Raw genomic sequence first — 129,244 nt, forward strand, 5'->3', positions numbered from 1 at the left:
AGTAGTACTCTGTTTTACCTTCAGGGGGTTGAGTCTAATATATACAGTATAACTCATCTGCTGCATAGCCTTCATTTTTGTACTAAACAATAGATGTATTTGAATATCTAGTAGGTGGGTATACAAGGATTACTAAACAATTTTACAAAAACACATTCGCTTGAAGAGTGCAGATGTAAAGTTTGATAACAGAATGATGGTTTGTGCCATCATTCTGTTACTAAACTTTACATCTGCACTGCTCAAGTAAATGTGATTGTTGTTAAAAGTAGTCCTTGTGCATAGTTATGGTTTGTGTAACTTTTGCAATCGTTGGTTTTAGTTTAACATTTTAAAGTGAAATCTAAATCTCAGCGTCACTGTTACCTGGAATAGAATACCACAGTATGAGTCATAATACCCATAACCTTAGCAGTCAAACAAAGAAATGGTTTCACTTGTTTTCCATTAGTTTTTCCCATAGGGGATTCTACAAACATTTAAATTACGGGCCTGTGTTTTGTGTAGGCTTACCCTGATGTTTTGGTAACTGTAAATCTCTCTACCCCCCCCCCCTCCAACAAATGAAATTGTAATTAGCTGCTAATGTGGCTATCATAAAGAAATACAAAATGCCATGATTATCTGGACAAGGCTGTTGAATTGAGGCAAAGGTAAGCGTCTCTGGATTAACTATACATTTAGCTAAATGTAATAATGAATGAATTGGCTGCTGGATCTTTAAATGCACCTGTTAGGGAACGGTGTCAGCTAGAGATGACGTGCAGGATGATTCCAGGGATTTGTAGTTTTGCATGATATCTACTTTGATTCCAATTAGCATTTTAAAATCTGAGCGTAAAGAGCTGAATATATTGATAGGTCACCTAGTCCTAGAGAGATTTACATGGTAGTCAAAACCTCACGCCGGGGTAAACCTACATGAAACACAGCCCTTTAAAGAGTTTCTAAATATCCCTTTATAGGGGGGAAAAAATTATTGGAACCATTTCCCTTGTCTGAAATTCTAACCAAGTGAGAGACTTTATAATTTCTTCAAACAATCAATCTTTATTATAAGATTTGCACATTTTAAGAGCCCCTCAAACAAGAATCTGGTCTCAGCCTTTATAGGAAAATACAACCTCTGTCTACATGGGAGTTTAGCAGGTGTGTGTGTGTGTGAGACCATGGTGGGAACATGGTGTACAAACAAGTGATAAGTGTTGTTACTCCTTTCTGCTGATAGAAATATCGCTGCTGCTCAAACTAGCCTCTGCTCTCTTCGTATCTCCACACAGCTGTGCCCTTGAAAGATACGGAAAGGAATGAATGGACCAAAAAAGTGTGGTCACCCTGAGGCTCTTTGTTTTTTAGCTGCGTGACCAAGCTACTAAGAAACAAGAGGTAAACGCTCTTCTCATATGGGAAAAAAAGACAGTGGAAATGTACAGGTTTAAAGCTTTACAGCATATGTGTATACGGAGCGCTGAGTTTGTAATTTTGCCACGATACCCTGTTTGACCACAAGGTTTTATGGGTATTATGAGTGGGGCTCTATAGCCCAGCTGTTTTCACACCTTTTTTTTTTAGGCTTATCCTGATGTTTTGATAAATGTGTAAATCTCTCTCGGACAAGGTCACTTATAAATGTATTTACCCCCAACAAATGTAAATGCTAATGTGGCTATCATAAAGATTGGAATCATTGAAAAAACTCAAACGCTGTGGGTTTGCAATTGGATTATGTCACGTGCTAGGGTAGGTGTAGCTGAGGCAAGTGCACATTTTCTTCATAAAATGTACCATTTTAGTTGTAGTTACATTTTTATGAATATGATCTTTACAAAAACTCAAGAGTCAAAGTAGAGGAATGCATGTTTATCTCTCATGGGAAAAATAAACAAGGTGTATTGCAAGACGTGATCAACAGAGCCTTAACACTGTCAGGGCAAAACATTTAAATACCAGTCGACAAGGTCTCGTAGATGTTTGGAGTGGTAACCACATCACACTAGTCTTGTAAACTGTTCCGGAGGAGATATTCCACCTGAAACACCTGAAGTGCAACCTATACAATGGAGGTAGTAGCCTACTTCTTTTTCTTCGCTATCTTGAACCCATTTAGTTTGTACTCATTTCACCAGCGCTCCGTATATTGGTGTGATATTTTTTTAATATAACTAGACACGTCAGTTAAGAACAGTGGGTTAACTGCCTTGTTCAGGGGCAAAACAGATTTTTACCTTGTCAGCTCGGGGATTTGATCCAGCTACCTTTCAGGTACTGGCCCAATGCTAGGCTGCCTGCCACCCTGATATATGCATGTTTCTGTATGTGCCTTTCTGGTGAAAAATCAGATCTTTGTGGGATTAATAAAGTTTATTCAATAAAAAAAGGAACATTACCAGGGAGTCTACAGGGTCATCTGGCTTGGCAGCACTCCATCGTGCCCTCAGTGAGAGGGCAGCCTGTAGTTTCTCAGGGGGGGGGGTGAAGCGAGCTTCCAGAAGCTAGTGCTCCTGCCTCTTCTTCAGTCACATGACTGTTCTAAAGATACAACTCGGCTAAACAACTACAGCTCCATGGTTTGTTGCTGGTGGCCCACTCTTCGATGGTATACAGAGTGTTTTTAAGAGTTCACAGATCTGAGAGGACTGGATAGAAGTAAGCAATGTGGAGATGAGCCTATATAAGGGCCACCCACCAAAGGCTTCAGAAAAGGCGTTTTGTGACCCAGGAAGCAAAACGTCATCGTTTTACCAATATGAACACTATGGCTTCAAATTTCTAAAAGTTGCACAATGCTGTTGATTTTGAAATCAGCGCATTTTGTGTAATTTTAACGAGCAACATTGAGGTTGCCATGTTACATCTCGGTTACAATTGTTCCACATGTTCAGTTGTCCATGCTTGCAGAAAGCAATGCATTTACCAGACCGAAGGAATCCCCAAATAATACAAGTTAAGAAGCGTTTGAAACATGCTTTTTTTTCGGATGCCAAAACTGTGCTTATTTAGCTGTGGGGTCCTTAGTAGATTTTGAGAACGACGTTAGCTAGTGTAACAGCATAGCTTCCGTCCCTCTCCTCGCCCCTACCTGGCCTCGAAATAGCCACCCTCGAGGCATCGTGACTCATCAGTCCACAAAAGCCGTATGCTCTCTCACAAGTTTTGAATCACACAGAATTTCATATCCATAACGTTAGCTCCATAGTGTTACTGACATGTTGCAGTTCTGTTTTCTGGGTCACAGAACAACACGTTTTCTTGGTTGGGTGGACCTTGGCTTAATGAGGGATTGGGGGGGGGGGGTTTTCTCTCCGTAGTTCCGGAAATGCCCCACCAGCCTGGTGATCTCCATCACAGTACCACATTGTTCACCACTGACAGACAATGACAGATTTCCTCTCAACAGATTCTCTCAATGCCTTAAGTTCTATTCAATCAATTTACTACAATTACTATACACTGGTTCTGATAATTAGGTTGAATATTGGTTTTGAAATGCTTTGGCTAAATCAGTATTATTTTCTAGACTTACCAATTGTGTTCTAGGTGACTCTCCAGCATGTCAAACTATTTCAGAACCATTTCATCTTCCACATTCTATACTTCTTCAGCTGGCTACGGTACTTGTCTACACTGCCACATCCTCAGCCTGGTTCTGCACCCGCTCCCTTAAGGAAGTCATCAGGTGCCTGCAAGGAGAAAATAAAATCTGCAAAACAGACACGGGTGGCCTCCCAAGTGGTGCAGCAGTCTAAAGAGTCACTACAGACCCGGGTTCGAACCGACCGGGAGACCCATGAGGTAGTGCAAAATTGTCCCAGCGTCGTGAGGGTTTGACCGGCCCGGGATGTCCTGATTCTCATCGTGCTCTAGCGACTCCTTGTGGTGACCTACAAGAATAATGACGTCTATGAAACCACCAACTCCGCTTCACAAATGTTACAAAAACAATCTGAATAATATGAAGTCCAACACGATAAGACGAGGCAACAAAACCTAAATAAAATCTACAACCATGCTTTCAGGAACAACTCATGCCACAACTCCATACACACATACTACCATACTACCACTCGTGTACACTAGCACATGGTACATTTCTGTTTTCAGCCACCCCAGAGTGACTCACTTGTGGGCGTGCTGGCAGCATATAGCAGCACGTTCGATTGTGCATCTCAAGAATTCAGCATAGCAAGTTTGTAAGAAGGTCTGGTTATTTAAATGAGTAAATAGTTTAATCCATTCTCCATTTCATTACTTTATTCACAGGTAAATGGTAATATGCTCTAAACCGCTCTGGTGACAAACTTTTCTGCCTTGTTTCCAATCGTCCACATGGCTGCGAGAACCTATTCAAGTAAGTAAATCCATTTCAAATGTAGACTGCACTGTAGCTAATAATATAGTTTAACTCAAATGAGCTGCTAATGTAACTAGCTAGCTATCTAGCCAACTTTATACTGCAAGGTTTGGTGACCAGGGCCATCTGGGACTGCCTCCTGAGGGCCTTCAGGCATGTCAAGGCTACCTGTGTCCTGCATAACTTAATGGACACGAGGACCAGGAGGGGGGTCTACAGCTTGCCGCCGTGTGCCAGAGGAGAGGTCTACAGGATGTTTCAAGGATGGGGGCAAACAACTCAGCACAGGAGGCAATCCATGTGCGGGAGATCTTCACCACCTTCTTCAAAGAGGGTGTTGTTTCCTGGCAACACCATAGACTACACTATGCCCAACCAAATGCTCTTAAGTGCCATCCACATTGCAATGAGAGTATTCTTCCATTTACTTAGCTATGCCAACTGCAGTTATTCAATTCCAGGTTTCTTTCCTTTTGATTTATACTTCAGGTGAAGGTGCTGTCTGTACAAAAACTCTTAAGAGTCGCCCATATTGAGAACAATTACACACCCTATAACCCACACCTACACACTTGTGTATCAATCTGATGTGTTGTGCAGGCTCAGGTGTAACTGTGGCTCCTTCCACCTTCAAAGAATAGACAAAGGGAACCAACCATGGAGAATAGTAAGACACTTCATTATTTAGCGTAGTAGACCCTATAAAGTTTGTCATGTCTGTTTGTCAGTATAAAGTACTCTGCAGCCACTTCGTGTGGACACCAGGTGAGACCACACACATTCCCGTTGAACGCTCTCTCTTTACTCAAACAGTCTCTGCCCTTTACTTCATCCTCTTCTCCCTAAATCATTTAGGTTATATCAGCTGTGTCAGTGAACTCCTCCCACATCTGAACTGGCTGACAGAGGGCACAGCATGCTGAGAGGTCAGAGGTCAACAGGAAGTATTATTAAATGCTTTACATTGAAATAGAGATGCATTATTAACTTTGGGACTACTACAAGGATAGTTTTGCATTTCACCTACTGATGATTATGATGATTGAGTGTTAGGGGATGATTGTGCCTTTTTTTAATGTATTATTCTGTCTCTCGTCTCCAGGTAGGTTCTGATGTGAGAGGATAAACTGGGTGCCTGAGACTGTTCGAAGACATGGCCAAAGACACTTATGTACCTGTGCTAAACAGAGAATATTAGGGTAACCCTGTAATTCATGAATCATATGCTGTCTTTCCTGTTCCTCTGTTCTTACTACTTTGTCTCTCTCATACCTCTCCCCAACTTCCTTTTCATCTGTTTTTACAATGGCCACCAGATGTGCATTGAAGTACAGATTGAACATTTCATTTAGAATATAATGCATGTATTTATAACACTTGGATAATGAACTTTCAGTAAAGCGTTTCACGTTCTCTACTGGTTGAAATGAAGTCTCGTTTGATGACACACTACACCTATCCTGTGTTTATCAGATCAATGCAGAAGAAGTGTTTGCTATTGAGATGAACTGGTTTTATAGTAGTTACATGATGCAAAGGAAGTGTAGTGTACTGTTTTTAAATAAATAAAAAATCTGTTTCTGTATATATGAATTATACATCCGCCTTTAACTGCTTTTCTAGTCTATTGCATAGTTACAATGTGTAACCATTGAGGGACCTGGATTGGAAAAACACTGGAAGTTAATAATTGTCATACATACACAGCATCATTAAAATAATGGAGTTTGATACTCTTGGTATTGGATATGACTGAAATGTCTCAGATATTCATACCTGAATCGCACCTTTTATTTGCCAATTTAGAGTACATGATCAGTTAATAAATTCAATGTGAGGATCTCATGCTTGGTAATAACTACATGTATATAGGACTTGCATCCTTGGCAAAACGTTATATTCTACTCGATCCATAGGGTTCATTCAGACTGTTTTGAAGTCGATACAACAGACTATGATAGCTGAGGGTCATAGCTAGGTTCTGAACTAATATTTATACCAAACATTTTAGCGTTCATACACATGTCATAGCTAGCTACACATCCATGGGCATACAGGTATTTTTATACTCCACAAGCAAGAAAATAGCTAGATACGTTACTTCAGCTGCATTGCAAGGGAAATGTCAAGGCAAGCTTACAATCTTGTACATTCAATTTGCAGTAAATGCTTTCCTAGATTCTTTGCATCCACTGTTTCACAAGACGAAAGCCAAGTTTGCTGGTTTTCTCAGGAGTCCCTAAAACCAATAAACAACTAAAACTACAATCCATAAAGCTACCTAGCTGGTTAATGTCAGCTAGTTTGCTATTGAGCGATTTTCGTAAATAAACGATTACGCATATGTCACAGTTAATCTACGTTAACTAAGATTTTTTTTGCATGACTCTTGTAATTACTTATATTCTATCCTAGTATTTTTATTTTCCCTCTTTGCAGAAGAAAATCACCAGCGATGGGTCGCGCAGCGTCAAACTCGTCATGCGAACCACTCGATATGATTGGTCATCACCCAGGTCGCCACTGACGTTTTCCATGAACTTGAACTGCTTTTGACTCTTCACTCTCCCGCTCAACCCCTTCTCATAGCCTCCTCTTGAAATATAATATTTGATACATTTATCTTTGTACGTTTTTGTATTTAAGACTCAGCGATATGACGTGGATGCAAAGTAAACCGCATAGTGAGTCAATGTCCGCAACAACTAATAGCGTTGAAGCGCGAGGCTAAACTTCTACGCTGTTTTTGTTTCCCCACGTTATGAACCAGTGCACATGTGCAGATACTGTGTGAGAGAGAAGTCTCACATCTCGTTCATTGTAATATCTTCATTGCCCCTAATGTCCACGTAATTCCGCTGAGTCTACCTTTCAAAAATGTGCAAAACACATTTCCGCATATTGGATTTTCATGGTTTTGACACACAGGTATTTTAAATGTATAGTTCAGAATTGTTATCAGAAAATAAGAGCCACGCTTTTTGGGAACGACAGATACAAATTGAGTAGTGCTGTCTTTTACTGACCAGAGGTGTCATCTCATAGATAACCTCTGAACTTCATCTTAAATGTTTACACACTATCTCTGCCACAGTACTCTTCCCTGCCGCTGGAGGGCCCAGCAGACAGACTGATTGGAAAACAAACACACAATATCTCAATATTCTATGTCTGGCTTGAATATGGGTACAAGGCAATAATACCATGGTACACTCATTGCTGTGTATTTGCTACAACCCTGTACTCCTACAATACATATATTATAAATTGATGCTGGAAAGATTTTTGTTAATACTGCAGCTGGACCACTCACCAGAAGTTGTCTCAACAGTTTGTATTCCTCCACCACCCGGTTGATTTCTTCCTTTATCAACAATTCCAGCCTCGGACACCCAGTGGAGATTGAAGGTATTCTTCAGACTGGTTATATCCACAAATTGACACTCCAGTAATCCACATCTGTGTGTATTTTTTTTTTTATGGGTCAAACTGATGCTCCAATTTAGACCAGTCCCAGATCTACTGCTGTATTGCCAATGTCCTCCCATTATTGACCATAGGAGTTGTCAAGACTGTCAAACAAACTGATCTGGGACCAGGCTAGTGAAGCTATGCGCCAACTGGCCATTGTCATTTCTGAATAAGATTTCCTAAACCTGAGACAGGGATCAAATTAGACATACCGTCAGAGCCTTAGTGAGGTAGTCCTCCTCCTTGGAGGACTTTCTTGATCTGTCCTGGACCGAGCACAACATTTATCAACATTTAGTCATTTAGCAGACGCTCTTATCCAGAGACTTACAGGAGCAATTAGGGTTAAGTGCCTTGCTCAAGGGTACATTGACAGATTTTTCATGTAGTTGGCTCAGGGAATCGAATCAGAGAATCGAATCAGCGACCTTTCGGTTACCGGCCCAACGCTCTTAACTGCTAGGCTCCCACCCCTTATTATCTATACAGAAAACACCAACCAATTAAATCTACACATCTATTTAAAATAAAGAAATGCAACAATTTTACAAATACACTTAATGATCATAGATATGTCTGGCTTAGCTTTTTTTAAATATATATATATATATATATATATATTATTTTTACATTTGTCATTTAGCAGACACTGTTAGCCAGAGCAACTTACAGTTGTGAACGCATACATACTGGTCCCCAATGGGTAGTCTAATCATGTATATTGTACCTTGAAGAAGTCCAGAAGGTTCTTCCATTCTATATTGGACACCCACCACCACATAACTGGACAGCTTGGACTTTTCCTGAATGGGAAATAAAAAGTTGTTTTTACAATTGTTGTTGACGTTTGCCCAGCCCATTATACTCAAGCAATAAGGCCTGTGGGGGTGTGGTATATGGCCAATATACCACGGCGGAGGACAGTTCTTTGTGGCGTGCCTGGATACAGCCCTCAGCCGTGGTATATTGGCCATATACCACAAACCCCTGAGGTGCCTTATTGCTGTTATAAACTGGTTTCTGATGTATTTAGCGATCAAAATAAATGTTTTGTCACACACACACACACACACACACACACACACACACACACACACACACACACACACACACACACACACACACACACACACACACACACACACACACACCTGTAGCAGCACAGGACAACAACAGGGTTAGTGTTGACATGGAAACTTCCAAAGCACTTCACATATTTATAGAGCTGACACTATGTGACAAACTGTGGGCACGACCTCATCTGCCTTCAAACTGCCACCACTCCCGACTACAGGTCCCTCTCTCAGCACACTGTAAAACACAACCACACAACGGAATGCCGGTCAATGACAACACACTGTAAAACACGGTCACACTGTAAAACACAGTCACACTGTAAAACACAACCACACAACGGAATGCCGGTCAATGACAACACACTGTAAAACACGGTCACACTGTAAAACACAGTCACACTGTAAAACACAGTTACACTGTAAAACACAGTCACACTGTAAAACACAGTCACACTGTAAAACACAGTTACACTGTAAAACACAGTCACACTGTAAAACACAGTTACACTGTAAAACACAGTCACACTGTAAAACACAGTCACACTGTAAAACACGGTCACACTGTAAAACACGGTCACACTGTAAAACACGGTCACACTGTAAAACACAGTCACACTGTAAAACACAGTCACACTGTAAAACACAGTTACACTGTAAAACACAGTCACACTGTAAAACACAGTTACACACACGTCACCTGGCAGTAAATTGTAACACACATTCACAGAATGGCAGTCGACGGCAAACTGTTTAGCTATTTGAATTGAGAATTCAGTTATATTTAAAATAAGTAATAATGCAGATAAAACAGTATAATTGATACTTATTTTCACCTTTTTCAAATTGCATGACTTACTCATGCTCCAACCTCACGTGGTCATTCTTTAGAGCGTACTCAACAACAGGGGTGTAAAGTACTTAAGTACAAATACTTTAAAATACTACATAAGTAGTTTTTTGGGGGGTATCTACGTTACTTTACTATTTATATTTTTGCCAACTTTTACTTCACTACATTCCTAAAGAAAATAATGTACTTTTTACTTCATACATTTTCCCTGACATCCAAAAGTTCTCGTTACATTTTGACAGTAAAATGGTCCAATTCACATACTTATCGAGAGAACATTCCTGGTCATCCCTAAGGTGTGCCCCTGGTGATCCATAAATGACAAAAACAAGAAAATCGTGCCATCTGGTTTGCTTAATATAAGGAATTTAAAATGATTTACTTTCGATACTTAAGTATATTTTTGCAATTACATTTACTTTTGAAACATGAGTATATTTAAAATCAAATACTTTTAGACTTTTACTCAAGTAGTATTTTACTGGGTGACTTTCACTTTTACTTGAGCCATTTTCTATTAAGGTATCTTTACTTTTTACTCAAGTATGACAATTTAGTACTCTTCCCACCACGGCTCAACAAGATGTCCAACTGCATCTAAATTCTGTCTCAGAGAGTATAGAGCTCTTAAGTAGTCAATATAATCTCACCTCTAGAGTCTGTCAGGGGCCTCAGGAAACAGAGAGAATTAACGGTGCCATGCCTTACTACCACTCCTCTGCTGACAGCTACAGCCTGTCAGTGATTTACAGTGAGAAACACACATCGATTTGAGTAATATTTCTATTGCTGTTCTTGATTGATATGCCTCTCACGGTGCATTCTGTCTACTGCTGTACTGCCAGCAGCTGTTAGAGACGGCACGTGGGCACACACATCCCATCACATAGCGTTAAGGACAGGGGACAACTGAGAATACAATTAGCCTGCTGTCAAGGATCTCCATTTTGTTCCTCCCTCGTTGTCATTCAGTTCAGTAGTGTGTTTGTTGTTGTTTTTATGTCCACTAATAGTTTTTATGACACAAAGAACATTTCTTTGAAAACAGTAAAACAGATAAGCAGTTTGACTAAAGCCATGGTTCCTTCCCCACAGTCGCTCTCAGTCTCTCAGTCTCTCAGTCTCTCAGTCTCTCAGTCTCTCAGTCTCTCAGTCCCAGTAACCAAACAACAGGTGTGAAGTCAAAATGTTGCCGTGAACTGAACATGTGCTGGTGGCCCTAAAATACAATGCAAGTCCTTTGCAATGAATGTACCATCATATACAAATGGGCTATCCTATACCAACGGGCCATCATATACCAATGGCCAACCACCACTACAAGCGAGAGACTGTATACTTCTAGCTTGATTTTTCACTTAAATTGACTTCTTTTTTATCACACTGCTAGGCTGCACAAGCCTGTGATGGATAAAGATGTCATTTTGAATGTTAAACAAAAATCATGTCTATCAAGTTTGAAGTGCATTTTATAAAGCATTTGTGGTCAATGGAACAGCTGCCTACTGGGATGACTACCCATTGCTGATGGGGGTTGAGACACACACACACCAAGGCATACACAGTGCTGGGGGGTTGACCAAGGCAGGCCAGGCAGCTGTCAGAAACAGACACAGGCAGACAAATCCTGGGCCGCCTGCTTCACCTTATAAGGAAGAAGTTCCTCCAAAAGTATGACCAGGTCTCAGACCTATTCTGCTTATCCTGGTCAACTCTCACTGGGCTTGGTGTTACCTGGTTATCCTGGTCAATTCTCACTGGGCTTGGGGTCACCTGGTTATCCTGGTCAATTCTCACTGGGCTTGGGGTCACCTGGTTATCCTGGTCAACTCTCACTGGGATTGGGGTCACCTGGTTATCCTGGTCAACTCTCACTGGGCTTGGCGTCACCTGGTTATCCTGGTCAATTCTCACTGGGCTTGGGGTCACCTGGTTATCCTGGTCAACTCTCACTGGGCTTGGGGTCACCTGGTTATCCTGGTCAATTCTCACTGGGCTTGGGGTCACCTGGTTATCCTGGTCAATTCTCACTGGGCTTGGGGTCACCTGGTTATCCTGGTCAACTCTCACTGGGCTTGCGGTCACCTAGTTATCCTGGTCAACTCTCACTGGGATTGGGGTCACCTGGTTATCCTGGTCAACTCTCACTGGGCTTGGTGTCACCTGGTTATCCTGGTCAACTCTCACTGGGATTGGGGTCACCTGGTTATCCTGGTCAACTCTCACTGGGCTTGGTGTCACCTGGTTATCCTGGTCAACTCTCACTGGGCTTGGGGTCACCTGGTTATCCTGGTCAACTCTCACTGGGATTGGGGTCACCTGGTTATCCTGGTCAATTCTCACTGGGCTTGGGGTCACCTGGTTATCCTGGTCAATTCTCACTGGGCTTGGGGTCACCTGGTTATCCTGGTCAACTCTCACTGGGCTTGGGGTCACCTGGTTATCCTGGTCAACTCTCACTGGGCTTGGGGTCACCTGGTTATCCTGGTCAACTCTCACTGGGATTGGGGTCACCTGGTTATCCTGGTCAACTCTCACTGGGCTTGGTGTCACCTGGTTATCCTGGTCAACTCTCACTGGGCTTGGGGTCACCTGGTTATCCTGGTCAACTCTCACTGGGATTGGTGTCACCTGGTTATCCTGGTCAACTCTCACTGGGCTTGGGGTCACCTGGTTATCCTGGTCAACTCTCACTGGGCTTGGGGTCACCTGGTTATCCTGGTCAACTCTCACTGGGCTTGGGGTCACCTGGTTATCCTGGTCAACTCTCACTGGGCTTGGTGTCACCTGGTTATCCTGGTCAACTCTCACTGGGCCTGGGGTCACCTGGTTATCCTGGTCAACTCTCACTGGGCTTGGTGTCACCTGATAATGAACAACTTGATGGGTAACCACTGCTGATGGTAACAAAATATGATATTTGTTCTCCACTTTATTAGAATGATATTGGTTTTCAATCGTTCCTTTGTTGTTAATCTGTTGTTCTACCTCAGTGTTCTGCTTTATGTGTGCATGACAGTTCATGTTGTTGACTGTCTTAAATGTTTCCTATGTTTGTCAAGGAAGGAATAAACATGGACGTCAAAGCTGGAAGTGTTGATGGACTCGAGGGCCAAATGAATCAGAGGACACATGCAGTATTTCCACCACGACTTACAGTACCTTCGGTGAGTTAGCGTTCAAATCTTAAAACAAATCAAAAAACACTGTCAAGTTCTTCATAATCGTTTTTTAAGGAGGCGCTCTTCAAGATCAAACTGAAATCCGTTGACCCTATGAAGAGACAGTGACTGTATTTGTTGTTCAGATCATCCCTCCTCCACTCTGCTATTCTTCTACCTCCTCCACTCTACTATTCTACTCCCTCCTCCCTCCTCCACTCTACTATTCTCCTCCCTCCTCCACTCTCCTATTCTCCTCCCTCCTCCCTGCTCCACTCTACTATTCTCCTTCCTCCTCCACTCTCCTATTCTCCTCCCTCCTTCCTCCTCCACTCTACTATTCTCCTTCCTCCTCCACTCTACTATTCTCCTTCCTCCTCCACTCTACTATTTTCCTTCCTCCTCCACTCTACTATTTTCCTCCCTCCTCCACTCTACTATTGTCCTCCCTCCTCCCTGCTCCACTCTACTATTCTCCTTCCCCCTCCACTCTACTATTCTCCTCCCTCATCCCTGCTCCATTTTACTATTCTCCTTCCTCCTACACTCTACTATTCTCCTCCCTCATCCCTGCTCCATTTTACTATTCTCCTCCCTCCTCCACTCTACTATTCTCCTCCCTCATCCCTGCTCCATTTTACTATTCTCCTTCCTCCTCCACTCTACTATTCTCCTTCCTCCTCCACTCTACTATTCTCCTCCCTCATCCCTGCTCCATTTTACTATTCTCCTCCCTGCTCCACTCTACTATTCTCCTTCCTGCTCCACTCTACTATTCTCCTCCCTCCTCCCTCCTCCCTGCTCCACTCTACTATTCTCTTTCCTCCTCCACTCTACTATTCTCCTTCCTGCTCCACTCTACTATTCTCCTCCCTCCTCCCTCCTCCCTGCTCCACTTTTCTATTCTCCTCCCTTCTACACTCTACTATTCTCCTCCCTTCTACACTCTACTATTCTCCTTCCTCCTCCACTCTACTATACTCCTTCCACCTCCACTCTACTATTCTCCTTCCTCCTCCACTCTACTATTCTCCTTCCTCCTCCACTCTACTATTCTCCTTCCTCCTCCACTCTACTATTCTCCTTCCTCCTCCACTCTACTATTCTCCTTCCTCCTCCACTCTACTATTCTCCTTCCTCCTCCACTCTACTATTCTCCTCCCTCCTACCTCCTCCCTCCTCCACTCTACTATTCTCCTTCCTCCACCACTCTACTATTCTCCTCCCTCCTTCCTCACCCCTCCTCCACTCTGCTATTCTCCTCCCTCCTCCCTCATCCCGCCTTCCCTCTATGTTTCCGGTTCCGGGTTGGAGCGAGCGGTCGCATCTACACTTCGGTCCGCAGGTAGTATAATCTTTCATTACATTTTCATTACATTTCATTATAGTACAACGGTTTGATTTGTCTAATCTTAGCTATTTCTTCTTAGCTAGCTACATAGCCGTCTTTGTTTCAAAGATAATTGCGTAATTATCGTATTTCGTCGTCCTAACGTAGTCTACACTGCTATCTGCCCAGCAGCTAGCTAAGCAACTAGCTAACGTCTAAGACAATTGTGTAGTCTAGAGCGATTTTCTAGGTTAGCTAGCCAGCTATTGTCGTTCTTTTAACGTAACGTAACGCAATCAACACTGCTAGCTAGCCAGCTAGCCCCGACTAGCAGCACTGTAGAAACTATTACAGTACAACGGTTTGATTTGTTTGATCGTAGCTAGCTAGCTACATAGCCGTCTTTGTATCTAAGACAATTGTGTAGTCTATAGCGATTTTCTAGGTTAGCTAGCCAGCTATTGTCGTTCTTTTAACGTAACGTAACGCAATCATCACTGCTAGCTAGCCAGCTAGCCCCCGAATAGCAGCACTGTAGAAACTATTACAGTACAACGGTTTGATTTGTTTGATCGTAGCTAGCTAGCTACATAGCCGTCTTTGTATCTAAGATAATTGTGTAGTCTAGAGCGATTTTCTAGGTTAGCTAGCTAGCTATTGTCGTTCTTTTAACGTAACGTAACGCAATCAACACTGCTAGCTAGCTAGCTAGCCCCAAATAGCAGCACTGTAGAAACTATTACACTCGACGGAACGACTTGATTAGTGTAGTGTCAACATCGCAGCCACTGCCAGCTAGCCTACAAAGTCAACAACGCAGCCACTGCCAGCTAGCCTACTCCAGCAGTACTGTATCATTTCAATCATTTTAGTCAATAAGTTTCTTGCTACGTAAGCTTAACTTTCTGAACATTCGAGACGTGTAGTCCACTTGTCATTCCAATCTCCTTTGCATTAGCGTAGCCTCTTCTGTAGCCTGTCAACTATGTGTCTATCTATCCCTGTTCTCTCCTCTCTGCACAGACCATACAAACGCTCCACACCGCGTGGCCGCGGCCACCCTAATCTGGTGGTCCCAGCGCGCACGACCCACGTGGAGTTCCAGGTCTCCGGTAGCCTCTGGAACTGCCGATCTGCGGCCAACAAGGCAGAGTTCATCTCAGCCTATGCCTCCCTCCAGTCCCTCGACTTCTTGGCACTGACGGAAACATGGATCACCACAGATCGGATGGTATCGCGCCGTCCCAACCTTCGCTCTCTCTCCCCCGCTACTCTCTCCTCTTCCATCCTATCATCTCTTCCCTCTGCTCATACCTTCTCCAACCTATCTCCTGATTCTGCCTCCTCAACCCTCCTCTCTTCCCTTTCTGCATCCTTTGACTCTCTATGTCCCCTATCCTCCAGGCCGGCTCGGTCCTCCCCTCCCGCTCCGTGGCTCGACGACTCATTGCGAGCTCACAGAACAGAGCTCCGGGCAGCCGAGCGGAAATGGAGGAAAACTCGCCTCCCTGCGGACCTGGCATCCTTTCACTCTCTCCTCTCTACATTTTCCTCCTCTGTCTCTGCTGCTAAAGCCACTTTCTACCACTCTAAATTCCAAGCATCTGCCTCTAACCCTAGGAAGCTCTTTGCCACCTTCTCCTCCCTCCTGAATCCTCCTCCCCCTCCCCCCCTCCTCCCTCTCTGCAGATGACTTCGTCAACCATTTTGAAAAGAAGGTCGACGACATCCGATCCTCGTTTGCTAAGTCAAACGACACCGCTGGTTCTGCTCACACTGCCCTACCCTGTGCTCTGACCTCTTTCTCCCCTCTCTCTCCAGATGAAATCTCGCTTCTTGTGACGGCCGGCCGCCCAACAACCTGCCCGCTTGACCCTATCCCCTCCTCTCTTCTCCAGACCATTTCCGGAGACCTTCTCCCTTACCTCACCTCGCTCATCAACTCATCCCTGACCGCTGGCTACGTCCCTTCCGTCTTCAAGAGAGCGAGAGTTGCACCCCTTCTGAAAAAACCTACACTCGATCCCTCCGATGTCAACAACTACAGACCAGTATCCCTTCTTTCTTTTCTCTCCAAAACTCTTGAACGTGCCGTCCTTGGCCAGCTCTCCCGCTATCTCTCTCAGAATGACCTTCTTGATCCAAATCAGTCAGGTTTCAAGACTAGTCATTCAACTGAGACTGCTCTTCTCTGTATCACGGAGGCGCTCCGCACTGCTAAAGCTAACTCTCTCTCCTCTGCTCTCATCCTTCTAGACCTATCGGCTGCCTTCGATACTGTGAACCATCAGATCCTCCTCTCCACCCTCTCCGAGTTGGGCATCTCCGGCGCGGCCCACGCTTGGATTGCGTCCTACCTGACAGGTCGCTCCTACCAGGTGGCGTGGCGAGAATCTGTCTCCTCACCACGCGCTCTCACCACTGGTGTCCCCCAGGGCTCTGTTCTAGGCCCTCTCCTATTCTCGCTATACACCAAGTCACTTGGCTCTGTCATAACCTCACATGGTCTCTCCTATCATTGCTATGCAGACGACACACAATTAATCTTCTCCTTTCCCCCTTCTGATGACCAGGTGGCGAATCGCATCTCTGCATGTCTGGCAGACATATCAGTGTGGATGACGGATCACCACCTCAAGCTGAACCTCGGCAAGACGGAGCTGCTCTTCCTCCCGGGGAAGGACTGCCCGTTCCATGATCTCGCCATCACGGTTGACAACTCCATTGTGTCCTCCTCCCAGAGCGCTAAGAACCTTGGCGTGATCCTGGACAACACCCTGTCGTTCTCAACCAACATCATGGCGGTGGCCCGTTCCTGTAGGTTCATGCTCTACAACATCCGCAGAGTACGACCCTGCCTCACACAGGAAGCGGCGCAGGTCCTAATCCAGGCACTTGTCATCTCCCGTCTGGATTACTGCAACTCGCTGTTGGCTGGGCTCCCTGCCTGTGCCATTAAACCCCTACAACTCATCCAGAACGCCGCAGCCCGTCTGGTGTTCAACCTTCCCAAGTTCTCTCACGTCACCCCGCTCCTCCGCTCTCTCCACTGGCTTCCAGTTGAAGCTCGCATCCGCTACAAGACCATGGTGCTTGCCTACGGAGCTGTGAGGGGAACGGCACCGCAGTACCTCCAGGCTCTGATCAGGCCCTACACCCAAACAAGGGCACTGCGTTCATCCACCTCTGGCCTGCTCGCCTCCCTACCACTGAGGAAGTACAGTTCCCGCTCAGCCCAGTCAAAACTGTTCGCTGCTCTGGCCCCCCAATGGTGGAACAAACTCCCTCACGACGCCAGGACAGCAGAGTCAATCACCACCTTCCGGAGACACCTGAAACCCCACCTCTTCAAGGAATACCTAGGATAGGATAAGTAATCCTTCTCACCCCCCCTTAAATGATTTAGATGCACTATTGTAAAGTGGCTGTTCCACTGGATGTCAGAAGGTGAATTCACCAATTTGTAAGTCGCTCTGGATAAGAGCGTCTGCTAAATGACTTAAATGTAAATGTAAATGTACTAAAACTCATCCCTCCTCCACTCTACTATTCTCCTCCCTCCTCCCTCATCCCTCCTCCACTATTCTATTCTCCTCCCTCCTCCTACTATTCCCCTCCCTTCTACACTCTACTATTCTCCTTCCTCCTCCACTCTACTATTCTCCTTCCTTACCCCTCCTCCACTCTGCTATTCTCCTCCCTCATCCCTCCTTCCCTCTACTATTCTCCTCCCTCCTCCACTCTACTATTCTCCTCCCTCATCCCTCCTCCACTCTACTCTTCTCCTCCCTCATCCACTCTACTATTCTCCTCCCTCCTCCACTCTACTATTCTCCTCCCTCCTCCACTCTACTATTCTCCTCCCTCCTCCACTCTACTATTCTCCTCCCTCCTCCACTCTACTATTCTCCTCCCTCCTCCACTCTACTATTCTCCTCCCTCCTCCACTCTACTATTCTCCTCCCTCCTCCACTCTACTATTCTCCTCCCTCACTGACAGCTGTAGGAACACACTAGTGTAACAAGGGAATCCTGAAGACCTGCATCTGCTGTGTTAACCCCCAGTAAATATACCCCTTAGTCTCTCCACAGCACATCATCCGGTAAATATAGCCTCTCCACAGCACATCATCCAGTAAATATATCCCCTACGACACTGTTTCTGAATCCCAATGGCACCCTATCCACTATGTAGTACACTACATAGAGAATAGAGTGCTATTGGGACACAGCCACTGAGTTGAGAAAATGATCACATATAATCCTGATGGAACAAGGGAAACCTAGTCAGTTGCACAACTTAATGCTTTCAACCGAAATGTGTCTTCCACATTTAACCCCTCAATCAGAGAGATGCAGAAGGCTGCCTTAATTGACATCATCAGTGCCCAAGGAGGAGTTGTTGTTGGGGAATATCTGCCTTGCTCAAGGGTAGAACGGCAAAAAAAAATCCCATCTTCCTGGCTCGGGGATTCGAACCAGCAATCTTTTGGTTACTGGCCCAATGCTCTCAAACGTTAGGCTACCTGCCACACAATCAGAGAAGTGTAAATGCCTCCAAAACCTCGTAGTGTTGGGTCACCAGCTGAAACGGGACGTAGTGTGAGACACCACACTTCGCCATCCATCCATCTCCCCCGTTTGATGGCTGGCGGGCGGGCGGAGGTGTAGCACACGCTGTCATACGGCAGTATTGTTTCTAACAGGACTTGTTCTGTGAAGACCAGGAACTTCCTCAATACAGTGAAAGTATTCAGACCCTTTCACTTTTTCCACATTTTGTTACATTACAGCCTTATTTTAAAATGGATTGAATTAGAAGATGTCCTCATCAATCTGCACACAATACCCCATAGTGACATCACCATACCCCATAGTGATATCACCATACCCCATAGTGACATCACAATACCCCATAGTGACATCACAATACCACATAGTGACATCACTATGTGCCAAACTGAGCAATCGGGGGAGAACGGCCTTCAATGCTGACCAAGAACCCAATGGTCACTATGAAAGAGCTCCAGAATTCCTCTATAGAGATGAGAGAACCTTCCAGAAGGTCAACCATCTCTGCAGCACTCCACCAATCATGCCTTTATGGTAGCCTTTATGGTAGTGGCCAGACAGAAGCCACTCATTAAAAGGCACATGACAGCCCACTTGGAGTTTGCCAAAAGGCACCTAAATGACTCTCAGACCATGAGAAACAAGATTCTCTGGTCTGATGAAACCAAGATTGAACTCTTTGGCCTGAATGCCAAGCATCACATCTGGAGGAATAATGGCACCATCCCTACAGTGGAGCATGGTGGTGGCATCGTCATGCTGTGGGGATGTTTTTCAGCGGCAGGGACTGGGAGACTAGTCTGGATCGAGGGAAAGACGAATGGGGCAAAGTACAGATTGATCCTTGATGACAACCCTGCTCAAGAGCACTCAGGACCTCAGATTTGGGTGAAGTTTAACCATTCAACAGGACAATGACCTTAAGCACACAGCCAAGACAATGCCGGAGTGGCTTTGGGACACGTCTCTGAATGTCCTTGAGTGGCCCAGCCAGAGCCTGGACTTGAACCCAATCTAACATCTCTGCAGAGACCTGAAAATAGCTGTGCAGCAACGCTCCCCATCCAACCTGACAGAGCTTGAGAGGATCAGTAGAGAAGAATAGGAGAAACTCCCCAAATACAGGTGTGTCAAGCTTGTAGCCTTATTCCCAAGTAGACTCAAGGCTGTAATCGCTGCCAACGGTGCTTCAACAAATTACTGCGTAAAGGGTCTGAATACTTATGTAAATGTGATATTTCAGTTTTTTATTTTTAATACATTTGCAAAACCTGTTTTTCATTGTGGTCTATTGTGTGTAGATCGATAAAGGGGAGAAAAAAAATATTTTCCTCCATTTTAGAATAAGGCTGTAACATACCGATGTGGAAATAGTCAAGGGGTCTGAGTACTTTCCAAATACAATGTATGTATTCAATCCAGCAATTATTCTCCAATATTAGGATTAATTTATTTGCACCAAAGAAAATAAGTGCTAAACAGCGATGCAGATGAAAACGGAATGCAGGTTGGAACGCAAAGGGCTCAATATTGATACAAGAACCCTTGAAGGAAGTTTTTGGTGTGAAACACATATCTTCTTTAAAGGCTGAGAATAGGCCATAATGAGCAGGTTATCTAAAGATACTCCCTTTGAGGGACATCAACAGTACACGTACAGCAGCTACAAATGGAATACCGCATTCCTATTGGACCTTAATGGGCCCTCTCTCTCTCTCTCTCTCTCTCTCTCTCTCTCTCTCTCTCTCTCTCTCTCTCTCTCTCTCTCTCTCTCTCTCTCTCTCTCTCTCTCTCTCTCTCTCTCTCTCTCTCTCTCTCTCTCTCTCTCTCACATTCATATATATATATATATAACTCTGTCTCCTGATAGGACACAAAACCAGAGTGTATGTGGGCACGGAGGGATGTGGGCACGGAGGGATGTGGGCACGGAGGGAAAACCCTCTCTGTCACCCCAAAGAGGGAGGTGACGAAAAAGGAGCTGTGGCAGAGGACGTTACCTCCAGGAGCCGCCACAATGTGCAGCCGCCGACACCTGTTACCCAGCATGCCCCTAGAAGGAGAGAGAGGCGCCAATCAGAGCAAAGTTACCGCCCGGCTGCTGCCACAGGCTGTCCCCAAGACCCGCAGAGCCAAGCCGAGCAGACGGTCTGAACTTTGGACCCCCTCTCTCTCTTCTCTCTCTCTCTCTCCCTCTCTCTGTCTCTCTCCCTGCTCCCCACCTCTCTAAACTTCTAACCCCCTTCCCACCCCCCTCTGTCACTCTCTTAACCCCCCAGCTGTCTGGCATGTTTCTGGCTCTTCACTCTCAAACATACCAAAATGGCTCTTGGCTGGAAAATGTACACAGGCACTATCCCACCACAGGCACTATCCCACCACAGGCACTATCCCGCCACAGGCACTATCCCACCACAGGCACTATCCCACCACAGACACTATCCCACCACAGGCACTATCCCACCACAGGCACTATCCCACCACAGGCACTATCCCACCACAGGCACTATCCCACCACAGACACTATCCCACCACAGGCACTATCCCACCACAGGCACTATCCCACCACAGGCACTATCCCACCACAGGCACTATCCCACCACAGGCACTATCCCACCACAGGCACTATCCCACCACAGGCACTATCCCACCACAGACACTATCCCACCACAGGCACTATCCCACCACAGACACTATCCCACCACAGGCACTATCCCACCACAGGCACTATCCCACCACAGACACTATCCCACCACAGACACTATCCCACCACAGGCACTATCCCACCACAGGCACTATCCCACCACAGGCACTATCCCACCACAGGCACTATCCCACCACAGGCACTATCCCACCACAGGCACTATCCCACCACAGGCACTATCCCGCCACAGGCACTATCCCGCCACAGACACTATCCCACCACAGGCACTATCCCACCACAGGCACTATCCCACCACAGGCACTATCCCACCACAGGCACTATCCCACCACAGACACTATCCCACCACAGGCACTATCCCACCACAGACACTATCCCACCACAGGCACTATCCCACCACAGGCACTATCCCACCACAGACACTATCCCACCACAGACACTATCCCACCACAGGCACTATCCCACCACAGGCACTATCCCACCACAGGCACTATCCCACCACAGGCACTATCCCGCCACAGGCACTATCCCACCACAGACACTATCCCACCACAGACACTATCCCACCACAGACTGGACTGGCCCTCAAACCACTTCTTAACGAGACGCCCCCAGGGGGGTATAAAGTTACACCCCCACCGCCTACCCCCCCCCCCCCTCTGACAAACACCCCCATCTGAGCTTAGTCATATTAACGTGACTGTCTCACTGGGTCATGGACAGGAGGACAGTTTCAATGAATGGAGCTGAGATTTCAAGCTTCAAGTTTCAGTTAGGCTATGTAAATACAATACAGGGCCTGTGTTAAGTTGTGACTTCAATATTTCACTCCGTGTTGGGATGAGATGACAACCGGTAGAGCGATATTGGATGATTGACGTGAATAAATAATGTTTTGATTGTCTGTTATGAGCTTAAAGATGTGGGACAGGGTAAACAAATCACATGCCCTTTGTCAACAAAAACAGACCTGACGGCTCAATAAGCTCCTGTCATATTCAGTGACAACACTTGTAGGTTTATTTGAGACGTTCATATGCAAAAGAAAAATATCAATATTCTCAATGTATGTTTTAGTAATTTATAATCATTATAAATATCCAAATCTCTATGCAAATGATGTAAAAAATACAGATGAATTGTGTGTCCTTTGTCTTTCCTTCTCTCCATTATAACACAATAACAAACCGGCTAAATCTGATATAACAGTAGACTATTTTAGCTCCCCAAATCCCAAAAGGCCAGAAATTCCTTGACAGTTTTATTGCATTGTCTGAGCAAATCATCTTCCTCCTTTTATAAAAGTCAAACGTCAGAATGAAAGAGAATTATTTCAGATCAATCAGTTAACAACTACTTCATCATGACCCAACTATAATCAACCATAACACAATAATGGAAAAAAAAATCTAGAAATAATCCCTTTCACTTCCCTCTGCCAACCATTCCTTATTTTTGTACCAGTCAGACACCCAGGCAGTCAGGCAGTCAGAGGCGGTACTAGAACCCTCCGTCTCCTAGGTAACAGCACTCTGTTTCAGATGGCGTCCTGTCAGGAAGGAGGCCTCTGAGTGACACAGGATAGACTTTCTAGTGAACCGTTATCTAGAAGTTCTTATTTGGGCTTGTATAAACTCTTGGTCCCGCCTCCAGGCTCCAGGCCGCTGGTCCTGGGACAAGGGGGCATATTTAAGGGACACCTCTCACCCTCATCATTTATCCCAGTGGAAACTCCAGTCTTGGCGTACAACTTGGTGAGTGTCTTCTTTTGCTTTGTTCATGTTCCACTACTGCCCTGTAGCACTGTTTCTCTAGTGGACTCAGTACTGTCTATAACACTGTTTCTCTCTCTAGTGGACTCAGTACTGTCTATAACACTGTTTCTCTAGTGGACTCAGTACTGTCTATAACACTGTTTCTCTACTGGACTCAGTACTGTCTATAACACTGTTTCTCTAGTGGACTCAGTACTGTCTATAACACTGTTTCTCTACTGGACTCAGTACTGTCTATAACACTGTTTCTCTAGTGGACTCAGTACTGTCTATAACACTGTTGTTCTAGTGGACTCAGTACTGTCTATAACACTGTTTCTCTAGTGGACTCAGTACTGTCTATAACACTGTTTCTCTAGTGGACTCAGTACTGTCTATAACACTGTTTCTCTAGTGGACTCAGTACTGTCTATAACACTGTTTCTCTCTCTAGTGGACTCAGTACTGTCTATAACACTGTTTCTCTCTCTAGTGGACTCAGTACTGTCTAAGACACTGTTTCTCTAGTGGACTCAGTACTGTCTATAACACTGTTTCTCTAGTGGACTCAGTACTGTCTATAACACTGTTTCTCTACTGGACTCAGTACTGTCTATAACACTGTTTCTCTAGTGGACTCAGTACTGTCTATAACACTGTTTCTCTAGTGGACTCAGTACTGTCTATAACACTGTTTCTCTATTGGACTCAGTACTGTCTATAACACTGTTTCTCTCTCTAGTGGACTCAGTACTGTCTATAACACTGTTTCTCTAGTGGACTCAGTACTGTCTATAACACTGTTTCTCTAGTGGACTCAGTACTGTCTATAACACTGTTTCTCTAGTGGACTCAGTACTGTCCATAACACTGTTTCTCTCTCTAGTGGACTCAGTACTGTCTATAGCACTGTTTCTCTAGTGGACTCAGTACTGTCTATAGCACTGTTTCTCTCTCTAGTGGACTCAGTACTGTCTATAACACTGTTTCTCTCTCTAGTGGACTCAGTACTGTCTATAACACTGTTTCTCTACTGGACTCAGTACTGTCTATAGCACTGTTTCTCTAGTGGACTCAGTACTGTCTATAACACTGTTTCTCTAGTGGACTCAGTACTGTCTATAACACTGTTTCTCTCTCTAGTGGACTCAGTACTGTCTATAACACTGTTTCTCTCTCTAGTGGACTCAGTACTGTCTATAACACTGTTTCTCTATTGGACTCAGTACTGTCTATAACACTGTTTCTCTAGTGGACTCAGTACTGTCTATAGCACTGTTTCTCTAGTGGACTCAGTACTGTCTATAACACTGTTTCTCTACTGGACTCAGTACTGTCTATAACACTGTTTCTCTCTTTAGTGGACTCAGTACTGTCTATAACACTGTTTCTCTCTTTAGTGGACTCAGTACTGTCTATAACACTGTTTCTCTAGTGGACTCAGTACTGTCTATAACACTGTTTCTCTAGTGGACTCAATACTGTCTATAACACTGTTTCTCTAGTGGACTCAGTACTGTCTATAACACTGTTTCTCTACTGGACTCAGTACTGTCTATAACACTGTTTCTCTAGTGGACTCAGTACTGTCTATAACACTGTTTCTCTAGTGGACTCAGTACTGTCTATAGCACTGTTTCTCTAGTGGACTCAGTACTGTCTATAACACTGTTTCTCTACTGGACTCAGTACTGTCTATAACACTGTTTCTCTCTTTAGTGGACTCAGTACTGTCTATAACACTGTTTCTCTCTTTAGTGGACTCAGTACTGTCTATAACACTGTTTCTCTAGTGGACTCAGTACTGTCTATAACACTGTTTCTCTAGTGGACTCAATACTGTCTATAACACTGTTTCTCTAGTGGACTCAGTACTGTCTATAACACTGTTTCTCTAGTGGACTCAATACTGTCTATAACACTGTTTCTCTAGTGGACTCAGTACTGTCTATAACACTGTTTCTCTAGTGGACTCAGTACTGTCTATAACACTGTTTCTCTAGTGGACTCAGTACTGTCTATAACACTGTTTCTCTAGTGGACTCAGTACTGCCCAGTACCTGTAGCCGCTCTGTTTAATTGATTATTGTACTACTTCAGACAGACGACGACAGGGAGAGGGGTGCTGAGAGGAAGATGGCTACATGACTTGTTAGTGCTGGGAAAGAATCCACACTTTGTCAGCTATTCTTAGAGAGCATTGTGCACAGTGTTGTTGTCATTTTGGAAAGGGAAGAAACGCCAGGATCTTGGTTTAACAGCCGGGAGCTACTATTGTAATTGAAAGAGAGTTAACACCTGCAATGGGTGTCTGCCTACTTCTAATTGGCTTTTAGAGAAGGATGTTCATGAGAGCGCTTTAGAAGGAATCGTTTTGAGAGAAATTGTGAAGAAAGAATATTAGGAGAAAGAAAGAGCTGAAGAGAGAAATGGGATAAATGAAGGGAGTTGAATGGGGAGAAAGAGAGTGCAGGACAGCGGCAGTTGCCCGGCAGCCAGGGCTTGTTGTGATTGATTGACATGCCATGCTGTTGGCAACACATGCTGGTGACAGGCCATGCTGGTGGCAACACGTGTGAACAGTGACCTGTGGCTCTGGTGGATTAGGGGGGGGGGGGGTGTAAGACAGGGGGACAGAGTGGCCACTGGGTAGTAACAGGCCTTCCGACTCCTGACCACTGGCCAGGCATCCTGACCAGGACTCAGGCTTCCTGACCAGGTCACTAATGACCAAACACTGACCAGCTGCCAGGCCTCTAGGCCACTAATGAAGGGAGCTGCCAGGCCTCTAGGCCACTAATGAAGGGAGCTGCCAGGCCTCTAGGCCACTAATGGAGGGAGATGCCAGGCCTCTAGGCCACTAATAAAGGGAGCTGTCAAGCCAGGGTTGGAGGGATCAGACTCAGGGGCTGGCTGGCTGGAGGGTGATGGATAGACAGATGAAGTTGGCTGTAGGGTGATGGATAGAGTGATAGACGGATGAAGCGATAGAGAGAGAGCTGGACTGGAGGGAGGTATGGAGGGACAGTAACACATGCTTTGAAGGGAGCAGTGGGCTGGGGAGGGAAGGAATGAAGGAAATAAGGAAGGAAGGAAGGAAAAAAGAAAGGAAGGAAGGAAGGGAGGAAGGGAGGAAGGAAGGAAGTAAGGATAGAGGTATAGAGAGAGGGGACTGGAGTGATAGTAACACTTGCTTTGAAGGAATCTGTCAGACCAGGGCTGGAGAGAGGGATGGAAAGATGGATGAAGGGATAGAGGGATGGATGGATGTAAGGATAGAGGGATGGATGGAAGGATAGAGGGATGGATGTAAGGATAGAGGGATGGATGAAGGATAGGGGGATGGATGTAAGGATAGAGGGATGGATGTAAGGATAGAGGGATGGATGGAAGGATAGAGGGATGGATGGAAGGATAGAGGGATGGATGTAAGGATAGAGGGATGGATGTAAGGATAGAGGGATGGATGAAGGATAGAGGGATGGATGTAAGGATAGAGGGATGGATGTAAGGATAGAGGGATGGATGAAGGATAGAGGGATGGATGTAAGGATAGAGGGATGGATGTAAGAATAGAGGGATGGATGTGAGGGATTGATGGATGTAAGGATAGAGGGATGGATGGAAGGATAGAGGGATGGATGAAGGGATAGAAGGATGGATGGATGGCAGGTTTGGAGAGGGACTGGAGGGACAGTAGCACATTCTGTCCAGCTTCCATCCATGGGAAACAGAAGTTACTGTTGTGCCGACAGCTGAGGAGGGACCTCCAGGCCACCACTGTTACTTGTCAACAGACAAGCTCCTTCAGCTGCGACATAGCTCTGTTAGAGATAGGGGAGGAGGGGGGAGAAAAGGGGTAGAGGTCGGGAGAGGGAGGGGGTGTAGTGTTCCGTGAGGCTGCTTTTTGGAATGACAAGGGCCATGGCTAAGAATAGAGACTGTGGTGTGGGGGGCATTACTATGTCCCTTTTTGGCTTTACAGGGAAGCTCCGACAAAGAGGGAGAAGATAGGTTATCAGTGGCCCGTAAGAGGACTGGGTTATTTCAACAACACTTTTTCTAGGAACATTTGAAATATTTGCACTTTGAAATAGTGAAAGTATGACAACATAAAAACCCCCAGATATCCTGAAAATAGGCTGTGCTGTTTATATAAAACCTTTATGATAATTCACCAGTCTTTAATGTAACAGGTGCTTCAATGTCGCTATAGCGCTTAACCCTTAATTAATGCATAGGGGTAGCCTCCAGTCTAGGGATAAGCTCATGTACTGGGTGTTTGTTATGGTGTTACTGTAATAAGCGTCCAGACGGAGCTCTTACCGCCGTGTCTCTCCTCCCAACAGAAGGTCATCCTAAACAAGACCAATCATGTGTGACGACGATGAGACTACTGCCCTCGTGTGCGACAACGGCTCTGGCCTGGTCAAGGCTGGTTTCGCTGGTGATGACGCTCCCCGCGCTGTGTTCCCATCCATCGTTGGACGCCCCCGTCACCAGGTACGCAACTTGCTGAGAAAGAACGGATAGCCATTGCCGGTTACTAACGGATTTGTTTGTGTACTTATGCCATGACGTAAAAGTTACGAGGCTACATATTGTGATGTAGTGATACAGATCATGTAGTGTAGTTTGCGTTTGTAGCATTGCATTGGTAATAAGACGCACGTCTAGCCATGCGTAAATTTTGGGTAAAGTTTGATCCACGCGTTGTGCGTATTGTGAACTCTCCTGACCTATGCTTCCCCTCTATATCAGGGTGTGATGGTGGGAATGGGACAGAAGGACAGCTATGTGGGAGACGAGGCTCAGAGCAAGAGAGGTATCCTGACTCTGAAGTACCCCATCGAGCACGGCATAATCACCAACTGGGACGACATGGAGAAGGTGGGTATGAGAGACGAGATGCTACTAGAGATATTGGACACGACTGTAAGATGATAAAAGCAGCACTTAATTTCTCAAGATACACATATACTTAGAGACTGGAAGTGAAGGATACTATCCAATATGAAGTTAAGACTTATCGACACACATAAATATTTAAAAAAAGCAACATATGAAATATTTTTGGAGCTAAATTATGCCAAACAGCATGACTTCAAAGGGACAGCTTAATATTTCTCTATCTCACAATGTGTTATATTGTTCCAGAACCACGTGTCTGACTGTGTTTGTCCTCTACTTCCTCTACCAGATCTGGCACCACACCTTCTACAACGAGCTGCGCGTGGCCCCTGAGGAGCACCCCACCCTGCTCACTGAGGCCCCCCTCAACCCCAAGGCCAACAGGGAGAAGATGACCCAGATCATGTTTGAGACCTTCAACGTCCCCGCCATGTACGTGGCCATCCAGGCCGTGCTGTCCCTCTACGCCTCCGGTCGCACCACGGGTGAGAAACGAGCAGAGGAGAAAGACTCATACATTAACATACAATTCAGATCCAGTGCATTAATTGTGTCTCATGCAACCTTTCATTACATGAATCGTAGTTTACACCATTTAAGAGGAACATAAAGCTGTTCCATTCTATTTCCGCTGGTTGTAACACTGGTGAGTTACACAGGACGTCAGACCATCACAGTTACCAGAACCACAATAAACACGAGATGGTGTAATGCTTTAACATTAACAAGTGCTGCTCACATTATGATACCTTAGAGACTCTGTAGGGATAGATACTACAACAGGGATAGACAACTAGATTCAGCCGTGGGACATTTTTGTCCGAGCGGATGGTCAGGGGGCGCCGGAACATAATTAGAATCATTTGTACACTGCAAATTGACCACAAGTAAAGCCCAAAAATATATATTTTATATCGAAAATTACATGATAATTTCAGACCTTCGTTACATTGAGACACTATCACATATGTCTCTGTTTTTATGAGTGGAAATATTTGGGAACAGATTATTTTTGTTGTTGCTGAATTCCTGGTGATTTTGCAGTCTTTAAAAAAATATATTCAAATTTTTTACTAAACTTTGGGGGAGCAAAATAAAAAGTATTGCGGCCCAGTATTTAGTGTAGAGGCCACCTGTTGTCGAGTCCTGCTCTACAGTATCACATCCAACCACAAGTTATATGGGAAGGTCAGCAGGTCCGTGATCTACAGTGCCTTGCAAAAGTATTCGGCCCCCTTGAACTTTGCGACCTTTTGCCACATTTCAGGCTTCAAACATAAAGATATAAAACTGTATTTTTTTGTGAAGAATCAACAACAAGTGGGACACAATCATGAAGTGGAACGACATTTATTGGATATTTCAAACTTTTTTAATAAATCAAAAACTGAAAAATTGGGCGTGCAAAATTATTCAGCCCCTTTACTTTCAGTGCAGCAAACTCTCTCCAGAAGTTCAGTGAGGATCTCTGAATGATCCAATGTTGACCTAAATGACTAATGATGATAAATACAATCCAGGCACTGTATGTCCACCTCCATCCTTTCCTCAGGTATTGTTCTGGACTCTGGTGATGGTGTGACCCACAACGTGCCCATCTATGAGGGTTATGCTCTGCCCCACGCCATCATGCGTCTGGATCTGGCGGGTCGCGACCTCACTGACTACCTGATGAAGATCCTGACAGAGCGTGGCTACTCCTTCGTGACCACCGGTAAGATGGACACATATAGGATAAAGTTATACAGAGACAAGATGAGAGAACATCTTTGAGACTCTACATAGCGTCTATGAGGCTCTACATAGCGTTTATGTAGCGTCTAATGTAGAACTTGATTCGCCAACACTCTGAATCTGCCCCCTACAGCCGAGCGTGAGATCGTGCGTGACATCAAGGAGAAGCTGTGCTACGTGGCCCTGGACTTTGAGAATGAGATGGCCACCGCTGCCTCCTCCTCCTCTCTGGAGAAGAGCTATGAGCTGCCTGACGGTCAGGTCATCACCATCGGCAACGAGCGTTTTCGCTGCCCTGAGACCCTCTTCCAGCCTTCCTTTATTGGTGCGTATCTCCCTCTCTGTCTCTTTCTCTCTCTGTCTCTTTCTCTCTCTGTCTCTTTCTCTCTGTCTCTTTCTCTCTCTCTCTCTGTCTTTCTCTATCTCTCTCTGTCTCACTTTCTCTCTCTCTCTCTTTCTCTCTGTACCTTTGGTTCATCTATTCCTTACCATGTAGCTTTCCACAAACTTACTTTCACATTAGACTGGAGCTCCCGAGTGGCGCAGCGGTCTAAGGCACTGCATCTCAGTGCTAGAGGTGTCACTACAGACCCTGGTTAGATTCCAGGCTGTATCACAACCCGCCGTGATTGGGAATCTCATAGGGCGGGGCACAATTGGCCTAGCGTCGTCCGGGTTAGGGTTTGGTCGGTGTAGGCTGTCTCCCTCTCTTGCTTCTCCTTCATTTTTGAATAAATTAATTTGTTGAAAACTGTTCAAGTATTGTCTTTCTCTCTCTTTGAGTCAACTACTCACCATATTTTATGCACTGCAGTGCTAGCTAGCTATAGCTTATGCTTTCAGTACTAGATTAATTCTCTGATCCTTTTATTGGGTGGACAACATGTCAGTTCATCCTGCAAGAGCTCTGATAGGTTGGAGGATGTCCTCCGGACGGAAGTTGTCATAATTACTGTATAATCTATGGAAGGGGGTGAGAACCAAGAGCCTCCTAGGTTTTATATTGAAGTCAATGTACCCAGAGGAGGACGGAAGCTAGCTGTCCTCCGGCTACACCACGGTGCTACCCTACAGAGTGCTGCTGAAGCTACTGTAGACCTTCATTACAAAACAATGTGTTTTAATCAATTAGTATAGTTAGTATAGTTTTATCTATTAAGGAAAACTTTTCAAATATTTTACAAATGTTATTTTTATGAAATTCACTGAGGACGATGGTCCTCCCTTTCCTCTTCTGAGGAGCCTCCACTGGTTGCCATATATGTTACAGCACTGCTCTGGCCCTCTAGTCTTCAATTGACAATACATTCTGTTACAGTTACAGAGTTCACATACGTAGCCATTTACTGTGTCTATTCCTTACCTTTCTAACTCCTGTTGGTCACCTAGGTCCTGTCTGTAGAGGTGTCGTTGCTCACCAAGTGTCTCTTCTCATCTCACCTGCTCAGGTATGGAGTCCGCTGGTATCCATGAGACCGCCTACAACAGCATCATGAAGTGTGACATTGACATCCGTAAGGACCTGTACGCCAACAACGTCCTGTCAGGAGGTACCACCATGTACCCTGGTATTGCTGACCGTATGCAGAAGGAGATCACCGCCCTGGCCCCCAGCACTATGAAGATCAAGGTGATGGAACACTTCTTTTCAACACAGGAGGAGCTATGTTCCAATGTCCATCCGGGTCGGGGTGAATTTCATTTCAATTCCAGTCAATTCAGCAAGTATAATGAAATTACAATTAAGAAAATTTGGAATTTGGGAATTTGGTGTCCACACTAGGGCACGACTTAGGAACGAAGCCGTGCCTTGGGCGTGTATTCTAAGTGGTATGATAGTATGGAGGAGTTCCAACAATATCAGAGCCTTGGATAAGCTGTAGGTCTACAGGATTTGTGTTTGGCAGTACATGGGTACACGCACAACTCTGGTTAAAATAAGCAACACTGTCTGTCCACTGTGCTAGAGAGCAGCAACAACTTCTGAAGAGTTCTTAACCGACCCTCTACATTTCCTTCCATACAATCCACTACAATATCGTGCAAAAAAAAATTGCATTTTGACTAGAGTGGTTAACTCTGTATACCCACAGCTCTTGTTCAAATAAGCAACAGTTGTACACTGCACTGTGCAGGAAAGGACAATAGCCTCTGAGTTCTTAACCGACCCTCCACATCTCCTCCTCTAGATCATCGCTCCCCCCGAGCGTAAGTACTCGGTCTGGATCGGCGGCTCCATCCTGGCCTCTCTCTCCACCTTCCAGCAGATGTGGATCAGCAAGCAGGAGTACGACGAGGCAGGTCCTTCCATCGTCCACAGGAAGTGCTTCTAAAACATCCCATCTTCCCACACCTCCTCCATACACATTCACCCTCCTTCTGTTGTTTGCATCTCTACCTTGTCTTGTGCTGTATATACACTTGTAATAAAATAGTTGTCTTGTAACAATAATCACTGAGATACTCGTTGTTGGTCATCTGTTGCTGGGTTTGAGGGAACACACATTCAGAATACATAAAATTGTCAAATTATAATGGTGATTAGACCAAAGCATCTGACCCCTCAGTTATATTAACTGTTGTAATTAAATCATCCACCACATCATGAGAAATTATAGGCATATCTCCCAAATGAAGACGCTGGTAAGAGTATAACAGTTCAACGCAACGACTAGTAGACCTACATCCAAATATCACACAATATTGTTTCCTTCATCAATTACTGGCTAATACAGCAGCACCCTTAGCCAGTTAACCTTGTCTGAAGTAATGTCTTTGCCAGTTAACCTTATCTGAAGTAATGTCTTTGCCAGTTAACCTTATCTGAAGTAATGTCTAAGCCAGTTAACCTTATCTGAAGTAATGTCTAAGCCAGTTGACCTTATCTGAAGTAATGTCTAAGCCAGTTGACCTTATCTGAAGTAATGTCTAAGCCAGTTGACCTTATCTGAAGTAATGTCTTTGCCAGTTGACCTTATCTGAAGTAATGTCTTAGCCAGTTGACCTTATCTGAAGTAATGTCTTAGCCAGTTGACCTTATCTGAAGTAATGTCTTTGCCAGTTGACCTTATTTGAAGTCATGTCTTTGCCAGTTGACCTTATCTGAAGTAATGTCTTTGCCAGTTGACCTTATCTGAAGTAATGTCTTTGCCAGTTGACCTTATCTGAAGTAATGTCTTAGCCAGTTGACCTTATCTGAAGTAATGTCTTAGCCAGTTGACCTTATCTAAAGTAATGTCTTAGACGGTTAACTAATTGAAGTAATTTCTGTATCTGACATTGCAGCCTTCTTGAAAGGCGAGTCAAGAGTGACTGATCTCCCTTGAGTCATAAAAAACTACTCAATATGATTTGTAGATCAGTCAGTCACAATTTACTCATGATACATTACGGGTTTGATGCTCTCGAACACAGCCATTGACTCGGCCAGGGCGAGGCAGGTTCGCCTGTAAGCCTACGAAGCGCTAAGGTGATGATATAGCGCCACCTTCTGTCTGATTAATGTATTGCATATTCCATGCAGAGGCTCTTCATTGAAGGGTGTGTCCACAGTGCCACAGGTGATAATGATGCCAATAATTGCACACTAGGAACAACAAGTGACTTCAGACTCATCAGCAATTGTACTCTTAAAATAGTTTACCTGGAAGACACTACTAAATAACATTTAGGACTACTCTGCTTCTACGGCTTATTTTTTCACCTGCAAAAAGAGTGACGGAAAGATGAAGATTTCAGAAAGGCCTAGTGACACGGTCCGTCTCTCTGTATTGGAACATCTCCGTGTGGTTCACGGGATAAAGCTGAAGAACTGTGGAAGGAAGAAAGAGAGAAGGTTTACAGGTGGTACCAAAGTGTTCGGCGTTCCACTGGAGAGTTTGCCGTTGTGTTACATGCCTCCGTGTGGGCTGCTACCTTGGTAAGAACTAGGGTTACAAAGGTACCGCTAATTTACCAAACTTACCCGGATTTTCTGTCATTTTGATAATTAACAAGCTACGGCAATATATCTAACATTTTGGTAGTTTTATGCTTTAACTTGTTAGAAAAACGTGTTTTATAGATATATTACACTTTAAAAAAATGTATAGTTGTGTCCATGAGTTTCTAGTAGATGTATAATGTTCAAAGAAGAAAATTGCCTAATTCATGACAAAAGGCATCTAATCAACAATGACATTATATTCAATTACCTATGCAATTCTTCCAACTATTTACTTTTTTCACAACTGCCACCAGTTTGACGTAAAAACATTGGCAACGAATCCATATAGACGTAGTAAAATATTTAAGTGTATAAGAATGTTAAATGCTGAAACCCTCATTAAACACCAATGATATTCACTATATATTTAGGATCATGTTTTATATTTAAGATAATGATTTGCGACTTTTCAATTTCATTTTAAAATCATCTTATTTAATATATTTTACATGTAATAAGGCCAGAGAAGGAGACTGAGATAATTACAGACACCTGTGATAATGTGAAGTACCAAAAGAGCCACGAGATGTCTTTTGCTGGATTACATAATATCCTTGAAAGATACCAAAATTCCGGTAGTTAACGGAGTTTCCTGTAAAATACCTCTTTCTAACCTAGTAAGTACACACAGGCTCTATTCTAACAATGTACAACTGAAGTGAGAAATAAGAATTCCTATTAATCTTACAACTTCAATGTAGCTTTCTAGTGGATGCCTGTGAGCATCTACTGGAACATGCTGGCACTGATGGCCTTTTCAGAAAATCCGGCTCTGTTGTTCGTCTGAGGACCCTTAGGGTAAGTGTGTGACTTCAACATGCACTGATTGTTGATTTTAAAGGATGTCAATTTAAGACTTGTTTTGTTATTTGATGGACTTTGAACTCTTCCCCCCCCCCCCCTCCCCTCCTTATTTCCTAACCAAACCCCCACAGGCCAAACTAGACCATGGGGAGGCCTGTCTATCCACAGCCCTCCCCTGTGACGTGGCCAGCCTTTTGAAGCTGTTCTGCCGTGAGCTTCCAGACCCCCTGTTCCCCTCAGAACTCCACTCAGGTAGGCAGCCTAGAGGTTTTAGGTCGCTGGTTTAAATCCTGGCTTTAATGGGGGAAATTATGGGCCCATAATCAGTGTCTCAGAATAGAATTGCTGATTTAGGCTCAGATCCACTGAATACAGGTCCTGTGTGTCGGTGACAATAATAAAACACATTTTATTTCTCCAGCCCTGCTGAAGGCCCAGCTATTACCCACTTCGGAGGAGAGGGCCTTGGCCACCCAGCTGCTGTCCTGCCTACTGCCTGACAGGAACTTTGCCTTCCTCAGTTACTTCTTCCACTTCCTCTCAAAGGTCTCCCACAGGTAATGTTTGGCGATAGCATTGCTATTGTGGGGGAATAGCAGGCAACAAGGAAAGTGTACTAGACTGTTCATTCTGCTACCGTCCGGCAAATGGTTCCGAAGCATCGGCTTTCGGAACAGCAGGTTCAAGACCGCTTTTACCCCCCCCAAGCCATAAGACTGCTAAATAGACGTTAGTTGTCTATCTTGCACTGACTCTATGCACACACAAGACTTACACTCATCATATGCTGCTGCTACTCTGTTCTATATTAACTCTTAATATAGTCGATCCTGATGCCTAGTCACTTTACCCTGCCTTCATGATTCATATCTACATCAAATACCTAATATCCCTGCACATTGATCTGGTACTCTCTGTATATAGCTATTACCCCTGCACATTGATCTGGTACTCCCTGTAAATAACTATTACCCCTGCACATTGATCTGGTACTCCCTGTATATAACTATTACCCCTGCACATTGATCTGGTACTGGTACTCCCTCTATATACAGTTGAAGTTTACATCCACCTTAGCCAAATACATTTAAACTCAGTTTTTACAATTCCTGACATTTAATCCTAGTAAAATGTCCCTGTCTTAGGTCAGTTAGGATCACCACTTTATTTGAATAATGTGAAATGTCAGAATAATAGTTGAGTGATTTATTTCAGCTTTTATTTCAAGCATCTCATTCCCAGTGGGTCAGAAATTAACATACTCAATTATTATTTGGTAGCATTGCCTTTAAATTGTTTAACTTGGGTCAAATGTTTCAGGTAGACTTCCACAAACAATAAGTTGGGTGAATTTTGGCCCATTCCTCCTGACAGAGCTGGTGTAACTGAGTCAGGTTTGTAGGCCTCCTTGCTCGCACATGCTTTTTCAGTTCTGCCCACAGATTTTCTATAGAATTGAGGTCAGGGCTTTGTGATGGCCACTCCAATACATTGACTTTGTTGTCCTTAAGCCATTTTGCCACAACTTTAAGTATGCTTGGGGCATTGTCCATTTGGAAGACCCATTTGCAACCAAGCTTTAACTTCCTGACTGATGTCTTGAGCTGTTGCTTCAATATATCCACTAAATTTTCCATTCTCATGTTGCCATCTATTTTGTGAAGTGCACCAGTCCCTCCTGCAGCAATGCACCCCCACAACATGACACTGCCACCCCTGTGCTTCATGGTTGGGATGGTGTTCTTTGGCTTGCAAGCCTCCCCCTTTTTCCTCCAAACATAACAATGGTCATTATGGCTAAAGTTTTTTTGTTTCATCAGACCAGAGGACATTTCTCCAAAAAGTACAATCTTTGTCCCCATGTGCAGTTGCAAACTGTAGTCTGGCTTTTTTATGGCGGTTTTGGAGCAGTGGCTTCTTCCTTGCTGAGCGGCATTTCAGGTTAATTCCATATAGGACTCGTTTTACTGTGGATATAGATACTTTTGTACCTGTTTCTTCCAGCATCTTCACAAGGTCCTTTGCTGTTCTGGGATTGATTTGCACTTTTCGCACCAAAGTACGTTCATCTCTAGGACACTGAACGCTTCTCCTTCCTGAGTGGTATGATGGCTATGGTCTCATGGTGTTTCTAGTTGCGTACTATTGTTTGCACAGATGAATGTGGTACCTTCGGGTGTTTGGTAATGGCTCCCAAGGATGAACCAGACTTGTTTTTGTTTTTCTGAGGTCTTGTCCGATTTGTTTACATTTTTCGGAACGCCGTCTGAGACAATAATAATATACCATTTAGCAGATGCTTTTGATCCAAAGTGCCTTGTAGTTCCGGTTCTTATTGAGATCATCAATTGTCTTCTCTCTGTTTTTCTAAGGTGTGCAGAGAACCGGATGACCAATAGTAACCTGGCTGTGATCTTTGCCCCGAGCCTGCTTCCCCCCAGCCACGGAACAGAGGGGATGGACACACATATGAAACTCAAGGCTGTGGTCTATACCTTCATAGAGAATGTCCATTCATTTGGTATGACTCTCACACCCCTCATTCTCCACCTCGATTGCTTTTTTATTTTACAAATTCTTATTTTCAATGACGGCCTAGGAGCAGTAGGCCAACTGCCTGTTCAGGGGCAGAACGACAGATTTGTACCTTGTCAGCTCGGGGGTTTGAACTTGTAACCTTCCGGTTACTCGTCCAACGCTCTAACCACTAGGCTATCCTGCCTCCCCGGGTAGCCCATCAGATGTAGGACGGGACTCGTATGATAATGTCATGTAGGGGGGCTCCCGATTGGCGACGCGTTCCAAGGCACTGCAAATGTCTCTGTCTATAGGTGTGGTACCTCAGGTGATAATGGAGGGCATCCCAGGTCATGCTGAGATGTCTCCCTGCAGGAAGAGACGGCCACTCAGAAAGAGCCTGGGTTTGGAGGCCTTCCCAGACATTCAGCTTTTCAGGAGCAAAACATTTTGCTCGGGTACATGTTTGCAATATATTTTTCCACATGAATTTGGGCTGTCGAGATTGTGTGTGCAGTATAATGACAATGTTTCAGAGACTTTTCATTTGAGTTTGTGATCATTTCATGATGAATTTAACTTCCTTTACCCAGAGAAACCAGGCTCAAGTCCTTCAGCTCGGTTGGCTAGATCTCCCTCCACCCCAGTGAGGACAGAGAGCTGTAGAGTACAGAGCGAAACACTCAAAAGGTAAAATGTAGTTTTGTGTGATATACCTTTTTAACAAAGCTCAGAGAAACCGATCAAGTTAGGGTCCTGCCCCACGTAGGTGGAACTACTAACAGTTTTCATTCCCTGTCCACCCCTCCTCAGAATGGATTCGGGAAACGTTGGGTGTTTTTCAGCCAAAAGGCTGAAGGGAGGTGACTGTATCCGCAGGTATCCTGGTCGGTCTGGTCTGGGAAAGCTGAGCCCCTGGAAGAGCAAGAGACGCACCACTCTGTAGTCATGTCAAATCGAGAGATCTCCATTCATCAGACATCAAGGCCCATATGTCAGTTATTGTTTTGCATTGAAGATGAGAATGAAACCCTATGAAGGTCACATTTTATTGTAAAGACATTTTATTTGTCTTTAGAAACTTTTGAACTTTATATTTAATTTATTTCCCTGTACATATTTCCTGTAGTCCACCTGTCCAACATGTCTGTAAAACTAACATTTGTTTTAATAAATAGGTTTATTTTTAATTCTACTTTGGAGTCAAAGGTATGAAAATACAATTTTAGCCACATCTTAGGCTATTGCATGTCTGTCTGCTAATTTGTAAAGCACACAAGCAAACGAATATGGCACACTGATTCGCTTAATTATTAACATTGTCCGCCGACCAATGACGTTCACGGAGATGCCAGTTACTTTCGGGAGCCTGGCAACAGTGGTAGGCTAATAAACTGGAGCAAGGACCGGCTGCATCCTCGTTCAGCATTACAGGCTCCTGCTCCTCGCATCCAGGATACACGGTAAGGGAAACGCTGCATTGTAAGGTTCAGATAAATATCGTATAGGCCTTTTCGAAATATCTAACCGTAGCTTAATAATATTGAAAACATTGCACCTGTTGACTTAATATCGTTTTGCTGTATCTAAATCTTGGGATGACTAGCGGACTCGGTAGCAAATTTCTTTGACGTCGGCCTAAACGTTTGATGGCGGACCTACATTTTGTTTTCACAGAAAAGAGGCAAACGCACATACGCCTTAATTCCACATACTGTAGGTCAATATTTGATTATATGGCTAATTAGCCCGATGCATGCTATATACATTTGTATGCATTTTCGTTTCTGGCAATATTTACAGATAGACAACACCGTTTTATGTGCGTAATTTTGGATTTATTATGGTTAGCATATGTTATGCCCATGTCAACATTATTTAGGCATCAACAGCGATATTTGGGACCAAATTTTGCGATATTATTTGCCGATAGGGGAAACCTCAATACGGTGTATTTGTACCTGCCTCCTGTAAACCAACAGTTCCATAAGGTTGTCCATACAAAACGTTTAAATATTTTTTAAATGGTAATTGTAAAATTTGAGTTAACAATGTCTACACTTGTTTCCAGTGGCGGAACGCACTTTCACAGGGCGCAAGGTCTTTATAAATGTTTGTGCAGAGAAATGTGTAGTTTCTCGTGCTATTTTGCTATGGGGCTGAGATTTTTTTGTTGCTGTTTTAGAGCTCAGGGATTCTCAATCTCAGATATTTGTCCTAATGTAAGACCAACGTATCAGCTGTCACACCATGTAAAGGAACAACCATACAACGGGTGTCGGACACCATAAAAGGCTTTGTTTTTATTTACAATTATTGTGCAAGTAATTAAAGGCATTCATTGTTTAATTCTAACATTTTGAGAGTATTCAAATATGTGAAATCTTTTTGTAGCATTGTGAAACGCTCCAGGGCTAATGGTATGTGTGTCCCAGATTTAAAACGTTTTGTAAAGAAAGCATCCTTTGGGTCTAGCACAGAAAATACTTTCATTGTTTAAGCATATGTTGCTGAACAGTGATTCCAATACTTTTTTCTCAATATTGAGAAATATTTAAGGTGATTAGCCATCAATGACTGACTGAGTTGACAACAGATACTCAAAACATACAAAAGTTTGTAAAATAATTAATTTGAAAATCCCCAATAACTGTTAAACTTTTTACGGAATTGAAAAAACACGATTTTCCATTCAAGTGGTATAGTAACAATTTAGCTTTTTCAATGTACCTTCTCTGAAAACAGATGTGTTACTTTGAATTCATCAGACAGATTGAGTTGACAGTTTATGTTTGTGATTACAGTTTGTTTGGGTTTTAAATCAGAAGTAGAGAACATTCCAGACCATTAGTGGTCTTGTTTCACTACATGTAATGAGGACATAAGGGGTATTTATGGTATAGCTGAACCCTTGTAATTTCTGATTAATATACAGTACCTTCAGAAAGTCACTCATACCCCTTGACATATTCCACATCTTGTGTTACAGCCTGTATTCAAAATGGCTGACGTATTAAAAAACATCTCACCCATCTACACACTATCCCATAATGTCAAAGTGAAAACGTATTATTTTAGAAATGTTAGCAAATATCACATTTACATAAGTATTCAAACCCCTGAGTCAATACTTTGTAGAAGCACCTTTGGCAGCGATTACAGCTGTGAGTCTTTCCGGGGAAAGAGCTTTCCACACCTCGATTGTAGAACATTTTCCCATAATTGTTTTCCAAATTCATCAAGCTCTCTCAAATTGGTTGTTGTTCATTGCTAGACAACCATTTTCAGGTCTTGATGTAGATTTAAGTCTCTCAGCCACTCAGGAATATTCACTGTCTTCTACACTGGAATTGCTCACCAAGATTTGGCCTCTTGGGCTGTGTTTTAAGTTATTGTCCTGCTGAAATGTGAATTCATCTCCCAGTGTCTGGTGGAAAGAAGACTGAACCAGGTTTTCCTCTAGGATTTTGTCTGCGTAGTGCCATTCTGGTTTTTTTTTTTATCCTGAAAAACTCCTCAGTCCTTAACGATTACAAGCATGCCCATAACATGATGCAGCCACTACTATGCTTGAAATATGAAGAGTAGTACTCAGTAATGATGTATTAGATTTGCCGCAAACATAACAGTTTGTGTTCAGGACAAAAAGTTAATTACTTTGCCACATTTTTCAGTGGTACTTTAGTGCTTTGTGGCAAACAAGGTTTTGGAATATTTATTTTCTATACAGGCTTCCTACTTTTCACTGTCAATTAGGTTAGTATTGTGGAGTAACTACAATGTTGTTGATCCAACCTCAGTTTTCTCCTGTCACAGCCATTAAACAACAACTGTTTTAGTCACCTGTGGCTTCATGGTGAAATCCCTTAGAGGTTTCCTTTCTCTCCGGCAACAGAGTTAGGAAGGACGCTTGAATTTTTGTAGTGACTGGGCGTAACAACAAAAAAATCTAAATTTTATAAATAAAAAAATCAGGCTGTAATACAACAAAATAGGCATGTCAAGGCATTGAGTCGACATGGAAATTAATAATATATCAAGTATTTTCGAAATTACCAAAACACATATTTTCCCTTAAACATGTTCATTTAGGATAATTTTAAGAACCAATAATGGAACTTTTTTTTTTCACTATAAAAATAAAGTTTACCTGCCAGACAAGGATTGTCCTGACTATCAGTAATTCTTGAGCAAATTTCCTGCTATTCTACACAGTTTGCCATGAAGCTGAGAGAAACATGTTGCAGTTTTATAGCTAATTTCCTGACATGTTTATACTGTATTCTATCTGGTAAGCTTGTGTTCTATGCCAGTGCCTGCGTTAAAGCCTGCCACCTTATCCTTCAACGGAGACCTTTCTTTTATAAGGGCCTAATTGTCCCTTTATCCACTTTACATTTTTTGTTTATGCATACATGTGGATAGATGATGTAATGCATAATTAATCATGATCTGTACCATGTTTGACTTTGACTTTGTTCCACAATGTGGTATAGAATAGTTATTTTTAACTCCATACAGTTTTCTAATGATGGTTCCTGTCAGATGGACTTTCTTCTGATGAAATAGAATATAATTAGAACACGTTTTTCAGTTGCATTTTCTCCTAACTACATTAGACACAACATATAGGCCTATTAGACATTTACAAGCAACATTGTTTTTATCTCCCTGTCGCCGACCCCAGAGATGGCTTCGACAGTCAGGTTGAGTAGATCAGTGCTGCTGATTGTTCTGGCGTGTATAGCGGGGCTGGCATCGGCCCGGAGCCCCCGCACGGCGGACCAGGTATCTGAGGCCGACATTCAGCGTCTCCTACATGGAGTCATGGAGCAGCTGGGCATCGCTCGGCCCAGGGTCGAGTACCCTGCTCACCAGGCCACCAACATCGTGGGGCCACAGAGCATCCAAGGTAGGTGGTTATGGTCCATGATTTCTAATAATAATGTATGGGTTAAAGGAGTGGTCTGTTATAGTCATGGATAGTAGTTATCTATTTTGTGCTTATTCTGTATCCATTTGTTTTTGGTCAATAACCATGTTTCCATCCAACCACTGAATGTGGGTTAATTACCCGACTCATAAGAAAAAAAAGCGAACTTCAGGACTTATGTAAACAGTACATTTGTCTGTAAAATGTCGACTAAACAAAATATTCAAGACAAGGTGGGATCTTTTTTTGTCAGGGAAATTGATTATGTGACAATTGCGGTGGAAATGCTTTTATGCGCAAATATTGATATTAAAACAATCATATCGTAGTAAACTTGGAGACACGCAATGACATGTTTCGTTGTACTACCGAAGATGATCTATTATATTGACAAGATGGTCCAGTGACTGCTCTAACAATGGAAATATAGTACATGTCCTCAAAGATGTAAGGCATGTGGGGAAAAGGAGAGATCAGGTGGGACCATTCTATCCAATGAAAGGGCAGATACGCCAGGCTCAGCTCAGTCGTTTTTCTCAAAGTTTCTGGAATGCCACGTGCTTACATCAGTACATTTGGAACAACCTAAACACTACAAAATAATAAACATATTTGATCACATAAGCCTCACATAATTCGACACTCAGACATCCAGGGGCGGACTAGGACCAAAAATCGGAACTGGCATTTCTAACACAACGGCCCATTCTTTTCCTTGAGGCCCCCACACCGGCCAATTTTGTTTTCTCAAGGCCCCCATTATTAGTGAGATAATGATCCTTTTGTGCAACAAACCCAAGTTAGACAGGCCTACTGGCCTAAATATGGACCAGCCCATCTGGCATTTGCCCGAAATGCCAGATGGCCAGTCCACTTCTGTAGACCTCCCCACTTGGTCTGCTTATCTTGCATGGACAGATTTTGGGCGGAGTAAATTCTTTCCCTTTGCCTCTTCCTCTCTGGTACCACCACCACATGGAAGGCATGCAAAGTCTATAGGCAGATGGAATAAATTATGATAAACTTTACAACTTATTCCTTAACCTGATAAAATATGGTGGTTAAGTCCACAGTGATGAGCTTAATGCAAATGTCCACTAAATATAGGGTAGGCTATCATTTGAATGACGCTGGTGACATAGTGATCGGTGCTTGGCTACAAATTGTCAAATACAAATTATCTGTTTTTCTAAAATTCAAATCTCATCATATCGTACCTGTCCGTTGTATCAGCAAACCGTCTATAGAGTATCCACCAACACCAGCCTGGGAAAGTTTTGTGACACAACCATCAGTAAAGTTGAAAATGTTGGAAACATCCTTTTAACAGCAACAAGTCAGTGAGATGGAAACATCCTTTTAACAGCAACAAGTCAGTGAGATGGAAACATCCTTTTAACAGCAACAAGTCAGTGAGATGGAAACATCCTTTTAACAGCAACAAGTCAGTGAGATGGAAACATCCTTTTAACAGCAACAAGTCAGTGAGATGGAAACATCCTTTTAACAGCAACAAGTCAGTGAGATGGCAACACCCTTTTAACAGCAACAAGTCAGTGAGATGGAAACACCACTCTGGTAGGACAATTAGCATATTGTATTTTATGCAGATGTTAGAATATTTGCATGGGAATCTGTCACCAATTGGATGGAAACATTCTAAATACCTGACTAATAACAAACCTTGCTAGTGAAGTACAGTAACAACAGGACTGTAACCAACAAAATAGGTTGTCAACTTTATTATGTTAACCTAACATTTTAGGACGGTATGAAATGGTGTACAACCATCAGCCTAGTTTGTGTATATCTGGGATGTGTCATGATTTGGCCAATGGTTACGTATCAAGAAATATACCCCAACCCTCTAAAGCAGGACATTTCAAATATATATATATTGCTCAAAAAAATAAAGGGAACACTTAAACAACACAATGTAACTCCAAGTCAATCACACTTCTGTGAAATCAAACTGTCCACTTAGGAAGCAACACTGATTGACAATACATTTCACATGCTGTTGTGCAAATGGAATAGACAACAGGTGGAAATTATAGGCAATTAGCAAAACACCCCCAATAAAGGAGTGGTTCTGCAGGTGGGGACCACAGACCACTTCTCAGTTCCTATGCTTCCTGGCTGGTGTTTTGGTCACTTTTGAATGCTGGCGGTGCTTTCACTCTAATGGTATTATGAGATGGAGTCTACAACCCACACAAGTGGCTCAGGTAGTGCAGCTCATCCAGGATGGCACATCAATGTGAGCTGTGGCAAGAAGGTTTGCTGTGTCTGTCAGCGTAGTGTCCAGAGCATGGAGGCGCTACCAGGAGACAGGCCAGTACATCAGGAGACGTGGAGGAGGCCGTAGGAGGGCAACAACCCAGCAGCAGGACCGCTACCTCCGCCTTTGTGCAAGGAGGAGCTCTGCCAGAGCCCTGCACAATGACCTCCAGCAGGCCACAAATGTGCATGTGTCTGCTCAAATGGTCAGAAACGGACTCCATGAGGGTGGTATGAGGGCCTGACGTCCACAGGTGGGGGTTGTGCTTACAGCCCAACACCGTGCAGGACGTTTGGCATTTGCCAGAGAACACCAAGATTGGCAAATTCGCCACTGGTGCCCTGTGTTCTTTACAGATGAAAGCAGGTTCACAGCGAGCACATGTGACAGACGTGACAGAGTCTGGAGACGCCGTGGAGAACGTTCTGCTGCCTGCAACATCCTCCAGCATGACCGGTTTGGCGGTGGGTCAGTCATGGTGTGGGGTGGCATTTCTTTGGGGGGCTGCACAGCCCTCCATGTGCTCGCCAGAGGTAGCCTGACTGCCATTAGGTACCGAGATGAGATCCTCAGACCCCTTGTGAGACCATATGCTGGTGCGGTTGGCCCTGGGTTCCTCTTAATGCATGACAATGCTAGACCTCATGTTGCTGGAGTGTGTCAGCAGTTCCTGCAAGAGGAAGGCATTGATGCTATGAACTGGCCCGCCTGTTCCCCAGACCTGAATCTAATTGAGCACATCTGGGACATAATGTCTCGCTCCATCCACCAACACCACGTTGCACCACAGACTGTCCAGGAGTTGGCGGATGCTTTAGTCCAGGTCTGGGAGGAGATCCCTCAGGAGACCATCCGCCACCTCATCAGGAGCATGCCCAGGCATTGTAGGGAGGTCATACAGGCACGTGGAGGCCAAACGCACTACTGAGCCTCATTTTGACTTGTTTTAAGGACATTACATCAAAGTTGGATCACTTTAATTTTGAGTGTGACTCCAAATCCAGACCTCCATGGGTTGATAAATTTGATTTCCATTGATAATTTTTGTGTGATTTTGTTGTCAGCACATTCAACTATGTAAAGAGAAAAGTATTTAATAAGAATATTTCATTCATGCAGATCTAGGTTGTGTTATTTTAGTGTTCCCATTATTTTTTTGAGCAGTGTTTATATTCCTTACTAGTTTTTACACCACAGGTAGTCGTGTGCCCAGCTCAAAGCCTGTGAGAAATCATTGCTATAATGGAGTTCACATCAATGTAAAATATATTTTATATGTGATCCTGCCAAATGTTAATCAGGAGTATTAAGGCGATATATTCTGTGAGAGAGAGACATTTTTTCACCAAGCCATTGGTTATAGTTCCCAGCACCATTATGGAAATTACGTTGACATTTCTGTCCTTGGGTTTCTGTACTATGGTGAGATCTTCGCTGAGTGGGTGATATTCCTTATTCTTATTACGATATTCATTTGACTTTCAAAATGCAGTAATCACATTTAAATTGTAAAAACAGTAGTAAACATGTCCTCTCTGTCTCGGGTCAATGAATAAACAATAAGGTGTCCCTGTTATGCTGTGTTTCCTCCATTAGGTGGAGCTCATGAGGGACTGCAGCACCTGGGGCCCTATGGAAACATCCCTAACATCGTAGCTGAGCTGACAGGGGACAACATCCCTAAAGACTTCAGTGAGGACCATGGATACCCCGACCCGCCTAACCCCTGTCCAATAGGAAAGACAGGTAGACAGTTACCCTCCTAACCCCTGTCCAATAGGAAAGACAGGTAGACAGTTACCACCCTAACCCCTGTCCAATAGGAAAGACAGGTAGACTGTTACCCTCCTAACCCCTGTCCAATAGGAAAGACAGGTAGACAGTTACCATCCTGTCCAATAGGAAAGACAGGTAGACAGTTACCATCCTAACCCCTGTCCAATAGGAAAGACAGGTAGACAGTTACCATCCTGTCCAATAGGAAAGACAGGTAGACAGTTACCCTCCTAACCCCTGTCCAATAGGAAAGACTGGTAGACAGTTACCCTCCTAACCCCTGTCCAATAGGAAAGACTGGTAGACAGTTACCATCCTAACCACTGTCCAATAGGAATGACAGGTAGACAGTTACCATCCTGTCCAATAGGAAAGACAGGTAGACAGTTACCCTCCTAACCCCTAGACAGTTACCTTCCTAACCCCTGTCCAATAGGAAAGACAGGTAGACTGTTACCCTCCTAACCCCTGTCCAATAGGAAAGACTGGTAGACAGTTACCCTCCTAACCCCTGTCCAATAGGAAAGACAGGTAGACAGTTACCCTCCTAACCCCTGTCCAATGGGAAAGACAGGTAGACTGTTACCCTCCTAACCCCTGTCCAATAGGAAAGACAGGTAGACAGTTACCCTCCTAACCCCTGTCCAATAGGAAAGACAGGTAGACAGTTACCCTCCTAACCCCTGTCCAATAGGAAAGACAGGTAGACAGTTACCATCCTGTCCAATAGGAAAGACAGGTAGACTGTTACCCTCCTAACCCCTGTCCAATAGGAAAGACTGGTAGACAGTTACCCTCCTAACCCCTGTCCAATAGGAAAGACAGGTAGACAGTTACCATCCTGTCCAATAGGAAAGACAGGTAGACAGTTACCCTCCTAACCCCTGTCCAATAGGAAAGACTGGTAGACAGTTACCCTCCTAACCCCTGTCCAATAGGAAAGACAGGTAGACAGTTACCATCCTGTCCAATAGGAAAGACAGGTAGACAGTTACCCTCCTAACCCCTGTCCAATAGGAAAGACTGGTAGACAGTTACCCTCCTAACCCCTGTCCAATAGGAAAGACAGGTAGACAGTTACCCTCCTAACCCCTCTCCAATATGAAAGACTGGTAGACAGTTACCCTCCTAACCCCTGTCCAATAGGAAAGACAGGTAGACTGTTACCCTCCTAACTCCTGTCCAATGGGAAAGACAGGTAGACAGTTACCCTCCTAACTCCTGTCCAATGGGAAAGACAGGTAGACAGTTACCCTCCTAACCCCTGTCCAATAGGAAAGACAGGTAGACAGGTACCCTCCTAACCCCTGTCCAATAGGAAAGACAGGTAGACAGTTACCCTCCTAACCCCTGTCCAATAGGAAAGACAGGTAGACAGTTACCATCCTGTCCAATAGGAAAGACAAGTAGACAGTTACCCTCCTGTCCAATAGAAAAGACTGGTAGACAGTTACCCTCCTGTCCAATAGAAAAGACTGGTAGACAGTTACCCTCCTGTCCAATAGGAAAGACTGGTAGACAGTTACCCTCCTGTCCAATAGGAAAGACTGGTTGACAGTACTTATTCCACATGTACATAAAGGACTACTATACCTTACTTTACACAAGTAGACTGCCTGACACACACTGTATAACACAACGATGTAGCCTGGATCACAGACTTGAGTTTCTGCATTCGATATTGCAAACAGACTCGTTGGCTAAAGCAGAAACAGATTTGCACCTACCAAGGCTATTTCTCCTGTATGATTTTGTTGTATGTAGATGCAGTGTTCTGCTATAGCAGGGGATCTCAAAGTGAGATCTGCGGACCTCTGGGGGTCTGTGGAGGTCCTGCAGGGGGTCCGCATCCAAATCTCAAAAGAGAGTTCAATCTTAGTTTCATCAGAACAGAGAATCTTGTTTCTTATGGTCTGAGAGTCCTTTAGGTGCCTTTTGACAAACTCCAAGCGGGCTGTCATGTTCCTTTTACTGAGGAATGGCTTACATCTGGCCACTCTACCATAAAGACCTGATTGGTGGTGTGCTGCAGGATTGGTTTTATTTCTGGAAGGTTCTCCCATCTCCACAGAGGAACTCTGGAGCTCTGTCAGAGTGACCATCGGGTTCTTTGTTACCTCCCTGACCAAGGCCCTTCTCCCCAGGTTGCTCAGTTTGGCCGGGCGGCCAGCTCTAGGAAGAGTCTTGGTGGTTCCAAACTTTTTCAATTTAAGAACAATGGAGGCCACTGTGTTCTTGGGGACCTTCAATGCTGCAGAAATGTTTTGGTACCCTTCACCAGATCTGTGCCTCAACACAATCCTGTCTCGGGGCTCTACAGACAATTCCTTCGACCTCATGGCTTGGTTTTTGCTCTGACATGCAGTGTCAACTGTGGGACCTTTATATAGACAAGTTGTGTGCCTTTCCAAATCATGTCCATTTACCATAGGTGGACTCCAATCAAGTTGTAGAAACATCTCAAGGATGATCAATTGAAACAGGATGCACCTGAGCTCAATTTCAATTCTCATAGTAAAGGGTCTGAATACTTATGTAAACAAGTTTTATTTATATATATATATATATATATATATATATATATATATATATATATATATAATTTTTTTTTTTTTTTTTTTTTTTTAAATGTCTAAAAAGCTGTTTTTCGCCTTTTGATTATGGGGTATTGTGTGTAGATTGATGCAAAAAAATTTTTTTTCCTTCCCAGGGCCTGAGACTTAGTTTGTCTGGCCATGCACTGCCGAAGTCATAGTAAAACTCCTTGTATGCTGTACTGATTATGAGTGGGGTCCCTGAGGAATTTGCGATCTCAAAAGGTTTGAGAAACCCTGTCCTTATACTATTTGGCCAATCTCTGACTCTCTGTTTCTCTGCTCCCTCTTTTGTACTGTAGCTGCAGATGGGTGTCTGGAAAATGCCCCGGACACAGCAGAGTTCAGCAGAGAGTTCCAGAAACATCAGCACCTGTTTGACCCCGAGCATGACTACCCTGCTCTGGCTAAGTGGGTGAGTGACTGGGGTGGGTGCTAATGGTTTCTCTGGTTATGGATGTTGCCTATACCATCCCCAAATCAAAACTGACCTTAGATCAGAGTCAGGGGAAATGTCAGCCCACTCCACTAGGCTCAGGAGTGGATACAGTAAACTGACCTTAGATCAGAGTCAGGGGAAATGTCAGCCCACTCCACTAGGCTCGGGAGTAGATACAGTAAACTGACCTTAGATCAGAGTCAGGGGAAATGTCAGCCCACTCCACTAGGCTCAGGAGTGGATACAGTAAACTGACCTTAGATCAGAGTCAGGGGAAATGTCAGCCCACTCCACTAGGCTCAGGTGTGGATACAGTAAACTGACCTTAGATCAGAGTCAGGGGAAATGTCAGCCCACTCCACTAGGCTCAGGAGTAGATACAGTAAACTGACCTTAGATCAGACTCTATTCTATTGAACTACTCCAATAGAATAGTCTATTAGGAAAAATATATTGTTTTGATTTCTACTAACTTACACTACACCCCATCTGTGGACACCAGACAAGTCAACCAGAGAAAATATATTTGTTCCCTTAGAAAAGGCTTAATCCATTTGTTTACAATGATTCTAGAAAAAAATGCCTTTTCTGTAAAAACAAAACAAAAATATATACCTGTGTGCCCCTACTCACTTTTGGATATTTCCTTTCAGAACAAGGAGCTGTTGTACCAGAAACTGAAGGGAGGAGCCAAAAGGAGAAAAAGGGTGGGTCTATAACTGGTTTGTTTCTTCTGTTTGTTTTTTTTCCTCAGAGAAAAATGTTTTGCTTTTGTAGAAATGGTCTCTGTGAATCCACATCACCACCAGTGATTTGTTTTAACCCCGAAGGAGATAACCCAACTTTAAACTTACATTTCTGGATGAAGTCCATGTTCTTTATCTTCAGCACAATGACAACTAAATATTTCCTCTCAGAACAGGAAAGTACCCATCTTACCTTATTTTTTATTATGTATTCCAGAGTGTCAATAACCCCTACCTGATGGGTCAGAGGCTGAACAATGTGGTGGCCAAGAAGTCTGTTCCCCACTACCCAGAAGAGGACGAAGACTATCGCACCACCACTGCAACAAAAGCCACCACCTAAACACACTGTAGTTCTAACATTACTGACCACCATGTTCACTTCACATTATCTCAAGTAGATTTAAGCAATAAGGCCCGAGGGGGTGTGATATATGGCCAATATACCACGGCTAAGGGCTGTTCTTTTGCACGACACAACGTGGAGTGCCTAGATACAGCCCTTAGCTGTGGTATATTGGCCATATACCACAAACCCCCCCCCCCCCCGACGTGCCTTATTGCTATTATAAACTGGTTACCAACGTAATTGGAGCAGTAAAAATACCCGTGTTCTACGGTCTGATATACCACTGCGTCAGCCAATCAGCATTCAGGGCTCGAACCACCTAGTTTATAATAAAACGTCACATCAGACACACGTTCTCTAAATATGTTCCTTTTTCACCATGGCACATCTTTGTTGACCTACGTAGCCTAGTAACACTGGTAGGTATGGTAACACAGAGTTTATTGATATGTACCACTTGTGTAAAAAAAATAAGATATGACCATCTGTTATCTTTTTTTTCAATCTATCAAAATGACTGTTGCTCAGGGTGGGAAATGTAACAAGCTTATGAGTTCTTTTGTGCCTGTGGTCCACTGTGGCATGCAATTCAGTGATATTAGAACAGCCTATGAAGCTGAATGTTGTCTCAATTATATATTTGATCAAACCAAAAATATGCTGTTGTTTGTGATACAAAATATTTAATCAAGTTGTTGTGATTTAGCTTTGTTAAATTTATTTTTGGCTCAAGCCATTATCTAACTCTCTTGCTGTTTTTTGATGAACATTTGCTGTTAATTCTTAATAATATAAAATAAATGATTTACTCTGCACGTTTCCCAGGTTTGAGTCCGTTTTGAATAGTATCTATCAGAGGATGACAGGCGTGTGAGGGGGCGGGTACATCCTCTCACTGTACTTACATCTAAGACAGTTCAGCTGGAAAGCAGTTTGTTTTGCCTCTTCCAAGAAGACATCATACAGATACTTCTACTTAACCAATATCTTACTTCCGCAGGGAATCCAGAAGTTTATTCCAAACACTTAAATCTAAACCAGGAGTGCTTCTGTTGTGTGGAGTTTGTGTAGGACACAGGTGAGTAAATCTAGCTATTTATCATTCTTGCTCTACCAAATACTATACTCGCTATGTTGAAATTATCCTATGCATCTGGTAACTGTACATTGTATAACCATGTGGAAATTAAGTATTTGGTTTGCGTAAACCTTGCATAAAAGTGATGCGTAATTTGTTCTTTATTGATTTCCACAACGGCTTTAAATATAATCCTTATATATTTTAACATTCTACATCCAAGGATGAAGACCTCAACAGTATTTTCCTCGGCCATGGTGTTGGGACTACTCTTCTGTCCGCTGAGGAGCGCAGCCGTAGGTGGCTACCAGGGAGCCTCTCCGCACCCACACAAATACAACTCCAGCCCCAACCAGTCGGAACGCTTACCGCAGCAGCCACCACAGAACGGATTTGTCTCCCGCCAAATGGGGCCAGTAACGGCCGCTGACGAGGTTCTAGAATCCAGCCAAGAAGCCCTACACGTCACGGAGCGCCGGTACCTCAAACTGGACTGGTGCAAGACTCAGCCGCTGAAACAGGCGATCCACGAGGAAGGATGCCTCAGCCGCACTATAATCAATCGTTTCTGTTACGGGCAGTGTAACTCATTTTACATTCCCCGACACATCTACCAAGATGATGGGGCTTTCCAATCGTGTTCCACCTGTAAACCAAAAACATTCACTACCGTCACCTATACCCTCATCTGTCCAGGCCAGTCACCCGGCACCCAGAAGAAACGCGTCCAGCGCGTAAAGACTTGTCACTGCGCTTCCATAGACCTGGATTAGTTAAAGCCAGAAGGAATGGACACATTTCGTATAGTCTGTGTTGACTTGCTTTCTACTGGAATAACTAAAAAGAATAGAGCGAGCGACCGACCAATGCGTTAAATCAAACGTGCTTACATTGCAAAAACCGAATATGCACGAGGGAGAATCTTAATCCTAAAAGAGGAGATCAAAAGAACAAAAACAAGGGATGGAACTCTTCACAACCATGCAAAAAAACACTAAACGGGCAGCAATCCAACTCCAACAGACCCCCACTCCAGTGTAATGTATGGGACTATAACCACTAAACGGGCAGCAATGCCAACTCCAACAGACCCCCACTCCAGTGTAATGTATGGGACTATAACGACTGATTTGGCATTATTGACTGGCTTAGCACATTGTAAATGGCTTATAGCTTCGTGTTTAATACTTTTTGAATATTCCTGGCTTGCGCATAATACAAATAACAGTATGTCTGTGGAGACCAGAATGTTTGCGCATGTATGGCATTTAAATATGGAGAAAAAAACCACACAATGTGTTCAATTTGACATGGACTTGTTAACTGTTATGAGCCGAAGTGGAGAGAATACGTATTGTTTCCTTTTTTCTTTTTAAAAATGATCTTTTATTGAAGTTTTTCACATTTTACAATTATAAATAGTTCACATAAATACAATTTAAACTTTCACATCAATACATTTGAGGTCATAATCACGTGATTTACAGATTTAATAATGTTCAATTGATTTCTTCTTCTTTTTAGTTCTGTGTTGATTTGTAAAAATAATAAAAAATAATGTTTGAACAAAAAGTTGTTTTTGAGGTCAAAATGCATAATTTCTTCCAAATGTCACTAAAGTAATCATTCTCAGTGGACACACTCACTTCAGAAACTCTTGGGGACTTTGTTGTCAATGAATGTTGGCAAATCATTTAAAACCTGCATTGTTAGACGTCACTTAACGTTCATGCTATTGTATTATTTATGTACAGTAAATAGTGGTTGGTGAATAAACTCGTATTTGTACACCTTGTTGAACTGTTTTGGGTTGCTGGGAAGTTGTAATAACAGAGACCGATGGCAAGATACATCGATGATTTGATATCTACATTGATATAATGATTGACAGTGGAAATGCAAGGTGAAAAAACATGATACAGAAAACAAACATAAACAAATCTACACGAGAAAAACGTTTCCCATACAATCTAGACACACTGTCTTGTTTCATTTGACCAGATATTTGACTGAAAAAATATATTATTTTTTTAAACATGAACGTCCTTAGGATGAGGTGGAGAATCCACCACATTTTAAATGAATATACATTACTCCCATAAAAAAAATAAACAAGAAAATAGTCATCATCCCCCTATTGCCAGTAGTACCCTGTTGGTCAGTGAATCCATCTGCGGCTTCGTGACCTGAGAAGTATGTGGGGTTTCCTCTAGTCTCCAGCAGGGGTCAGGTGGCAGTGTTCCAGGCTTGGTCTATAAGAGGGTGGGCAGGAACAGAGACGGGTGTGATCCTGATCACCCTGTGTGGGTGGCTAAAGGGGTGGGAGAAGTCCCCACCTCACAAACCAACTCATCAGTTTTCTCATGAATTTCTTCTCTCTCCTGTTCTGTCTCTCAGCTTGTGGCCACCATGTTAGCTTCCTTCTGGCGAAGCCTGTCTTTCTGTCAGGGCAGAGGAAAGGGGTTTGTTTTTTTTCCATTAGGGACAGTATGCAAACAGTGTCCACATACCACACTATATAAAATATATATATATATATATATACTGGCTTCTGAGGCCAAGTAAGGAAGTAAATAAGCCTTGTCCCAACCAGAACGGCCCATAGAACATGAGCCTGTCAGAGTTAGCCTTGTCTGAGCCAGAACGGCCCATAGAACATGAGCCTGTCAGAGTTAGCCTTGTCTGAGCCAGAACGGCCCATAGAACATGAGCCTGTCAGAGTTAGCCATGTCCCAGCCAGAACGGCCCATAGAGCATGAGCCTGTCAGAGTTAGTCATGTCTGAGCCAGAACGGCCCGTAGGGCATGAGCCTGTCAGAGTTAGTCATGTCCCAGCCAGAACGGCCCATAGAGCATGAGCCTGTCAGAGTTAGTCATGTCCCAGCCAGAACGGCCCATAGAGCATGAGCCTGTCAGAGTTAGTCATGTCCCAGCCAGAACGGCCCATAGAGCATGAGCCTGTCAGAGTTAGTCATGTCCCAGCCAGAACGGCCCATAGAGCATGAGCCTGTCAGAGTTAGCCTTGTCCCAGCCAGAACGGCCCATAGCGCATGAGCCTGTCAGAGTTAGTCATGTCCCAGCCAGAACGGCCCATAGAGCATGAGCCTGTCAGAGTTAGTCATGTCCCAGCCAGAACGGCCCATAGAGCATGAGCCTGTCAGAGTTAGCCATGTCCCAGCCAGAACGGCCCATAGAGCATGAGCCTGTCAGAGTTAGCCATGTCCCAGCCAGAACGGCCCATTGAGCATGAGCCCTTCAGAGTTAGCCATGTCCCAGCCAGAACGGCCCATAGAGCATGAGCCTGTCAGAGTTAGCCATGTCCCAGCCAGAACGGCCCACAGGGCATGAGCCTGTCAGAGTTAGCCATGTCCCAGCCAGAACGGCCCGTAGGGCATGAGCCTGTCAGAGTTAGTCATGTCCCAGCCAGAACGGCCCATAGGGCATGAGCCTGTCAGAGTTAGTCATGTCCCAGCCAGAACGGCCCATAGGGCATGAGCCTGTCAGAGTTAATTAAGTCCTAGCCAGAACGGCCCGTAGGGCATGAGCTTAATTCCCCTTTGAGGCCCAGTGGAATAATTATGATTGGAACAGTAGTTCAATAATTTAATCAAAACCAGGTTCTGGGATAGGTCAAAAAATATATTATTTCCTGTTAACACTGTTTTGTTGAGTCTGAATCCAAACCGAGAAGATTTATGATCGTTAGATAGATAGATAGATAGGATCAAACAGGCTATCTATCTATCTATCTATCTATCTATCTATCTATCTATCTATCTATCTATCTATCTATCTATCTATCTATCTATCTATCTATCTATCTATCTATCTATCTATCTATCTATCTATCTATCTATCTATCTATCTATCTATCTATCTATCTATCTATCTATCTATCTATCTTATTGTGTAGAGCAGTGGTAATGTTGCTTTGACCCATAGGATCACCTCTCTCTCTCTCTCTCTCTCTCTCTCTCTCTCTGTCTCTCTCTCTCTCTCACCTCTCTCTCTGTCTCTCACCTCTCTCTCTCTCTCACCTCTCTCTCTCTGTCTCTCTCTCACCTCTCTCTCTCTCTCTGTCTCTCTCACCTCTCTCTCTCTCTCTCTCTCTCTCTCTCTCAATTCAATTCAATTCAAGGGGCTTTATTGGCATGGGTAACATGTGTTAACATTGCCAAAGCAAGTAAGGTAGATAATATATAAAGTGAAATAAACAATAAAAATTAACAGTAGACACAGAAGTTTCAAAACAGTAAAGACATTACAAATGTCATATTATATATATACAGTGTTTTTGCAATGTACAAATGGTAAAGGACACAAGATAAAATAAATAAGCATAGATATGGGTTGTATTTACAATGGTGCGTGTTCTTCACTGGTTGCACTTTTCTCGTGGCAACAGGTCACAAATCTTGCTGCTCTGATGGCACACTGTGGAATTTCACCCAGTAGATATGGGAGTTTTTCAAAATTGGATTTGTTTTCAAATTCTTTGTGGATCTGTGTAATCTGAGGGAAATATGTCTCTCTAATATGGTCATACATTGGGCAGGAGGTTAGGAAGTGCAGCTCAGTTTCCACCTCATTTTGTGGGCAGTGAGCACATAGCCTGTCTTCTCTTGAGAGCCATGTCTGCCTACGGCGGCCTTTCTCAATAGCAAGGCTATGCTCGCTGAGTCTGTACATAGTCAAAGCTTTCCTTAATTTTGGGTCAGTCACAGTGGTCAGGTATTCTGCCGCTGTGTACTCTCTGTGTAGGGCCAAATAGCATTCTAGTTTGCTCTGTTTTTTTGTAAATTCTTTCCAATGTGTCAAGTAATTATCTTTTTGTTTTCTCATGATTTGGTTGGGTCTAATTGTGCTGCTGTCATGGGGCTCTGTAGGGTGTGTTTGTGAACAGAGCCCCAGGACCAGCTCGCTTAGGGGACTCTTCTCCAGGTTCATCTCTCTGTAGGTGATGGCTTTGTTGTGGAAGGTTTGGGAATCGCTTCCTTTTAGGTGGTTATAGAATTTAACAGCTCTTTTCTGTCTCTGTCTCTCTCTAAAAACGGTTTTTAGAAATGTTTACTTTATTAAAATTAAAAAACTGAAATATCACATTTACACTCCAGTCTTGGCAAACCTGTTGGAAGGTAAACCTTCAATCCAGTCTGAGGTGCTAAGCACTCTGGAGCAGGTTTTCATCAAGGATCTCTCTGTACTTTGCTCCATCCATCTTTGCCTCGATCCTGACGAGTCTCCCAGTTCCTGCCGCTGAAAAACATCCCCAAAGCATGATGCTGCCACCACCATGCTTCACCGTAAGGACGATGCCAGGTTTCCTCCAGACCTGACGCTTGCCATTCATGCCAAAATCTTGGTTTCTCATGGTCTGAGAGTCTTTAAGTGCCTTTTGACAAACTCCAAGTGGGCTGTCATGTGCCTTTTACTGAGGAGTGCCCTCCGTCTGACCACTCTACCATAAAAGCCTGATTGGTGGAGTGCTGCAGAGATGGTTGTCCTTCTGGAAGGTTCTCCCATCTCCACATAGGAACTCTGAGCTCTGTCAGAGTGACCATCGGGTTCTTGACCAAGGCCTTTCTCCCCCATTACTCAGTTTGGCTGGGCGGCCAGCTCCAGGAAGAGTCTTGGTTGTTCATAAATTCTTCCATTTAAGATTGATGGAGGCCACTGTGTTCTTGGGGACCTTCAATGCTGCAGACATTTTAGGGTAACCTTCCCCAGATCTGTGCCTCAACGCAATCCTGTCTCGGCGCTCTACGGACAATTCCTTCGACCTCATGGCTTTGTTTTTGCTATGACATGCACTGTCAACTGTGGGACCTTATATAGACAAATCATGTCCAATCAATTGAATGTACCACACGTGGACTCTAATCAAGTTGAAGAAACATCTCACGGATGATCAATTGAAACAGGATGCACCTGAGCTCAATTTCCATTCTCATAGCAAAGAGTTTGAATAAAGGTATTTCAGTTTATTGTAGGGTATTGTGTGTAGATTGTTGAATATAAAAATATATATATATTTTAGAATAAGGCTGCAACATAACAACATTTGGAAAAAGTCAAGGGGTCTGAATACTTTCAGAAGACACTGTATGAATTTTATGTTGGTATGAATGATTTGAGAGACAGGCGCATGAATGCGTAACAGGGTTTTTTATTTTACCCAAATTACGGCGTGCCGTGTAAGGGCCCGGGAACGAAGACCAAGCAAACACAAATACAAACACAGGGTTGAGACCCAAACAAAAGAGCGAGGAGTACCTCGAAAAAATACACACGCACACAATGATTAACTCACAGGACAAGACACGTAATCATCTGCGCGATCCACAATGGTACGAAAGCCCAAAACACACAGCACAGGTACTCACACGCACCAATGGACATTGTAACAATAATGGACCGCCCAATGGAAACCAAAGGGCACATTTATACAAGTGCTAATCAGTGGGAATAGGGGACAGGTGCGTGTAATGAAAGTTCCGGAGGGGTCCGTGAAAAAATAATATATATATATCAACAGTACCAGTCAAAAATGTGGACACAAACTCATTCTAGGGTTTTTCTAGGGTTTTTCATTCTAGGGTTTTTCTTCAGCTTTGCACTCTTGTGTGCCTTGTTAAAAGCCAATCAGTTGTGTTGTGACAATGTAGGGGTGGTATACAGAAGATAGCCATATATGGTAAAATACCAAGTCCATATTATGGCAAGAACAGCTCAAATAAGCAAAGAGAAACGACAGTCCATCATTACTTTAACACATGAAGGTCAGTCAATCCGGAAAATTTCTAGAACTTTGAAAGTTTCCTCAAGTGCAATCGCAAAAACCATCAAGCACTATGATGAAACTGGCTTTCATGAAGACCATCACAGGAATGGAAGACCCAGAGTTACCTCTGTTGCAGAGGATAAGTTCATTAGAGTTACCAGCCTCAAAAATTCCAGCCCAAATAAATGCTTCACAGAGTTCAAGTAACTGTCACACCCTGACCTTAGTATTCTTTGTTTTCCTTGTTATTTTGGTTAGGTCAGGGTGTGACATGGGTGATGTATGTGTTTTTATCTTGTCTAGGGTTTTTTGTATGTTTATGGGGCTGTCACCATTCTAGGTATTTTGTATGTCTATAGTTGCCTAGATTGGTTCTCAATTAGAGGCAGCTGTCTATCGTTGTCTCTGATTGGGAACCATATTTAGGCAGCCATATTCTGTGTGTACTTTGTGGGTGATTGTTTCCTGTGTCAGTGTTTGTGCCACATGGGACTGGTTCGTTGCCAGTTCACTTTATTATTTTTGTATTTGTGTTCATGTTTAGTTTTTCTTATTAAAAACCATGGATACCTTCCACGCTGCGTATTGGTCCGATCCTTGTCTCACCTCTTCAGAGGAAGAGGAGGGAATCTGCCGTGACAGTAACAGACAGATCTCAACATCAACTGTTCAGATGAGACTGAGTGAATCAGGCCTTCCTGGTCGAATTGCAGCAAATAAATCACTACTAAAGGACACCAGTAAGTGAAAAGAATTGCTTGGGCCAAGAAACACCAGCAATGGACATTAGACCGGTTGAAACCTGTCCTTTGGTCTGATGAGTCCAAATTTGAGATTTTTGGTTCCAACTGCTGTGTCTTTGTGAGACGCAGAGTAGGTGAATGTGTGTGGTTCCCACCATGAAGGATGGAGGAAGAGATGTGATTGTGTGGTAGTGTTTCGCTGGTGACACTGTCTGTTATTTGTTTAGAATTCAAGGCACACTTCCAGGTTAAGCTGGTTGAGCGAATGCCAAATGTGTGGAAAGCTGTCCTCAATGCAAAGGGTGGCTACTTTGAAAAATTGAAAGTTGAAAATATATTTAGATTTGTTTAACACTTTTTTTGGTTACTACATGATTCCATGTGTTATTTCATAGTTTGATGTCTTTACTGTTATTCTACAATGTAGAAAATAGTACAAATACCGAAAAACCCTTGAATGAGTAGGTGTTCTAAAACCTTTGACTGTTACTGTATATATCTGTGTTAAATGCCTCTATGTTCTCACCAGACTGTTAGGGTTGATCAGATGTGATTGATAGTGGATAGGGGTACTTCAGATTTACACTGTATGTCTATATTAAGTTTAAGTTGTGCTCACCAGACTGTTAGGGTTGATCTTCCTCGTCTCCACCTTCTTGTCTGCTGTAATCTTCTTCACTGACTGCTGGGCCTCTTTCAGCCTGAGAGAAGGAGGGAAGGATGGAGAAAAGAGGTTCACATCAGTTTCATAGTGAGAGTGCTGATCTAGGATCCTCTAAGATCATAGTGAATAACATTACATGGGGGAGGGGGGCTGCACTCTGAGACACTTGATGCATACGGCCCCAAAAGACAAGCTCACATCAGACCTCAGCCTCAGACCTCAGCCTCAGACCTCAGTCTCAGACCTCAGCCTCAGACCTCAGACCTCAGCCTCAGACCTCAGCCTCAGCCCTCAGACCTCAGCCCTCAGCCTCAGCCCTCAGCCTCAGACCTCAGCCCTCAGCCTCAGCCTCAGACCTCAGACCTCAGCCTCAGACCTCAGCCTCAGACCTCAGCCCTCAGCCTCAGACCTCAGCCTCAGACCTCAGACCTCAGCCTCAGACCTCAGCCTCAGACCTCAGTCTCAGACCTCAGTCTCAGACCTCAGCCTCAGACCTCAGACCTCAGACCTCAGCCCCAGACCTCGTCATACAGGAGATTATGCTGTTTTAAGACATACAGACGACGTACTAGATAATACAGGGTCACATTGTTCAAAAAGACAGACAGTCTCGATATAAGAACAGTGTTTCTCAGTCAGTCGGTGGGACCGGCAGCGTACTGAAGCTGATCCCACATGTGGGATGTCACATGTCGTAGAGACTTATCTTTCTGATTTAGTCACTTCTTTTATAAGCAAAATAATATATATCCAAGTCAAAAATAATGTATATGGTATGCCACTAAGCACATGCTTTTATCCAACGTGACATACACCTACTAAAAATGTGTTTATTCACTGTAAGTGATCCCTGTGGGAATTGAACTTTTCTAGTCTAGGACATACAGGTGAACAGTAATTCATTGAGGTTGTAGGCGTAACTGACAAAGGTTCAAACCCAGGTTGTTTTGCGTGCCACAAGACTGAGTTAGCCCTCTAAGAAGAAGCCTAGGCATTAGGTCTCTCTCTCTCACCCCCTCTCTCTCTCTCCCGCCTCTCTCACCCCCCCTCTCTCTCTCCCGCCTCTCTCACCCCCCCTCTCTCACCCCACACCCTCTCCTCTTTCCCCCCTCTCTCTCACCCTTTCTCTCACCCACCCCTTCTCTCTCCCCCTCTCTCACCCCCTCTCTCTCCCTGTCTCTCACCCCCCTCTCTCTCCCGCCTCTCTCCCGCCTCTCCCTCTCTCTCACCTCACCCCCCTCTCTCTCACCCTTTCTCTCACCCACCCCTTCTCTCTCCCCCTCTCTCTCCTTCTCTCTCTCGCTCTCTCTCCCTCTCAATTCAATTCATTTCCATTTGCTTTATTGGCATGACGTAACAATGTACATATTGCCAAAGCTTATTTTGGATATTTACAATTAAAAATACAAATGAGAATCAAAATTGTCAATGGAACAACAGTAACAACAATAACCAAGGGTCAAAATAACCATACATTCAACAATAACAATAAGTATACAGTAGAGGACATGTGCAGGTTAATTGGTCAGTCAGACACTGTCCCTCATCTTATGGCAGGCAGCAATGTAGTGCGCTGCCAACCCACAGCTCTCTGTGTCCTCCCCCAACAGGACGGGTAGCCTATCCTCATCAGAGACGTCGGGTTTCAAATTTGGGGAAATGACACTCTCTAATTGTTTTATATTTTTAACATTTTGTCAGGAAATGCAGCTCCGTCTCAGGTTCTGCTGTGGTGCAGTGGTTGCACAGCCTTTCCTCTACAGGGAGACAGGTTCTGCTGTGGTGCAGTGGTTGCACAGCCTTTCCTCTACAGGGAGACAGGTTCTGCTGTGGTGCAGTGGTTACACAGCCTTTCCTCTACAGGGAGCCAGGTTCTGCTGTGGTGCAGTGGTTGCACAGCCCTTCCTCTACAGGGAGACAGGTTCTGCTGTGGTGCAGTGGTTGCACAGCCTTTCCTCTACAGGGAGACAGGTTCTGCTGTGGTGCAGTGGTTATACAGCCTTTCCTCTACAGGGAGCCAGGTTCTGCTGTGGTGCAGTGGTTGCACAGCCTTTCCTCTACAGGGAGACAGGTTTTCCTGTGTCTATCCTTCTCAATGGCAAGGCTGTGCTCACTGAGCCTGTACTTTGTCAAGGTTTTTCTAAGGTTTTGATCAGTAACCATGGTCAAATATTTAGCCACAGTGTACTGTCGATTTAGGGCCAGATAGCACTGCATTTTGCTTTGTGCCTGTGTTTCCCAATAAGAAACATTGTTTTGTTTGACTGTGTTGTAATTTTGTTTATCCTGATTGATTGGATGTTCTGGTCCTGAGGCTTCAGTGTGTTAGTAGAACAGGTTTGTGAACTCAGCCCCAGGACCAGATGGATGAGGGGACTGAGGCTTCAGTGTGTTAGTAGAACAGGTTTGTGAACTCAGCCCCAGGACCAGCTGGATGAGGGGACTGAGGCTTCAGTGTGTTAGTAGAACAGGTTTGTGAACTCAGCCCCAGGACCAGCTGGATGAGGGGACTGAGGCTTCAGTGTGTTAGTAGAACAGGTTTGTGAACTCGGCCTCAGGACCAGATGGATGAGGGGACTGAGACTTCAGTGTGTTAGTAGAACAGGTTTGTGAACTCAGCCCCAGGACCAGCTGGATGAGGGGACTGAGGCTTCAGTGTGTTAGTAGAACAGGTTTGTGAACTCAGCCCCAGGACCAGCTGGATGAGGGGACTGAGGCTTCAGTGTGTTAGTAGAACAGGTTTGTGAACTTAGCCCCATGACCAGCTGGATGAGGGGACTGAGGCTTCAGTGTGTTAGTAGAACAGGTTTGTGAACTCAGCCCCAGGACCAGCTGGATGAGGGGACTCTTTTCTTTGCTCAGCTCTTGGCATTGCAGGGCTTGGTAATGATATGAGAGGGGGTCACTGTATTTGAGATGTTTCCAAAACTGAATTGCTCTTTTTTTAGTTTTTATTATTAGTGGATATTGGCCTAATTCTGCCCTGCATGCATTGTTTGTAGTTTTCCTCTAGACATGTAGGAGAATCTTCCAGAACTCTGCATGCAGGGTTTCAATGGGGTGTTTATCCCATTTGATGAAATCTTGTTTTGCAAGTGGACCACACACCTCGCTGCCATAAAGTGCAATTGGTTCAATGACATATTCAATGAGTTTTAGCCAAATTTAAATAGGCATTTCAATTTGAATTAGCTTTTTAATGGCGTAGAATGCCCTGCGTGCTTTCTCAGTTCATACACTGACTCATTAAGGTGTCCAGTTGAGCTTATTTTTCAACTTAATTAATTGTAGTGTGCAGTACTCTATATATTTTGTACCAATTGAGAACTTTGGTCTAATTCCCTGAGATCTGGATCTTCTCTGGAAAATCATTATTTTTTTGTCTTTTTTGGGTTTTTACTGCCCCCTCTCTCTCTCTCTCTGTCCACACACCTCTCTTTGGATATATTCTTGTTCTCTCTCTTCCACCTGGTCTTGAAGTCGGTACAGAACTCGAACCACAGCATAAAGAAGTGACCTGTCGCCACCTCGGTCTCTCCTGTCTTGGGCTTCAGCCCTAAGAACGTCACCAGCTCGTGGAATCTGAGGAACGGAGATAAGGGAAGATGGTGTTAGAACCTCTGGTCCAGTGAATCTCTTGTATAAAATCATTTAATTACTGTAGAGAGCAGTATCACCTTGTGGAACTCTTCAATGAAAACCTACAATGTTATACGTACTACAAAGAAGGGAAGTAGAAAGCGAGAGGTGTTCAAACCTTTTTTGTGCAAACATCAACTGGGCATGCACTTCATCTTGTTCATTACCCGCTGCAAATGAAATATACACAATTGTATAACATTTAAATGAACGTAATTGTGCAGTACATATACCAGCAATGCAAAGACAAGCACTGAGAACCTCTTGTACTGTACAATGGTCTTGTCAAATGGAGTCATACAACCGTTTTATTAAAAAAAAACACAAATGTTATCCCACAAAGGAGCCGCTCTTGGTGCCATTTTCCAATATGGTTATGTCTTGACACACACACACACACACACTCTCTCTCTCGGTCTGTACAGTTTCTCCCACCAAACTGTCTGTCTCCCTCCAGAGTCCCAGTACTCAATGCCAAATCTGCCTGATCCCTATCTGTGTGTCTAGCCTCTGAACCCCACCGTAAGCTGTCTATCTCCCCCTCAGACCCTTATCTAGCCCCTAAAAAAGACAGAGAGATATTCGCCATGGCAACAGGATGTACGCGTCCTTATCTGAGAGATAGAGACAATTGAATAATTATGTCAGGAGCAATGTGAGGAGGGAGAGGGAAAGGGAGAGAGGGAAAGAGAGAGAGGGAGGGAAAGAGACAGAAAGAAAGAGGGAGAGAGAGAGAGGGAGGGAGGGAAAGAGACAGAAAGAAAGAGGGAGAGAGAGAGAGGGAGGGAGGGAAAGAGAGAGAGAGGGAGGGAGGGAGGGAGGGAAAGAGACAGAAAGAAAGAGGGAGAGAGGGAGGGAAAGAGAGAAAGAAAGAGGGAGAGAGGGAGAGAGGGAGGGAGGGAGGGAAAGAGACAGAAAGAAAGAGAGAGGGAGGGAAAGACACGGAAAGAAAGAGGGAGGGAGGGAGACAGAAAGAAAGAGAGAGGGAGAGAGAGGAGGGAGGGAGAGAGAGAGAAAGAGAGAGGTAAGGAATGGGTAAGGAAAACATATATACTCATAGTGAACACAGGGAGGCATGTTGAGATCAAAGGTTGGAACCGGTTCAGGGAACAGAAACAAAAACCTAAAAAGAACAAAATGATTTAAGGAACAGAACCCAAACTGAAAACTAAAGAGATTTATACTGTTTTAAAAGCATGGGAACCAGTTAATAACGTTATTTTATGTTCTGGGTATTTTTTTCAGTCCCACAAAAAACGCAACAAAGTGCCAATGCAAAGCACTCACTCTGACTCAAACTTATTCCAGCATCTGCCTGCCTACTGGAGGTCTTTGCCAGCGGGTGTGTAGGCTTCCTGCCCCTCATCTCTGAAGCGTAGGCTAGTGTAGCTCCTCCCCTCTAAAGCATAGGTTACTGTAGCCCCTCCCCCTCTGAAGCATAGGCTACTGTAGCTCCTCCCCTCTAAAGCATAGGCTACTGTAGCTCCTCCCCTCTAAAGCATGGGTTACTGTAGCCCCGCCCCCTCTGAAGCATAGGCTACTGTAGCTCCTCCCCTCTAAAGCATAGGCTACTGTAGCTCCTCCCCTCTAAAGCATGGGTTACTGTAGCCCCGCCCCCTCTGAAGCATAGGCTACTGTAGCTCCTCCCCTCTAAAGCATAGGCTACTGTAGCTCCTCCCCTCCAAAGCATAGGTTACTGTAGCCCCTACCCCTCTGAAGCATAGGCTACAGAAGCCCCTCCCCCTCTGAAGCATAGGCTACTGTAGCTCCTCCCCTCTAAAGCATGGGTTACTGTAGCCCCGCCCCCTCTGAAGCATAGGCTACTGTAGCTCCTCCCCTCTAAAGCATAGGCTACTGTATGCCCTCCCCCTCTGAAGCACAGGCAACTGTAGCCCCCTCCCCCTCTGAAGCATGGTTACTGTAGCCCCTCCCCCTCTGAAGCATGGTTACTGTTGCCCCTCCCCCTCTGAAGCATAGGCTACTGTAACCCCTCCCCCTCTGAAGCATAGGTTACTGTAGCCCCTCCCCCTCTGAAGCATAGGTTAATGTAACCCCTCCCCATCTGAAGCATAGGTTACTGTAACCTACTGATGATGTTACATAGGTTACTGTATTCTACTGATGACGTTACATAGGTTACTGTAATCTACTGATGACGTTACATAGGTTACTGTATTCTACTGATGACGTTACATAGGTTACTGTAATCTACTGATGACGTTACATAGGTTACTGTAATCTACTGACGATGTTACACGGGTTACTGTAGCCTACTGATGACGTTACACGGGTTACTGTGTTCTACTGATGACGTTACATAGGTTACTGTATTCTACTGACGATGTTACACGGGTTACTGTAGCCTACTGATGATGTTACATAGGTTACTGTAGCCTACTGATGATGTTACATAGGTTACTGTAATCTACTGACGATGTTACACGGGTTACTGTAGCCTACTGATGACGTTACACGGGTTACTGTGTTCTACTGATGACGTTACATGGGTTACTGTATTCTACTGATGACGTTACATAGGTTACTGTATTCTACTTTATTCTACTGATGAAGTTACATAGGTTACTGTATTCTACTGATGATGTTACATAGATTACTGTATTCTACTGATGACGTTACATAGGTTACTGTATTCTACTGATGACGTTACATAGGTTACTGTGTTCTACTGTGTTCTACTGATGATGTCACAAGTGTAATTCATAAATTAGGGAGCGATGATGAATTAGAGAAGAATGAATTTACTTTTTCAATGCTAGTTAAGGACACTTTAGTTATTATGTTTTATTAACTGCAAAAAGGGAAGATGTTTTTTTTTTAAATGATCTTGCACACACAAGCTTGTTTGCTCTGACACAACGTTAAACCAACTCAGAAGTTCAAAGACATTCAAAGTTCCTCCATAGAAGCCAGTACTCTGTGGGTATATTTCAGTGGGCCCAATTCAGATGACGCATGTCACAACAAGACGCCGAGAGCTTCAAGGCAAGCTTCCTCCATCCTCTCCCACTCTCTCCGTCAACATTTCAGTTGCATCTCACAGCCGACACTGTGACTGGAAGCAGAGTGTGTGTTTGTCTTTCAGTATGATTAAACCATGTTGTTATGACAAAATACAATGTGCTTTAAAACGACTTTCCCATACAGATTAAAATGGCTTCCCCGCTCCACAGCCAGCTGCTCTATCCACACGGATGGGGGAAGTGATTTAATGTTATATTTCAGAGGTTTAAAAAAAAGAACAGAAAGGAACGATAGAAACTCTTACTATTAGTTGTTGTTTGAACCAGATCAGAACTTTATTCTGCTGGTCGGAACAGAAGGAAAACAATAATGGTTCTGTTCAAAAGGACCGGAACATCATTTTGGTTCCAACCCCTGGTTGAGATGCAGGAGCACCTTGTACGTTTCTAAGTGCTGTTTAGATAAAACACCGATGTGAAGTTTAAGTATATAAGAAGCTAAATTATCAAACTATTGTGGAAAATTGGTTGGTGGTGATACTATATTACTAACTACTGTTGTCCTCATTATTTCCCAGTGCTATAGGCTACTCACCAAGCAGAACAAACGACTCCATTTTGTCCTTAAACGGCTGGAGGTGTTCTTCTGGAGAGCTGGAACACACCTTCTGAACCCCTTTCTCACACACTGGGGAAACAGGATACAAAACTCGGGTCATTATGTGCAGACGATTCCAAACGCCCCACCGACTTGAAAAGTGTGACAGCATGTTTTCCTATTCATGTGACTTGGGTAAGTGGAATGGTGTGACTCTGTGTTAGTGTTCGGGAGACTCCCTCAGCCTGTGGGACTCTCTCTCAATTCAATTCAATTCAAGGGCTTTATTGGCATGGGAAACATGTGTTAACATTGCCAAAGCAAGTGAGGTAGATAATATATAAAGTGAAATAAACAATACAAATTAACAGTAAACATTACACATACAGAAGTTTCAAAACAATAAAGACATTACAAATGTCATATTATATATATATATATATACAGTGTTTTAACAATGTACAAATGGTAAAGGACACAAGATAAAATAAATAAACATAAATATGGGTTGTATTTACAATGGTGCGTGTTCTTCACTGGTTGCACTTTTCTCGTGGCAACTGATCACAAATCTTGCTGCTCTGATGGCACACTGTGGAATTTCACCCAGTAGATATGGGAGTTTTTCAAAATTGGATTTGTTTTCGAATTCTTTGTGGATCTGTGTAATCTGAGGGAAATATGTCTCTCTAATATGGTCATACATTGGGCAGGAGGTTAGGAAGTGCAGCTCAGTTTCCACCTCATTTTGTGGGCATTGTGCACATAGCCTGTCTTCTCTTGAGAGCCATGTCTGCCTACGGCGGCCTTTCTCAATAGCAAGGCTATGCTCACTGAGTCTGTACATAGTCAAAGCTTTCCTTAATTTTGGGTCAGTCACAGTGGTCAGGTATTCTGCCACTGTGTACTCTCTGTGTAGGGCCAAATAGCATTCTAGTTTGCTCTGTTTTTTTGTTCATTCTTTCCAATGTGTCAAGTAATTATCTTTTTGTTTTCTCATGATCTCTCTCTCTCTCTGTAGTTAGTCTTTATGTGTGCACATATGATTCTATTACCCAACCAGCCCCAGCTATGGTAGTGCTGAGGTCAATGCACCTCACTCTCTCTCTATTCCTGTGTGTGTGTGTGTGTGTGTGTGTGTGTGTGTGTGTGTGTGTGTGTGTGTGTGTGTGTGTGTGTGTGTGTGTGTGTGTGTGTGTGTGTATACGGGTGTGTGTGTGTGTGGGTGTGTGTGTGCGTGTGTGTGTGTGTGTGTGTGTGTGTGTGTGTGTGTGTGTGTGTGTGTGTGTGTGTGTGTGTGTGTCCAGAGACTTGGTGGAGTGTCTCTGATTCAGAGTCTCTGTGAAAGTGCCCTGGCGCCTTTCAGATCCAGCTGTAATCCTGCCCATCAGATCTGTCTCCGTGTCTTTGTGAGCCTGTACTGTACCGTTGCCAGCCATCAGAGTGGAGGGCGACCATCACTGTCCTTATGTAATCTGAGGGGGTACATCTTATCAACCCAAACGGACCGCCCTATAAACACAAACACGCCCACCCCCCCATAAACACACACCCACATACACACCCATATACACACACACACACACCCATACACATACACACCCATATACACACACACACTACGAGCTGTGGCCCCCCAGATGTGTGTCGCAGATGCCCTTCTCTCTACCTCTCAACACGACCAGGTCTTATCACTGAGAGTCCCAGCCACCATCTCGCCCTCCATCTCAGAAGACTTGTGTTCTGCTGGTTCAACCTCCCTCATGCCTGGGGTGAACCAAGCCTTTGTTTTCATCTGTCCCCTTTTAGATAGTTTGTGTCGAGTGTGTGGGTGTGTGTGTGGTGTGTGTTTGTGTGTGTTGGTTTTTCTATCCTTGTGGGGACCTGGAATCCCCAAAAGTCCCCAGAAGGACAGAAAACAAGGGCAATTCTCCCCTGTGGGGACAAAGTCTATTTTAAGCTTAGTAGTTAGGTTTAGGGTTAAGGTTAGGTTTAGGGGGATTGGGTTCGGGTTAAGGTTAGGGTTAAGGTAAGGGTTGGGGTTAGGTTTAGGGGTTGAGTTAGGGTTAAGGTTAGGGTTAGGTTTAGGGGTTGAGTTAGGGTTAAGGTTAGGGTTAAGGTAAGGGTTAAGTTTAGGGTTAAGATTAGGTTTAGGGGTTGAGTTAGGGTTAAGGTAAGGGTTAAGATTAGGTTTAGGGGTTGAGTTAGGGTTAAGGTAAGGGTTAAGGTAAGGGTTAGGGTTAAGGTTAGGGTTGGGGTTAGGGTTAGGGTTAAGGTAGGGGTTGGGGTTAGGGTTAGGGTTAAGGTAAGGTTTAAGGTCAGGTTTAGGGGTTGAGTTAGGGTTAAGGCTAGGGTTAAGGTAAGGGTTAAGGTTAGGGTTAAGGTAAGGTTTGGGGTTAGGTTTAGGGGTTAGGTTTGGGTTAAGGTTAAGGTTAGGGTTAAGGTAAGGGTTAAGGTAAGGGTCGGGGTTAGGGTTAAGGTAAGGGTCAAGGTTAGGGTTAAGGTTAGGGTAAGGGTTAAGGTTAGGGTTAAGGTAAGGGTTAAGGTCAGGTTTAGGGGTTGAGTTAGGGTTAAGGTTAGGGTTAAGGTTAGGGTTAAGGTAAGGGTTGGGGTTAGGGTTAAGGTAAGGGTTAAGGTTAGGGTTAAGGTAAGGGTTAAGGTAAGGGTTAAGGTCAGGTTTAGGGGTTGAGTTAGGGTTAAGGTTAGGGTTAAGGTTAGGGTTAAGGTAAGGGTTGGGGTTAGGGTTAAGGTAAGGGTTAAGGTTAGGGTTAAGGTTAGGGTAAGGGTAAGGGTTAAGGTTAGGGTTAAGGTAAGGGTTAAGGTCAGGTTTAGGGGTTGGGTTAAGGTTAGGGTAAGGGTTAGGGTTAGGGGTTGGGTTAGGGTTAAGGTTAGGGTTAAGGTTAGGGTTAAGGTTAGGGTTAAGGTTAGGGTTAAGGTAAGGGTTGGGGTTAGGGTTAAGGTCAGGGTTAAGGTTAGGGTTAAGGTTAGGGTTAAGGTAAGGGTTAAGGTTAGGGTTAAAGTAAGGTTTGGGGTTAGGTTTAGGGGTTAGGTTTGGGTTAAGGTTAAGGTTAGGGTTAAGGTAAGGGTTAAGGTCAGGTTTAGGGGTTGAGTTAGGGTTAAGGTTAGGGTTAAGGTTAGGGTAAGGGTTAGGGTTAGGGGTTGGGTTAGGGTTAAGGTTAGGGTTAGGGTTTGGTTTAGGGGTTAGGTTTGGGTAAGGTTTAAGGTTAGGGTTAAGGTAAGGGTTAAGGTTAGTGTTAAGGTTAGGGTCAAGGTTAGGTTTAGGGGTTGGGTTAGGGTTAAGGTTAGGGTTAGGGTTAAGGTTAGGGTTAAGGCTAGGGTTAAGGTAAGGGTTAAGGTTAGGGTTAAGGTAAGGTTTGGGGTTTGGTTTAGGGGTTAGGTTTGGGTAAGGTTTAAGGTTAGGGTTAAGGTAAGGGTTAAGGTCAGGTTTAGGGGTTGAGTTAGGGTTAAGGTTAGGGTTAAGGTTAGGGTTAAGGTAAGGGTTAAGGTTAGGGTTAAAGTAAGGTTTGGGGTTAGGTTTAGGGGTTAGGTTTGGGTTAAGGGTTAGGGTTAGGGTTAGGGTTAAGTTAAGGGTTAAGTTAAGGGTTGGGGTTAGGGTTAAGGTAGGGGTTGGGGTTAGGGTTAAGGTAAGGTTTAAGGTCAGGTTTAGGGGTTGAGTTAGGGTTAAGGCTAGGGTTAAGGTAAGGGTTAAGGTTAGGGTTAAGGTAAGGTTTGGGGTTAGGTTTAGGGGTTAGGTTTGGGTTAAGGTTAAGGTTAGGGTTAAGGTAAGGGTTAAGGTAAGGGTCGGGGTTAGGGTTAAGGTAAGGGTTAAGGTAAGGGTTAAGGTCAGGTTTAGGGGTTGAGTTAGGGTTAAGGTTAGGGTTAAGGTTAGGGTTAAGGTAAGGGTTGGGGTTAGGTTTAGGGGTTGAGTTAGGGTCAAGGTTAGGTTTAGGGGTTGGGTTAGGGTTAAGGTTAGGGTTAAGGTTAGGGTAAGGGTTAAGGTTAGTGTTAAGGTTAGGGTCAAGGTTAGGTTTAGGGTTAAGGTAAGGGTTAAGGTAAGGGTTAAGGTTAGGGTTAAGGTAAGGTTTGGGGTTAGGTTTAGGGGTTAGGTTTGGGTTAAGGTTAAGGTTAGGGTTAAGGTAAGGGCCGGGGTTAGGGTTAAGGTAAGGGTCAAGGTTAGGGTTAAGGTTAGGGTTAAGGTAAGGGTTAAGGTAAGGTTTAAGGTCAGGTTTAGGGGTTGAGTTAGGGTTAAGGTTAGGGTTAAGGTTAGGGTTAAGGTAAGGGTTGGGGTTAGGTTTAGGGGTTGAGTTAGGGTCAAGGTTAAGGTTAGGGTTAAGGTAAGGGTTAAGGTAAGGGTTAAGGTTAGGGTTAAAGTAAGGTTTGGGGTTAGGTTTAGGGGTTAGGTTTGGGTTAAGGTTAAGGTTAGGGTTAAGGTAAGGGTTAAGGTCAGGTTTAGGGGTTGAGTTAGGGTTAAGGTTAGGGTTAAGGTAAGGTTTGGGGTTAGGTTTAGGGGTTAGGTTTGGGTTAAGGTTAAGGTTAGGGTTAAGGTAAGGGTTAAGGTTAGGGTTAAGGTAAGGGTTAAGGTAAGGGTTAAGGTCAGGTTTAGGGGTTGAGTTAGGGTTAAGGTTAGGGTTAAGGTTAGGGTAAGGGTTAGGGTTAGGGGTTGGGTTAGGGTTAAGGTTAGGGTTAGGGTTTGGTTTAGGGGTTAGGTTTGGGTAAGGTTTAAGGTTAGGGTTAAGGTAAGGGTTAAGGTTAGTGTTAAGGTTAGGGTCAAGGTTAGGTTTAGGGGTTGGGTTAGGGTTAAGGTTAGGGTTAGGGTTAAGGTTAGGGTTAAGGCTAGGGTTAAGGTAAGGGTTAAGGTTAGGGTTAAGGTAAGGTTTGGGGTTTGGTTTAGGGGTTAGGTTTGGGTAAGGTTTAAGGTTAGGGTTAAGGTAAGGGTTAAGGTCAGGTTTAGGGGTTGAGTTAGGGTTAAGGTTAGGGTTAAGGTTAGGGTTAAGGTAAGGGTTAAGGTTAGGGTTAAAGTAAGGTTTGGGGTTAGGTTTAGGGGTTAGGTTTGGGTTAAGGGTTAGGGTTAGGGTTAGGGTTAAGTTAAGGGTTAAGTTAAGGGTTGGGGTTAGGGTTAAGGTAGGGGTTGGGGTTAGGGTTAAGGTAAGGTTTAAGGTCAGGTTTAGGGGTTGAGTTAGGGTTAAGGCTAGGGTTAAGGTAAGGGTTAAGGTTAGGGTTAAGGTAAGGTTTGGGGTTAGGTTTAGGGGTTAGGTTTGGGTTAAGGTTAAGGTTAAGGTTAGGGTTAAGGTAAGGGTTAAGGTAAGGGTCGGGGTTAGGGTTAAGGTAAGGGTTAAGGTAAGGGTTAAGGTCAGGTTTAGGGGTTGAGTTAGGGTTAAGGTTAGGGTTAAGGTTAGGGTTAAGGTAAGGGTTGGGGTTAGGTTTAGGGGTTGAGTTAGGGTCAAGGTTAGGTTTAGGGGTTGGGTTAGGGTTAAGGTTAGGGTTAAGGTTAGGGTTAGGGTAAGGGTTAAGGTTAGTGTTAAGGTTAGGGTCAAGGTTAGGTTTAGGGTTAAGGTAAGGGTTAAGGTAAGGGTTAAGGTTAGGGTTAAGGTAAGGTTTGGGGTTAGGTTTAGGGGTTAGGTTTGGGTTAAGGTTAAGGTTAGGGTTAAGGTAAGGGCCGGGGTTAGGGTTAAGGTAAGGGTCAAGGTTAGGGTTAAGGTTAGGGTAAGGGTTAAGGTTAGGGTTAAGGTAAGGGTTAAGGTAAGGGTTAAGGTCAGGTTTAGGGGTTGAGTTAGGGTTAAGGTTAGGGTTAAGGTTAGGGTTAAGGTAAGGGTTGGGGTTAGGTTTAGGGGTTGAGTTAGGGTCAAGGTTAGGTTTAGGGGTTGGGTTAGGGTTAAGGTTAGGGTTAAGGTTAGGGTTAGGGTTAAGGTTAGTGTTAAGGTTAGGGTCAAGGTTAGGTTTAGGGTTAAGGTAAGGGTTAAGGTAAGGGTTAAGGTAAGGTTTAAGGTTAAGGAAAGGGTTGGGGTTAGGGAAAATCATTTTAGGTCCGCACAAGGATAGAAGAACAAAATGTGTGCGTGTGTGTGTGTGTGTGTGCGTGTGTGTGTGTGTGCGTGTGTGCGTGTGCGCGTGTACTGAGCTATTCTCTGCTCTCCTGTTGAAACATCAGTTTATCCCCACTGGGAAATATAAACTGTCAGCTGTAGTAATTGAATGATTCACTTTGCGGTGGTCTGTGTCTTTGCACAATACATATAGAATATATTGTTTCCTGAAAGAGTTACCATTGAGTGTCATAATGACCCCCCTGTAATCTCTAGGTTCTAGAATGAAAGCTGTTTCTTTGTCAGGAAAGAAATCACATCTATTTGTGGAAGCCCTGAGTGGTCACACAGGTCAAGAGCTGCCCAATCACAGATGAGATATAACCTACATGAAACAAACAAAAACACAACTCAAGAAGTGTGTTTGAGTTTGCTGTGAAGTGCATCAGCTGCTCTACAGGACAGTAGTTCAACTCTATCTCAAAATACACCTGTTTCTCCAAAAGTAGACCTCTGTTTACCTGAGACTGAATGACCCTATTCCTGTCTGAAAGGACCTAACTCCGCCCCAACACAAAAGGCAAAACATAGAAAGACTCGCTAGTCGCCACACAACGCAGATACCCGCCTCCACAGTTTACACAAATCCTGAATGACAACAGTATTCTTTGTAATCTTATCTGGGTGATGATGATGGAGCGTGGCGCGGGGGCGGGCTGTAACCGTGGCTCCCAGCAGGCTGTATTATGACTGGGCCTGAAGACTGGCTCCTCCGGCTCCTGTGATACCCTGATTGGTCGGTGAGCCAGAGGGAACAAACAGAGCAGCAGTAGGAGTAAAGAGAGAAAGAGACAGGGGGTGGAGACAGAGAGTGAGGTGGGGAGAGAGAGAGAGGGGGGGGAGAAAGAGAGAGAGAGAGAGAGACAGAGAAAGAGGGGGGAGAGGGAGAGAGAGAGAGGGTGGGGAGAGAGAGACAGAAAGAGAGAGGGTGGGGAGAGAGAGACAGAAAGAGAGAGACAAGCAGAGAGAGAGAGACAGAGAGAGAATTAGACAGAAAGAGAGAGAGACTGACAGAAAGAGAGAGAGAGAGGCAAGAAGAGAGAGAGAGAGATAGAGAAAGAGACAGAAAGAAAGAAAGGGAGAGAGAGAGAGACAGAACGATAGAGAGAGAGAAAGAGAGAGACAGAAAGAGAGAGAGATAGAGAGAGAGAAAGGGAGAGAGAGAGAGACAGAAAGGGAGAGAGAGACAGAGAGAGAATTAGACAGAGAGAGGCAAGCAGAGAGAGAGAGAGAGAGAAATTGAGAGAGAGAGACAGAAAGAGAGAGAGAGAAAGGGAGAGAGAGAGAGAGACAGAAAGAGAGAGAAAGGGAGAGAGACAGAAAGAGAGAGAGAGAGACAGAAAGAGAGAGATGGGAGAGAGACAGAAAGAGAGAGAGAGAGAGAGAAAGGGAGAGAGAGACAGAAAGAGAGAGAGAGAGAGAGAGAGAGAGAGAGAAAGAGAGAGAGAGACAGAAAGAGAGAGAGAGAGAGAGAGATCGGTTGCCACCATCTGGGGTGCATCTATGTGCATCGATGCATCTAAACCAGGGCATGTTGGAGGTGAGCAGCGAGTTATGAGAACACACTATTTCATCTTAATTTGGGTCAACGGAGGACAACTTGGGTCACAGGAAGTTGGTAAATTTCTCATTTGGGTCTGGAGCTGAAATGGTTGAAGAACCCCAGATCTAAACAGTTGTTACCGAAGGCGAAACCACAGTGATAACCTTTGACTCTGGCACAGCAGGTGAATCAGAGACTCCTTCTGTCAGTCAGTCGGCCTGCATGTCTCTGCCTGCATGTCTCTGCCTGCATGTCTCTGCCTGCATGTCTCTGCCTGCATGTCTCTGCCTGCCTGCATGTCTCTGCCTGCATGTCTCTGCCTGCCTGCATGTCTCTGCCTGCATGTCTCTGCCTGCCTGCATGTCTCTGCCTGCATGTCTCTGCCTGCATGTCTCTGCCTGCCTGCATGTCTCTGCCTGCCTGCATGTCTCTGCCTGCATGTCTCTGCCTGCATGTCTCTGCCTGCATGTCTCTGCCTGCATATCTCTGCCTGCATGTCTCTGCCTGCATGTCTCTGCCTGCCTGCATGTCTCTGCCTGCCTGCATGTCTCTGCCTGCATGTCTCTGCCTGCACGTCTCTGCCTGCATGTCTCTGCCTGCATATCTCTGCCTGCATGTCTCTGCCTGCATGTCTCTGCCTGCCTGCATGTCTCTGCCTGCATGTCTCTGCCTGCATGTCTCTGCCTGCATGTCTCTGCCTGCCTGCATGTCTCTGCCTGCATGTCTCTGCCTGCATGTCTCTGCCTGCATGTCTCTGCCTGCATGTCTCTGCCTGCACGTCTCTGCCTGCATGTCTCTGCCTGCATATCTCTGCCTGCATGTCTCTGCCTGCCTGCATATCTGTTTGTGTTGCTGACGTCACAGTGTTGTGATTAGGCATGAATGACCTCTGACCTGTCAGGTCTCGTCTCAGCTGTCTCAGGTCCTTGGTGATGTCTTCAAACTTGACCTGGGCAGCCAGGAACACATCCTGAGGCTCAGGGAGAGGAAATACACTTCTCTCTGTTCCAGCGTTCTGGAGGGAAACAAAAACAGCAACATCAGACTGACAACAACAACATGATATTTGTTCCACATAGAAACAAAAACAATAAAAAATGAAAACACCAGAATGTCTAAAAACTAAACCACCACCCATAGACTAACTTTCAGTAAAATGCATGTCAATAAAGTGATGAACAAATGTTTGACATGACCTCGTCCAGGTTGCGGAGATAGTACGATGTTACATAGTCAACCAGACTGATACGATTGTCCTTCAGAAAAACAGAATAGAACAGAGAAGATAAACGATCCTAAACCACAAAGGAAACCAACACAAAGCAATACATCTGTTCTGTATTCTGCTTCTAAAAGGCTGTGAGTTGCAGGTCTTTACTAGGTGATATTATACACTAATCTAACCCTACTTTGTCTTGTAACACAGCCCTTACCCTGCTCTTGACGTCCTTTAGTTTGGGCAGGATCTCTAGTCCGAAGCCGTCTGCCTGTCCTCTGGTCCTGTTGCCCCCGTTCATGTGGTTCCCCAGGGCTAGAATCAGACCCAACACCTCCCTTACACTGCAGGTGTCCATCAGATCCTGGAGACAGAAATGCACTAAACATAGTGTTGACTGTACTTCAGACCACTGAGACCAAGTTACATTTATGTTTAATGTGATGATGCGGTCGGTGACACATTGCTTCTTGAAAGTCCAATATCTTGAAAACTTGATTGCTGACATGCAAAACATTTTAGGATTGTATCGACAGTGGACTAATGAAACAAATACCAACAGATCGTTTTTGATTGGAGTTTCTCTATAAGACTCTTTATTTAGTCTGCAAAATGTGTTCTACAATAAAACACATTTCCTGTGGTTTCTATGTTGCTGGACCACTAAAACACTCTACCCCTTTGACAGCCATCTAGTATGAACTAACACGAAGAGAGAGTTTCACCCGTTGACAGACATCTAGTATGAACTAACACGAAGAGAGTTTTACCCTTTGACAGACATCTAGTAGGAACTAACATGAAGAGAGAGTTTCACCCTTTGACAGACATCTAGTATGAACTAACACGAAGAGAGAGTTTCACCCTTTGACAGACATCTAGTAGGAACTAACATGAAGAGAGAGTTCCAACCTTTGACAGACATCTAGTAGGAACTAACATGAAGAGAGAGTTTCACCCGTTGACAGACATCTAGTAGGAACTAACATGAAGAGAGAGTTTCACCCTTTGACAGACATCTAGTATGAACTAACATGAAGAGAGAGTTTAACCCTTTGACAGACATCTAGTAGGAACTAACATGGAGAGAGTTTCAGTAGGAACTAACACGAAGAGAGAGTTTCACCCTTTGACAGACATCTATTATGAACTAACATGAAGAGAGAGTTTCACCCTTTGACAGACATCTAGTATGAACTAACATGAAGAGAGAGTTTCAACCTTTGACAGACATCTAGTAGGAACTAACATGAAGAGAGAGTTTCACCCGTTGACAGACATCTAGTAGGAACTAACATGAAGAGAGAGTTCCAACCTTGCAGACGCGAGAGACAATGTCCAACTTGTGCTGAATGGAGTCGATGGCGTCTATGAAGACAGACTGGAAGATGATACATGAAGCCCTGTCTGGGAAGTCTGGTATCTGAGATAACTCATAGAGGAACCTAGAGACGACACAGGGGACATGATGGACGTTACTTTGATGTTACTACCGTCTTCGTCAAGTCTTTGAAAGATGGTGCTTTAGAGGCGTTGGTTCCTTGAGGCGGAGCTAATCACGGTTATACAGAATATAAAACATGTGATACGGAGTCCCCTCTATCGTCTCCCTGTGGCGGGCCGGGCGCACGCATGCTGACATTGGTTGCCAGATTCACGCCGTTTCCTCCGACACGTTGGTGCGGTTGGCTTCCGGGTCAAGCGAGCATTGTGTCAAGAAACAGTGCGGCTTGGCAGGGTCGTGTTTCGGGAGGACGCGTGACTCTCGACCCTCGCCTCTTCCGAGTCCGTACAGGAGTTGCAGTGATGGGACAAGACTGTAACTACCAATTGAATATCACGAAATTGGGGAGAAAAAGGGGTACATTTAAAAAAATATATATAAATGATGTGATGAGGAGGGTAAGGAGAACACTCACTGTTCAGGTTTGTCCAGCAGCTTGACCTGCTCCTCCTCGGAAGTTTGGTAGTGTTTCTTTATCCGCTGCAGCTCATCAGGCTGGGCTCTCTGAGATGAGAGAGGCACAAACAACACTTGACACTGAAGAGGTCTTGAAATGCAAAAAAAAAAGTCAGGCTGGGCTCTCTGAAAGGGAAACCAAACTGAACAGTACAATAAAAGAACAGGAGGACAGATGTAGGTCAGGACACTCACGTTTTCGTATAAAGCCTGAATGGTTTCCACGTCCACTACGGAGTTGTCCACATTCAGCACAGCTACAGGGAGTAAACAGGTTCATTGAGTCATGCTTTAAATCAAAGGACACGTTTGTGGGACACTGTCCCTTCCCAGCTCATGCCTGGAGGAGCAGGGAGTTTTACAGTGTGTTGATTTAGTCCTGGGGCAGAGAAGGATATTCTTGCAGGGCATATAGTGGTGGTGTAGACAGAGCTATATTAGTGAGGCTTTCACCATAATCACACAAAATACCAAGCTAAGCAAACTGGCCAAGTACTTCTCTTGTCACGATTCCCAAGGTCTCAAGTTTCAATGAGCTGAAATGAGGTTTCCCTGTTGTCCCCTGCTGTCCCCTGTTGTCCCCTTTTCTGTCCCCTGGTGTCCCCTGCTGTCCCCTGTTCTGGTCCCTGCTGTCCCCTGTTGTCCCCTGTTCTGGTCCCTGTTGTCCCCTGTTCTGTCCCCTGTTCTGTCCCCTGTTTTGTTCCCTGTTGTCCCCTGTTCTGGTCCCTGTTTTGTTCCCTGTTGTCCCCTGTTCTGGTCCCTGTTCTGGTCCCTGCTGTCCCCTGTTCTGGTCCCTGTTTCGTTCCCTGTTTTCCCCTGTTCTGGTCCCTGTTGTCCCCTGTTCTGGTCCCTGTTTTGTTCCCTGTTGTCCCCTGTTCTGGTCCCTGTTCTGGTCCCTGCTGTCCCCTGTTCTGGTCCCTGTTTTGTTCCCTGTTGTCCCCTGTTCTGGTCCCTGTTCTGGTCCTTGCTGTCCCCTGTTCTGGTCCCTGTTTTATTCCCTGTTTTCCCCTGTTCTGCCCCCTGTTTCGTTCCCTGTTTTCCCCTGTTCTGGTCCCTGTTTTGTTCCCTGTAACTACCCTGTTATCACACACACACACACACACACACACACACACACACACACACACACACACACACACACACACACACACACACACACACACACACACACACACACACACACACACACACACACACACACACACACACACACACAGAGCCAAAAGATCTCCAGGGATGGGAAACAAACTGCTCCCTGCCACAGAAACCAAAGACACCCACAGTGTAGACTCCTTCCTCTTTACAGTACGGTATTTCCCAGAAAAAATAGGAACTCTCAGTCTACGTCCCAACTGGCCCCCTATGCTCTATATAGTGCACTATCTTTGATCAAAGCCTTATGGTTTCTAGGGGCTCTGGTTAAAGGAAGTGCACTATATAGGGAATAGGGTGCCATTTGGAACTCAGCCTCAGACTGTAATTGTGGGATGTTTGTCTAATACTGATCATATATCTTGTTCATTCATTAAATCCTGATGTTCCACCCGGTCGGACTATATAAGACATGACAGTAAATCCTGATGTTCCACCCGGTCGGACTATATAAGACATGACAGTAAATCCTGATGTTCCACCCGGTCGGACTATATAAGACATGACAGTATTACAGTACAGTTGAATGGTGATGGTTGGAATCAGCCTCTGTCTGTCTGTCTGTCTGTCTGTCTGTCTGTCTGTCTGTCTGTCTGTCTGTCTGTCTGTCTGTCTGTCTGTCTGTCTGTCTGTCTGTCTGTCTGTCTGTCTGTCTGTCTGTCTGTCTGTCTGTCTGTCGTCAAATACAGGTTAGAGGGGCCAAGAGTCAGATGTTTAGTTGTGGTTCAGATGACTCACTTGGTTGGAGCGTAACCATGCATAGATTACCCACATGTAAAGGGGGATACCTAGTCAGTTGTACAACTGAACGCCTTCAAATGAAATGTGTCTTCCGCATTTAACTCAACCCCTCGGAATCAGAAGCCCAGGGAACATCGGGTTAACTGCTTTGTTCATGGGCAGAAAGACAGATTTTTACCTTGTCAGCTTGGGGATTCGATCTAGCAACCTTTTGGTTACTGGCCCAACTCTCCTGCCCGCCAGGCTACCTGCCTCCTCACTGGGCACAAACTGGTTGAATCAAAGTTGTTTCAACGTAATTTGTCAACGCATTGTGACGTGGAAGCTACGTGGAAAATAAATTGGATTTGAAAAAAGTAATCAAGGTAAAATGTTGTTTTGAGGTGAAATTTCAAGCAGAAGAATTATGTCTCCATGGTAACCACATTTAAAAATAGACAAACCTTGTATAAAATATGTTGAATTTGTACCTTTAAAACATTGTCAGATCTTCAACGTTATATCCACTATCAGTAAAAATACATGTGTCTGGCCAGCACCTCCTACTGGAGAATTGATCAATCTACAGCTAGCTACCCTTTGTTCTCCTATCAGGGGTTTTAATCCAGATCAGCCCTGTTTGCTATGACCATTACCAGTGTGCTATTGTGAGAATGAATGTTGAGAGATTTCCACTTAAAAACGAAATAGATTTACTGTTGCTATCAAAGTCGTTCCAAAGGGAAGGTTTAACAGTGCAAATGAAATGTGAACATAAGCGTATCACTCATTTATCATGAATGATGCTATGTATATGCCTATAGAGCATTTGCAAAGTCAACAACAGTTATTGTTTCAAATTTACCCAGAATTCCATTACAAATAGACAAGGATTTCAAGCTCTGTTTGGTTTCAAATGTAATAATATTTAGTGATTATTGAATTGTGTTTGGTTGTCAACACAACCAAATATCAACATTTGAAGGAGATGTATCTTCTGCTTGGATAGTTCCATCTGTTCCACTGACTTAGTCTGGTTTTAATTCCAGTTTGTCTACAAATTAATAAATAATATGTTGGGTTCACGTCTCCATCTCAACCAAAAATCTATGTTAAAGAAAAGGACTAAATCAAATCAAAGTTTATTTAAAGTGCATTTAAAGTTTGCCAGTCTAAATCTAAAGAGATACATCTCCTTCAAATGTTGACACATGGTTGCCATAACAACCAAACACAATTCAGCATCACTTTTAAAATACAATAAATAGCCTATGAACTTGTCAACAGTTTAAAAATGACATGCTGGATTAAAGTTAAAGAATGGGATTAAGTCAGTGGCTCAGATGGAACAATCCAAGCAGTAGATACATCTACTTTAAATGTTGATATTGAGTTGCATTGTCAACCAAACACAATTAAATATTACTTTGTTATTCAGTAAATAGTCTAAAGTTAAGGCCATCTTACATCTAATGTAACATTCAACCCTAAAATTAGTAACACATCCATGGCCATGTTTAGAGGTTACTGTAACTATAAAGTTCTCCTAAAGGTACTTTTAATGTAATCTAAACTGTAATCCAGGTCATTTGTTTCTGCTATTAGATGAAGCAAAGCAATATTAATTCACTTTTTACTGCAGTGGGCTAAATCAGGGTTACACAGAGTGTTTCTTGGTAGTCTTCAACACATCTAGTTTACACCTCACACACATGGTTATGGTCTGACAAAAAGAACACACCTGTACCATATCAGACATAGAGTTGAAAAGTACTGTGTTACATTTTTAGTTTGCATCCCAATATTACACTCTATATACATCACAGAAGACTGAAATGAAACAAAACCGTTTGCTATAGAAACACTGGATGAATGTATTTTAAATTTTATAATGTTTATGAATTCGGGAAATTCTGAAAAATATGACTAACATTCCAACAATGAGGCCACTAGAGGGCGCTTTGATCATTTTACTGCAGGAAAAGGCTACACTGTTGTATAAATAAACAAATTCCAATTTAAACTTTGCTGTACTTTAAAACGTTTGAAAGGGATCGACATTTTGTGTGACAACTAAACCCAAACAAAGTTTTCCGTTGTAATTTTGTTGTGGTTAAAAGCATAGTGATAACACATTGTAAATTCAACTGAATTCTGGTGGTCTTTTTCAATGGATGAATATAGGACGCAATTGCATTGATCTCAACCAAATATTACCCAATTATCCACGTTGAATTTATGTGGTGTGCCCAGTGGGTGGTGCTCGAGTGGTGGGTTTGAGTCCTACGTGGGCCACAAATATTGAATATAGCGTATGTGTAAACTGTAAATCGTGCCAGACTATCTTAGATTAAAGTTGTATGTTCTGGTAAATTCATAAAAAATCCTACAATGTGATTTTCTGGATTTTTGTTTCTTATTTTGTCTGTCATAATTGAAGTGTACCTATGATGAAAATTACAGGCCTCTCTCATCTTTTTAAGTGGGAGAACTTGCACAATTGGTGGCTGACTAAATACTTTTTTGCCCCACTGTAGGCATTTCTCTTCTATTTATGTAATAACTTTGGATAAAAGCCTCTGTTGAATGTCAAGATTACATTTAAATAGAGAGTATATATACACCCTTCTTCTCAGAGACGATGTTAGATGTACAGTATATACCAGTGGTTTTCAAACCTCATCTCGGGGATACCAGGCGTTTCACGATTTTGTTGCGGCCCTGAATTAGCTCTCCCGATTCAACTAATCAAGGTTCACCTAATCTGATTCACCTAATAATCCCAGAGGAGAGGTTTGAAAACCAATGCTATGTGTCACTCACCTTCCTGTATGTCCTTCATCGCCAGGTGCAGACTAGAGATGAGGATCCCTACGGCCTGGGAACGCTTCCCATCCAGCAGCTTCATGATCTGCTGGAGGAGAGAAAACTGTGTGAGTAGAAGTTGCCTCTAACCACTGACACTGGGTGAGATATTAGTCTTCCCATCCAGCAGCTTTATGATCTGACCAGGGAGAGGAGGACAACATAGTGACCATGACAACAGTGGAGCATGGCTGACCATCAGATGAGGTAAGAGGAAGGGAGCTGGACTAATGGAAACTAATAGAGGGTCATTAATGGAGAGAGTCGCTCTCTCTCTCTCTTTCTCTCTCTATTCTCTCCCCCTTCACCTCTCTCTCCCCCTCTACCTTTTCTGTATTTCTCTCTCTCTCTTCTCTCCCCTCCTTCCCCCCTCTCTCTTCTATCTCCCCGTCTCTGTCTTTCTCTCTTCCCCCCTCTGACTCTCTCACTCTCTTCTCCCCCCTCTCTCTCGCTCAATTCAATCCAAAGGGCATGGGAAACATATGTTAACATTGCCAAAGCAAGTGAAGTAGATAATAAACAAAAGTCAAATAAACAATAAAAAATGAACAGTAAACATTACACTTACAGAAGTTCCAATAGAATAAAGACATTACAATGTCATATTATGTCTATATACAGAGTTGAACTGATGTGTAAATAGTTAAAGTACAAAAAAAATAAAAAAAAATAATAAATAAATAAACATAAATATTTGTTTCATTTACAATGGTGTTTGTTCTTCACTGGTTGAACTTTTTTTGTGGCAACAGGCCACAAATCTTGCTGCTGTGATGGCACACTGTGGTATTTCACCCAGTAGATATGGGAGTTTATCAAAAATCTTTGTGGGTCTGTGTAATCTGAGGTAAATATGTGTCTCTAATATGGTCATACATTTGGCAGGAGGATAGGAAGTGCAGCTCAGGATATTTTTGCAGAATTCTGCAATGAGAGTCTCAATTTGGTGTTTTTAACCCATCTCGCACTCCCTCCCTCCCTTTCTCTCTCTCTCTCTCCCCAACTCTCTTTCTCCCCCCCTCTCTCTCTCTCTCTCTCTCTCTCTCTCCCTCCTCTCTCTCTCTCCCTCCTCTCTCTCTCTCCCTCCTCTCACCCTCTCTCTCTCTCATCTTCTCACTCTCTCTCCCCCCCTCTCTCCCCCCCCTCTCTTTCTCTCTCTCTCTCTCTCACCCTCACTCTCTCCTTTTCTCTCTGATGGAGAATATCATCACAGTCCAAAAAGGCATAAAAGTACATTGAAGGTCACAACATGGTGTTCAGTACCTATTAAAGTGGAAGTGCATAATTCATAGCCAGAGCTGTAGCTGGAAGACTTTTCCATGTGTCTTGGCTGACTACTGACAAAACGACCATGGGGACTTCATCTTGGCTGACTATAGAAAAACGACCATGGGGACTTCATCTTGGCCATTCCAAGAGCAAATGCAGACACTCTTGGCCTCTAGCAATACAAAAATGCTGAATATTTGAGAAAAACCATAGTTACGGCTAGATGTAATGAAAGTGCCAGGCTGGTATGTTTAATCCTCAGATACCAGTGTCCTCTAGTGGACAATAGACACATTGCTACCTTGTATTGAGCAACATACAGACTACTGTACCTTCTTGGCCTTGGGTTTCTTCTCATAGGCCTCTGCCAGAGGTTTTCTCTTGGTCTGTACGGTGGTCTTGGAGAACAGGTCTTCAAACTCTGTGGTGTTGATGATGTCTGGTTCCTCAAGAGAGTTCCACAGTGTGTTTTTACTGGGAAAGCAGAAGGTGGGGGGAAGAGAGAGAGAGCGAGAGAGAGAAAGAAAGTTAGTGAGAGAGAGAAAGAGAGTTAGTGAGAGAGTGAAAGAGAGAGAGAAAGAGAGTTAGTGAGAGTTAGTGAGAGAGAGAAAGAGAGAGAGAAATTTGGAAAAATTACCTGATTTGACTATTACTACCAAGGACTATCAAGAAAAAACTTCTAACAAACCAAAACCTGCAGAAGAAACACAGCGGAACCTGGAAAAACCATCCAACACAAAACTGAGTGAGTAATGTTCAGTCTGAACCTACTTCTTATTAAGCCAGAAAGTAAAAGACAATAGTCTCTAGGTAATTGTGTTATATAAAGCTTCATAAATAAGGCTACGAAGCTACCAACCTGCCTGCACAGAACTGACCTGGCTGCAGCTTCAATTAGCACTGAAATGCAGAGGCCTTTGAAGCAGTACCCCATGGCTTATCCCTGTAGAGAGGTCCTTACAATACAGTACCCCATGGCTTATCCCTGTAGAGAGGTCCTTACAATACAGTACCCCATGGCTTATCCCTGTAGAGAGGTCCTTACAATACAGTACCCCATGGCTTATCCCAGTGGAGAGGTCCTTACAATACAGTACCCCATGGCTTATCCCTGTAGAGAGGTCCTTACAATACAGTACCCCATGGCTTATCCCTGTAGAGAGGTCCTTACAATACAGTACCCCATGGCTTATCCCAGTGGAGAGGTCCTTACAATACAGTACCCCATGGCTTATCCCTGTGGAGAGGTCCTTACAATACAGTACCCCATGGCTTATCCCTGTGGAGAGGTCCTTACAATACAGTACCCCATGGCTTATCCCTGTGGAGAGGTCCTTACAATACAGTACCCCATGGCTTATCCCTGTGGAGAGGTCCTTACAATACAGTACCCCATGGCTTATCCCTGTAGAGAGGTCCTTACAATACAGTACCCCATGGCTTATCCCTAGAGAGGTCCTTACAATACAGTACCCCATGGCTTATCCCAGTGGAGAGGTCATTACAACACAGTACCCCATGGCTTATCCCAGTAGAGAGGTCCTTACAATACAGTACCCCATGGCTTATCCCTGTAGAGAGGTCCTTACAATACAGTACCCCATGGCTTATCCCTGTGGAGAGGTCCTTACAATACAGTACCCCATGGCTTATCCCAGTGGAGAGGTCCTTACAATACAGTACCCCATGGCTTATCCCAGTGGAGAGGTCCTTACAATACAGTACCCCATGGCTTATCCCAGTGGAGAGGTCATTACAACACAGTACCCCATGGCTTATCCCAGTAGAGAGGTCCTTACAATACAGTACCCCATGGCTTATCCCTGTAGAGAGGTCCTTACAATACAGTACCCCATGGCTTATCCCTGTAGAGAGGTCCTTACAATACAGTACCCCATGGCTTATCCCTGTAGAGAGGTCCTTACAATACAGTACCTCATGGATATTAAAAATAACACTACTCGGAATAAGGACAATCCAGAGACACTATTTGCTGACTGCTACAAAGAGGGGAACTTAAGCAACTTAATTGTCCACACAGACCATCCCCTGGCATGGCACAGTGCTATATTAACCAGACCATCCCCTGGCATGGCACAGTGCTATATTAACCAGACCATCCCCTGGCATGGCACAGTGCTATATTAACCAGACCATGCCCTGGCATGGCACAGTGCTATATTAACCAGACCATCCCCTGGCATGGCACAGTGCTATATTAACCAGACCATCCCCTGGCATGGCACAGTGCTATATAAACCAGACCATCCCCTGGCACAGTGCTATATTAACCAGACCATCCCCTGGCACGGCACAGTGTTATATTAACCAGACCATCCCCTGGCACAGTGCTATATTAACCAGACCATCCCCTGGCACAGTGCTATATTAACCAGACCATCCCCTGGCACAGTGCTATATTAACCAGACCATCCCCTGGCATGGCACAGTGCTATATTAACCAGACCATCCCCTGGCATGGCACAGTGCTATATTAACCAGACCATCCCCTGGCATGGCACAGTGCTATATTAACCAGACCATCCCCTGGCACAGTGCTATATTAACCAGACCATCCCCTGGCATGGCACAGTGCTATATTAACCAGACCATCCCCTGGCATGGCACAGTGCTATATTAACCAGACCATCCCCTGGCACAGTGCTATATTAACCAGACCATCCCCTGGCATGGCACAGTGCTATATTAACCAGACCATCCCCTGGCATGGCACAGTGCTATATTAACCAGACCATCCCCTGGCATGGCACAGTGCTATATTAACCAGACCATCCCCTGGCATGGCACAGTGCTATATTAACCAGACCATCCCCTGGCACAGTGCTATATTAACCAGACCATCCCCTGGCACAGTGCTATATTAACCAGACCATCCCCTGGCATGGCACAGTGCTATATTAACCAGACCATCCCCTGGCACAGTGCTATATTAACCAGACCATCCCCTGGCATGGCACAGTGCTATATTAACCAGACCATCCCCTGGCATGGCACAGTGCTATATTAACCAGACCATCCCCTGGCACAGTGCTATATTAACCAGACCATCCCCTGGCATGGCACAGTGCTATATTAACCAGACCATCCCCTGGCACAGTGCTATATTAACCAGACCATCCCCTGGCATGGCACAGTGCTATAAGAGCACACTACCCCTATGTCAAGAGAGAGAGTATTGGCCCAGGGTGGAACCTCACAATACTAGACATCGAGGGAATTGAAAACAACCTCTGTTAACATGTACAAGTCTGGGACAGTAATGGTGCAGGGATTACTCAAGCAGTTCCAGCAGGACGTTTATGGGATCAAAGAGAGAACAGCAGGAAAAGATCTCTCTCTGGGATGACTCCCCCATCCTGAGTGAGTCTGACCACACCTCTTCAAACTGTCCTGCAGACAAGGATTGATAGTGGTAGTGACATGTTAAATGTCTAGTCTTCTTTATGGCTCTAATCTGATAGTGGTAGTGAGATGGTAGATGTCTAGTCTCCTTTATGGCTCTAATCTGATGGTGGTAGTGAGATGGTAGATGTCTAGTCTCCTTTATGGCTCTAATCTGATAGTGGGAGTGACATGGTAAATGCCTAGTCTCCTTTATGGCTCTAATCTGATAGTGGTAGTGACATGGTAAATGTCTAGTCTCCTTTATGGCTCTAATCCGATAGTGGTAGTGACATGGTAAATGTCTAGTCTCCTTTATGGCTCTAATCTGATAGTGGTAGTGAAGTTGAAGATGTCTAGTCTCCTTTATGGCTCTAATCTGATAGTGGTAGTGATGTGGTAGATGTTTAGTCTCCTTTATGGCTCTAATCTGATAGTGGTAGTGAGGTGGTAGATGTCTAGTCTCCTTTATGGCTCTAATCTGATAGTGGTAGTGATGTGGTAGATGTTTAGTCTCCTTTATGGCTCTAATCTGATAGTGGTAGTGAGGTGGTAGATGTCTAGTCTCCTTTATGGCTCTAATCTGATAGTAGTCGGGAGATGGTAGATGTCTAGCCTCCTTTATGGCTCTACTCTGATAGTGGTAGTGGGTGGTAAATGTCTAGCCTCCTTTATGGCTCTAATCTGATAGTGGTAGTGAAGTGGTAGAAGTCAAGCCTCCTTTATGGCTCTAATCTGGTAGTGGTAGTGACGTGGTAGATGTCTAGTCTCCTTTATGGCTCTAATCTGGTAGTGGTAGTGACGTGGTAGATGTCTAGTCTCCTTTATGGCTCTAATCTGATAGTGGTAGTGATGTGGTAGATGTTTAGTATCCTTTATAGCTCTAATCTGATAGTGGTAGTGAGGTGGTAGATGTCTAGTCTCCTTTATGGCTCTAATCTGATAGTAGTCGGGGGATGGTAGATGTCTAGCCTCCTTTATGGCTCTACTCTGATAGTGGTAGTGGGTGGTAAATGTCTAGCGTCCTTTATGGCTCTAATCTGATAGTGGTAGTTAAGTGGTAGAAGTCGAGCCTCCTTTATGGCTCTAATCTGGTAGTGGTAGTGACGTGGTAGATGTCTAGTCTCCTTTATGGCTCTAATCTGATAGTGGTAGTGACATGGTAAATGTCTAGTCTCCTTTATGGCTCTAATCTGATAGTGGTAGTGAGATAGTAAATGTCTAGTCTCCTTTATGGCTCTAATCTGATAGTGGTAGTGGGTGGTAAATGTCAAGTCTCATTTATAGCTCTAATCTGATAGTGGTAGTGGGTGGTAAATGTCTAGTCTCCTTTATGGCTCTAATCTGATAGTGGTAGTGGGTGGTAAATGTCTAGCCTCCTTTATGGCTCTAATCTGATAGTGGTAGTGGGTGGTAAATGTCTAGTCTCCTTTATGGCTCTAATCTGATAGTGGTAGTGAGATGGTAGATGTCTAGTCTCCTTTATGGCTCTAATCTGATAGTGGTAGTGACATGGTAGATGTCTAGTCTCCTTTGTGGCTCTAATCTGATAGTGGTAGTGAGGTGGTAGATGTCTAGTCTCCTTTATGGCTCTAATCTGATAGTGGTAGTGATGTGGTAGATGTTTAGTCTCCTTTATGGCTCTAATCTGATAGTGGTAGTGAGGTGGTAGATGTCTAGTCTCCTTTATGGCTCTAATCTGATAGTAGTCGGGAGATGGTAGATGTCTAGCCTCCTTTATGGCTCTACTCTGATAGTGGTAGTGGGTGGTAAATGTCTAGCCTCCTTTATGGCTCTAATCTGATAGTGGTAGTGAAGTGGTAGAAGTCAAGCCTCCTTTATGGCTCTAATCTGGTAGTGGTAGTGACGTGGTAGATGTCTAGTCTCCTTTATGGCTCTAATCTGATAGTGGTAGTGAGATAGTAAATGTCTAGTCTCCTTTATGGCTCTAATCTGATAGTGGTAGTGGGTGGTAAATGTCAAGTCTCATTTATAGCTCTAATCTGATAGTGGTAGTGGGTGGTAAATGTCTAGTCTCCTTTATGGCTCTAATCTGATAGTGGTAGTGGGTGGTAAATGTCTAGCCTCCTTTATGGCTCTAATCTGATAGTGGTAGTGGGTGGTAAATGTCTAGTCTCCTTTATGGCTCTAATCTGATAGTGGTAGTGAGGTGGTAGATGTCTAGTCTCCTTTATGGCTCTAATCTGATAGTGGTAGTGATGTGGTAGATGTTTAGTATCCTTTATAGCTCTAATCTGATAGTGGTAGTGAGGTGGTAGATGTCTAGTCTCCTTTATGGCTCTAATCTGATAGTAGTCGGGGGATGGTAGATGTCTAGCCTCCTTTATGGCTCTACTCTGATAGTGGTAGTGGGTGGTAAATGTCTAGCGTCCTTTATGGCTCTAATCTGATAGTGGTAGTTAAGTGGTAGAAGTCGAGCCTCCTTTATGGCTCTAATCTGGTAGTGGTAGTGACGTGGTAGATGTCTAGTCTCCTTTATGGCTCTAATCTGATAGTGGTAGTGACATGGTAAATGTCTAGTCTCCTTTATGGCTCTAATCTGATAGTGGTAGTGAGATAGTAAATGTCTAGTCTCCTTTATGGCTCTAATCTGATAGTGGTAGTGGGTGGTAAATGTCAAGTCTCATTTATAGCTCTAATCTGATAGTGGTAGTGGGTGGTAAATGTCTAGTCTCCTTTATGGCTCTAATCTGATAGTGGTAGTGGGTGGTAAATGTCTAGCCTCCTTTATGGCTCTAATCTGATAGTGGTAGTGGGTGGTAAATGTCTAGTCTCCTTTATGGCTCTAATCTGATAGTGGTAGTGAGATGGTAGATGTCTAGTCTCCTTTATGGCTCTAATCTGATAGTGGTAGTGACATGGTAGATGTCTAGTCTCCTTTGTGGCTCTAATCTGATAGTGGTAGTGAGATGGTAAATGTCTAGTCTCCTTTATGGCACTCATCTGATAGTGGTAGTGAGGTGGTAGATGTCTAGTCTCCTTTATGGCTCTAATCTGATAGTGGTAGTGAGATGGTAAATGTCTAGTCTCATTTATGGCTCTAATCTGATAATGGTAGTGAAGTGGTAGATGTCAAGCCTCCTTTATGGCTCTAATCTGGTATTGGTAGTGAGGTGGTAGATGTCTAGTCTCCTTTATGGCTCTAATCTGATAGTGGTAGTGAGATGGTAGATGTTGAGTCTCCTTTATGGCTCCAATCTGATAGTGGTAGTGACATGGTAGATGTCTAGTCTCCTTTATGGCTCTAATCTGATAGTGGTCGTGACATGGTAAATGCCTAGTCTCCTTTATGGCTCTAATCTGATAGTGGTAGTGACATGGTAGATGTCTAGTCTCCTTTATGGCTCTAATCCGATAGTGGTAGTGACATGGTAAATGTCTAGTCTCCTTTATGGCTCTAATCTGATAGTGGTAGTGAAGTTGAAGATGTCTAGTCTCCTTTATGGCTCTAATCTGACAGTGGTAGTGAGATGATAGATGTCTAGTCTCATTTATGGCTCTAATCTGATAGTGGTAGTGAAGTGGTAGATGTATAGCCTCCTTTATGGCTCAAATCTGATAGTGGTAGTGGGTGGTAAATGTCTAGCCTCCTTTATGGCTCTAATCTGGTAGTGGTAATGAAGTGGTAGATGTCTAGTCTACTTTATGGCTCAAATCTGGTAGTGGTAGTGACGTGGTAGATGTCTAGTCTCCTTTATGGCTCTAATCTGATAGTGGTAGTGACATGGTAGATGTCTAGTCTCCTTTATGGCTCAAATCTGATAGTGGTAGTGGGTGGTAAATGTCTAGCCTCCTTTATGGCTCTAATCTGGTAGTGGTAGTGAAGTGGTAGATGTCTAGTCTACTTTATGGCTAAAATCTGATAGTGGTAGTGGGTGGTAAATGTCTAGCCTCCTTTATGGCTCTAATCTGGTAGTGGTAGTGAAATGGTAGAAGTGGAGCCTCCTTTATGGCTCTAATCTGATAGTGGTAGTGACATGGTAGATGTCTAGTCTCCTTTATGGCTCTAATCTGATAGTGGTAGTGAGATGGTAGATGTCTAGTCTCCTTTGTGGCTCTAATCTGATAGTGGTAGTGAGATGGTAAATGTCTAGTCTTCTTTATGGCTCTCATCTGATAGTGGTAGTGAGGTGGTAGATGTCTAGTCTCCTTTATGGCTCTAATCTGATGGTGGTAGTGAGATGGTAGATGTCTAGTCTCCTTTATGGCTCTAATCTGATAGTGGGAGTGACATGGTAAATGCCTAGTCTCCTTTATGGCTCTAATCTGATAGTGGTAGTGACATGGTAAATGTCTAGTCTCCTTTATGGCTCTAATCCGATAGTGGTAGTGACATGGTAAATGTCTAGTCTCCTTTATGGCTCTAATCTGATAGTGGTAGTGAAGTTGAAGATGTCTAGTCTCCTTTATGGCTCTAATCTGATAGTGGTAGTGAAGTTGAAGATGTCTAGTCTCCTTTATGGCTCTAATCTGATAGTGGTAGTGAAGTTGAAGATGTCTAGTCTCCTTTATGGCTCTAATCTGATAGTGGTAGTGATGTGGTAGATGTTTAGTCTCCTTTATGGCTCTAATCTGATAGTGGTAGTGAGGTGGTAGATGTCTAGTCTCCTTTATGGCTCTAATCTGATAGTAGTCGGGAGATGGTAGATGTCTAGCCTCCTTTATGGCTCTACTCTGATAGTGGTAGTGGGTGGTAAATGTCTAGCCTCCTTTATGGCTCTAATCTGATAGTGGTAGTGAAGTGGTAGAAGTCGAGCCTCCTTTATGGCTCTAATCTGGTAGTGGTAGTGACGTGGTAGATGTCTAGTCTCCTTTATGGCTCTAATCTGATAGTGGTAGTGACATGGTAAATGTCTAGTCTCCTTTATGGCTCTAATCTGATAGTGGTAGTGAGATAGTAAATGTCTAGTCTCCTTTATGGCTCTAATCTGATAGTGGTAGTGGGTGGTAAATGTCTAGTCTCATTTATAGCTCTAATCTGATAGTGGTAGTGGGTGGTAAATGTCTAGTCTCCTTTATGGCTCTAATCTGATAGTGGTAGTGGGTGGTAAATGTCTAGCCTCCTTTATGGCTCTAATCTGATAGTGGTAGTGGGTGGTAAATGTCTAGTCTCCTTTATGGCTCTAATCTGATAGTGGTAGTGAGATGGTAGATGTCTAGTCTCCTTTATGGCTCTAATCTGATAGTGGTAGTGACATGGTAGATGTCTAGTCTCCTTTGTGGCTCTAATCTGATAGTGGTAGTGAGATGGTAAATGTCTAGTCTCCTTTATGGCACTCATCTGATAGTGGTAGTGAGGTGGTAGATGTCTAGTCTCCTTTATGGCTCTAATCTGATAGTGGTAGTGAGATGGTAAATGCCTAGTCTCATTTATGGCTCTAATCTGATAATGGTAGTGAAGTGGTAGATGTCAAGCCTCCTTTATGGCTCTAATCTGGTATTGGTAGTGAGGTGGTAGATGTCTAGTCTCCTTTATGGCTCTAATCTGATAGTGGTAGTGAGATGGTAGATGTTGAGTCTCCTTTATGGCTCCAATCTGATAGTGGTAGTGACATGGTAGATGTCTAGTCTCCTTTATGGCTCTAATCTGATAGTGGTCGTGACATGGTAAATGCCTAGTCTCCTTTATGGCTCTAATCTGATAGTGGTAGTGACATGGTAGATGTCTAGTCTCCTTTATGGCTCTAATCCGATAGTGGTAGTGACATGGTAAATGTCTAGTCTCCTTTATGGCTCTAATCTGATAGTGGTAGTGATGTGGTAGATGTTTAGTCTCCTTTATGGCTCTAATCTGATAGTGGTAGTGAGGTGGTAGATGTCTAGTCTCCTTTATGGCTCTAATCTGATAGTGGTAGTGATGTGGTAGATGTTTAGTCTCCTTTATGGCTCTAATCTGATAGTGGTAGTGAGGTGGTAGATGTCTAGTCTCCTTTATGGCTCTAATCTGATAGTAGTCGGGAGATGGTAGATGTCTAGCCTCCTTTATGGCTCTACTCTGATAGTGGTAGTGGGTGGTAAATGTCTAGCCTCCTTTATGGCTCTAATCTGATAGTGGTAGTGAAGTGGTAGAAGTCGAGCCTCCTTTATGGCTCTAATCTGGTAGTGGTAGTGACGTGGTAGATGTCTAGTCTCCTTTATGGCTCTAATCTGATAGTGGTAGTGACATGGTAAATGTCTAGTCTCCTTTATGGCTCTAATCTGATAGTGGTAGTGAGATAGTAAATGTCTAGTCTCCTTTATGGCTCTAATCTGATAGTGGTAGTGGGTGGTAAATGTCTAGTCTCATTTATAGCTCTAATCTGATAGTGGTAGTGGGTGGTAAATGTCTAGTCTCCTTTATGGCTCTAATCTGATAGTGGTAGTGGGTGGTAAATGTCTAGCCTCCTTTATGGCTCTAATCTGATAGTGGTAGTGGGTGGTAAATGTCTAGTCTCCTTTATGGCTCTAATCTGATAGTGGTAGTGAGATGGTAGATGTCTAGTCTCCTTTATGGCTCTAATCTGATAGTGGTAGTGACATGGTAGATGTCTAGTCTCCTTTGTGGCTCTAATCTGATAGTGGTAGTGAGATGGTAAATGTCTAGTCTCCTTTATGGCACTCATCTGATAGTGGTAGTGAGGTGGTAGATGTCTAGTCTCCTTTATGGCTCTAATCTGATAGTGGTAGTGAGATGGTAAATGTCTAGTCTCATTTATGGCTCTAATCTGATAATGGTAGTGAAGTGGTAGATGTCAAGCCTCCTTTATGGCTCTAATCTGGTATTGGTAGTGAGGTGGTAGATGTCTAGTCTCCTTTATGGCTCTAATCTGATAGTGGTAGTGAGATGGTAGATGTTGAGTCTCCTTTATGGCTCCAATCTGATAGTGGTAGTGACATGGTAGATGTCTAGTCTCCTTCATGGCTCTAATCTGATAGTGGTCGTGACATGGTAAATGCCTAGTCTCCTTTATGGCTCTAATCTGATAGTGGTAGTGACATGGTAGATGTCTAGTCTCCTTTATGGCTCTAATCCGATAGTGGTAGTGACATGGTAAATGTCTAGTCTCCTTTATGGCTCTAATCTGATAGTGGTAGTGAAGTTGAAGATGTCTAGTCTCCTTTATGGCTCTAATCTGACAGTGGTAGTGAGATGATAGATGTCTAGTCTCCTTTATGGCTCTAATCTGATAGTGGTAGTGACATGGTAAATGTCTAGTCTCCTTTATGGCTCTAATCTGATAGTGGTAGTGAGATAGTAAATGTCTAGTCTCCTTTATGGCTCTAATCTGATAGTGGTAGTGGGTGGTAAATGTCTAGTCTCATTTATAGCTCTAATCTGATAGTGGTAGTGGGTGGTAAATGTCTAGTCTCCTTTATGGCTCTAATCTGATAGTGGTAGTGGGTGGTAAATGTCTAGCCTCCTTTATGGCTCTAATCTGATAGTGGTAGTGGGTGGTAAATGTCTAGTCTCCTTTATGGCTCTAATCTGATAGTGGTAGTGAGATGGTAGATGTCTAGTCTCCTTTATGGCTCTAATCTGATAGTGGTAGTGACATGGTAGATGTCTAGTCTCCTTTGTGGCTCTAATCTGATAGTGGTAGTGAGATGGTAAATGTCTAGTCTCCTTTATGGCACTCATCTGATAGTGGTAGTGAGGTGGTAGATGTCTAGTCTCCTTTATGGCTCTAATCTGATAGTGGTAGTGAGATGGTAAATGCCTAGTCTCATTTATGGCTCTAATCTGATAATGGTAGTGAAGTGGTAGATGTCAAGCCTCCTTTATGGCTCTAATCTGGTATTGGTAGTGAGGTGGTAGATGTCTAGTCTCCTTTATGGCTCTAATCTGATAGTGGTAGTGAGATGGTAGATGTTGAGTCTCCTTTATGGCTCCAATCTGATAGTGGTAGTGACATGGTAGATGTCTAGTCTCCTTTATGGCTCTAATCTGATAGTGGTCGTGACATGGTAAATGCCTAGTCTCCTTTATGGCTCTAATCTGATAGTGGTAGTGACATGGTAGATGTCTAGTCTCCTTTATGGCTCTAATCCGATAGTGGTAGTGACATGGTAAATGTCTAGTCTCCTTTATGGCTCTAATCTGATAGTGGTAGTGATGTGGTAGATGTTTAGTCTCCTTTATGGCTCTAATCTGATAGTGGTAGTGAGGTGGTAGATGTCTAGTCTCCTTTATGGCTCTAATCTGATAGTGGTAGTGATGTGGTAGATGTTTAGTCTCCTTTATGGCTCTAATCTGATAGTGGTAGTGAGGTGGTAGATGTCTAGTCTCCTTTATGGCTCTAATCTGATAGTAGTCGGGAGATGGTAGATGTCTAGCCTCCTTTATGGCTCTACTCTGATAGTGGTAGTGGGTGGTAAATGTCTAGCCTCCTTTATGGCTCTAATCTGATAGTGGTAGTGAAGTGGTAGAAGTCGAGCCTCCTTTATGGCTCTAATCTGGTAGTGGTAGTGACGTGGTAGATGTCTAGTCTCCTTTATGGCTCTAATCTGATAGTGGTAGTGACATGGTAAATGTCTAGTCTCCTTTATGGCTCTAATCTGATAGTGGTAGTGAGATAGTAAATGTCTAGTCTCCTTTATGGCTCTAATCTGATAGTGGTAGTGGGTGGTAAATGTCTAGTCTCATTTATAGCTCTAATCTGATAGTGGTAGTGGGTGGTAAATGTCTAGTCTCCTTTATGGCTCTAATCTGATAGTGGTAGTGGGTGGTAAATGTCTAGCCTCCTTTATGGCTCTAATCTGATAGTGGTAGTGGGTGGTAAATGTCTAGTCTCCTTTATGGCTCTAATCTGATAGTGGTAGTGAGATGGTAGATGTCTAGTCTCCTTTATGGCTCTAATCTGATAGTGGTAGTGACATGGTAGATGTCTAGTCTCCTTTGTGGCTCTAATCTGATAGTGGTAGTGAGATGGTAAATGTCTAGTCTCCTTTATGGCACTCATCTGATAGTGGTAGTGAGGTGGTAGATGTCTAGTCTCCTTTATGGCTCTAATCTGATAGTGGTAGTGAGATGGTAAATGTCTAGTCTCATTTATGGCTCTAATCTGATAATGGTAGTGAAGTGGTAGATGTCAAGCCTCCTTTATGGCTCTAATCTGGTATTGGTAGTGAGGTGGTAGATGTCTAGTCTCCTTTATGGCTCTAATCTGATAGTGGTAGTGAGATGGTAGATGTTGAGTCTCCTTTATGGCTCCAATCTGATAGTGGTAGTGACATGGTAGATGTCTAGTCTCCTTCATGGCTCTAATCTGATAGTGGTCGTGACATGGTAAATGCCTAGTCTCCTTTATGGCTCTAATCTGATAGTGGTAGTGACATGGTAGATGTCTAGTCTCCTTTATGGCTCTAATCCGATAGTGGTAGTGACATGGTAAATGTCTAGTCTCCTTTATGGCTCTAATCTGATAGTGGTAGTGAAGTTGAAGATGTCTAGTCTCCTTTATGGCTCTAATCTGACAGTGGTAGTGAGATGATAGATGTCTAGTCTCATTTATGGCTCTAATCTGATAGTGGTAGTGAAGTGGTAGATGTATAGCCTCCTTTATGGCTCAAATCTGATAGTGGTAGTGGGTGGTAAATGTCTAGCCTCCTTTATGGCTCTAATCTGGTAGTGGTAATGAAGTGGTAGATGTCTAGTCTACTTTATGGCTCAAATCTGGTAGTGGTAGTGACGTGGTAGATGTCTAGTCTCCTTTATGGCTCTAATCTGATAGTGGTAGTGACATGGTAGATGTCTAGTCTCCTTTATGGCTCAAATCTGATAGTGGTAGTGGGTGGTAAATGTCTAGCCTCCTTTATGGCTCTAATCTGGTAGTGGTAGTGAAGTGGTAGATGTCTAGTCTACTTTATGGCTAAAATCTGATAGTGGTAGTGGGTGGTAAATGTCTAGCCTCCTTTATGGCTCTAATCTGGTAGTGGTAGTGAAATGGTAGAAGTGGAGCCTCCTTTATGGCTCTAATCTGATAGTGGTAGTGACATGGTAGATGTCTAGTCTCCTTTATGGCTCTAATCTGATAGTGGTAGTGAGATGGTAGATGTCTAGTCTCCTTTGTGGCTCTAATCTGATAGTGGTAGTGAGATGGTAAATGTCTAGTCTTCTTTATGGCTCTCATCTGATAGTGGTAGTGAGGTGGTAGATGTCTAGTCTCCTTTATGGCTCTAATCTGATGGTGGTAGTGAGATGGTAGATGTCTAGTCTCCTTTATGGCTCTAATCTGATAGTGGGAGTGACATGGTAAATGCCTAGTCTCCTTTATGGCTCTAATCTGATAGTGGTAGTGACATGGTAAATGTCTAGTCTCCTTTATGGCTCTAATCCGATAGTGGTAGTGACATGGTAAATGTCTAGTCTCCTTTATGGCTCTAATCTGATAGTGGTAGTGAAGTTGAAGATGTCTAGTCTCCTTTATGGCTCTAATCTGATAGTGATAGTGAAGTTGAAGATGTCTAGTCTCCTTTATGGCTCTAATCTGATAGTGGTAGTGAAGTTGAAGATGTCTAGTCTCCTTTATGGCTCTAATCTGATAGTGGTAGTGATGTGGTAGATGTTTAGTCTCCTTTATGGCTCTAATCTGATAGTGGTAGTGAGGTGGTAGATGTCTAGTCTCCTTTATGGCTCTAATCTGATAGTAGTCGGGAGATGGTAGATGTCTAGCCTCCTTTATGGCTCTACTCTGATAGTGGTAGTGGGTGGTAAATGTCTAGCCTCCTTTATGGCTCTAATCTGATAGTGGTAGTGAAGTGGTAGAAGTCGAGCCTCCTTTATGGCTCTAATCTGGTAGTGGTAGTGACGTGGTAGATGTCTAGTCTCCTTTATGGCTCTAATCTGATAGTGGTAGTGACATGGTAAATGTCTAGTCTCCTTTATGGCTCTAATCTGATAGTGGTAGTGAGATAGTAAATGTCTAGTCTCCTTTATGGCTCTAATCTGATAGTGGTAGTGGGTGGTAAATGTCTAGTCTCATTTATAGCTCTAATCTGATAGTGGTAGTGGGTGGTAAATGTCTAGTCTCCTTTATGGCTCTAATCTGATAGTGGTAGTGGGTGGTAAATGTCTAGCCTCCTTTATGGCTCTAATCTGATAGTGGTAGTGGGTGGTAAATGTCTAGTCTCCTTTATGGCTCTAATCTGATAGTGGTAGTGAGATGGTAGATGTCTAGTCTCCTTTATGGCTCTAATCTGATAGTGGTAGTGACATGGTAGATGTCTAGTCTCCTTTGTGGCTCTAATCTGATAGTGGTAGTGAGATGGTAAATGTCTAGTCTCCTTTATGGCACTCATCTGATAGTGGTAGTGAGGTGGTAGATGTCTAGTCTCCTTTATGGCTCTAATCTGATAGTGGTAGTGAGATGGTAAATGTCTAGTCTCATTTATGGCTCTAATCTGATAATGGTAGTGAAGTGGTAGATGTCAAGCCTCCTTTATGGCTCTAATCTGGTATTGGTAGTGAGGTGGTAGATGTCTAGTCTCCTTTATGGCTCTAATCTGATAGTGGTAGTGAGATGGTAGATGTTGAGTCTCCTTTATGGCTCCAATCTGATAGTGGTAGTGACATGGTAGATGTCTAGTCTCCTTTATGGCTCTAATCTGATAGTGGTCGTGACATGGTAAATGCCTAGTCTCCTTTATGGCTCTAATCTGATAGTGGTAGTGACATGGTAGATGTCTAGTCTCCTTTATGGCTCTAATCCGATAGTGGTAGTGACATGGTAAATGTCTAGTCTCCTTTATGGCTCTAATCTGATAGTGGTAGTGAAGTTGAAGATGTCTAGTCTCCTTTATGGCTCTAATCTGACAGTGGTAGTGAGATGATAGATGTCTAGTCTCATTTATGGCTCTAATCTGATAGTGGTAGTGAAGTGGTAGATGTATAGCCTCCTTTATGGCTCAAATCTGATAGTGGTAGTGGGTGGTAAATGTCTAGCCTCCTTTATGGCTCTAATCTGGTAGTGGTAGTGAAATGGTAGAAGTGGAGCCTCCTTTATGGCTCTAATCTGATAGTGGTAGTGACATGGTAAATGTCTAGTCTCCTTTATGGCTCTAATCTGATAGTGGTAGTGAGATAGTAAATGTCTAGTCTCCTTTATGGCTCTAATCTGATAGTGGTAGTGACGTGGTAGATGTCTAGTCTCCTTTATGGCTCTAATCTGATAGTGGTAGTGAGATGGTAGATGTTGAGTCTCCTTTATGGCTCTCATCTGATACTGGTAGATGACAAGTCTCCCTTATGGCTCAAATCTGATAGTGGTAGTGACATGGTAGATGTCTAGTCTCCTTTATGGCTCTAATCTGATAGTGGTAGTGAGGTGGTAAATGCCTAGTCTCCTTTATGGCTCTAATCTGATAGTGGTAGTGAGGTGGTAAATGCCTAGTCTCCTTTATGGCTCTAATCTGATAGTGGTAGTGACATGGTAAATGTCTAGTCTCCTTTATGGCTCTAATCTGATAGTGGTAGTGAAGTTGAAGATGTCTAGTCTCCTTTATGGCTCTAATCTGATAGTGGTAGTGAGATGGTAGATGTCTAGTCTCCTTTATGGCTCTAATCTGATAGTGGTAGTGAAGTGGTAGATGTATAGCCTCCTTTATGGCTCAAATCTGATAGTGGTAGTGGGTGGTAAATGTCTAGCCTCCTTTATGGCTCTAATCTGTTAGTGAAGTGGTAGATGTCTAGTCTACTTTATGGCTCAAATCTGGTAGTGGTAGTGACGTGGTAGATGTCTAGTTTCCTTTATGGCTCAAATCTGATAGTGGTAGTGAAGTGGTAGATGTCTAGTCTACTTTATGGCTCAAATCTGATAGTGGTAGTGACGTGGTAAATGTCTAGTCTCCTTTATGGCTCTAATCTGATAGTGGTAGTGAGGTGGTAAATGCCTAGTCTCCTTTATGGCTCTACTCTGATGGTGGTAATGAGATGGTAGATGTCTAGTCTCCTTTATGGCTCTAATCTGATAGTGGGAGTGACATGGTAAATGGCTAGTCTCCTTTATGGCTCTAATCCGATAGTGGTAGTGACATGGTAAATGTCTAGTCTCCTTTATGGCTCTAATCTGATAGTGGTAGTGAAGTTGAAGATGTCTAGTCTCCTTTATGGCTCTAATCTGATAGTGGTAGTGACATGGTAAATGTCTAGCCTCCTTTATGGCTCTAATCTGATAGTGGTCGTGAGGTGGGAAATGTCTAGTCTCCTTTATGGCTCTAATCTGATAGTGGTCGTGAGGTGGTAAATGTCTAGTCTCCTTTATGGCTCTAATCTGATAGTGGTAGTGAGATGGTAAATGTCTATTCTACTTTATGGCTCTAATCTGATAGTGGTAGATGACAAGTCTCCCTTATGGCTCTAATCGGATAGTGGTAGTGAGGTGGTAAATGTCTTGTCCCCTTTATGTCTCTAATCGGATAGTGGTAGTGGGGTTGTATATGTCTAGTCTTTCTTATGGGAAAATTGGAAAACTCTAAACAAACCACAACACAAATAGTTATCTATCCAAAACGGAGATGGATAAACAACTTCTCCAATCTTTTTGGCTTTATCACAAAGTATAAACAGCAAAAACATGATCAAATGCAGATTTTAGAATCAACTATTAAAGACTTCCAGAACCCACTTGATTCTCCAATTACATCAAATGAACTACAGGACAAAATACAAACCCTACAACCCAAAAAGGCCTGTGGGGTTGATGGTATCCTAAATTAAATGAGTAAATGTACAGAACACAAATTCCAATTCGCTATAATAAAACATTTAAGTCATCCTGGCATATTCCCCAATATTTGGAACCAAGAACTGATCACCCCAATCCACAAAAGTGGAGACAAATTTGACCCAAATAACAACTGTGGGATATGCATCAACAGCAACCTTGGGAAAATCCTCTGCATTATCATTAACAGCAGACTCGTACATTCCCTCACTGAAAACAATGTACTGAGCAAATGTCAAATTGGCTTTTTACCAAATTACCGTACAACAGACCATGTATTCACCCTGCACACCCTAATTGACAACCAAACAAACCAAAACAAAGGCAAAGTCTTCTCATGCTTTGTTGATTTCAAAAAAGCTTTTGACTCAATTTTGTACGAGGGCCTGCTATGCAAATTTATGGAAAGTGGTGTTGGGGGGAAAAACGTACAACATTATAAAATCCATGTACACAAACAACAAGAGTGGGGTTAAAATGAGCAAAACACACACATTTTTTCCCACATGGCCGTGGGGTGAGACAGGGCTGCAGCTTAAGCCCCACCCTCTTCAACATGTATATCAACAAATTGGCGCCGGCACTAGAAAAGTCTGCAGCACACGGCCTCACCCTACTAGAATCTGAAGTCAAATGTCTACTGTTTGGTGATGATCTGGTGCTTCTGTCCCTAACCAAGAAGGGCCTACATCAGCACCTAGATCTTCTGCACAGATTCTGCCAGACCTGAGTCCTGACAGTAAATCTCAGTAAGACCAAAATAATGGTGTTCCAAAAAAGGTCCAATTCCCAGGACCACAAATACAAATTCCATCCAGTCACTGTTGCACTAGAGCACACTAAAAACTATACATACCTTGACCTAAACATCAGCACCACAGGTAACTTCCACAAAGCTGTAAACAATCTGAGAGACAAGACAAGAAGGGCCTTCTATGCCATCAAAAGGAACATAAATTTCGACATACCAGTTAGGATCTGGCAAAAAAAATACTTGAATCAGTCATAGAACCCATTGCCCTTTATGGTTGTGAGGTCTGGGGTCTGCTCACCAACCATGAATTCACAAAATGGAACAAACCAAATTGAGACTCTGCATGCAGAATTCTGCTAAAATATCCTGAGTGTACAACATATAACACCAAATAATGCATGCAGAGCAGAATTAGGCCGATACCCGCTAATTATCCAAATTCAGCAAAGAGACATTCAATTCTACAACCACCTAAAAGGAAGTGATTCCCAAACCTTCCATAACAAAGCCATCAACTATAGAGAGATGAACCTGGAGAAGAGTCCCCTAAGCAAACTGGTCCTGGGGCTCATTTCACAAACACAAACAGGCCCCATAGAACCCCAGGACAGCAACACAATTAGACCCAACAAAATCATGAGAAAAGAAAAAGATAATTACTTGACACATTGGAAAGACTTTACAAAAAAACGAGAAAACTAGAATGCTATTTGTCCCTAAACAGAGAGTACACAGGGGCAGAATACCTGACCACTGTGACTGATCCAAAATTAAGGAAATCTTTGACTATGTACAGACTTAGTGAGCATAGCTTTGCTACTGAGAAAGGCCGCCGTAGGCAGACCTGGCTCTCAAGAGAAGACAGGCTATGTGCTCACTGCCCACAAAATGAGTGGAAACTGAGCTGCACTTCCTATCCTCCTGCCAAATGTATGACCATAGAGACACATATTTCCCTCACATTACACAAATCCACAAAGAATTCGAAAACACACCCGATTTTTATAAACTCCAAAATCTACTGGGTGAAATACCACAGTGTGCCATCACAGCAGCAAGGTTTGTGACCTGTTGCCACAGGAAAAGGGCAACCAGTGAAGAACAAACACCTTTGTAAATACAACAAATGTTTATTTATTTTCCTTTTTGTACTTTAGCTATTTGCACATCATTACAACACTGTATATAGAGATATGACATTTGAAATGTCGTCATTCTTTTGGAACTTTTGTGAGTGTTTGAAATTGAATTTAATTGAATTAAATTGAAATTGAAATGAATTAAATGTATTTGAAATTGAATTGAATTGAATTGAATTGAAATTGAATTGAGAGAGAGAAATGGGTCTAGATGAGTTCCATACACAGTGGGGTTTTAGTGTAATGTTGTGCTATTTTCTCTCTTCCTTTCTCGCCACCAGGATGAAACACCATCCAGAGAGGATGTTGGTGTTGAGCAACAGCAATTTAACAGAACACAGAACATTACAGGCTGTGGTGGACTATATTGGCTGGATGGAGAGCTGTGAGTGGGAACAAGTACGTTCACAAGGTATCAGTTTACAGTACAACAGTAGAGAGATAGACGCCAAAAAAATCTATGCCTGATGTGTTACTGGCAACTGTCTCGCAGACCACACTAAATTGTCTAGTGTACAGCCACCCACGATATTTGAGTTGAGTTGAGTTTATTTTTATTTTTACAGGGACAGTGCACATTAATCAACGTGCCGGTTTTAGCCAGCCGGCTAATTTTCAACCGCAGTCCCTGGGCAGGTTATTAAAAACAATTACAATATAGACAATAGCAACATAGAACAAGCAAGACATAGCAACATAGGACAAGCAAGACGTAGCATACAGACAGAGCAACATAGAGCAAAAAGCAGCAAGACAAAATTCATAAAAGCAACAAAGTGTTTCCACACCTCACAAGCTACAGACAACAGACAACATGGAAAGCGGCAACACACAGCTATTGACCATTTATACCAGATACACATTTTTTTTATATGTTAGTTGTAACACCTACTTGTTGTCCTGTGTCTGTATCCTGGTCCAGTAGAGAGGTTTCATGGGGCAGGCTGGTTGCACAGCCGGCTTCCTGGGGGGTTTATCTAACATGGTACTGAAGGTCAGACACCCTGGAGGGGGAGGTGGTGGGGGCCACAGCCTGGTGGAGGGGGTGGAGGTGGAGGGGCGGACCCTGGTGGAGGGGGTGGAAGAGATGGAGGGGGCCCGTCGAGGCCCTGGGTCTGGGTTAGAGCAGGAAGGAAAGGAAGAGGAGGAGGAGGAGGAGGAGGAGGAAGAGGAGGAAGAGGAGGGGGAGGTGGGGCTAGGTTGCCTGATAATAAGCCTTCATGAGGTGCAGGTGGTTCGGATAGTGGGAGTGGAGGAGCAGGAGGTGGAGGGAGATGAACGGTGGAAGAAGAGGGAGAGGTAGTCTGTCCAGACAGATTTAGACTGATAGAAACCAGGTCCAGTCTCTTAGGCAAGTTAAGGGGGGGTTGGGGGAAGGTCATGGGGTCCGTCTGGACGCACACAGTGCGGAAGGCCCGGGATGAGAGGTCATCTCCCGTGGATACGGCCACGTCTCGGAGGTCTCCACGGCGGTGGTGGGCACCCAGGGCCAAGTCACTTTGTAGCCTGGCCAAGGTGACCTCCAGATGGGAAACACACTGTTCGTTGTCCCCTCTCAGCTGGCACAGCTGCTTCCCATAGTCCTCCTGCATTCACATTTATAGGAGGTTAAGGTTAGGGTTGTTTTAGGGTTGTTTTAGGGTTAGGGTTGTTTTAGGGTTAGGGTTGTTTTAGGGTTGTTTTGGGGTTAGGGTTGTGTTAGGGTTGTTTTGGGGGTAGGGTTGTTTTGGGGTTAGGGTTGTGTTAGGGTTGTGTTAGGGTTGTTTTGGGGCTAGGGTTGTTTTGGGGTTAGGGTTGTGTTTGGGTTGTTTTGGTGTTAGGGTTGTGTTAGGTTTAGGGTTGTGTTTGGGTTGTGTTAGGGTTGTTTTGGGGTTAGGGTTGTGTTAGGGTTGTTTTGTGGTTAGGGTTGTGTTAGGTTTAGGGTTGTGTTAGGGTTGTTTTGGGGTTAAGGTTGTTTTGGAGTTAGGGTTGTTTTAGGGTTAGAGTTGTGTTAGGGTTGTTGTAGGGTTGTTTTGGGGTTAAGGTTGTTTTGGGGTTAGGGTTGTGTTGGGGTTGTGTTATGGTTAGGCTTGTGTTAAGGTTAGGTGCACCCATGACCAGCTCGGAAACCAGATTGCATAGCGGAGAAGGTGCGGTGAGATTCGAAATGGTTGGTGATCTGTTTGTTCACTTGGCTTTCGAAAACTTTAGAAAGGCAGGGAAGGATAGTGGCCGCTTTCCAATCTTTAGGAATCGCAGACCATACGAAAGAGAGGTTGAACAGACTTGCAATAGGGGTTGCAACAATGGCAGCAGATAATTTTAGGAAGAGAGGGTCCAGATTGTCTAGCCCAGCTGATTTGTAGGGATCCAGATTTTGCAGCTCTTTCAGAACATCAGCTGTCTGAATGTGGGTGAAGGAGAAGCAGGGGGGGCTTGGTCCAGTTGTTGTGTTAAGGTTAGGGTTGTGTTAGGTGTGTTTTGGGGTTAGGGTTGTGTTCGGGTTGTGTTATGGTTAAGGTTGTGTTAGTCTTGTGTTAGGGTTAGGGTTGTGTTGGGTTGTGTTAGGGTTAGGGTTGTGTTAGGGTTATGTTAGGGTTGTGTTAGGGTTGTGTTTGGGTTAGGGTTGTGTTAGGGTTGTGGTAGGGTTGTGGTAGGGTTGTGGTAGGGTTGTGGTAGGGTTGTGTTTGGTTTAGGGTTGTGTTAGGGTTGTGTTCGGGTTGGGTTTGGATTAGGATTGTGTTAGGGTTGTGTTTGGGTTAGGGTTGTGTTAGGGTTGTTTTGGGTTAGGGTTGTGATTATGGTTGTGTTTGAGCTAGGGTTGTGTTTGTGTTAGGGTTGTGTTTGGGTTAGGGTTGTGTTAGGGTTGTGTTTGAGTTAGGGTTGTGTTTGGGTTGTGTTAGGGTTGTGTTAGGGTTGTGTTTGGGTTAGGGTTGTGTTAGGGTTGTGTTAGGGTTGCGTTTGGGTTAGGGTTGTGTTTGGGTTGTGTTTGGGTTGTGTTTCGGTTAGGGTTGTGTTTGGGTTAGGGTTGTGTTAGGGTTGTGTTTGGGTTGTGTTTGGGTTAGGCTTGTGTTAAGGTTAGGTGCACCCATGACCAGCTCGGAAACCAGATTGCAAATGGTCGGAGATCTGTTTGTTCACTTGGCTTTCGAAAACTTTAGAAAGGCAGGGAAGGATAGATATAGGTCCTTTAGGAATCTCAGACCATACGAAAGAGAGGTTGAACAGACTTGCAATAGGGGTTGCAACAATGGCAGCGGATAATTTTAGGAAGAGAAGGTCCAGATTGTCTAGCCCAGCTGATTTGTAGGGATCCAGATTTTGCAGTTCTTGCAGAACATCAGCTGTCTGAATGTGGGTGAAGGAGAAGCAGGGGGGGCTTGGTCCAGTTGTTGTGTTAGGGTTAGGGTTGTGTTAGGTTTGTGTTTGGGTTAGGGTTGTGTTAGGGTTGTGTTAGGGTTAGGGTTGTGGTAGGGTTGTGTTTGGGTTAGGGTTGTGTTAGGGTTGTGTTAGGGTTAGGGTTGTGTTAGGTTTGTGTTAGGGTTAGGGTTGTGTTGGGTTGTGTTAGGGTTAGGGTTGTGTTAGGGTTGTGTTTGGGTTAGGGTTGTGTTAGGGTTGTGTTTGGGTTAGGGTTGTGTTAGGGTTGTGTTAGGGTTAGGGTTGTGGTAGGGTTGTGTTTGGTTTAGGGTTGTGTTAGGGTTGTGTTTGGGTTAGGGTTGTGTTCGGGTTGTTTTGGGTTAGGGTTGTGATTATGGTTGTGTTTGAGCTAGGGTTGTGTTTGTGTTAGGGTTGTGTTTGGGTTAGGGTTGTGTTAGGGTTGTGTTTGGGTTAGGGTTGTGTTAGGGTTGTGTTAGGGTTGTGTTTGGGTTGTGTTTGGGTTAGGGTTGTGTTTGGGTTAGGGTTGTGATTATGGTTATGTTTGAGTTAGGGTTTTGTTAGGGTTGTGTTTGGGTTAGGGTTTTGTTAGGGTTGTGTTTGGGTTAGGATTATGTTAGGGTTGTGTTAGGGTTAGGGTTGTGTTAGGGTTGTGTTAGGGTTAGGGTTGTGTTAGGGTTGTGTTTGAGTTAGGGTTTTGTTAGGGTTGTGTTTGGGTTAGGGTTGTGTTAGGGTTGTGTTTGAGCTAGGGTTGTTTTGGGTTGTGTTTGGGTTAGGGTTGTGTTTGGGTTAGGGTTGTGTTTGAGTTGTGTTTGGGTTAGGCTTGTGTTAGGGTTGTGTTTGGGTTAGGCTTGTGTTAGGGTTGTGTTTGGGTTAGGGTTGTGTTAGGGTTGTGTTTGAGCTAGGGTTGTGTTTGGGTTAGGGTTGTGTTAGGGTTGTGTTAGGGTTGTGTTTGGGTTAAGGTTGTGTTAGGGTTGTGTTTGGGTTAGGGTTTTGTTAGTGTTGTGTTTGGGTTAAGGTTGTGTTAGGGTTAGGGTTGTGTTTGGGTTAAGGTTGTGTTTGAGTTAGGGTTTTGTTAGGGTTAGGGTTGTGTTACAACAAGAACAGTTAGGGTTGTGTTAGGGTTGTGTTTGGGTAGGGTTGTTTTAGGGTTGTGTTGGGGTTGTGTTATATTACAAAGTAATGAAACATATTACAAAGTAATGCTTTATAAGGCATAGAGCACTTCCTACAGACGTCACTGAGTAATGAAATGACTGCATGGTATTCACTCATATAATCAGTATGTGTTTGTATGCACTGTGTGTAAGTCACTTTGGATACAAGTGAGACACAGCAAAACATGATAGAGTGTAGACAAAGAGAGAGCTAGACAACAAGACACAGATACTTTTGAGTCAGTGAGGTTCTTCTTTTCAGGAGTCTTGGAGGTCCGCTCAAAGATCCAGGCCTTCCTCTTTGCCTCCTGGTCCCCCCTGTCTCCTTCTCTCCTCAGGGGCCTGGGGATGAAGAAGGCCTTGAAGGCATCGAACGCCACCTCCGCACTGGTGGGAGGAGGCTTCTGAGGTTCTAAAGGTCCTGAGAGTTCTAGAGAATGTGAAGGTTCTGAAGATTCCGGAGGCTCTATCACAGACAGAACGTCAGTCTTCTCTTTCTCTGTGTCCTGATCTGTCTTTTTCTCCTCTCCTGTTTTCTGCCGTTCACCTCCCTCTTCCTGTTCTGTCTTCTCCTTCTCCTCCATCCCATCCTCAGGTTCAACTCTGACTCCTTTGGTCTCGTCTGAGGGCTCTGACTCCTTCCTCTCCTCTCCTATAGACTCCCTCCTCTCCTCTTCTGTAGACTCCTTCCTCTCCTCTCCTATAGACTCCCTCCTCTCCTCTTCTGTAGACTCCTTCCTCTCCTCTCCTATAGACTCCCTCCTCTCCTCTTCTGTAGACTCCTTCCTCTCCTTTCCTGTAATCTCCCTCCTGTCCTCTCCTGTAGACTCCTTCCTCTCCTTTCCTGTAATCTCCCTCCTATCCTCTCCTGTAAACTCCTCTGTCTTACTGTTGACATCCTTCTCCAGGTTCAGGAACTGGGAGAGCTGGTCCAAGAAGCTCCCCTGCCTCCTGCGAACTGTCTTCAGCTTTCTCCTCACAAGCTTGTCCACACTCAGGCCTGCTGGGGCTGGTGTTTTGATCTTACCCACTATGTCCTGATCCGGCCCTGTCGCACCTTTCTTTGGGTTCCTCAGACCACTGAACAAGGCAGGGAATTGGAGGGGCTTGTCCACTGGGGAACAGGGGGAGAAGGTGGTTCTGGTGGAGGTGGTGCCAGAGGGAGGGCCTCTGGTTGGGCCTGGGGTTAAGGCTAGGAGCCCATCTTGGGTACTGGCTGGTGCTGAGGTTGGGACTCCATCCTGGGTACTGGCTGGTGCTGGGGTTGGGAGTCCATCCTGGGTACTGGCTGGTACTGGGGTTGGGGCTCCATCCTGGGTACTGGCTGGTACTGGGGTTGGGACTCCATCCTGGGTACTGGCTGGTACTGGGGTTGGGGCTCCATCCTGGGTACTGGCTGGGGTTGGGACTCCATCCCGGGTACTGGCTGGTGCTGGGGTTGGGGCTCCATCCTGGGTACTGGCTGGTGCTGGGGTTGGGGCTCCATCCTGGGTACTGGCTGTTGCTGGGATTGAGGCTCCATCCTGGGTACTGGCTGGTGCTGGGGTTGGGGCTCCATCCTGGGTACTGGCTGGTACTGGGGTTGGGGCTCCATCCTGGGTACTGGCTGGTGCTGGGGTTGGGGCTCCATCCCGGGCACTGGCTGGTGCTGGGGTTGGGACTCCATCCTGGGGACTGGCTGGTGCTGGAGTTGGGGCTCCATCCTGGGTACTGGCTGATGCTGGGGTTGGGGCTCCATCCTGGGTACTGGCTGGTACTGGGGTTGGGGCTCCATCCCGGGCACTGGCTGGTGCTGGGGTTGGGACTCCATCCTGGGGACTGGCTGGTGCTGGGGTTGGGGCTCCATCCTGGGTACTGGCTGATGCTGGGGTTGGGGCTCCATCCTGGGTACTGGCTGGTACTGGGGTTGGGGCTCCATCCCGGGCACTGGCTGGTGCTGGGGTTGGGACTCCATCCTGGGGACTGGCTGGTGCTGGAGTTGGGGCTCCATCCTGGGGACTGGCTGATGCTGGGGTTGGGGCTCCATCCTGGGTACTGGCTGGTACTGGGGTTGGGGCTCCATCCTGGGTACTGGCTGATGCTGGGGTGGCGGCTCCATCCTGGGTACTGGCTGGTGCTGGGGTTGGGGCTCCATCCTGGCGACTGGCTGGTGCTGGGGTTGGGGCTCCATCCTGGGTACTGGCTGGTGCTGGGGTTGGGGCTCCATCCTGGGGACTGGCTGGGGTTGGGACTCCATCCTGGGGACTGGCTGGTGCTGGGGTTGGGGCTCCATCCTGGGTGCTGGCTGGTGCTGGGGTTGGGGCTCCATCCTGGGTACTACAGGGCTGAGAGGACTGGGCTGTAGAATGGGCTGTGATCTCAGACACAGGAGCAGATGCGTGAGGAAGTTCCTCAACCAGTGCATTAACAGCCTCTCCAGCCTCTAACAGGCTTCCAGTTTCAGCCTCTCCAGCCTCTAACAGTCTCTCAGTTTCAGCCTCTCCAGCCTCTAACAGGGTCTCAGTTTCAGCCTCTTCAGCCTCTAACAGCCTCTCAGTTTCAGCCTCTCCAGCCTCTAACAGCCTCTCAGTTTCAGAGGCTGTATGCTGCCAGTCATCAGATATAGGCTCAGTCCTGGTCATGGTTATCACCAGTTTTCTGGTGTTTGAAGGTAGTGGTGTACTAGTAGCAGGTTCCCCAGCCATTACCCCAGAGGGGTTAGCAAGGTCTCTGGCTACAACATCAGCAGCAGGTAAGTCTTTGCTGTCAGCAGGTGAGTCTTGGCTGTGGTTATCATATGTAAATATTTCCTGATAACTTCTGGCTCTTGGATTGGTTTCACTGTCTGTTAACCAGGCCAGCCTGTTGTAGTTGTCTGTCAATACCTCTGTGTGCTTCATCTCCTTGACTTTGTCTTTGTCATGATTGTTTGCGACCCTATCTTGATGACGGTTGTTTGTTGACACACACTGATTATACTGGTCTGTTGATTCTAACTTGTCTGTACTGGGACAGTCAGTTGTCATGTCCTGATTGGCTCTGTCTGTGGTATTCTGTGTGTCTATAGGCTCCTCCATACTGTAGTCCTCTGATGACAAACTGTTCCTATGTTTGTCTATCATCACTCTCTGTTCAACAGGGTCAGTTGACCCACTATATCCTTGTAAGTGGAACAGCCTTTCTGAAATGCAGTCATCTGATTGGTCTGTTGACTCACCATATATACCCAAATGAGACTCTGAAATGATGTCTTCTGGTTGGACAAGACAGTTGCTGTTTGCATTATCTTCCTTTTCTGAGTCCATGTTCCTCATGTACTTTTTCCTTCATGTATTTTAATTTGTCTCCAATCCAGGTAATGCTGTGTTAGTCCAACACAATATGGCCATTCAGTGTTGATGTGAAATAATACATCTACACACCTGAAGAAACACACCCTGCCTCTGCTCCAAAGGACAATAACTTGACAAATAAGAAAAGGGCATCTCAACTTAAAACCTTTTTTTGTAGCCGCTGTAACAGTTGATGGAAGTTTGAGTATTTATAATCTTTGATAGATCCTCCAAACGTTGAAGGGTTTTAATGGGGATACCACATGCCAGAGCTCTAAAATATTTTGTGGGGAAGAAACATCAGCATGGAAAAAGTAACCAGAAAAAGCATTTCGTCATGCAGTGAGTCATGCAGTGAGTTTGTTACCAGTACTTTTTGTAACACATTCTAAAAGTACTGGAAAAAAGGCAATGCTTCAAAAAGAGTTGAGCTCTATTATTCACCAGTCGTATATTCTACTTCTCTGTTCAGATCCTTCTGTCTTCTGTTCAGATCCCTCTGTCTTCTGCTCAGATCCCTCTGTCTTCTGCTCAGATCCCTCTGTCTTCTGTTCAGATCCCTCTGTCTTCTGTTCAGATCCCTCTGTCTTCTGCTCAGATCCCTCTGTCTTCTGTTCAGATCCCTCTGTCTTCTGTTCAGATCCCTCTGTCTTCTGTTCAGGTCTTCTGTTCAGATCCCCCTGTCTTCTGTTCAGATCCCTCTGTCTTCTGTTCAGATCCCTCTGTCTTCTGTTCAGATCCCTCTGTCTTCTGTTCAGATCCCCCTGTCTTCTGTTCAGATCCCCCTGTCTTCTCTTCAGGTCTTCTGTTCAGATCCCTCTGTCTTCTGTTCAGATCCCCCTGTCTTCTGTTCAGGTCCCCCTGTCTTCTGTTCAGATCCCTCTGTCTTCTGTTCAGGTCTTCTGTTCAGATCCCCCTGTCTTCTGTTCAGGTCTTCTGTTCAGATCCCTCTGTCTTCTGTCGTTATCTTATATCCTCTAGAAACATAATAAGTAAAAGCAGGTAATCTTTTGGTCTGGTCCTCTTCTCCTCCAACTATCCAGCCTCTCCTCCCCTGTTCACCAAAGACAATCTGCTTCTGCCTTAGACTGCAGCAGACCTCTTCCCCCTCCGACTATCCAGCTTCTTCCTCTCTCCTTACTGAAGACACTCGGGCTCAGCAGTAGCACGACGGTATCAGACTGTGACTGACCACGCCCTGAGTGTTCCGTTTTGGAGTTATACTCTGGTATCCACCCAGACCACAGCACAGCACACCACACCCAGACTGACTGACTGTAGGGTAAATGGGAGACACTTCTTCAAGCGCTGAGCTCTATAGTGGCAGCCTATAGTGACGTGGTTGTGGAAGTCTCCGTCTCCCCTCAGCATTTCTAACTCCACCTACACTTCTTCCTATTTAAACCAATAGAAAGTTGGTCTTGTTTTCTCACGTCAATTTTTGTTGATTTGTTTATTTTTGATCTCCATTAGCTTTTGTAGAAGCATCAGCTACTCATCCTGGGATCCACAAAGTAACAAAACACTGATACACTGATAGACAAGGACAGTCACACAAAACACTGATACACTGATAGACAAGGACAGTCACACTAAACACTGATACACTGATAGACAAGGACAGTCACACAAAACACTGATACACTGATAGACAAGGACAGTCACACAAAACACTGATACACTGATAGACAAGGACAGTCACACTAAACACTGATACACTAATAGACAAGGACAGTCAAACAAAACACTTGATACATTGATAGACAAGGACAGTCACACACATTTAACATACCAACGATGCAACAATACAGGTCAATATAATAATGGTAAAGGTGAATTGGAAAGAGTAAAGGGGAAAAATAAACATTTACTGTATTATAAGCAATACATTACAAAGTACACATGATGACAGGCCATTGTGTTTCACATGGTCAGTGTATTTGCATGGCTATCTACAGATCAGTCCCCACCCTTGTATGTGTTTAATTTGCCGGCGATCGCTGCATGTTGCAGAGTGAAACCATTGATATAACTTGTGTTGAGATTTACTGATACGAAGGGAATTTAATCACAAAGCCTGATTTTAGTAGACCTATGGCCTACGACTTAAGTTTAAATGCTCATTCCTTCTGCGTTGCCATGTAATGGATACCAGGGTGGGCTATTGGGATTCTCAAGCATGGACTGTTTATGTAAGATAAATTAAACTAGATAATGCTGTAGCAAATAGCATTAGGATACAATTAGAGAGAATGAAATGCAAATTATCCAGCTCACTGGTTCAAATCCAATGCCAGGGGATAATGTATAGTGTAGGTAAAACCACTATATCATATTTATCATGAATTTGTATATTTGCTTAAGAAATCCCTTAAGGAAATCTATCAGAATCTCTACAGTTGGTAGTACAGTGCATTCAGGAAGTTTTCAGACCCCTTGACATTTTCAACATTTTGTTCCGTTACAGCCTTTTTCTAAAATGGATTACATTTAAAAAAAGATCCTCAGCAATCTACACACAATACCCCATAATGACATCACACTACGCCATAATGACATCACAATACCCCATAATGACATCACACTACGCCATAATGACATCACAATACCCCATAATGACATCACAATACGCCATAATGACATCACAATACTCCGTAATGACATCACAATACCCCATAATGACATCACAATACCCCATAATGACATCACACTACGCCATAATGACATCACAATACCCCATAATGACATCACACTACGCCATAATGACATCACAATACCCCATAATGACATCACAATACCCCATAATGACATCACAATACCCCATAATGACATCACACTACGCCATAATGACATCACAATACCCCATAATGACATCACACTACGCCATAATGACATCACACTACGCCATAATGACATCACAATACCCCATAATGACATCACAATACCCCATAATGACATCACAATACCCCATAATGACATCACACTACGCCATAATGACATCACAATACCCCATAATGACATCACACTACGCCATAATGACATCACAATACCCCATAATGACATCACAATACTCCGTAATGACAAAGTGAATCACGTTTTAATAAATATTTGCAAATGTATTTTTTTTTAAAATACAGAAATACTTTATTAGTATTCAGACCCTTTGCTATGAGACTGGACATTTAGCTCAGGTGAATCCTGTTTCCTTTGTTCATCCATGACATATTTCTACAACTTGACTGGAGTCCACCTGTGGTAAATTCACTTGATTGGACATAATTTGGAAAGAAACACACCTGTCTATATAAGGTCCCACAGTTGACCGTGCATGTCAGAGCAAAAACCAAGCCGTGAAGTCGAAGGAATTGTCAGTAGAGCTACGAGACAGGATTGTGTTGAGGCACAGATCTGGGAAAGGGTACCAAATAATTTCTGCACCATTGAAGGTCCCCAAGAACATAGTGGCCTCCATCATTATTAAATGGAAGAAGTTTGGAACCACCAAGACTCTCCCTCGAGCTCCAACGGTCACTCAAGCTCCAGAGTTCGTCTGGGGAGATGGGAGAAACTTCCAGGACAACGATCTTTGCAGCACTCCACCAATCAGGCCTTTATGGTAGAGTGGCCAGATGGAAGCCACACCTCAGTAAAAGGCACATGACAGCCCGCTTGGAGCTGACAGCCCGCATGACAGACGGCTAAAGACTCTCAGACCATGAGAAACAAGATTCTCTGGTCTGATGAAACCAAGATTGAACTCTTTGGCCTGAAGGCCAAGCGTCACATCTGGAGGAAACCTGGCATCATCCCTACGGTGAAGCATAGTGGTGGCAGCATCATCATGTTTTTCAGTGTCAGGGACTGGGAGACTAGTCAGGATCGATGCAAAGATGAACAGAGTAAAGTACAGAGAGATCCTTGATGAAAACCTGCTCCAGAGCACTCAGGACCTCAGACTGGAGGGAAGTTCACCTTCCAACAGGACAACGACCCTAAACACACAGCCAAGACAACGCAGGAGTGGCTTCGGGGCAAGTCTCTGAATGTCCTTGAGTGGTCCAGCCAGAGCCTGGACTTGAACCCAATCAAACATCTCTGGAGAGACATGAAAATAGCTGTGCAGCAATGCTCCCCATCCAACCTGACAGAGCTTGAGAGGATCTGCAGAGAAGAATGGGAGAAACTCCTTAAATACATATGTGTCAAGCTTGTAGCGTCATACTGAAGAAGACTTGAGGGTGTAATCGCTGCCAAAGGTGCTTCAATAAAGTACTGAGTAAAGTGGTCTGAATACTTATGTAAATGTGATATTTCCGGGGTTTTTTGTTTTATAAATGTGCAAAAAAACAGTTTTTGCTTTGTCATTATCATTATAGGGTATCGTGTGTAGATTGATGAGGGGGGGAAACGATTTAATCCATTTTAGAATAAGGATGTAATGTAACAAAATGTGGAAAAAGTCAAGGGGTCTGAATACTTTCTGAATGCAATGCATATCATAACTTGGGAAAAGAAAGGGGGATACCTAGTCAGTTGTACAACTGAATGCATTCAACTGAAATGTGTCTTCTGCATTTAACCCAACCCCTCTCAATCAGAGAGGTGAGGATCAACGTCAACGTCAATCAACGTCTTCGGAGCCCAGGAAACAGTGGGTTAACTGCCTTGTTCAGCGGAACAGTGGGTTAACTGCCTTGTTCAGGGGAACATTGGGTTAACTGCCTTGTTCAGGGGAACAGTGCGTTAACTGCCTTGTTCAGGGGAACAGCGGGTTAAATGCCTTGTTCAGGGGAACAGTGGGTTAACTGCCTTGTTCAGCGGAACAGTGGGTTAACTGCCTTGTTCAGGGGAACATTGGGTTAACGGCCTTGTTCAGGGGAACAGTGGGTTAACTGCTTTGTTCAGGGGAACAGTGGGTTAACTGCCTTGTTCAGGGGAACAGTGGGTTAACTGCCTTGTTCAGGGGAACAGTGGGTTAACTACCCGATGAACTGCCTTGCTCAGGGGCAGAACAACAGATTTTTACCTTGTCAGCTCGGGGATTTGATCCAGCAACCTTTCAGTTACTGGCCCAACGCTCTAAACACTAGCTTGGAGATGATTGCTATGCAAGCTTGGCACACAGTCAAGTGAATGTACTCTCAGCACACAGTCAAGCGAATGTACTCTCGGCACACAGTCAAGTGAATGTACTCTCAGCACACAGTCAAGTGGACAGGTGCATTTCTGAGGATTTAAAGGGCTTTCAATTAGCTATTAAGGGGTTAAGTTGGAGAAGGAGGTTTATGGTTCACCTGTGTCAGTATGTTATTGTGTGAAGAGTAGATGCAGAGGTTCCTACAAGGTGCTGTAGACCACCAAGGCCCTTTAAAAATATGTAATAACCCCTTGATCAAATCAAACCATACACTTTTACAAACCATGTATTATTACAGTGTCATCAATCCTGAAAGATGATAATGGTGTTAAAGTAGAAAACGTTGTGCGCTACAAATGACCACCAATCCAGAGAAAAGTTAACACAGACGTGGCCAATGAGAGGTTAACAGGATTTTAGGTGTGACAGGTGCAGAGCAGGCCAACAACAACCCCCCCCTGCAAGCTGCTTAAACAGCCAGGCCAGGTGTCTGGCAAAGGATAGCAGACAGACAGCGAGTGTGCAGCAGAAATCCACTCCACTCAACTCCACTCCACTCCACACACACACACACACACACACACACACACACACACACACACACACACACACACACACACACACACACACACACACACACACACACACACACACACACACACACACACACAGTGCATTCAGAACCCATAGGGCATTTGTTGGAGGTAAAATTCACACAAGACATCTATACATCCCTTTGGTTAAAAGTAATAGCTGAAAACATTTTTCAACAACAAACACAGTACCGTGCTTCACACAGAGCCTATCAGCTTTCCATTCCTAAATCTCTTTTACACAAAATAAATCATTATAATAAAAAAATAAAACATTATACCTGGATGCTTTAAGTAAAATGTGTCTGACATTTCTAAGACGTCAGAATAACTCACTCGCTGTGGGGAGAAAGACAAGTTGCTGGTGAAGTCATCTTCCAAGGGTGTGATCCTGAGGAAGTCGACGTGTTCGGGGCGAGAGGGGCAGGATAGGGACCGGCAGTATGACCGAGAATCCTCCACCTCTCTCTGACAGATCTCTTCCTGTCTCCTCGGGGCCTCGTCTGGGGAGAGAAACAGGACAGTTGCATTAAATTAAACCGTTGGGAGCATTCAATAACGTGAGGGTTTCTTCCATGACTTTACTTTTTGTACCTTACAGCTACACATGACTGGATGTATGAATACCACTTGTAACTTACATTACATTACATTTAAGTCATTTAGCAGACGCTCCTTACACACAAGACATCACAGAGAGTTCAACCTAAGCAAGAAGACATAACCACTGATACAGGATTGTGGAGGTCAACTCAGTTTCAATTCAGTGAATAACAGAAAGTGAATTGAAATTCAATGAATGAATGGAGAAATCCTCACGTATCACCAGTTACAGTAGAAACTACACAGTACAGCTTCAATAGGATGTTTCTCATAAATTTCCCCAAGTATTGTCTTGTGTGTAATGACCAGGGTATTGCCATTGTATGGTTCTGTATCAGGTTGAGCTGTGGCACCACCTTCTGAAATAGAAGAGGAATTGCAGCCAATGTAATATCAGACACAATCAGCTGGGTTACATGAACTCAGTGCTCCAGCCAATTAAACAGCTGGGCGACATGAACTCAGTGCTCCAGCCAATAAAACAGCTGGGCTACATGAACTCAGTGCTCCAGCCAATAAAACAGCTGGGCTACATGAACTCAGTGATCCAGCCAATAAAACAGCTGGGTTACATGAACTCAGTGCTCCAGCCAATAAAACAGCTGGGCTACATGAACTCAGTGCTCCAGCCAATAAAACAGCTGGGCTACATGAACTCAGTGATCCAGCCAATAAAACAGCTGAGCTACATGAACTCAGTGCTCCAGCCAATAAAACAGCTGGGTTACATGAACTCAGTGCTCCAGCCAATAAAACAGCTGGGCTACATGAACTCAGTGATCCAGCCAATAAAACAGCTGGGCGACATGAACTCAGTGCTCCAGCCAATAAAACAGCTGGGCTACATGAACTCAGTGCTCCAGCCAATAAAACAGCTGGGCTACATGAACTCAGTGATCCAGCCAATAAAACAGCTGGGTTACATGAACTCAGTGCTCCAGCCAATAAAACAGCTGGGCTACATGAACTCAGTGCTCCAGCCAATAAAACAGCTGGGCTACATGAACTCAGTGATCCAGCCAATAAAACAGCTGAGCTACATGAACTCAGTGCTCCAGCCAATAAAACAGCTGGGTTACATGAACTCAGTGCTCCAGCCAATAAAACAGCTGGGCTACATGAACTCAGTGATCCAGCCAATAAAACAGCCGGGCTACATGAACTCAGTGATCCAGCCAATAAAACAGCTGGGCTACATGAACTCAGTGATCCAGCCAATAAAACAGCTGGGCTACATGAACTCAGTGCTCCAGCCAATAAAACAGCTGGGCTACATGAACTCAGTGATCCAGCCAATAAAACAGCCGGGCTACATGAACTCAGTGATCCAGCCAATAAAACAGCTGGGCTACATGAACTCAGTGATCCAGCCAATAAAACAGCTGGGCTACATGAACTCAGTGATCCAGCCAATAAAACAGCTGGGCTACATAGACCCTTTTCCAGTACACAACACACTGACGTCACGAACAGATGCGCACGAAGCCATCGCCATCTGCGTCCATTCAACATAGCCTAGATTTACTTTAGTGGGTTCTCAAATGCTTACAATTAGGTTCTGTTCTTGTTTGAACAGTTGCTAAGATTATATTTTGTTGTGATCTTTGCAAAAATTACATTTTTTTTTGCAGAAGTTGTTAGCTAGAATGCTAAAGCTCATTTATATAGGCTGCAGCAAAAGCTTGCCAAAAAAAAACATTTTACTGGTTGAAGTTGAAGTGATTTTTTAAAGTATAATGCAGTTGATTTGCAATGATGACACACACATACTAAGAAGGACATTCATACGAGCCTTCAAATCCAAATGTAAATAATCCCATTGACAATTCCCCTGTTTTTCTTTCACACACACAGTAATCCTTAATCCCGGACCTTGGGTCGACTACAGGTCAATGCACATCCAACCATGGCCGCTAACTTCCCAGGGAGCCCTGTCAGGTGTCCGCCCCATCCCCATGCTTGAACACACACACACATACACACATAAGGATGCTTCTGGTGCACTAAACATGGGTAGAGAGGATGTATGGTAGTCTGGGAATGACAGGCAGACAGGAAATTATCTGTGTGTGTGGGGGGAGGTTCTCTAGCGGTCACCTGACTATAGAGAAAGCAGAGTGGTTGAGGCAGGCAGACAGACATACAGTTTTAGATCACTAAACGATGTATAAACCTGACCATCAGAACCTAACTAGAACACCCCACCTCTCTGTCTGCATGTCCACATATTCACCCCACTCCTCTGTCTGCATGTCCACATATTCACCCCACCTCTCTGTCTGCATGTCCACATATTCACCCCACTCCTCTGTCTGCATGTCCACATATTCACCCCACCTCTCTGTCTGCATGTCCACATATTCACCCCACCTCTCTGTCTGCATGTCCACATATTCACCCCACCTCTCTGTCTGCATGTCCACATATTCACCCCACCTCTCTGTCTGCATGTCCACATATTCACCCCACCTCTCTGTCTGCATGTCCACATATTCACCCCACCTCTCTGTCTGCATGTCCACATATTCACCCCACCTCTCTGTCTGCATGTCCACATATTCACCCCACCTCTCTGTCTGCATGTCCACATATTCACCCCACCTCTCTGTCTGCATGTCCACATATTCACCCCACTCCTCTGTCTGCATGTCCACATATTCACCCCACCTTCTCTGTCTGCATGTCCACATATTCACCCCACCTCTCTGTCTGCATGTCCACATATTCACCCCACCTCTCTGTCTGCATGTCCACATATTCACCCCACTCCTCTGTCTGCATGTACACATATTCACCCCACCTCTCTGTCTGCATGTCCACATATTCACCCCACTCCTCTGTCTGCATGTCCACATATTCACCCCACCTTCTCTGTCTGCATGTCCACATATTCATCCCACTTCTCTGTCTGCATGTCCACATATTCACCCCACCTCTCTGTCTGCATGTCCACATATTCACCCCACTCCTCTGTCTGCATGTACACATATTCACCCCACCTCTCTGTCTGCATGTCCACATATTCACCCCACCTCTCTGTTTGCATGTCCACATATTCACCGCACCTCTCTGTCTGCATGTCCACATATTCACCGCACTGGACAGAAACAACTTCTACTGTTGTGTGTTTATGGGTCAGTTAACCTGTTCATCTCAGGAGACATGCTCAGCTGCGTAACACAATGTACAGTGCCTTGCGAAAGTATTCGGCCCCCTTGAACTTTGCGACCTTTTGCCACTTTTCAGGCTTCAAACATGAAGATATAAAACTGTATTTTTTTGTGAAGAATCAACAACAAGTGGGACACAATCATGAAGTGTAACAACATTTATTGGATATTTCAAACTTTTTTAACAAATCAAAAACTGAAAAATTGGGCGTGCAAAATTATTCAGCTGCGTAACACAATGTGTCTTAATCCATTCAACACAGTATGTTACCCCTCCTCCTGTAAAGTCCTTTCTCTTGTTATCATTTCGACATAAATACATAATACATAAGGTGAGAGCACTCACCTGAAACCAGCACAGAGGACAAACTGGAAACACCGGGCTCAGTCCAAATGGAGTTTCCTTGGCTCTGGTCATCACTCTGGTTCTGATTCTTCTCCTGGTTCTGCTCGTTATGCCTCAGGTCCAGCCACGCCACTCTCTTCCTGGCACCCTTCTTGTCAGCTATCCCTTCTCTGGTAACTGTAGAATTACTGTATATTCTCTCTCTACTCCCACCCTGCAGGACCAGACAGTCCAGGGCTGAGTTCTTCCTCCCTTTCCTCTCCTCCTCCTCCTCCCTCATTATTTTATTGTCTTCCTGTCTTTCTCCAGACTGCTGGCAGAGGGGCCAAGGCAGGGGACAGCGGTTAAGATGAGGGCTGGACGCCCGGGAGGACAGAGGGGACAGGATGGGGGACATCAAGGGGGACATGCTATCAAAGCTATTGGAGGTCCGCAGGGACGAAGTGCTGTCCAAGATGGCGGAGAGGGAGAACTTCCATTCTCTCATAGGGTCGAAGGTCATGGTGTTGTCATTGGAGAGTTCAGTGTGTTCCCATGACGATTCTGAAGTGGTTTGATCTAAGTTGAAGTTCCAGGTAGTTTCTTTGGACTCTTCTCTTTCTCTATGCCTCACTGACTCACAGTCCTTGTCTTCCCCTAGACCCTCCATCCTCAGGGCTCTCCGCAGGCTCTGGCTCAGCGCCTCACCCAGGGCACGGAGCTCCTCAACTGGGAGAGGATCGTCCCGAGTGGGCTCCCAATCCTGGATCTCTGGTTGGGGCTGGAGAGAGGGCTGGGTTTGGGCAGAAGGTTCTGGCAGTTGTTGTTGATGGGGCTTAAGAAATGGTGGTGGCTGGACAGAACACTGCAGCTGGGGCTGAAGAGAGGGTGGTGGCTGGACAGAGCACTGCAGCTGGTGTTGCAGAGAAGGTGGTGGCTGGACAGAGCACTGCAGCTGGGGCTGAAGAGATGGTGGTGGCTGGACAGAGCACTGCAGCTGGTGTTGCAGAGAAGGTGGTGGCTGGACAGAGCACTGCAGCTGGGGCTGAAGAGATGGTGGTGGCTGGACAGAGCACTGCAGCTGGGGCTGAAGAGATGGTGGTGGCTGGACAGAGCACTGCAGCTGGGGCTGAAGAGATGGTGGTGGCTGGACAGAACACTGCAGCTGGGGTTGGAGAGAGGGTGGTGGCTGGACAGAGCACTGCAGCTGGGGTTGGAGAGAGGGTGGTGGCTGGACAGAGCACTGCAGCTGGGGCTGAAGAGAGGGTGGTGGCTGGACAGAACACTGCAGCTGGGGCTGAAGAGAGGGTTTTGCCTCTAACACGGACTTTCCTTCAGACACACACCCATTTGGCGTAGAGGTAAACAGTCCAAAAACATTCCCCTCACTCTCCTCTTTGATCCAGTCAGTGCTGGTGAGAATGACCCTCCGTTTGATCCCTTCTACCTCCTCAATCTTCCGCATCACCCTCCAGGCTGCATCCCTCCTCTCCACCTCCTCACACTGCCGCTGGGCTGACCTCTTTTGGTCCGCTCTCTCTATCCTCCACTTCCGTCCCGCTCTACCTTCTTCCTGGCTGGGGCTCAGGGCCTGGGTGGTCCCCCCCTCTGGAGACTGCCTGGTGCTGTCCTGTGAATCGTCTACATCTTGGGATTTAGATGGGAAGGTGGAGGTGTTACACAATTTGTTGTCGTACTCTGAGAGCTCCGTCTCTGAGTCTATGTGAACAGGCTCTTCTTGGGGTGTGTGATAACCGTAACGGTACTCAAATGGGAGAACTCTGTTCGGAGAATGAGGGCGGTTCTCATAGAGTAGAACCCCTCTGAGGGAGTCTAGAACAGCCCTGAAGGAGTCTAGAACAGAGCTGAGGGAGTCTAGCACAGCACTGAAGGAGTCTAGAACAGAGCTGAGGGAGTCTAGAACAGCACTGAAGGAGTCTAGAACAGAGCTGAGGGAGTCTAGAACAGCACTGAAGGAGCCTAGAACAGAGCTGAGGGAGTCTAGAACAGCACTGAAGGAGTCTAGAACAGAGCTGATGGAGTCTAGAACAGAGCTGAGGGAGTCTAGAACAGCACTGAATGAGTCTAGAACAGAGCTGAGGGAGTCTAGAACAGAGCTGAGGGGGTCTAGAACAGAGCTGAGGGGGTCTAGAACAGAGCTGAGGGGGTCTAGAACAGAGCTGAGGGGGTCTAGAACAGCGCTGAGGGACTCGTGCATGGCTTCTTTGCCCTCCATGACAGTATTCCTCCTCTCCCTCTCTCCTCCCATGACAGTATTCCTCCTCTCCCTTTCCCTCTCTCCTCCCATAACAGTGTCCCTCTTCTCTCTCTCCCTCTCTCCTCCCATAACAGTGTCCCTCTTCTCTCTCTCCCTCTCTCCTCCCATAACAGTGTCCCTCTTCTCTCTCTCCTTCTCTCCTCCCATGACAGTGTCCCTCTTCTCTCTCTCCCTCTCTCTCCCCATAGCAGTGTCACTCTTCTCCGTCTTCTCTCTCTCTCTTCCTTCCATGACCTTGAAGTTGGAGATATCGCCAGAAGGATAGGCTGGCCTCGGTTCTACAATACACCACTGAAGGGTCTCCTCAGATTGGGGAGCACTCATCATCCACAGTCTCTTCAGCCTCCTTTGCCTGGAGGTCCCTGCTGTCTGTGGAGTCCCAGGGGACAGGGTGAGGGTGTGTCGGAGGCTACAGGTGCAGCTCAGCCCCTCAGAACTCACTCTCCTGGTTGTCTGGTGATCTGGTGGAAATCTAGGGGAACAACCATCCCGGTTCTCCGCAGAGCCCAGGTGCCTGAGCTTCTCTCCCTGGTTCCCCATCCCAACCCTGGCCTTGCACTCTGAGCAGAGAGGTAAGAGGGGGAGGTCAGCCAACCAGTGGAGCTCAGAGTCTGACGCTTCGATGTTCTCCTCAAAACTCTGTTTCTGTTTTTTAAAACCATGTTCTTCTGACTGACCCATTTGCACTGTCTTTGCTAGCTCATTCTCTAGTAGATGGTGGGCACTGATTGGTTGACCCCTATGAGAGGCGGGGATCTTGTGGGTGGAACCACCAGAACCCCTGTGGATAGGGCTGGGTTTATGGATGGGGGTGTGGATATGGATGGGGCTGTGTGTGCGGATGGGGCTAGGTTTGTGGATGGGGGTGTGGATGGGGCTGTGGGTGTGGATGGGGGTGTGGATGAGTTTGGGGAGGAACGGCCTCACAGAGATCCACTCCCTGATGGGTTGGTACAGATGTAATGTGCTGTGTCTCCCTTCCATGAGAACTGCTGCTGTAGTCAGAATACAGTGTGTAGACTGGTTGAAGAGAGGCTCCAGTGTCTCTGACCAATGTCGTCTCGCTCATCAGTGCACAGTCTTCTGTTCCCTTGGGATGGTTTTCTCCTAATAAGAAAAGAGACGGTTATATTAGGATATTGTTATAGCAACGGAAAATGTAATAGCTGCTGAATATCTGTTTAGAAATGGCTTGAGTTGTTGACCATTTTCTTCCGGCAAGGTATGTGAGAGGATCAGAATAGAATACAAGTGTACACATTCATTTTTGTGTCTGTATCAGAGCATGTAACCATGACACTTTTTGTGTCTGTATCAGAGCATGTAACCATGACACTTTTTGTGTCTGTATCAGAGCATGTAACCATGACACTTTTTGTGTCTGTATCAGAGCATGTAACCATGACACTTTTTGTGTCTGTATCAGAGCATGTAACCATGACACTTTTTGTGTCTGTATCAGAGCATGTAACCATGACACTTTTTGTGTCTGTATCAGAGCATGTAACCATGACACTTTTTGTGTCTGTATCAGAGCATGTAACCATGACACTGTTTGTGTCTGTATCAGAGCATGTAACCATGACACTTTTTGTGTCTGTATCAGAGCATGTAACCATGACACTGTTTGTGTCTGTATCAGAGCATGTAACCATGACACTTTTTGTGTCTGTATCAGAGCATGTAACCATGACACTTTTTGTGTCTGTATCAGAGCATGTAACCATGACACTGTTTGTGTCTGTATCAGAGCATGTAACCATGACACTGTTTGTGTCTGTATCAGAGCATGTAACCATGACACTGTTTGTGTCTGTATCAGAGCATGTAACCATGACACTGTTTGTGTCTGTATCAGAGCATGTGCGGGGAGTTGAGCGGTTGGTACATTTACACGGTCAGACGCTCCATGTCCTTTCCTACTGCTCCTCTAAAAACCACTCCACACTCGTAGGGGAAAAAAAAACTTCAGCTCCAAATTCGCTCCATTCATTAAAATCACAATTTAATCAACACCCATCTATCAACACCCATCTATTTGTGTAAGTAAGTAAGTATTGAAACTAAACCCTATGGATTTGAATGAAAAATATTTGAACAAATGTAAGAAGCGAACATCATTTCAAATTGGTGCATGTCGTATTAAACAGCATATAAACACTGTAAATAGGTCAGGAGACAAACAGGGAGACTAAGAAGGAACGAAAATGAATTATTGAAGCTGTATAATTGTAATTATTTCAAGGCTGTAGCCTATAGAGAAGTACATAGTAGAACATGCTACACACCAGGCTGGTCGGGACACAAAGCGGGCCAGCGTTTAAACAACAGGTGGTTGGATTAAATCATTATAGCCTGTAAATGGTGCAAAATAGGCTGTGACTTATTCTGAATTTAAAAAAAGAAAAAAAAGGACTTATTAGTGACTTACTTATAATTAAACAAAAAAGGACTTATTAGTGACTTACTTATAATTAAACAAAAAATGACTTATTAGTGACTTACTTATATTTAAACAAAAAAGGACTTATTAGTGACTTACTTATAATTAAACAAAAAATGACTTATTAGTGACTTACTTATAATTAAACAAAAAATGACTTATTAGTGACTTACTTATAATTAAACAAAAAATGACTTATTAGTGACTTACTTATAATTAAACAAAAAATGACTTATTAGTGACTTACTTATAATTAAACAAAAAATTACTTATTAGTGACTTACTTATAATTAAACAAAAAAGGACTTATTAGTGACTTACGTATAATTAAACAAAAAATGACTTATTAGTGACTTACTTATAATTAAACAAAAAAGGACTTATTAGTGACTTACTTATAATTACATGAAAAATAACTTATTAGTGCCTTTGAATTCATTTTCAGAAACACGAGTTTAGTCAGTGTGTGGCGTCAGGCTCATGTGATGGTGCCTGGAGAGCCGGCCAGCAGGGGAGAATATCCTCTCGACACTGGCAGAGCCGCTGGGGATGAATAACACCCCGTTGGTCACTCTTGACAGGCTGGGCAGAGATGCACAATTGTTTTTAAAATATTTTTCTATAGCTAGGCATAAAGGTTTTTAGGCAAAAATAACCCAATCAAAACGGAAAGAGAGAGAGAGGGAGAGAGAGAGAGAGAGAGTGAGAGAGAGAGAGAGAGTAAAGTCTAATATGTTATTCATGTCTCAATGGCCAGTAAATGCATTATGTTTCAATCCTGATGAGATTTATCACATGTTCAGATCAATTCAATATTTGTTTTGGCTTAGCCCTGAATACAGACCAGTGGGCAACTCATAATTAACAACGCATTATATACATATATTTAAAAAAGTAAATACAAAGGCTAATGCAAAATGTCAACAGTGTGAAAAGTTACGGTGAAAACATTGCTTTTAAGACGTCATCCAAGTTCCTTTTCAAAACTACCTGAGAAAGTATCGATAAATACTTACACTGTTCTGACGCGACATTGGTTTTTGCCACATTCCATGAACGACAGCAACATGGATAACTGCACGCGCTGAGATTATCAAGTGACAAGCGACAGAACCAGCCCTCCCACTGGCAATGAGCCAATCACTGTGAGAGACAGGTCATGAGCCAATCACTGTGAGAGACAGGTCATGAGCCAATCACTGTGAGAGACTGGTCATGAGCCAATCACTGTGAGAGACAGGTCATGAGCCAATCACTGTGAGAGACAGGTCATGAGCCAATCACTGCTGTTCATCAGCAATTGGGGCGGTTCCAATTAATCCTTGCGACCCGGATCCTTGGGACTTCCCTCATTGGAGTTTAAAATGGTTAAGGTGAGTGTTAAAGCTGGGTAAGGGTTAGGGTTATGGTTAGGGTAAGGGTTATGGTTATGGTTAGGGTAAGGGTTATGGTTATGGTTAGGGTAAGGGTTATGGTTAGGGTAAGGTTTATGGTCAGGGTAAGGTTAAGGGCTATGGATAGGGTAAGGGTTATGGTTAGGGTAAGGGTAAGGGTTATGGTTAGGGTAAGGGGAAGGGTTATGGTTAGGGTAAGGGGAAGGGTAAGGGTTATGGTTTGGCTAATGGTTATGGTTAGGGTAATGGTTATGGTTAGTGTAAGGGTAAGGGTTATGGTTAGGGTAAGGGTAAGTTTAAGGGTTATGGATAGGCTAAGGGTTATGGTTATGGTAAGGGTAAGGGTTATGGTTAGTGTAAGGTTAAGGGTAAGGGTTATGGTTATGGTTAGTGTAAGGGTTAGGGTTATGGTTAGTGTAAGGGTAAGGGTTATGGTTAGTGTAAGGGTAAGGGTTATGGTTAGTGTAAGGGTAAGGGTTATGGTTAGTGTAAGGGTAAGGGTTATGGTTAGTGTAAGGGCAAGGGTAAGGGTTATGGTTAGGCTAAGGGTTATGGTTAGGGTAAGGGTTATGGTTAGTGTAAGGGTAAGGGTTATGGTTAGTGTAAGGGTAAGGGTAAGGGTTATGGTTAGGCTAAGGGTTATGGTTAGGGTAAGGGTTATGGTTCGGGTAAGGGTAAGGTTAAGGGTTATGGTTAGGCTAAGGGTAAGGGTTATGGTTCGGGTAAGGGTAAGGTTAAGGGTTATGGTTAGGCTAAGGGTTATGGTTAGGGTAAGGTTAAGGGTTATGGTTAGGGTAAGGTTAAGGGTTATGGTTAGTGTAAGGGTAAGGGTTAAGTGGGTTTAGGGGAGGGAGGACGTCCCAAGTATCCCGGATAGCACTAACCATAATGAAATTCAGCATGGAGCTGGGGGTGTGGATGGGGCACATAGACCGCAGACTTAATAAACAGGCAGACGGTGAAAGGAGATTTAGGGGTAGCTAATACCTTAACCCTCAGTACGGGGTTTCTCTACCTAATAGAATAAACTTGGAGACAGATTAACATACAACGGCATGGATTTAACCTACAATGTTGAAATGCCGTTTGTAAACTCCTGCTGTTGATGTTGTATAGAGTTTTATGTTTCCAGGTTGAATGTTGGATGTCTTGTTTGATGCAAGTCTGGATATCTTGAAAATATTGAAAATTAAGGACCATGAGTTCTCCCACTATGACCCCTAAATACTCTAGATCTGTTTGATCTACACTATCTCCGTGTGACCACACTATTCATGTCAGCTGAACAAAGCACACACACACACACACACACACACACACACACACACACACACACACACACACACACACACACACACACACACACACACACACACACACACACACACACACACACCCTGAGCTGAGCACTGGAAGGGGTTATTCTGACATCTGAGCCAGCTGTCATGTGGTTGATAAGGGGGGAATAAACCTCCTGCTGGCAGACCCAGGGGCTTTGCAGCTCAGCAACTAGAGTAGTGTCCAGTATAGTGTCCAGTGTAGTGTCCAGTGTAGTGTCCAGTATAGTGTCCAGTGTAGTGTCCAGTATAGTGTCCAGTGTAGTGTCCAGTATAGTGTCCAGTATAGTGTCCAGTATAGTGTCCAGTGTAGTGTCCAGTGTAGTGTCCAGTATAGTGTCCAGTGTAGTGTCCAGTGTAGTGTCCAGTATAGTGTCCAGTATAGTGTCCAGTATAGTGTCCAGTGTAGTGTCCAGTATAGTGTCCAGTGTAGTGTCCAGTGTAGTGTCCAGTATAGTGTCCAGTATAGTGTCCAGTGTAGTGTCCAGTGTAGTGTCCAGTGTAGTGTCCAGTATAGTGTCCAGTATAGTGTCCAGTGTAGTGTCCAGTATAGTGTCCAGTGTAGTGTCCAGTGTAGTGTCCAGTATAGTGTCCAGTATAGTGTCCAGTGTAGTGTCCAGTATAGGTCACCTTGACACACTAGATTAGTGTCCAGTATAGTGTCCAGTATAGTGTCCAGTGTAGTGTCCAGTATAGGTCACCTTGACACACTAGATTAGTGTCCAGTATAGTGTCCAGTATAGTGTCCAGTGTAGTGTCCAGTATAGGTCACCTTGACACACTAGAGTAGTGTCCAGTATAAGTCACGTTGACACACTAGAGTAGTGTCCAGTATAGGTCACCTTGACACACTAGAGTAGTGTCCAGTATAGGTCACCTTGACACACTAGAGTAGTGTCCAGTATAGGTCACCTTGACACACTAGAGTAGTGTCCAGTATAAGTCACGTTGACACACTAGAGTAGTGTCCAGTATAGGTCACCTTGACACACTAGAGTAGTGTCCAGTATAGGTCACCTTGACACACTAGAGTAGTGTCCAGTATAGGTCACGTTGACACAGTAGAGTAGTGTCCAGTATAGTGTAACTTGACACACTAGAGTAGTGTCCAGTATAGTGTAACTTGACACACTAGAGTAATGTCCAGTATAGGTCACCTTGACACACTAGATTAGTGTCCAGTATAGGTCACGTTGATACACTAGAGTAGTGTCCAGTATAGTGTAACTTGACACACTAGAGTAGTGTCCAGTATAGGTCACGTTGACACACTAGAGTAGTGTCCAGTATAGGTTACCTTGACACACTAGAGTAGTGTCCAGTATAGGTCACCTTGACAAACTAGAGTAGTGTCCAGTATAGGTCACGTTGACACACTAGAGTAGTGTCCAGTATAGTGTAACTTGACAAACTAGAGTAGTGTCCAGTATAGGTCACCTTGACACACTAGAGTAGTGTCCAGTATAGGTCACCTTGACACGCTAGAGTAGTGTCCAGTATAGTGTAACTTGACACCCTAGAGTAGTGTCCAGTATAGGT

General features: G+C 44.2%; 5 protein-coding genes across 5 annotated transcripts; 4 read left to right on the forward strand and 1 right to left on the reverse strand.

Annotated features, from left to right (window-relative positions):
* Positions 1-23,005: 23,005 nt before the first annotated feature.
* Positions 23,006-32,331, forward strand: actc1a (actin alpha cardiac muscle 1a). The gene is made up of 8 exons (XM_064991651.1): positions 23,006-23,227; positions 27,577-27,730; positions 27,989-28,117; positions 28,428-28,623; positions 29,691-29,852; positions 30,006-30,197; positions 31,321-31,502; positions 32,062-32,331. The coding sequence occupies exons 2-8, from the start codon at positions 27,602-27,604 to the stop codon at positions 32,203-32,205; spliced, it is 1,134 nt and encodes a 377-aa protein (XP_064847723.1). The 5' UTR covers positions 23,006-23,227; positions 27,577-27,601; the 3' UTR covers positions 32,206-32,331.
* Positions 32,332-33,597: 1,266 nt separating this feature from the next.
* On the forward strand, positions 33,598-37,538 carry LOC135557316 (inactive Rho GTPase-activating protein 11B-like). The gene is made up of 6 exons (XM_064990499.1): positions 33,598-33,791; positions 34,559-34,655; positions 34,793-34,913; positions 35,083-35,218; positions 37,034-37,182; positions 37,507-37,538. Exons 1-6 carry the CDS (start codon positions 33,598-33,600, stop codon positions 37,536-37,538), a joined length of 729 nt encoding a protein of 242 aa, XP_064846571.1.
* Positions 37,539-38,537: 999 nt separating this feature from the next.
* On the forward strand, positions 38,538-51,115 carry LOC135557933 (neuroendocrine protein 7B2). Its single transcript, XM_064991656.1, has 6 exons — positions 38,538-38,641; positions 41,866-42,090; positions 45,989-46,138; positions 49,065-49,177; positions 49,855-49,908; positions 50,165-51,115. The coding sequence occupies exons 2-6, from the start codon at positions 41,868-41,870 to the stop codon at positions 50,288-50,290; spliced, it is 666 nt and encodes a 221-aa protein (XP_064847728.1). The 5' UTR covers positions 38,538-38,641; positions 41,866-41,867; the 3' UTR covers positions 50,291-51,115.
* Positions 51,116-51,196: 81 nt separating this feature from the next.
* Positions 51,197-53,164, forward strand: LOC135557934 (gremlin-1-like). Its single transcript, XM_064991657.1, has 2 exons — positions 51,197-51,374; positions 51,598-53,164. Exon 2 carries the CDS (start codon positions 51,599-51,601, stop codon positions 52,145-52,147), a length of 549 nt encoding a protein of 182 aa, XP_064847729.1. The 5' UTR covers positions 51,197-51,374; position 51,598; the 3' UTR covers positions 52,148-53,164.
* LOC135557317 (formin-like) lies at positions 53,156-104,195 on the reverse strand. The gene is given in 15 exon segments (XM_064990501.1): positions 53,156-53,815; positions 59,517-59,598; positions 62,994-63,143; positions 63,319-63,370; positions 66,777-66,869; positions 75,300-75,420; positions 75,602-75,661; positions 75,839-75,985; positions 76,937-77,066; positions 77,541-77,629; positions 77,777-77,838; positions 82,277-82,364; positions 83,920-84,061; positions 103,496-103,628; positions 103,631-104,195. Coding segments are annotated over 15 exon segments (1,962 nt in total). The 3' UTR covers positions 53,156-53,767.
* Positions 104,196-129,244: the final 25,049 nt, after the last annotated feature.

This window comes from Oncorhynchus masou, chromosome 16, assembly GCF_036934945.1.
Source record: "Oncorhynchus masou masou isolate Uvic2021 chromosome 16, UVic_Omas_1.1, whole genome shotgun sequence".
Taxonomy (NCBI): domain Eukaryota; kingdom Metazoa; phylum Chordata; class Actinopteri; order Salmoniformes; family Salmonidae; genus Oncorhynchus; species Oncorhynchus masou.

Excerpts from the sequence above, each read along its gene's own strand:
- LOC135557934 (XM_064991657.1), top strand. The coding sequence starts at position 51,599 with ATGAAGACCTCAACAGTATTTTCCTCGGCCATGGTGTTGGGACTACTC.
- LOC135557933 (XM_064991656.1), top strand. The coding sequence starts at position 41,868 with ATGGCTTCGACAGTCAGGTTGAGTAGATCAGTGCTGCTGATTGTTCTG. Across the intron at positions 49,178-49,854 it reads ACCCTGCTCTGGCTAAGTGG|AACAAGGAGCTGTTGTACCA; the intron begins GTGAGTGACTGG and ends ATTTCCTTTCAG. Across the intron at positions 49,909-50,164 it reads GAGCCAAAAGGAGAAAAAGG|AGTGTCAATAACCCCTACCT; the intron begins GTGGGTCTATAA and ends TATGTATTCCAG.
- LOC135557316 (XM_064990499.1), top strand. The coding sequence starts at position 33,598 with ATGAAGATTTCAGAAAGGCCTAGTGACACGGTCCGTCTCTCTGTATTG. Across the intron at positions 34,656-34,792 it reads TTCGTCTGAGGACCCTTAGG|GCCAAACTAGACCATGGGGA; the intron begins GTAAGTGTGTGA and ends AAACCCCCACAG. Across the intron at positions 37,183-37,506 it reads AGAGAATGTCCATTCATTTG|GTGATAATGGAGGGCATCCC; the intron begins GTATGACTCTCA and ends GTGGTACCTCAG.
- actc1a (XM_064991651.1), top strand. The coding sequence starts at position 27,602 with ATGTGTGACGACGATGAGACTACTGCCCTCGTGTGCGACAACGGCTCT. Across the intron at positions 27,731-27,988 it reads TTGGACGCCCCCGTCACCAG|GGTGTGATGGTGGGAATGGG; the intron begins GTACGCAACTTG and ends CCTCTATATCAG. Across the intron at positions 28,118-28,427 it reads ACTGGGACGACATGGAGAAG|ATCTGGCACCACACCTTCTA; the intron begins GTGGGTATGAGA and ends TTCCTCTACCAG.